We start from the raw sequence: 130,154 nt of genomic DNA on the forward strand, positions 1-130,154 counted from the left end.
ATTTTTGAAAGCTTAAAGATGAAAATTAAAAATTAAAAGTAGATTCTCGAGTTCGATTCAAATTGACAAAGCACAGTCTTGCTCACTTAAAAAATTATTTTTTTTAAAAATCACAAGGTTTAATGAATCAAATACTAAGATTATTATTTATTTATTAATTTATTATCAGTGGTCAAATTCGCTTATAGTTTATCAAAACTATTTCTTAGGTGAGCAGCTTCGTGACAAAGCAAAACTCTTCAATTCATCCCCGCTCTTGAGGCTTTTTTGGTTCACGAAATTGATTCTTTAGAAAAGTTATTCCTTTGTATTTCCATCAAGAGGGGAAATCAAGTATTCCTACTACTATGTTTGGCGACAACAAGGAATGGAATCAATATCTAATATTATAATAGAAAAACTTGGTATTTAATTTTTAGGAGATTATTTTAGTTATACAAATAGCGCAATAAATGTTAGAAAAGTGTAATTAATGTTGATAAATGAGAAAAGAAAATGGTCCCTAAACCCTTAAGAGAATGGAATGATTCATTTTTCTCCCGCAAGAGGAATCATTTTCCCAACCTTGCACTTACCAAACATGGAAAAGGTAGGACTTTCCTTCCAGAGGTTAAAACCCTGAATTGAACAAGGCCTTACTCCTTTAGAGTCCTGCTTACTTAAGGAATCTGATAGCTGAAATTAAACACACAGTTTTAAATTATTACAATTTCAAGTGTACTCTGATATGTGAAAATAAACTGTCTCTCGCAATTCTTTTAAACTGTTTCTTAGGTGAGTAAGACTGTACTCTTTTATTCTGATTTCTTCTCTATTTATTATACAAGTCCATTCAACATTTCTCTCTTTTATTCATTAAGGATCAACTCTACAAAAGGAAAAAGTCGACTTTTGGCTCTGCTAGGGTTTCTTTGCCCTAGCCGTCCGAATTGATCGAGTTTGTGAAGAGATGGCGGAGGAGACGGTGGCTCCTCTTACACCTTTTAAGGAGGCTTTTGTGAGCCTTGTTGGAGGAGAAGATGCAATTCATGATTCGTTTTTCTACCTTTGTGGCCAGCTGTTGTCTAATAAGGCGATGGTGCTCCCATCGTTCTCGGCGGCGATCTCCAACGTGTGGGGGTTAAGGGAGAGAGTTTTGATCCGACAGGAGGAGGACAACATCTTCGTCTTCCAATTCAAAGACAGGGCTGTGAAGGATCAGATTCTCTCAGGGGGGTCCATGGTTTTACAACAATTCCATATTGCTGCTGGCCGACTATGACGGCGTTTCTGATCTCAAGGCGGCTCCACTACACCTCCTTGAGGTAAGGGTGGCGTTGAAGGGTTTGCGCATGGCTATGCGCAATGAGAAGGCTTTAACTCTGATCGGACGAGCGTTGGGGACCTTCGTTCGGGTTGATCAGGGGGCGGTGTAGTGGAAGGACCCAGTTCAGAGGGTCCGTGTGATGCAAGATGTTCGTCTGAGGATCTGGGCAAGATGGGTGTTTGAGTTTTCACCGGTTGTGTCAGTGTTGGTTGAGCTCCAGTACGAGAAGTGTCATGGTCTCTGTGCTGCGTGTGATTTCTTAGGGCATGGAGGAGGTGTGTGTGACAGGAGGTTGGAGATGGAGATGTTGCCGCTGGCAGTGTCGGGCTGCGAAGGTTAGGACCGTGTGGGGTTGAGTTCGGTGTCGGGTTCACCGACGACTATGGCGGCAGTTGGAGGTCTGGGGACGTCCCATGAGGCGTCGAAGGGGCTGGCGATGCTGGAAGTGTCTACGGAGGCGGGCCTGGGATTGATGGCTGCTGCAAGTGCAGCACGGGCTCTTCTGGAAATCTTGGCGGGAAACCCTAATTTTGAATTAGGGTTGACCGCTGGGTTGGCTGGGCCAAAGCTGTAGATTATTAGGTCGGGCCTAAATTCTGATGGGGCAAACATGGAGGGCTATGTTGTTGGGCCTGTTTCTGTTGACAAACATTCAAAAGTAGCTTTAGGTGTGAAGAGGAAGCAGTTCAAGCCTAGTTTAGCGATTATACCTCGGGATTTTCAGCTGGGTGAATTGGTGGAGGTCCCGGTTTCTTTCGCAAAAATTCTTTGGCAAAGAAAATTGAAGGTAACAATGCAAGTTCAGATATAGGCTCCAACTTGACAGGGAAGGAGCTGTTTATTGTTTAGTTGTTCTAGCTGGGGTTTTCAGCATGTGTGAGTGTGATTAAGTTTGTATGAGTCTTCTATGACGTTTCTAGTTTCTTGCTTGTACCACAATTGCGTGATTGGCAAGTGAGAGCTAGTTGAATTTCTTTCCGTAGGAGGCGAAGCTTTGTCATTCTTGGATAGGCTTGCTTAAATGTGAGCTTCCCAATGATTTTAATTAGTTTGCTTTAGCTTGGATCGGTTTTATCGGATTTTCTTGCCAGAATTCTTGTGTAAGCTTTGTAAGCCATGGCCTATTGACTGTTGGTTATTGAATAACAATCAACTTCTACTAAAAAAACAAAAACAAAAAAACAAAACATTTCTCTCTTTGTAATAATAGCATGAGACACACCTACCGGCCATCCTCTTTGTTAAAAGTCATGACAAGGAGCTAATCCATGCCACTTCTGACCATATGAAATTACGATAAGAAAGCACTAATATTGTCCCTCGGAAAGAATGGAATCCTCATCTTCACGTTTAATGGTACTAATTTTGGGTGAGCAATCACTCTCCGAGTAACAACCAAGAGTCAATGATGCAAAGAATACTCTCCCTAAAAGCTAGACCCTCCTTTTTGAAGAAGGTTGCAACTGCTTGTAAATTGTAATCATGCGCAAGCCAGAAGAGAACATTTCTTGAAAAGGTGAAGTTGGTCGTGGTGCTCAATATCTTCAGCCCCTGTTGTCCAAATGCCACGCAAGGTGATCACTTGGTCATTTTCAGCTTAGAGGAATATGTCCATCAACTCGGTTTCTTGTGGCGAGAATAGCTTTTCAATTACAGAAGAAGAAGTCCAGACATGAGCTTCTGTGTCGCAAAGGACTTCCAACTCCAAAGTCTGTACCCTCCATATTGGGGAAAAGTGGTTGAGCAAGTGTGATAAAAGGGAGCCTGGGATCGTTTAAACTGTAATATTGCTCCCAGTACCAGCTTAGAAATGAGCACCTCGCCTTAAAACATCCCTCCCGACAATATGCTTCTCCATGAAAAAGATGGAGTACTGCGAAGTATCAGAAGAGATAACATTTTTAATTCCTATCTGCTGCATCTACAGAGGCAGACTGATTTTGATGAATATGGATGCAACTAGCTACTTGGAAAATCTTTAGTGTTCCAATTCTCAATTCGGCTGTGTTTTACTGAACTTCACCAAGAACTGCTTTCTCAGAATCTAATATTCTGCAATTTTGTTCTTTCAATTCATTAATTTTTGAAGTGGTTCTGTTCACTTAAGGCATAAAAGAACCCAGAAAAGACTTGATGCTTTGCTTGTGTCGCACAGTGCTATGTAGTTGTAATTATTTTCTGCACAATTAAAACTCATTATCAATCCATCATTTTCTAAGCTAGTGGCACACTTTCAATAAGTATGTGTGTGTATGGGAATTCTAGTTCTCAATGCCCATGGCATAAGTTGAGTCTCAAATAATTCTCAAACTTTGGAGTTTTAGAGCATTGACACAAATTTAAGTATCTGGAGATTGTTTAAAACACACTTCAAGCTGTTATCATCGAGATAAAGAACAAACTCATCTGAGGCCAAACCTAAACTGGCTTTTGGAACAGTGCGTTGTTTGCTGGGTTGCACATGAATACCTTTCTGACTTCCAAAGTGGAAATTCAAAACTAATTTGTTAGTATAAGAGGTCAAAAGGCTTAAGGTAGAGCGCAATCTTACTCCTGCACCGGCTAGTGGCTGATTGCTGGACTTTAAAAAACGAATGTGACATCAATATTCAAAAATGTCTATCTGTATATTGATTTGATCATTGACATTGCCATGTACGAAAATACCAGCATACATTGACTAAAACCATGACGCCCGTATAGCAAGGGTGAGTAGCAGCAAGTTCTAACTTTTGATTCCAAAGGACATGCAAACATGACAAAAGACACGATGACAGAAGATGAATGTTAAGAGTCCATGACTGTCGAAGTTATTAGCATATAAGCCAACCTCATGGAAGTTTTTCAAGGCCAGAGCAAAGTTGCAAAATGACCCTCCCCAGTCTCTGCAACCGTTGCATTAGTTGGCACCTGAAAAGCAAGGTTGTGGTTGTGAATATCTTCCACACGTCTTCAAAAACATTACCTCCATATAAAATGGGTAATCTCTAACAAGAGATCCATTTGCAATTATGTATTTATAATTGCATAATAATCAGGTTTTCAAAGATTGATGCAAAGTAGCCAAAATGCAAAATTCAAAACATTAACAGTGAAATCAAGTTGCAGTAGGAAAGTAACAAAAATGGGACCTCTGGCCCTCTATTCAAAGTACCAATGGGCTTACATCATCTATGGCATTTAAATGATATCATCTATGGCATTTAAATGAAATTTCAATTATGGTATTCTTTACTAGCTCAGAAACACAGTCTGTACACTTCTGGTATTCTTTCCTAAAACTGTCCACCCTAAACTCTTTTGACAGTCTACACCTCATTTATCTACTATAGAGGTAGAAAGGCTGAGAGCAAATGTTATACCAACCAAAAACCCCAACACAGTATAGAATGAGTACTGCAAGCTAATTCGGGAAGCACAAATGAAAATAAGTTTGTGACTTTTGAAAACAGCTCTTAAGCACCTATTTATTGGAACTCTATGGTTCTTTGGATCGTAATAGCAATTGAATAAAGCACCAAAGCAGAGCTTACTTGATAACATGAAGCTAGGCAACAGCTACGACATATGCATTCCAAGCATCTTGTTGCTGAAATTTTGTAACCTCTTCATATTTTATGTCTCGCCCAACACCAAAACCTTCTGTTTTTCTGATTTCTCTGGTGTCTTGCATCTCGCGCAACCAAAAGTGGACAGATTGAAAACCTGCCTCTTCTAAGCAGTCCTTAATCTCAGGTAATGACCACCTGGGGTATGTAAGAAATTGTTATTAATTACATGATTCAGAAGTTACCAGGAACAATGATATAGTCTCAGTAGTCACAACGAAGAGTGCAAAATATTCCTTTTACATATAGAAGACCTTGTATAAAAGAACACAAAGCAACTTACAGCCTCCAGCTGTATGAAAATGCGTGTCGAAGTTTCTTCTGCTGCTTTTTGAGATGGAAATGGAGACTAATCCTTGTTTTGCGCTCAATGATATCAAATTCAGCTTGCTCCCAAAAATACTGCACAAGTCAATAATAACTTTATCATGTACTGTAAGGATGTCTTCGAAAGTAGAGAATATCTTTAAAGTAGTTATAAGAGATGATATAAACTGCTATGATATTTTCTAAATGTTGTGTCGCACCTTAATGTTAACATGCTTCGAACTAAAATTAGACTACTGCTTCGTATATAAAAATTCTCCCTTCTTGCTTCTTCAAGTAACCAATAATTCACCCAGCATAAATGGGAAGAACAAACAAACAAAAAAACAAAAATCTAATGTGTGCTGACGACAGGGTTGCTTGTGAAGCCATATTGTTTTCTTTTCTTTCCTCTTCCACTCACCCATGCTAAGCTTCTGATGCTACAAAAGTAATGAGGATTTGGAAAGAAATATTGTACCGTGAAATTGGCAAATTTCCTTTGAAGCCTTAGCTTGCACTCTGATGATGTACCACCATATAAATCCATTACAAATATTCCACCTTTCTTTGACAAGACATCAAGAACATGCTTGAAATACAAAACCAGTTCAGCACGTCGATGAAGACAGCAACAGCTGTAGTTAAAAGCACACACTATGTCTCTAGCAGGCAATGGATGGTTCCTCATGTACTTCTCATTATGTGGAGAAGAAGAACCCCCTTCAAGTTCACCACTCTCAGAAACATCTTTGTTTTCAGAGAGTGAAATGTTTCTTATCAGCTCCTGGGGCTCAAACTCAATTAGCTTGGCCTCAAGAGGTTGCAAGACATTCCCATGGAAGAGGGATATTCTGGAATACCCATCAGACCCTATCTTATTTATGTTGTTCTCCATGCACCATTCTAGCGCTTCAAGGTCCAAATCCAACCCTACAGCAGTCCTTCTAGAGTCTGTGCGGAGCCATTCTGCACTGTAAGACATAAAATAAGTGTCACGTCTTTAGATTGTGGTTGGAACAGCAATTACGAACAACCTAATGATTTCTTACTGACTTAAGAACTCAACCACGCTTGAACTTTAACCGAGTATATATATCAGACCCTGAGAATATAACAAAAAAACCAAACGGGTTGCATGACTACAGTCTCTTCTTATTCCTCAAACATAAGCTGAGTATAAAGTTACTTGCTACGGATTACAGTGAGCAGTACTGCAACGCATTCCTAACCTTATCTTCTTCCAATATGCAACTGCTTATTATATCACTTACCAAGATGTTGTTTTAGTAAACGAAGATAACTTTACAAAAAAAAAGTTCTTCCTAAACCCTCAACCAAATCCACCAAAATTGCAACAACAGAAACTGTTCACTACATAGTTTGAAGTTTCCTTTCAAATGTATGAATACAAAGAATAATGAAATACCTAAGAAGAGCAGTGCCACAAAAATCTTCTTGGAGATGGAGAGGTTGCCTCCCACCCACATACATCAAAAAGAACTTCTGCAAATAGCTTATGTCTCCTTTTGGCGACTGCAAATAACATAAATTTTAACCAAATTACATCACATATGTCCTTTCCAGAAAAACACATACAGTTATCCATTTGGGTGCTAGAGAAAGAACGGAAACATGAAACAAAATACAAATGTGTCAAGATTTTTAATTTCATTTGGTCACATTTTGAAGAAAACATATGCTCTGCTTAGTATGATTAGGTTTCTTTCTTTATTTCTTCCCAATTTCAATATCAAAATATTGGCATTCTTCCGTACGTGCTCAGAGCAGCCAAAGAATGATTGAAATGGCAGAGAATTGATCAAACCTGCACAGATTGTTGATAAAGAAGAAACTTTGAGGGCATATCTTTTGATGGGTATTTATCAGTTTCCTCTGTTTCCTCAATCTCTGCTTCGTCTTCGTCTTCTTCTTCATCTTCCTCTTTTTTTTCTACTTCTTCTTCTTCAGAAAGACTGAACTTGGAAGCAGCATGACTTTCAAAGCTGACACCTTCATCACCTTCTTCAGTGTAGTTAAAGGCAGCTCTGTGGGAGGTTCTGTGTTGGTGTCTTTGTTTCTTGTCTCGCTTTCCCATCTCTTTTCACTTTTCTACAGCCGGCGCCTCAACGACGCTTCAATTCATAATCAAGAGAACCTAGTCACCTACCCTTGGAAGTTGGACCGGGTCTTGACCTAAAGTATCAAAATAAGCTAAAGTTATTCTACTCAGAGCGACGCTAGTCATTTTTGAGTTAAATTTTAGCCAAAGTAGCTAAAAAGTCATTTTAACTAGTCACTTTAGAAATATGTCTGCATCAGTGCTCTCTATTCTGGCTAGTTTTGAATTTATATTATTTTTTAAATGAATAATAAATAGTTTAAATGTATGGGAAATTTTTAAGAACGGTACATGAACTTAAGGCCACTCCGAATTAAGGTGGTCAACTTTTATATAACCCAACATAAGTACATGGACTATGAAACCCGACACACTTTGTGTACATGCTGTTATCTCCTCTGTTACGAAGGGTGCCACCTGTCATATTTAAAAGGGCAATTTGGTCTCTTCAAGTTTGATTGAAAAAAAAAAAAAAAAAAAACTGGTATGTAACACCAGCAATTGCTATGGACATTACACCCAATTCTCTCTCTCCTCACCATCTTCCTTCAGTACATCCCAGCACGAAATCAAGAATTGGGGTGGCTTTGGATTTGGCGGTGGTGGTGGCTTCGGGTTTGGTGGTGGCGGTGGTGGTGGCGGTGGCTTCCGACTCAGCCTCACAAGCTTTCCCGCAAAACCAAATCAAACCCAACTGTGGATTTTGTTATCAATGGCCTCAATTGAACAATGCAACCGCCAGTCTTAGTCAAAACCCGTCGAGCACGGCGTCGGAGAACCAAAAGCGTGAGATTTGCCCCAATTTCATATTCGTATCCAAACCCAACTCGTCACCGATCTCGTCCACTCCACACTCCAAACCCACCCTAACAAGTAACAACCACCATCTCTTACCAATTTTTGTTGTTGAACCAATGGGAAACAGAAACTCCACACTTCTCCACTCTAATATCAAACTGCCGAAATATACCCTCAACCAATCCTGCCGTTATTTTTGAACCGCAACAACTCCATATACCCTTCAATCCACATAAACCATTCCAACAATCTCACTCATTCAGTCACTCAAATCCAATACACAAAACCGACATCAACCCTCAACCCATATTTTCTAATCAAAATACCAAACCATCACTAACCAATTAGACTAAAAATACAATCCCAATTGGCCTTTGAGCCTAGAAAAGAAATTTCTCCGGCGTCCTGTCGAATATTTGCATAGCCGGCCTCACTGGTGCATATCCTCCGCCTTCAATTGATGCCGGTGACGTGCCCTGAAACCTACTGGAACCTAGCCATGCATTGTCGTCACGGACACCATATCGCTACGACACCCAACTCGTCTCGATCTCGTTAGGAGGTAGATGGGTTTTTGGTTCAATCCAATTTTGAAGATGGGTTTTGGTTTGTGTTGGCATCAGAAAAAGAGAGAGAGAGAAGATATAGGTTTTTGGTTTGCGTTGGCATCACAGAGAGAGAGAGAGAGAGAGAGAGGATATGGGTATTGGTTTGTGTTGGCATCAGAAAGAGAGAGACAGAGATAGGATATGGGTTTTGGTTTGTGTTGGCATCAGAGAGAGAGAGGATATGAGTTTTGGTTTGCATTGGCATCACAGAGAGAGAGAGAGAGGGAGAGACGAAAGTACTAAATTACCCCTTGAAAAATAAATAATGGCATGAGGGTTAACGGTGTTAGTGACGGTATGTACACAAAGTGTGTTGGGTTTCATAGTCCATGTACTTATGTTGGGTTATATAAAAGTTGCCATCTTAATTCGGAGTGGCCTTAAGTTCATGTACCGTTCTTAAAAATTTCCCTAAATGTATTTATAAATTACATAAAATAGCTTAAAAGAAATGTTTTAAATTATAGAGAGCCTCATCTCGCTTTCTATATTTAGGAGCGAGATAGCTAAAAGTTATAATGGAGAGCCACTTAGGAGTCTGGTGCAGTTGCTAAAATAGATAAAAAGCTAAACATGCTCTCCAAAATAGCTTAGGAGCCAAAATAGAGAGTCTGCTAAAGATGCTCTCACCCCGGTAATATATTTTTATTCTCACTTACCTGATTTAAAGTTAAATGAATTAATGAATTACATTCATGCCATCAATCTGTCTCCCTCCTCCCTCTGATCTCTCTTTCATCTCTCTCTCTCTCTCTCTCTCTCTCTCTCTCTCTCTATCCCCCCCTCCCCGGCTCCAAAAATCGGCTCCTCCTACGGTGCTGATCTGTTAGGATCCATTTGTCTTATGGGCCAAACTCTTACATGTTTTATGGCCCATATTGTATAGTGGGCTGATTAGACTTTATGACCATCTTATATAGCTACTAAGATGTATTGGAAGACTATCATTGAAGAAAATTGAAGTTTTCATTTACTTTGTTTCTCTTTGTTTTCCTTTCCTTCATTTTGCAACTGATGTCGTTCCACGGTTACGATCTGGGGGATCATAACAATTGGTATAAGAGCCCGCAATTGGGCCTATTTCCAACGGGTTACGGCTGTGGGATATCCGGCGAGTATTACTGTGCTCCGTCTTATATTCTTCAAGGCAACTCTTATACCCAAGCTCATAGAGTGACCAACTTCACATAACCAAATCCTTACCCACCACCGTAACAGAACCCTTTTGCAACCATCATCAATGGCCACTTACTCGCTCATCAATTTCCATCAGTCCCTACTTACCAGTCACCTCATTCCAACCCAAATCCCTGGATCTATCCTCTGATTTCACAAAGCCATCCCTATGAACCATTAGTTACCAGTGTTCATTCTCAGTTCAACTCCACCAAAACCATGACTACACCACCTATTTACCATTTTGCTCCTTCCCCTCCTGCTTGTGAGCAACCACATACAATTTCATATCCAAATCCATTCAGTCCCATACCCGAGTACGGCCCTTCACGACTTTCTCTTCAAACTGACCGAATACATAATTGGGAGGTCCCAATTGTTGATTCTGGTGGCTACTCTTTCACACCAGAGCCTATGGTCAAGCTTAAGGGGACTGAGAAACCACATTCACCACCACAAGGTTCCGGCGAATTGCAAGTTCACAAACATCACACAGATGCTAAATTGTGTGAGATGCAAGAATCGCTGAAGAGTTCGATGGATACCTTCATATCTGAATTCATGGAGGAGCTACGATTGTTAAGGCATTCGTTGTAATCTCTGGCAAGCCAAGTTGATAACCCACTAAAGTTTGGCTCTCTGCCGTCGTCGTCAACACCCGAATTGATTCAGCTGCAACTGAGGCTTCTTCATCACTTATTCCTGCTGATAATGGTATTAATCATAAAACCCATGTGGATGGTGGCTTGAATTTGTCTTACACTGATGTGATATTGGGATTTAATGATAATACTAGTACGGATCATGTTGTGGGTTTTGTGTTTGGTATTGATGAGAATTTAGAAAATGGGGAGGGAGAGAGTTCTATTAAGAGGGGTAATGTGAATGGTGGAGATGGTAAAGAGCTCAATCAACTTGCAGGTGTTAGTGTTAAGCAAGATGATCAGGGACTGCGTTTGTGTGGGAAAAGAAAAGAATACTATGCTCTTTACCTGTTTGATAAAGTGCCACAATCAGATGGCTTGTGTAATGCAGGAAGGACCATTGTTGCTCCTATGAGCAGTCAAGACAAAGGTGGGGGACTTGCTACTTATCGTGAAATTGTTGATGCTTCTCTCACATCAACTAAACTTTCTTCTTCTATTCCTGTTCTCATGGAAACTGGTGGAGGAGAGAGGAATGTAGTCATGGCAGATGATAGGGAGTCATCCAAAATGGATAGTTTGGAGCAGGGAACTAAACCATCTTCTGATTGTTTAGTGGGAAATGCTGAACTATATATGGCTTCTTGATTGTGTGAGCAATGTTGCAGCTGGTCAGAGTATATCTACTACATTTAAGAAATTCTCACCACAACATTATGCTTCTTTGGCGCAAGCAGCATGTTCATTTTTGAGAGAGCATCGGAAATCAACAAATGAACTCTTAGTTTTAGTTGGTGGGACTCAACTTTCTTTGGTGGAATTTGCAAAGCAAACTAAGGTTTTGAAACATCTATCCAGTCTTGAAGCTATTCTGCCTATTCCAACTAAATCTGGTAATAGCATGAAAAATTTACCTTTTCACTAATAATTGCCTTGATTGAATTATGGAGTTATGGATATGTTGAGAAAAATACGAGATGGTTCACCAAGATATCAGTGACTAGTATTAATAGTGGGTGCTTGGATCTGCACCATGATCAGGGAGATGTTGCTCATTGTAGAATTGTCAATGCTACTCATGTCAGCATAGAAGCTTACTTTCAATTGCCAAACAAGAAAATAGTTACTGACAAATTGGACTGCAAGCCTTTTCTGATTTCTAAATACCTTAATTCAGAGGACAAAGTGTTTATATTTGATCTCCAGCAGAGGACTGTTCTTGGTGAGTCTCAAATCCTTTCATCAAGTATGTTGTTGGGTCTAATGACATGAAAGTATTGTCTTGCTCAGCAAACATGCCATAATCATTGCTAGCAAGAGGCTTGTGCATTAGTGCACTCTTCATGAGACAGTCCGCGTAAAGAATGATGTTTAGGATGACAATGGTGTTTTCATTTATTCAACCATGGATCATATTAAATACTGTCTACCTAATGATGATAGTGGAATAATCAGAACGCTTGAAGTTACTGTCTACATTACGAAAGTTTCTACAAATACTATCCTTTGCTTGGATCGGGATGGGAAAAATATGGCCATAGTTATTGATGCGACAGAATACATCTTCGAGTTATCCCTTTTGAAGAAGAAATATGACAATGTTATGAGCATGATAAGAAACTCACAGCTCTGTGGGCAGGCGATGATAGCTTATATGCAACAAAAGGGATTCCCCAAAGTTGCTCTCCATTTTGTGAAAGATGAAAAAACTCGATTCAATCTGGCATTAGAGAGTGGAAATGTTCAAATTGCTGTTGAATCTGCTACAGAAATTGATAAACAAGATTACTGGTATAGGTTAGGAGTGGAGGCTCTTCGACAAGGCAATGCTGGTATTGTAACTACTTTGAATGCCTTGTTGAATGGTAATACTCTTTGCTTACCTCTTGAGAATAAATTGGAGAAAGTGAGTTTGCTTCTTACTGATAAGTTGAAGAAAATGGACAAAATTGTGAAAATGATGTTTGATAACAAATATCTGATTACTACAATTGAACAAGCACTTTGTGCATATCATGTGAACTCTGAGGAATTTTATCAGCAGCTCAAACTCCCTTATCATGCTGTGTCCATCATTTCTGGTGCTTTAAATGATGCGATATCAACAAATTTATTACACAAAATTTTGCATTCACTATGTGTGGTGTGTATTCTTTGATGGGACAGTGTGTGCAGATTCTTTGTCAAGTATGTTAGGTGTCTGTGCCAAAGGATGTGGCGAGTTTGATGTTAAGGAGCATAGTGATGGGTTTGGTGATAAGGAAAATGTTGTCAAACAAGCTGGTTTCAATGAGAATTTGAACATTTTCCTATTAAGTCATTTAAGTGGAGGCACTGTTGTCTGTTCTGATATGCATGATTGGGAAGTTAGCCTTGGATTGGATGTCAACAGCGGCAAGCCAATGATTACAAGTATGCCTATTGAAGGTGAAGCCAATATGTCTCAGTCCAAGATCAAGATGTTTAAAAACCAATCCGTAGAAGTAAGTCTTGTGGCAAATCCTATAGCTACAGAAAAAATCAATTGTTCAAGTCTGGACACACTTGCCAATTCAAATAGCTCTGATTTTGCAAGGTACGTGCTTGAAATTTACAAATATTTAGAAATGGGCGTCCAAAACTTTGAGGACTATCAGGATGGTGCCATAATTAAGACATCGGAAAGGGACTTGCTTGGTGACATAATTAAGACATTATTATATGTGATAAGTGAGATCATTCATATGGCTCTTGATAATTTGGATAGTTTCTCTACTTATTGGCCACCTAGCAGATATGATATAGATACAAGTACAAGTACGGAGCTGTCAAATGAGAACTGCAATGACTCTCTAGAAGATATTTGTGGTATTGCTAGACTTGTTCTTGGTTTGGAGAGTTCTGTTGGTACAATGTACAGAGCTGGGGCGCATGATGTTATTTTCAAGATAAAAGATGTTATGGTATCATGGTTTCCGTATATGAATAGACTGGTTCAAGGCTCCTTTCATCATCTTCTACAATGGGGTATCACATTGTTCATCTTCTACCTTGTGTTTGTCTCTACAATCTCTATTTATGGTTGCTTCTTGTATAACAAGCTGGGGGCTGCTTTTGACAACACGATAGCTTTCCAGCTGGTCAGCATTGTTGATTATTGGAACTTCTCTCACTACTTCTGCAGAGAGTTTACACGACATGAGGACATGCCTTAAGTTAAGGGGGCGGGATTGTTAGGATCCGTTTGTCTTATAGGCCAAACTCATACATGTTTTATGGCCCATATTGTATTGTGGGCTTATTAGACTTTATGACCATCTTATATAGCTACTGAGATGTACTGGAAGACTATCATTGAAGAATATTAAAGTTTTCATTTGCTTAGTTTCTCTTTAATTTCCTTTCCTTTCTTTTGCAACCGATGTCGTTCCACGATTACGATCCTGAAGGCTCTGCTGACCTGGTGAAAGCCGGTTTCAGAATGGCGACAGTGGGGCTGAGCGAGGCAGCAGCTGTCGTATGTTGACTTCACCGATCTGTCCAATAACTCATTGGATGTGTTCGTATTTGCCAGCCACGACTCATTGGATGTTGTTGATGGACTTGGCGGCGGAGAGTGACAGGACCGAGTCGCGACCTGATCTGGAGAAGATCCAAACTGCGTCATAAGGTAGAGATGGTTGTGCTTGCAAAAGAGGACGGAGGTGAAGCTCCAGGACTTGCCTGTGGTTCTTAGGGCTTGTTGTGTGCTACACAATATATGCGAGCTGAGGAATGAGGAAATTGATCCCGAACTGAGTTTTGAGTATATTCTAGGTGGGTTTGCTCTGATTCGGTGCCCAGAGCATTTTCTTGGTGCCCAAATCACTTTTTTTATATTTTTTATATTTGGTAGATGGGGGCTGAAGGCCCCATAAAAAAAGAAAAAAGAAAAGAAAAAAAAAAGTAAGTTTTATTGCCAGGGGGGGTGGAATAGAGATTTATTAAAGATCTATTGGGGGCAATAAATGTTTTAAATTGATGTAATCTCCTCGTTTTTTCTTAATCAAACTTTTATTCGTCTAATTTTAAGGAGATTAGTTTTTATTCCAGCGACCGAAAGGTTTATTGGGAGGCAATAAACCTCTCCAACCCCCTATGAGATCTTCGACAACTTTTTTGGGGACCTTGGTGAGATTTTATAAACTTTTATTGTCCCCACATGTCTATTGGGGGGGGGGGGGGGGAATAGAGGTTTAATGGGGGCAATAAACCTTTCCGGCAATCTATGAGATCTCCGACGACCTCTTTGGAGACCTCTGGCGAGGTTTTCAGAGAAGTCCGGTGGGCGGCGGCCGGTGACTTGAATCCAGCAACCGGTGATCGGACTCCGGCGAAGTTTCCTATGGCTTCTCTCTCTTCCCTTCCACTCTCACTCTCTCCCTCTCTCTCTATGTAACAAAGGGATTAGGGTAAAATAGTCTTTAAAAAAAAAAAAACTTAATTGGATATCTCTCTCTCTCTCTATCTATGTAACAAAGGGATCGATGAGGGTAAAATAATCTAAAAAAAAACAAAACTTAATTTGATATTAGGGAAGACTTTATTAGAGTTTTTATGGGTAAGGAGGAATAAAAAATTAATTAATTGAGTAAGTGGGATAAATGACCCTAGAATTAGGGTAAGTGGACAAAAATCTTTTTTTTTTTTTTCGACAATAAAAATTTCATATCAATTCCATTCATGTAATCTATATATCTCGGCTATTAGTGTCAAAGGCTTCACCAAAATACCGGAGTGGTAGCTCACTCAGCCACCATTTTTTGTACCCAAAATAAAATTAAAAAAAAGGAAATTCGTCCAAACAGTGTCTGAACTTTTCCAGACTATTAATTTTCATACCTATACTTTGAAAAATTTCATAATGGTAGATGAAGTTTTGGCCCCGATCCAATTTTCGTATCTAGCAACAGTAAAGTCGTCAACGGCGTTAAATTTTGAGGGGTAAATCTGGAACTTCAGTATTCATCCTCCTATCTCTCTGCAACTTCACGCTTTGTACTCTCTTCTGGTTTCCTTCTCCACACCACCCTCGCATTTGGACCAAATTCTTATCCTATAGTCTCCCCATCCTCAAAATCTCAGCCATGAATTCTCTCAACCCACCTTGTATCATTAAACACTGCTAATGCTTCTCCAAATATCCTGTTATGAGAATAACAATTGATTATAGTTGTCCACGAGATTAAATCCCTCATGGGCATTTGATTAAACAACAAATCTGCAGACTCCACATTACCAAGTCTCACATAGCCGTCGATCATAGTATTCCAAGTAGCTGTACACCTTTCTATCATCTCATCAAACAATGTCCTCGCCGAAATCATATTCCTTACACGGCGACACGAGTATGAGAAGAAACAATTGTAGTCCACGCAAAACCATCTCTCTCAGGCATTTGATCGAACACCTTCTGGGCTTCACCAATTCGTCCCAGCTTCTGGTCCTGTAGTCTGAACAAACTTATGTGAACCAAACCCACTAAAATGGACGGAAATCCCAAATCAGATCAACAAAGAAAAGTGAACTGATGATGCCCATTTCACAAAGTAGGGTTCTTGGACTACTTGGATTTTCTGCCTGGAATTAAAGGGCTTGAGCGAGACGAAGGCGTGCCTATGGATTTGAATGTTGCTTCGGCGTCGGAGGAGGAGTTGTCGGCGGCGACGGTGGCGATTCTGGCGGCAGAGACGAAGCGACTCTCGTCGAGGCCGGCACTCCAGCCGACCAGAAAATCAGAGATTATTCTCGTCGAGGCTTTCTCTCCAGCCGCTCCAGATCGGAGATCTTTCTCGTCGAGGCCGGCGCTCAGAAACTTGCCGCCTTGTCGGTGAACTGAAGAAGAAGGCATGATTTGCCAACTCCTGCAAAAACAAATCATAATCGAAATTGAAATCGAAATCATAGAAAGGGTTGAATCAAATTCGGGGGCGTAGAGACACCTCCGTGGGCGGGCGCATCTGGAGAGGGTTGTGGCCGGGTTTGGGTTCACCGGTGGCGCAAGGCACAAAGTCGAGAGAGAGAGAGCGTTTTGTCCTTGGTTCGATGCAGCAGCAATTCGAAGAAGAAGAAGAAGAAAGAAAGACATGGCAATTGCAAATCGCGAGTAAGGCTGCATAGTTCGAGTCGAGCCATGGCCAGCTCTTTTTTTCTTTTTTTTTGTCGATAATACCTGAAGTTCCAGATTTACCCCTCAAAATTTAACGCCGATGACGACTTTACTGTTGCTAGATACGGAAATTGGGTCGGGGCCAAAACTTCAAGTACCATTATTAAATTTTTCAAAGTATAGGTATGAAAATTAATAGTCTGGAAAAGTTCAGACACTGTTTGTATGAATTTCCCTAAAAAAAAAGAAGCTTCACCAAAGTATGATTTGACTAATATACCATTGCCAAAATGAAATAAAACTCAAAGAATTATTAAATTTAAATGGTCTTATTGAAAATAGGTAAAGTATACAGTTATCCATGATCATTGAAAAAATTGAACATATTTCGTTTACTAAGGTTTGTAACTAGGGCTGTAAATAGGCTCGATACAGCTCGTGTTCGACTCGTATTCGGTTCGATTTTAGCTCGTTTGGCTCGTGCTCGTACGATAAATGAACTGAGTGTGAGCTCAATATTAAGCTCGACAAAAAAACAAGCCCAGCTTGAACAAGGATATATTCGGCTCGTCTAGCTCGTGAGTAGCTTGTATTTTCCATGAGTAGCTCGAGCTTGTTAAAGTTAGGCTCGTTTGTTAAAGCTCGACTAATGAAAATTTATGCTATAAAAAAAAAATATAATTTTTCTAATCTCAATTCTTTAATTCTTTTTATTACATTCCTTTTCAATTGAAAGAGAATCTGAAAATTTAAGTAAAATATATTACAATAAATAACAATATTTGTGCAACAATTAAATCAAACCCTAGCAACTACTCTAAAAAGAAAAGAATTGAGATTGGGAGCCATAAGTTTTTCACTTTTCAAAGTCAAAACGCATAGAAGGATTCTTAGAATTTTGATACTGAAGCTGTTTTTGTCATGGAGCCACAACCAGGTAATCTACTCGATTCTTTCTTAAGTACCTTTATTTATTGATCGTAGGTCATTTCAATAGTTTTGTATATGTATTAATTGATTTTACATGTTCACGTACAGAGAGTCAAATTGCACTTGTAATTGAGCAAAAGTGATGTCGTACGAATTGATTTGGTATCTGATGATGCTGATGGAAACAACACCCAAGTTGTAGGAGATTTGAAAGACCCAAAAGATGAAGGAGATGAAGGACCCCAAAGCTGAAGGAGATGAAAAAAGGAAAATGCATCTGCACGTAAAAAAAGAAAATCTAAAGTTTGGAATGATTTTACAGTTGTCAAGGTGAAGGGTGTTGATAAAGCCGAGTGTAATAATCATTGCAAATTCAAACTTTCTATGACTTCTGGTACGACCAAGGATTAAAATATCTGTATCTACATATTTATCGAAACTTTTTTTTTTTTTGAGAGAAGGACGTCAAGCTTTTATTGATGAGGTTAATTCATACAATGGGTAGCAACATAGTTGCTAAGACTAGAGGGAATATGACCACTCCAAGAAACATCAAAACTAGAACTAAGAGCCAATTTAGCCAACATATGAGCAGCAAAATTAGACTCTCTATACACATGAGTAAAATATGACCCAGGTAAAGAAGCATGAAGAAAGATGACATCCTCCACAATACCTCCATATCCTGAAGCATCCTCCTCCTCAAACATAATATCCCTCACCAATTTTTGACAATCAGACTCAAAGATAATAGGAGCAAGGCTATTACTCACAGCAAGTTGACAAGCCCTTCTAGCAGCTAGAGCTTCCACCAAAGCCGGAGACAAAACCCTACCAACTTTGCAGCAACAACCACCCACAATCAACCCATCAGAGTCCCTCACTATCACCCCAATGCCGCCAGAACATGAATTCTTATCAAAAGCACCATCCATATTAGCTTTCAACCAACCGACTGGAGGAGGAGACCAAGGTTTAGTCACCCTGCTCCCAACCCGTCTCTGACTTAATCCAACTGATTTGAAAAGTACCTGTTGGGAATAAATGCCATGCCTCACTTGCTCAGGAGAAGACCATTTATCTTGCCAAACCCTCTTATTCCTTTCTTTCCAAATAGACCAAATCCCCCATAATAGAAGAGAAAAAAGATCTTCAGAAAGAGACTCTGAACATACCTGCAACCAATCCAAGCACGAAGCTTCCGAATGGTTAGCAAAAATGCCTCCCAGCCCAGGGCACCGGCAAAGAATACTTTTAACAAAGGGGCAATCTCGACTAACATGCTCAACAGACTCATCCGCATTGTTACATAAAGCGCAACCACCCTCAATATAAACATGCCGTTGACGAAGCTGGGAAATAGTAGGTAGAATAGAAGAACAAAATCTCCAAGTATGCACTTTAACCTTACCCGAAACTTTAGCAGCCCATAACCGTTTCCATAGCAAGGTACCAGAAACTTTGAAAAATGAAGATATCGGAAATATCGGGGATATAAGAGAAAATATATCGTTTTGAAAGAATCAATTTATTGGAATTACATATAAATACATATGAATGTCAACTTTATTTACATCCAAAAAGAGACTCTAGGTGGTTAAAAAGTCGCTTGCTGGTCTACGAAAATGTCAACTTTATATAGTGCGAATTGTAGTGATGAACATGATAGTTATAGATCTCCTTAGAACTACCGACTGTTTCCTCTATAAGGAGATAATAATGATGAATCCAATTGGATGACTGATCATGTACTTCTCCATATTGACTATACCCATAAGCGTCATAGCCAAATTGATTGTTGCCTTCATGAGATTCATTTAATGTCTCACTGTGCTCTGTGCCTAAACTGATAGAGTCAAAACTTAAAGCAATTGAAGAAACATCAGATGGCTACTTTAATCATCAGTTGCACCTCTAGTCCTCCTCCAATATCGGGTTTTCTCTTGAGCACCATGATCAGCTGTTCTAGCTCTGTGGTCTTCATCTTGGGTGGTATGATCAAAATTACCATCACAGGTAAATTGGTTTAATCCTCCACCCACAGAATATTGTCCATATTGAATAATTGAACCTTTATTTTCTTTCTATTGTTCAACTATAGAGTACAGACTACATAGAGTCACAGACTAAACAGTACCAAATGATTCATATAATTGCACCACATTTTTTTACTCTTTTGCGGATCATAACACAATAGTTTGTTCTCTTTGTCTGAAACTTTAATATAATTGAGGCCAATCCCATATAATTGAGAAAGATGAAGTGAATGAATTACTTTTTGAAATTGCTTCATCATGAATTCTCCTTGTCCAGATTTGTCTTCAGGGAATTTCTCCTCACTCGGATTTCCCTCGAAGGAAATACTCTTCACCCAAATTCGCTTTGAGGAGATTTCTCCTCACCCATATAACCATATTCGCTTTGAGGAGATCTTTCCTCACACAGATTTGTATTTAGAGAATTACTTCTCACACAGAATCACCTTGAGGGTATTTCTCCTCACCTGGATTTTCCTTGAGAGGATTTCTCCTCACCCAGATTTCCCTTAAGGAGATCTCTCTTTACACAGATTTGCATTTAGAGAATTACTGGGTTTTTTTTTTTTTTTTTCATCAGATTTTACAGATATTTCTTTACTTTATCGGGGATATATCCTAAATATCTAACATATCGGAGATATTTGACGATGTCGGAGAAATTTTGAGGGAAATTGTAGAAGATAAGATATTAACCTGTTAAGATATATCGGTCTGTCGAAAAAGGGAGATATCAGAGAATATATCAGAAATATCGCAGATATTTCAATCCCTGGCTTTGACCGAGATTCAAAAAATTATTTTGAATATTCGTGGAAGTGTGAAATACTTCAAAATGTCTCCATCACGACTTCATAAGTTTGTGGCATGGAGATTGTTAAACAGCTGCAGTTGCCAACATCAAAGCGTTTAATTCTTGATGTGCCGACACGTTGGAATTCCACATATGCAATGTTAGAAGCTGCTTTGGTATTCAAGGAGGTTTTTCCAAGATATCAAGAATGTGATCCATACTACCAGTGGCTACTAAGTGTAGATAATTGGAAGAAAGCTGAAAAGGTAGGTCAATTTTTGGAAGTTTTCAATGAAGCTACAAATATCTTTTATGGTAGTGATTATCCAACTGCTAATTTAATTCTTCCTGAAGATCAAGCAAATTTTAAATGATGCATCTATGGATGATTGTGATTACATGCGTGAGATGTCTTTGAAAATGAGTGCAAAATTTGACAAATATTGGGGAGATTGCAGCATGTTAACTGCTATTGCAGTAGTTTTAGATCCTCGATATAAGATGAAGTTCATTGAATTTTGCTTTCCAAAAATTTATTTGGGTTATGAAGCTGAGTGACACATCAAGGCTAGCTATGAGGGAATCTCTATATCAGCTTTTTGAAGAACATGTTGTTGTTTATCGAGGATCTAAAGACGGATAAGTTTGCAATTCTAGTGTTGTTGCCGTTACTGATAAGAAATTTATCACTAAAAGTATAGTCGAATTTAATCTTTGGTCTCAACAAATGGATACAATTGAACCTCTCAAATCTTACCTGGATGTATATTTGGAAGAAGGTCGTTATACTAATGAATTTGTTGTGGAATTCAATATCTTGAATTGGTGGAAGACAAGTACTGCTAAGTTTCTAGTTCTATCAAAGATGGCGGTGATATATTATCCATTCCCATTAGTAGAGTTGATTATGAATTTGCTTTTAGTGTTGGAGGTAGAGTTCTTGATCAATATCGGAGTTCCTTGAGGCCAGATATAGTTGAAGCCTTGATTTATATCTAAGATTGGTTATGTTGTGAGTATGGAGTTTCAACGTCAGTAATTTTTTTTTCGTTCTTACTGTAAGTCTTTTTATGTACATAACTTATTGCAAGATTGTTTTTCCACTAATCTCGTCTCTTTTATTCTTTTTTATAATATAGAGTGATGAGGATTCAATGGAAGAAATCTGCTTGTAATAAAGGTATACGTACGAACAATCTTCTTATTTTCATAAAATCATACTGAACAATCTTATTTTTTTTTTTATCAAATAAGAACTTCATTAATAAAACGAAGATTACAATGAGAATGGGAGATAAAAGCTTCAACCGAAACTTTTCTCACTTTAGACGTCAAAATGGACGTCTATACTGACGCACTGTTGAAGCCAAACTAAGCCCCGACTCCAAACATACTAAAAAACTTAACTAAAAAATACTAAACTGGCACTAGACAAAGTGGCAGAAACAACAAAACGTGTTGGAGCAGACTCAGCTAAGAACACCAACTCCCACCCAGAATCCACCTGGCCAGCAATTGATCGACCAAGCCAACACTCGTCGTTGCTTCGAACCCGATCAAAGGGATTTCTGGACAGTCAGACCTAGGACTAAAGAAAATCCAACACCGTCATCCCACCACTACTCCAAAGCGCCATCACTTTCAACCCAACTCCTGACAAGAGAGACCTCCTAGAAAGTCATTAATGCTCGTCTATGCCACAGGCAGACTTTGTGCTGACTCTAAACTAGGCAGGAACGATCCTCAGGAAGGCCAAAGTGATGATTGGTTCTGCCACATCTTGCAGTGCCTTATTACCCACAAAACGAAACAAAAAATAAAGCTAAGCCCTAAAACACTAATAACCGCGGCCCACCAACAAGGGCCCAACGACACAAACCCGACCCACGCCCAATCCACCGCCCAGAATTCCGGTGCTTCGTTGACCCCTAACGCCGCCGCCCGTATCTCCCCACCATTGCGCCTCACCTGCATTCACCATTGCGCCTCACCTGCATTCACCATTGCGCCTCACCCTTGCCACCCTGCCAGAATCGCCGGATCTCTGCCTTCAACACCCCATCCCCGACGCAGCATGGGTGAACAACGCCTCGACCAATCAGGCTCTCTTCCAGATCAGATCCAAAAGACCCAACCCAGATCGAGTCAGCCCGATCTGAACCTTGCTGCGCCGCCACGACCACATTACCACCACGGTGAACCTGCGACCCCAACCCACTCTGTCGACCATGACTGCGAGAGACCAACCAAACCTGACCTCCGTGACCTTTCTCTTCCTCACCTCACAGACTACCACGATCTCCCCGATCCGAACAAGGATGTTGAATAAGGAAACCCGCCTCACCAGACCCACAAGGGATCGACAAAGGCCCGTCCGACGACGGCGAAAGGCCCGCCGCCGGACAGGGAAGGCAACCTCAACTTTTCTCTCAGACCTCTCTAGGGTTTTGGTGCTGGTATATCAGATAGGAAGAGAAGTTGATAAACGTCTGAACAATCTTATTTGAAGTTATTAAATAAGATTCTGGTATTTGATAAACCTCAATCTTATTTGGTGCTGGTATATATATATATATATAGGGGGCAGATCCGTGGCCACCTAAATTATAGTTAAGATTATACTCTGATTCTAGACCATTAGATCATATAACAACTAATGGTTCAGATTAAATAATATTTTTTATCCGTTTTTTTTTTAATAAATGCATATTCTAAAATACAAAAGTAGATGATTATACTTTTTCCTTTTTTCTCACTCCTTCATTTACTGCAGGAAAAACCCAATTCGGAATACCAAATCAAATTAGAGTAAATTTTTCATGTAACATAGAGTAAATTTTGTTTAGAGGTTGAGAAAAAAAAAATTCTTCGTTTGTTGATTCTACTCCTTAGGTGAGTTGCATATCAATCAAAATGCAAAAAAAAAAAAAAAAAAAAAAAAAAAAAAAAAAAAAATCAATTTTATTTTCGCAATTAATTATTTTTCCTGCAACAAATGAATTTAGAGAATAAGAGAAACAAGAAAGTAATTTGAGGAAATGGATCCTGTAACTATTGAGCATTTTTTAAGTTGTCTGTAATAATGAATTTGAAGGAGAATAGGAAAGAAATTAATGGCTGGTTATTTGATTAGATATTTAATAGAATATATTATTTAAAAAATAAATAACACATTTTGTTTAATCTGAACCATTAGTTGTTATATGATCTAATGGTCTAGAATCAGAGTATAATCTTAACTATAATTTAGGTGGCCACAGATCCGCCCCCATATATATATATATATATATATATGTTGTAAATATTTGTGGATAATCATGTAAATAGATGTTGAGTAATAGGTGCCTATCCCTATAGATTAGTGATTGATAGGTTGTAATTGTAGGAGTGATTGGATTGTAATTAAGCATTACCCTTTTGTGTACACCATGTAGTCCTATATAAGGCTCTTCATGGTGAGATGAATAATACACACATTCTATTCTCTACGTCTATACTCTCTCTCTCTCAAATTCGTTTACTATAGTTTTACAACACGTTATCAGCACGATACTCTAACCCAAGCCCTAGCCAGGAAAAACCCCCCCCCCTGCTGCAGCCTGTTTTCACGCCCTGAAACCTCTTGATCGGGACCTCAGATCAAAATCTTTCCTTCATCAAAGTTGTTCATCTCTGCCTCTTCTATCTGACCTCCAAATTTCAGCCCTATTGGAGTCGTTTTGAGACCTGTACACCATTCAAAGTGGGAGCTGTTCAGAAGAGGCGAATAGCTCTTAGATTGGCTGAGAAGACAACCTTCTCAGTTCTGCACACATAAGCTGAAGATTCATCCGTCCTTCATCAAGTAATGTATTTCAGCCCTATTGAAGTCGTTTTGAGACCTGTACACCATTCAAAGTGGGAGCTGTTCAGAAGAGGCGAATAGCTCTTGGATTGGCTGAGAAGACAACCTTCTCAGTTCTGCACACATAAGCTGAAGATTCATCCGTCCTTCATCAAGTAATGTTTTCCAAAACCTAATTTTATATTCATGCTTCATGCTTATTGAGCCTATTGATTGAACATGAAAAATCCTCCATGATGCATGAACCCTAAATTCTGATTGTTTTATTTGGAATATATATATCTGTTCATGTTTTGGATTGTTTGATTGGAAAAGAAAAAAATCCACTAGCACCAATTCACAACTAGAGAGCATCAATCAATCTTTCAAAAATAAAGTATGCTATTTCTAGGATTCGAACCCAGCCATAGTGTGTACCAACCCAACATGTTGTCCACTGTGCCATTATGGCCAATTGGTAATTATCACCACCATTTAATATTAATACTGCCAGAAGCATATTCAACTCCATTTAATTGGTGATTGATCAATTGATTCAATTCATGTTTTGGTTTTGATTGATATTCATCCAAAATAATTACCATAATAGTTTCACAATGTAATCATTTTAATATTGTATGTTATGCAATATGGATTATGCCATTATAATTCCTTATGCTAGAAGCATTATGGGCTAAATTATTACGCTATTATTACATTAACATTATGCCAGAAGCATTTGCCCAAAATTATTACCTATACAAAATGCCAGAAGCATTAATGGGATTTGAACCCATTTCCTTAGGTACATAACCGCTGCATAAATTTATTTACGTTATGATTTAATAAAATATATTGAATTTGGTTATGTTATAATTGTGAATATTAAATGTGGCTGAGTCAGAAGCTCAAATCAAGCCCAAAAGTCACAACAACAAACCCGAGCCAGAAGCTCAGGCCCAAGCTACAAGGCCAGAACAGAAGTTCGCCACGTGTTGCCATAACAAAGGTTATGAATCTTCTCAAAGTAGGCTCATCCAGTTGGATGCGATGTCTAGGTAAGGTTCAGATGAGGCTGTGTACTTAAGAGAGCCTCGCTCCACCTAAACCTCATCTTTACTTACCTGGTCGTATTCAATTGGAGTTACCGAAAGGGTTGAGTAATAATTTTTCATTCCTTGGCAGACCAGCCTGAGCCCAGCAGGCCCACTCTCCCTCCGTGGGACCAAGCAGCCCAACAGGTCTCACACACCATTTGACTTACGCATGAAAGCCCGGGTCACAAGCCCGCAGACTAAGCCCGATAGGCTTCACTATCAAGCCCACTCCTTCTTTGGTCCAGCAGAATCAAAAATAAAAGGAAAAATGATTTGATATTGTAAATAGATTCACCATATCTAATATGTGTAATTAATTGCCAGAAGCATTTATTCACATAATTGTGTGATAATTAATCTGTTATATTACTAGCATGCAATTAATATCTCAATTGATTTGTGATTTTTATGTATCCAAATTTGTGAGATTATTTCAATTTGCTTTATTCAATATTATTGAGTTACTTGTCTAAAGTTTCGCACTAGAATATGTGTAGAAAATGCAGGTACCTAATGAACTAGAAGTTCTAAATGAACCAGTAGTTCATACATATATCGAACTTGTAGTTTCGATAATGTCGTTTAAGAAACTTGAAGTTTCCTTCATAAATTCACCACACATGATAAAACCAGTAGATTTTACATGTCTAATCTGATTTTCCATACCATGTTATAGAGCCTGAAGTTCTCATTACTTGCTTATGGATGATATTACCCAAAGCACTAATATTATTTGTTCCTTTCCTGTAAGAAATGTCAAATCTCAACATGTTTGACTTTGTTGCTTTGGAGGTCTCCAAAAGAAACTATCTAAAGTGAACTCAAGATGTGAAAATTCATCTGACTGCAAAGAAGATGAGATCAACAATCGATATTGACAATGTCGTCACTGAGGCTTTTAAGGCGAGTGCCATAATGTTCATAAGGAAAAATATGGAGAAAACACTCCAAGTTGAGTATCCGATGAAAAGGATACACAGACTCTGGGTCACTCTGGAAGAGCACTTTCACCATCAGATGACCATTTTCTTACCTGAAGCAAGACATGATTGGCAGAACGAAATTAGCCCATATGACTGTCTGCCACTTGGCCAAAGCCCAAGAGGCCACGTAATCAGGCTCCACGTGGCCAAGGCCCATGTGGTAGGAACCATGATGTCATAACTCAGCAAGCCCGAGTTGAAAGGAACATTGGTCTAGCCTGTCGCCACGAGAATCAGCATGATCTTTGTTATCGATGTGGAGGAATTGACTGCTGGTCCCGCACCTGTTGTGCGATAGCCGAAGCAGTAGATGAGTATTACGCCGGTCGCGGAACTCAAAATATCAACTTTATTGAAGGGTCATTTTCTATCGATTCCACACTAGAGATCATGGATTGTCAGGCAGTTACTGAACATACCGAGGATTAGAACTCGAAGACATGTGTATAATTGGCCCCTTGTGCCATATCTATTTCATCTTAATGAATAAAACATCTTCGGATTTTGGTGATTTATGTTTTCAATTATTTTAGATTATAGAAATGTGGTTATGTTCGAATATATTTAATTCAATAAACTTATTCATACATGTGATCCATTGAATCAAATTTATGAATAGGCATGTCTTGTGGGGAAGTTTGTTGTCTGGTTAAAAGTGCAATTACGCACACCATACTCCCAGATCGGAGATATTTTTCAAACTTATTGTCTATTCATACCTCTGTGACAACCGTATCAGGCCAATCCAACCTGATACAGGGTTATGGCAAAACCCACTGTATGTTGTCCAATGGTACTGAACCTACCATTAATGAGGCCTTATAATCTCCACGTTCCAGAAGAATGTTATTGAGTATTAAGGATATTCGAACCAACGGTTACCATGTTGAAATCACTGAGAAAAATGAGTGTAATATCTTTGCATAACCTCCAAGTGTGTGGCCAGAAGCGTACATTGGAGAAATTGAAATCTGTTAGCTAGAAGCTAACTAATTCAAGCAACTACTTGTTATGGCATGACCGTTTGGGACACCCAGGTCAAAGTATAATGCACCGTATCCTCAACTCATCGCAGGTGCTCCCTTTCTGAATGAGTCTTGTATATAATGACACACTATGCCATACTCGTTAAGAATATTTAATACTAGACCATCATATGCAAAGACTAGTACATACACCACCATTTTTCTGCACAGAATGCAAGGGAAATTTGTGGACATATCCAACCACCATGTGGACCAGTTAAATATTAATGGTTTTGGTTCATATATCGACAAAGTGATCACATGTTACACTATAGTCCGCAAGCAAACGCTGCTTTTGCTAAACTCTCACCTAGATCATGAAATTGAGGGTTCACCACTCGGATTATCCCATAAAGTCTATAAGACTTGATAATACCGGAGAGTTTACATCGAAGTCTTTCAATGATTATTGCATATCCCTTGGGATTGATGCTGAACATATAGTTCCCTATGTTCACCCCCAAGATGGTCTCGCAAATAGAATCTTGGTAATGCGCACCAAGCTTCTAGTTTTTGCGTGGGGCTATGCAATCTTGGGGATTGATGCTGAACATATAGTTCCCTATGTTCACCCCCAAGATGGTCTCGCAAATAGAATCTTGGTAATGCGCACCAAGCTTCTAGTTTTTGCATGGGGCTATGCAATCTTGCATGCAACTATATCGGTCATGTTGAGGCCCACTGCTACCCAACCTTACTCCGTGTTACAGCTGGTGACTGGGTACGAACCTGAAGTTTCGCACTTACACGCATTTGGGTGTGCAGTCCACGTGCCAATTGTGCTGTCACAATGTACAAAATTGGGTCCTCAACAAAGGATGGGCATGTATGTCGATTATGAATCTCATCCATTATGTGCTCTTTAGAGCCCTTGACAGGCGATCTCTTTACCGCTAGATTTGCGGATTAATTGTCACTTTAATGGGACAGTCTTCCCGCCGTTAGGAGGAGATAAGAACGTCACCGTTCTTGATGAACGACGTGAATTAACATGGAATGTCCCCACAATGTCTCATCTTGATCCCCAAAGTGAAGTGCGAACAATTCTAGATCTATAAAGTATAAGAATACAATATGCCAGACACTTTCTCTGATCTAGCAAAAGTGACGAGATCATATATACCTGCTGCAAATGTGCCTGCAAAGATAGAAGTCCCTGTAGGATTTGTAGTCCCAGATGGAAAATGTACGACCATGGCGGCTAACCAATCATATGTCCCTGTTCAGAAGCGAGGTAGACCATTAGGTTCGAAGGATTCTTATCCCCAGAAGAGGGTAAACTTGGCACAAACGAATCCTCTTGACATCGCAATCTGAAACCGATTCATCTCATGAGATAAATCCGGATTATGGGTACGTCCTAGAAGAGACCATGTTGGGGGACGCTCCAACATTTGAACCCACTCCCGAGAATAGAGAAATCTCGGTAAATTTAGTGAGATTTGGAATCAGATTGAGATTATCATCGATGATATATTAGTATTTGCGGTGGCCACCAAAATTATAATAAGCGATGACCTCGAACCCTGCTTTGTTGATCAATATCAACGAAGCGACGACTGGCCGAAAAGGAAATAAGTAATCCAGGTCAAATTAGATTCCTTGACAAAGAGAAAGGTGTTTGGACCTGTTGTTCCTACACCTCCCTATGTTAAACCCGTAGAATTTAAATGGGTATTTGTAAGGAAGCGTAATGAGAAAAACGAGATTTTGATGCACAAGCTAGGCTCGTCTAGTGGCGCAAAATTTTTCTCAACGCCCTGTGATTGATTACGAGGAGGCGTATTCTCCTGTAATAGACGTCATAACGTTCCGCTACCTTATCAGTTTGGTAGTTTCTGAAAAACTGAATATGTAGCTTATGAATGTGGTCATAGCTTATCTCTATGGGGATCATGATACAGAGATATACATAAAAGTTCTTGAAGGACTTAATATACCCGATGCAAATAGTTCTAGACCATGCAATACGCTCTTCATTAGTTTTGAGGCGTTCACTTTATGGATTGAAACAATCCAGACGGAGGTGGTATAACCGTCTAAGTGAATATTTAATCGGGATGGGATATGTGAATAATAAACTATGCCCATGCGAGTTTATTAAGGAAACAAGTTTCTAGTTTGGAATTGTGGCGGTCTATGTCAATGACATGAATTTGATTGATACTCCTGAAGAGATCAAGGAAACCGCAAAGCACCTGAAGTTGGAATTTGAGATGAAAGGCCATAGGAGAACAAATTATTGTCTCGACCTGGAGCCCGAGCACAGTGCAGATGAAATTTTGGTCCATCAACCAAATTACATCCAGAAGATGTTAAGATGCTTTAATGAGGATAAAAGCAAGCACACCCATGGTCGTCTGAAGTCTAGAGAGAACCGTATCGTCCTACAGATGATAACGAAGAGATATTGGTGCCAGAAGTCTCATATCTAAGTGCAATAGGCGCATTATTGTACTTGGCTTAATGCCCTAGATAGGACATCTCATTCGATGTGAACTTGTTAGCAAGATATAGCTCTGCGCTAACACGTCGCCACTGGAATGACATAAAAGACATTTTTCGCTACCTTAGAGGTATGGCAGATATGGGCTTATTCTATCCCTACGCATCAAGGAATGGATCAAACCCCCTTGATCCTCAGAATGATGCTTGCCTTGTTAGATATGCTGATATAGACTATCTATCAGACCCGCACAAGGCACGTTCCCGAACTGGTTATGTCTTTACCATTGGGAATACTGTAATTTCTTGGAGGTCTACGAAATAGACACTTGTTGCTACCTCTTCGAATCATGCTGAGATACTAGCTCTTCACGAAGCAGTATGTGAATGTACATGGCTAAAAGCCGTTACAAAGTATGTTCGAAGCACATGTGGACTGCATTCCACCACTGATGAACCAACCATTATCTACGAGGATAATACTGCTTACATAGAGCAGATAAAGATGAGTTTCATCAAAGGAGACAACACCAAACATATTGCACCGAAGTTCTTCTTCAATCAGCAACAAGAAGCATCAGAAGATTGAAGTTAAGCAGACTCGATCTGAAGACAATCGTGCAGACCTCTTCACCAAGTCAGTACCAAAGTCTACATTCCAGAAGCATGTCCAAGGTATTAGTCTACATAAACTATCTGAATTACCTGAAATGTAATTTTCAGGGGGAGTCGAAATCAGGGGGAGTATCTTGAAGCATACCCACTTGACCATCGTGTACTCTTTTTGTCCTTCGTCCAGGGTTATTTTGTCCCACTGGGTTTTGTTACCTGGCAAGGTTTTAACGAGGCACATCTTTAGCATGGTCACCCCACTTATACTACATCTGAAGATGCTTTGATTCGACATATAAATGCATTTGCTCATCTTTTCCCTTCGACCACGGGTTTCTCCCACTTGGTTTACCGGGCAAGGTTTTGGTGTTGCAACTCTAATACATCCCTCTCGTAGACATACTACCTACTTATGGTGCTGATAAGAAGACTTCACCTATCTCTAAAGCTGTGATACTGCTACTCCACACTCAAGCGCGTTGTGCTCTTTTTCTCCTTCGACCAAGGTTGTTTTTTTCCCACAGGGTTTTTATTACTTGGCAAGGTTTTTGACGAGGCAACTTAGAAGCGCTCAGCCTATGCAACACATTTGACATGGAATATCCAAGGGGGAGTGTTGTAAATATTTGTGGATAATCATGTAAATAGATGTTGAGTAATAGGTGTCTATCCCTATAGATTGGTGATTGATAGGTTGTAATTGTAGGAGTGATTGGATTGTAATTAAGCATTACCCTTTTGTGTACACTATGTAGTCCTATATAAGGCTTCTCATGGTGAGATGAATAATACACACATTATATTCTCTACGTCTATACTCTCTCTCTCTCTCTCAAATTCGTTTACTATATATATAGATTTTATCCAGAGCGGAGCTCCGCTTTGAAATTAAAGTGTGAAGTTCGAGTTTTGGGTCACTTTTCGGTCGCATATCCACATCTCGACCATTCAGTTTTTAGGTGCTAATGTACAGATCATCTCTGCAAATTTTGAACCAAATTGATGATCATTAAGGTATCTAACTCGCGTAAACCAATGGACGAACTGAATCTGTCAACCTGAACCGTACTAGCTTTAAGGTAGTTATCAATGCCTTAACGATCATCAATTTGGCTTAAACTTTGCAGAGATGATCTATACACTAGTACCTCAAAACTGAACGGTCAAGATGTGGATATGCAACCGAAAAGTGACCCAAAACTCGAACTTCACACGTTAATTTCAAAGCGGAGCTCCGCTCTGGATAGAATCTGTATATATATATATAATTTTTGTTTGTTTTTATAGATGGTGAAGATTCGGTGGGAGTTTGGCTGGAAGGAAGATTGAAGATACAAATAACCACCTTTGAATCAATATGTTGAAGGCCCCATTCGTGTTTATTTAGTGTTCATCATTTTGAGTTTATTCCAGATAATAAAAGGGATTTGTATGATGGTTAGACATCAAATATGGATTATTATTTTACATTTTCTTTCTACCATTTTTTTTTAAAATAAATTTAAAGTCAAATGAGCCAAGCCAAGCCTATTCAAGCTCGAACTCGTCCAATAAATCGAGCCGAGCTTGAGCATGAAAAAAAAAAATTCAAGCTTTAGTCCGGCTTGAGCTCAATAAAAAGTAACTGAGCCGAACATGATCACCTTGGTATTCGCTCCGACTCGACTCATTTACACCCCCTAAAAAGAAATCATAGCTGTACAAAATTAGTGCTCACTAAAACAAACAAGCCTAAACTGGGCCAAAGCCCACTACCTTCCCCAAACAATGAGGAGTTATCGGAATAATAAAATATACCTTAAAAAACCTTAAAGCCTAAAAGCTCAAAGGAAACCCAGTCCAAAAGCACAACAAGCTGGCATGGCTTAGCCCAGACCCTGTCGCACTGTGCAGCACCGTCGAAAGCACCACGCCACCCACCACTGCCCCGAAGATCTTGACGCACCTCCAGAGAGTTTTGACTACGACCAAAACCCACCTAGAAACCCCACATCTTGATCTGCCATTGACCTTCGCAATACCATCGCGTAGCCATAACCGTTGCCATCTGGTAACCAGCCCATGCAGTTGGACACCAACCCATGAACTGATGCTCGCGATCTCAACCACGTCAACCATCATTGTCCTTCCTCCAAGCAAAGCCGCCCCAAGACCCAAAGGCAAAGCCTATAACCACCACCCCTCTGGCAGTAGCAACACCACATCATCGCCACCAAGACTAGCGCTGACGCTGGGCTACCACCGGACGAGCATCGCTTGACGAATGCAGGAATGTACCTAGGTTTGAGAGAAGAACCAGTGGCGCTCTCAATAGGTAGTTTATTTTTCCATTAGATTACAAGTATTGATGAGGGTTTAATGCTTACTAGGCCTGGGCATTTTAGCCCAAAAGGCCGAAAATCCGGACTGGACTGATCAGGACTGTTAAGTCCGGGGCCAGGCTTTGAGGAAAAAAAAATACATAAAAAATAAGGCCAAGACCGTTTGTATTTTAACTGGTCAGTCCCGGACCCTGGTATCCGTAAGCCCGAAAAGCCCCGATCTATATATTATCCCTCTTCTTTTACTTTTATTTTTTGGGATTAGTAGCCTAGTCAACATTCTGTAGGACAAAAACTGTTTCTCACTTTCTCTTAGCCCGACCATTTCTCAGTTTCCCACTTTCCTCTTTCCTAAATGGCCGATCCTTTCCAATTTCCCTTCCAATCGATTCTCAACAACGATTCTGCGAATGGTATAGTTGTTGGTTTTGGCATACAAAATACATATCTTCCAGTTCTTGCTTTCACGTTTCTCTGCAAGATTTGTCCTTCTCTTCATAGTATCCTCTATCCTATCATCATTAAGTTAATTTATCATGTTTCATACACAATTCATTTTTACTAAAGATGCTCTATGTGATTTGTCGGTTATTGTTGGTTTTGGTTATACTCTGATAGAATCCTTCATTTCTATACTAATGTTTTTTGGTGGTAGTGGGACTTTGAATCTGGTACTGTCATATACTAATGTTTGTGGGGAGTTTGTGACTGTTGGGCATGTTTATGATTCAAGGTTTATAGTTTGTGCATGTTGGCTTATGCTTTTATAAAACTGGAGTCTTTGGGACAATCAGGTTGTAAGATAATTTTGATTGCAGCTAGCTAGAACTGCAGCAAGCTTAATAGCTTGTTTGTTCTTGAAATGCAAAGATTTGAAAATTTTTCAATTTTGTTATTGGGCCCGAAAAGCCCATAGGACCGGCCCGTTTAATAATGGTACGGGCCGTAGCAGTTCCTGAAAATGAAAAACTACTTTTGAACTCGGCCCGAGATATTCAGGCTTGGTCCCGGGCCCTGTAAAATCCATACTGGGCTCGGCCCATGCCCAGGCCAAATGCTTACTTTGATTACTGAAATGCGTTTGCTTAAAAAAGAAAGAAAAAAAAAAGAAAAGAAGAAGAAGAAGAGATAAACATAAACATAAAACGCCATTTTTGATCATATAAAAATCAAGATTTATTTTCCACATGATCATATATATATTTTTGCAGGTAAGGGCAAATTTTCACTTTGTTGTTTAGTGTAAGTACACCACCCCTCCACTCACTTTATAGTCTAGTGCAGACGGGCTATTACAATGATTGAGATATCTTTTTATTATTTAATATTGACACGTTTTAGGTTCTCAATTCAATAATATTGATGAGGGTTGAATGCTTACTTTGATTAATGGAATATGTTTGATAAGAAAAACGATCAACATAAAACATCCTTTTTGATCATATAAAAATCAAGACTTATTTTCAACATGATCAATCATATATATACCCCTCCACTCACTTTATAGTCTAGTGCAAACCGACTATTACATTGATTGAAGTCTCTTTTTCTTTTCTTTTTTTTCTTTTTTTTTTGAAAATGAGTTGATTTCATTAGATAATCAAGCCATAAAACAGGCCAGAGTCTAACAAGCACTTATACAAGCAATCCGGCAAATAAACCAGACAACCTATGTAAGCCAAACTAAACTCATTAAAGTCTATGGGATGCTCGCATGAAGCAAGCCTAACTAAGCAAGAACAACCTCGCTTTTTAAGGAAAAATCATTCATCTAGTCTAATTTGCCGGCACGCAATTATGGTAAAAATAACAGCTAGAAACATCTTAGAAAAGCTCATAAAGATTACCCTTACCTAAAAAAGACTTGCATCCAAATGTCTAATAGCAAAAGAACTAGAAAATAGCAGCTAACAACCTCGGCAATAGGTTGGTGTTCTTGCCTTTCTTTGAAATATGCTGGCTCGAATTGAGCCCAGGCCCAAAGGCCCAAGCCCAAACCCAAGCTATAGAACCAGAAGCCCAAATACCTTGCCTGGCCATCGTCGCCGCCGCCGCTGGCAACAGCTCCGGTGGTCGGCTCTTCCACCACACCATCTATCGTCAATCAGCAAACCACCAAACCCAGACGAATCTGGGTAGGAAACCGCCAATCTGCCTTGATGTCTCTTCGACCACGATCCGCGCAAGTCCTCCGGCATTCAAATCACAAGTCAGCCGCCGCCTACGTTTTCCGACGCCCCCTTAAGGTCACCATTGCCTGAGAGAAGACCTTACCCCACCACCACGGCCGATTTCTCAGATTCTGATATGCAACAATCTAGACAACGCCCAGATCAGAGCAAAACCCAGACCGAATCCGCCGCCACCGAACCATAGGCTGGAACTCCCTCAACAGCTGGTCAGAAAAGCCTCCGAACCAGAGGTCTCTCATCGCAAAAACACAGTCGTTGCAGAGACTCGCCCCGCGCCGCCACAGTATCAACACTCCACAAACGCCTCCTTGGCGCCTTGCCCAAGGAAAGAGCGCTGCCGACAGTAGAAACCTAGGTTTCAAAGCCACGATCAGAGCCGTCTTTTTGTACTTATTTCTTTTAAACTACAAAACTCATGAGGTATCTTTTTCTTGTTTAATACTGACACTTTTTAGGTACTCAATTTAATAATATTAATGAGGGTTGAATGCTTACTTGAATTAATGAAATGCGTTTTATAAAAGAACAATAAACATAAAACATTCTTTTTGATCATATAAAAATTAAGACTTATTTTCCACATGATTGATCTCATATATATATATATATATATATATATATATATATATATATAATCATGTATACTAAACAACAAATGAAGATTTGTCCTTATGTAGACCAGTGGCGGAACTAGGATCTGAAACTAGGAGGGTTGCGACATAAAATATTAACTTTAATATATATATATAATAAAAAAAAAATCATTTTCCATATTAATCAACACACTCTGTTGACTTTATTAACCAAAAAAACACACCTTGTTAACTTTCCCTATAATAAAATAATTGAAGAAACTAGACATCAAATTTGGGCATTGGGTCAATATCCCTTACAATAAATTGCAAAATCTTCTAAGAAGCATTTCCATATTAATTTTGAATTATTCTCATTATAATTTTGTAAGTTGTGTTGCTGATTGCCTGATTGGTGTGTTGGGGGGGGGGGGTCCAGTGATTCAATTAAAGCCAAGTTCTATTTAATTGTAGATTAATTGTATGACGTTTAGGTGATCTGTTGAAGATTTGGACAAATGTTGGGGGGGGGGGGGGGGGGAATGAACCCCCTCAGGCCCTGTAGCAGTTCAGCCACTGATGTAGACTAAACAACAAGTGAAGATTTGTCCTTACCTGCAACAATATATATATATATATATATATATATATATATATAAACCCCCTCAGGCCCTGTAGCAGTTCAGCCACTGATGTAGACTAAACAACAAGTGAAGATTTGTCCTTACCTGCAACAATATATATATATATATATATATATATATATATATATATATATATATGCAGATCCTATCTAGAGCGAGGCTTCGCTCTGAAATTAAAGTGTGAGGTTGGAGTTTAGGGTCACTTTTCGGTCGCATATCCACATCTCGACCGTTCAGTTTTTAAGAATCACCTTGGTTCTAGCAAGGCAATGTTGTCAACCTGTGTTCGGCTGTATTGCACAACCTCCGAAAACAAGAACGCAAATGCACTCAAACTGACCTGAAACAGCCATCAAATCCCAAAATCAGCAAACATCCAAAATCTCAATCACCCTAAAATTCAATGAAAGCAAAAAAACCCAGGTCCTCATCACTCAAATTAAGGTAAATTGAGTACAAAGTTTCGATCTTTCCCCTTAAATCGAGTACCCAACACACAGAGATCCATCAAAATCACACCCATTTAGTTCAGGGATTAAAGTGAATGAGCTATAGAGAGAGAGAGAGAGAGAGGAGAAGAAGACGACCTCTTGTTTTCCTTTGCTGAGAGGCCTGTCGAGGACGTTAGGCAATAGCTTCATCTTCCCGACTCCGATCATTCTTCTTCGTCTCAATCCTTTCCCTCGTCTCTAAAGTCGTCTGAGATCATGAATTGGGGTTAGAAAAATGGTGAAAACCCATGACTTAATCTCAGCCATCCAAGCTCATTAAAACAGATCCAACGGCTATGAGTGTATCCCTCAAATTAGACAAAAAAAGGGATCCCTCATTGGAAGGGCCGATCACAGGCGGACGTCTGCACTGTCGCTAAAGTGCGGATGTCAACGCAGCAGCAGCTTCCAGGCTGCGACGGCGGCTTGCTGCTTGCAGGAGGGAGGCCGGAGGCATCCCAGATCGTTCTGGGCAGTGATCGAGGTCGGAGGAGATCGAGGTTGCACGTTCTGGGCAGCGGCCGGACCTGCAACTGCAAGGTTCTGGGCAACGCCGCAACCTCGTCGCCGGCGACTCTACTCGACTGCAGACCAGCTTCTCAGACCCATAGCCCCCCTCCGGCAAGCCCCGCCGCGCCGTCGAAGCTTGATCGAGGCCGGAGGAGCGACGTCCGCACTTTTTCTAAGTTTGCGGACATCCGCTCTCGAATGACTCTATATATATATATATATAGGGCTAAATACTAGTTAGTACCATGTGGTTTAGGTCCAAAATCAATTCAGTCCCTGGACTTCTAATTTCATCAAAAACACCCCTGTACTTTCAATTTTGATCTAATAGGTCCAATTCGTTAATATTCTGTTATGGGTTCAAGTTATAGTTGGATTATTTGTTGAAAAACTATTTATTTTTAATAGTATGACTCACTCCTAAATTGACTATGCATACCACCTCGACACCACATCATAAAACATAGGCCATATATGAGCCACATTAACAAGTTAAATAACTCAATTGTCGGAAAACTAACAAATTAGACCTATTAGATCAAAATTGAAAGTGCAAGGGTGTTTTTGATGAAATTAGAAGTTCAGGGACTGAATTGATTTTGGACCTAAACCACAGGGTAGTAATTTGTATTTAGCCCATATATATATATATATATATATATATATATATATATATATATTGTTGACCCCTCCACTCCATTTATAGTAATTGAGGTCTCTTTTTCTTGTTTAGAACCGACATGTTTTAGATTCTCAATTTAATAATATTGATGAGAAAAGAAAAGAGAGAGAAATAAATGATAGAAAAAAACACATTCAAGCGTGAAACATGTGAAAATATTCCTAGTTCTTATTTTATTAATTAGTGTCCTGCCACTGAAAAAAGTTATGCTGATATCTATTTAGTGAAGCGTCCCTTTGCCTATATAAGCATATCTGCAGACTCCAGTACATACGAATCTGATAATTAAGAAGCAAGCAATTAGATCATGTCTATGGCTACAGATCCTTCCCCATCAAGTCAAGTACCACAAATTGCTAAGCCTGAAATTGTTCGCCAGACAGCGAATTTTCAACCAAGCATTTGGGGAGATCAGTTCATCAACTATGATTCTCAAGACATTGTAATTAACTAATCCTCTAAACTCGGTCTGTAGGTTTATATGGTTTTGACTCATTTTATTATGTGGTTAATTGTTTGTTGCAGAAGACTGAGGCCCTTTGGCAACAAGAAGTCGAGGAACTGAAAGTAGTAGTGAAGAGGGAAGTATTTACAAATGGGAAAGGTGATTTTTCCCATCAACTCAAGTTGATCGATGCAATCCAACGCCTTGGCGTGGCATACCATTTTGAACAAGAAATAGAATATGCACTGCAACACATCCATGCTACATATCATGATCAGGATCACTACCGTGATAATGGCGATCTTTACACTACTGCGCTATGTTTCCGATTGCTAAGGCAACATGGATATGATATCTCATCTGGTATGTAATGATTAAATTTTTAATGCAAGACAAGGGTAATTGTATGCTTTTTAAATTCTTATGCTAGTCAATGATGTCCATGTTTTGACATGCTATTCAACCAGATATATTCAACAAGTTCAAACATGCAAATGGTAGCTTCAAAGAAGGCTTAGTTGTCGATGGGTCAGCTATGCTGAGCCTCTACGAAGCTGCACATCTTAAGGTTCATGGAGAAGATATACTAGAAGAGGCTCTTGTTTTCACCACTACTCACCTCGAGTCCGCAAAATCCAATGCGTGCTATGGAGTACAAATGACTGAACAAATCACTCAAGCCTTGGCGAGACCTCTGCGAAAAAGTCTAGAGAGGATATGTGCCAAGCGACACATGTCAATTTACCAACATGAAGATGAAGCCTCACTCATCAACCACAGTGAAGCTTTATTGAGACTTGTAAAGTTGGATTTCAATCTTGTTCAGTCTTTACACAAAAAAGAGTTGTGTGAAATTACTAGGTAATTAATTTTTTATGGGTTGGTTATGGTATTGTGATGTTGTTATATGCTCTTTTGAAATAAATAAAAAATAAAAAAAATAAAAACTCTCACCCACCATCTCCTTACATATGTCAATGAGAATCGGATTACTGAAATTATAACTTACCAATAGGTCACAGCTCACCGACAATGCTCATTTACATCTAGTTGTTCTTTAATTAATGATCATGAACATTATAGAGTAAATTGAAAATTTATCAAGTTTACATTATAAGTATGAACTAAACTAATTTATATTGGATGTATTAGGTGGTGGAAAGAACTAGACTTTGAAAGGAAATTGCCTTTTGCAAGAGACAGGAAGGTGGAGTTGTTCTTTTGGATAGTGGGAGTATATTTTGAACCCCAGTACTCTACTGGCAGAACCATTATGACAAAAGTGTCTATCCTCCTAACTGTTTTGGATGATATATATGACGCATATGGTACATTTGAAGAACTCGTGATCTTTACTGAAGCAATTGACAGGTTCAATATATAAATTTTTTTAATTATTAATATAACTATGTGTTCAAGAATCCTAGTATATATGTAAATATTCTTATGAATATATTTCAGGTGGGATGTCAAATGCATAGATGAGCTCCCGGACTATTTGAAAATATTCTATCATGAACTTTTGAATCTTTTCAATGATATTGACAAAGTGATGTCAAAGGAAGGAAAATCTTACCGAGTTTGCTACGCAATACAAGCTGTACGTAATACATGATGGATATAGAACATTGAACCTTTTTATTTCTAGTTCATTGGCTTATAATATATATGTGTATATTGCTTAGATGAAAAATCAAGCTCGATCGTATTTCAACGAGGCTCAATGGTTGCACGAAGGATACACTCCAAGCATTGAGGAGTATATGAGGGTTGCAACAGGTTCTATAAGTTACACTTTTCTAACAACCATTTCATTACTCGGCATGGGAGATATTGTAACAAAGGATGCATTTGAGTGGTTGTTGAATGACCCGAAAATTGTTAGAGCTTCCAATATCATTTTTAGGCTTATGGATGACATTGTTTCCACCAAGGTACATATACACATTATACATAATTGTGAGTTCTAATTTTATCATCACCTTATAGCAAACAACATGATTAACTATTTTGGATCATTTTATTTTTATAGTTTGAGAAAGAGAGAGAGCATGCACCTTCAAGCATTGATTGCTATATGAAGCAATATAGTGTTTCAGAGCAAGAGACAATTGATATTTTCAACAAACAAATTGTGGAATCATGGAAAGATATAAACGAGGAGTTTCTTAAACCAACTGCCGTGCCAATATCGGTTCTTATGCGCGTTCTCAATTTAACAAGAGTTGCAGATCTCCTTTATAAGGGAGAAGATGGATTCACTCGGGTTGGGAAGATGACCAAAGATAGTGTTGCTGCAGTTATTATCGATCCAGTGCCACTGTGATCGAGTTGATTTAAAAGTTACTTGTTCTCCATATATAGGAGATTGTTGTTTACTCTTTCCTTGATCAATAAGACGCAACTCCAATAACTGAATAAGGTCGAACCACTTTCCGTGCATGTTGAAGGTGTTGTTGGGGTTGCAAGTTTGTTAGGAATAGTGTGTATTGTTTCTCAAGTTTGTTTGGATTGGAGTGTATCGTTTCTCAATGTTTGTTTGGAACATTGTGTATTGTTTCTCAAGTTTTTTTTGTAGTGTAGTTTATTGTTTTCCAATGTTTATTTGAAATGGCGTATATTGTTTCTCAAGTTTATCTTAATTTTTTTTTTTGAGCAATAGATAATTTCATTACTTATCTATGGCTAGAAGGTACGTACATTATATACTGTCTTACACAAAAAAAAAATTAGATGGCACAAGCTGCCAAGCAAATGACAAGTAACCCTCATTGTAAACAAAATGAGCACAATTATTAAAACCTAGCCATATGAATACAAATCCATACTACCTAAATCCTTGTCATACCAACTCTAATCACCTAGAGACCTCAATTGGTGTACAACTAGAGAAGCTAAACTTAAATAGCAAAAGACCCAAATTCAAATGCTAGGTAAAGAGAACATGGATCTTAGAGCTTCCCTTTGCCCTTATCTTGAGGGTTGACCTCCTGAGTAGTAGCAGCAGTAGGGTAAGTGAGACGTAATGGAGTCACACTGACCTATTTTTGTGAGCGAGGATTCTTGTTCTTGCTCCCAAGTGGTCTTCCCACCTTCTTCTTTAACATTCCACGCTCAATCTTGTTGTCAGCTTCAACCAAACCTAATGCATCGGCTTGAAGAGCAAGAAGTTTACCACCTGTTGAGTTAAAAATTGCACAAAGTGAAAATGTCACCCAACGTAATTTCGCTCATATTCATTAACAGAATAGAGTTTTAATTATTTCGGGTTCGACCCATTCAAGACAGAATGTGTCTCTTAATTACAATCTCTTATTACAAGAGAACACCTTTTGATTCCATTTATAAAGAAACCAGTGTGTGTTTGTTTGTTTGTTTTTACGGCTGCACCCGAATTTTGGAAATGGGTTGCCTACGTACCCGGGAAGGGATCAAGCCACTCGTAGTTCAAGAGTTCCAATGAGTGAATGACCCATTGGAGGGCTTGGATTTTTGGGATAGGAAAAGTGTTTAGAACGCGGTTGCATCTAGATCATTTGATTCCAGATTGCCTACATACCCTTGCGGGATCAAACCACATGTAGTTCCAGCATTTGGGATTTAAATGGGTAGATGACCCATTTATTTTTGGATTTGTGTTTGAGATATTTGTGAGGGTTTAATGCCCTTGAATTTGCTTTTGGGTAATTTGGGAATGATTTTATTTTTCTGGTGTTTGGATGAATTTGACTGGTGGAGTTAGGGATTCGATTTGAATTTGTGGTTGCATCTAGCGGGTCGCTAGATTGCCTACATACCCTGTGAAGGGATCAAACCATTGTAGTTCAAATTTTTGTGGATTTTGGGATTTTCCTTGGTTTTGTACCAAAAGGATATTTTCAGGTTCCGAAGTATTTTTAACGAAACCAAATGTTCAGGTATTTCAAGAAGGACACTCGCAGCGTCATGCTTTGCCGAATTCTTCCAATGGGCCCAAATTTGGACATGGGCTTCTTTTGTATCTTCGTGAATCATGTTTTTCGATCCATGAAGCTTTCTTGGCCCCAAATTTAATACGGGGACTCTCGATGCACCGAGTGAACTCCGAGTCTCGATTTTAGAATCCGGAGACATGAATAAACTTTTATTTTGGGCATCAAATTTTGCTATGGACACCCATAAACTTCTCAGAAACCCAAAGCGTCTCACAGGCCCAATTGCTGTTTTTGTTTTCACTTATTCTTTTATTTTTGTTTTCTCACAGCTGCTTTACTTCAATCTCCACTATCCCAAACCCAGGTGAACACGAACTTGGTAAGTCATTCTTGCCAAGCCAAAGCAGAGATGGATTTGGAGACAGAAATCCATTTGGCGATGGAGTTGAAGATGGGGCAAAAGTGCACTGTTTGCTTTGGGTTGCCAGGGAATTGAAAGCAAGGCTCTTAGCTTTGACTCCAGGTGCGTGTGTGAGCTAGAGAGATTCTTTGCTTACACCGACGAGCTTCAACCAATTTTCTTATGTTTCCTCCTCCAAAAGAGCTTTGATAATTATTTCAAAGCTTTTAGTACTGCACCTTGCCATTTTGTCTTATACCCCCTAATTGAACTTTCAATTTTGATCAGGGAGCATATGCCACCGCCAAGCTTTTATTAACTCTTTAGACTTGATCAACGCCAGACCTTTCTTCATTTTTTTCCCTATGGCAACACCTCATCAAGCTTGTAACTTGTGCAATTGTTAATTAAGCCTTTTGTTTTGTTCTCAGCTTAATTAAGCTTTCTCACATTGCCTGCAACATTGCCAGAACTTTCATTTTTTTTTATATTGCTTTGTGCATTTGTGAGTGTCTGGAATTGCTTTGTTGACATTGACCAAGACTTGGGTTAAAGCTTCATCTTTACACAAGGATGTCACCGCCAGAGACTTTTGTTCTTTAGCTTCTTTTTTTTTTTTTTTATATCAGCACCGCTTCGATTTCTTGCGGCAATATTGGCTTAAAACTTGCTGCAGCCTTTGAATAGTTGAACTTGATTTTTTCCAAAGGACAAATGGTCTTGATGTTACTGCATTCTATCATCCAAGTGTAACAATTCACCATAATCAAGCTTTGAAGTTTGTTTTGCTACTCCACCTCATGGCTTCTACTTTGTTTCTTCTGTTTACACTTGTTTGCACCTCGACATATCGTACCCGAGAACGCATGCTTGTCATTTTGCTTTTGTCATTCTCGTTGTACTTGTGCAATTTGATGGAACTCTCTCCTCTGCAAATACCACCAGAGCATCATTCTTGCTTCCTTTTCTTTTGTATCTTTTGCTTTGTACTTTGGTAACCTCTGTAATCGACATTTGATCTCATTTGTTCAATGAAGACGTTGCCTTTCATTTGTATTACCAACTGCTGCAATTTCAAGGCTTTTGTTAACTTTACAAAACCTTATTATTATTTTTTTTTTATGCAGGTACAAAACAAGTACAGGAGTTGGAGTGTCATAAATTCCAGAGTTCCAAACTTTTGATTTCAACGGTGAGTCTTCTGTCCTTTTCTCTTAGTTTCTTTGCACCGAAAACAATTTCTTTATGCTTTGTCAACTCCCATTGCTGCAACCTTAAGGATTTAAAATTTGATAAACCCTTTTGTGCAGGCATAAAAGGCGAGGACAGCAACTGCAGTCAAGACTCCAGAGTTTCAATTTGAGGGTGAGTTTGACTATTTAGACTTTGTTTATTCTTTCTTTTTTTGTGTGTGTTATTTGAGTTGGTGCTTTTGGGAAGAAAGCATGGAATTTGGGACAGGCTATTTGGCTGTGTTTGGAACAGGCTATTTGGCCTTGGTGGTTGACACAGAGCAGCATGGATAGTCATGGTTTTGTTGTTGTTTGACAGCAGATTCGGTGAGGTGAAGCTTGTAGCTATGATAGCTTTGGGAGACGGGGTCCGGCATGTTCATCGGGACGCTGCCCGGCATGGTTCATCGGAGACGCTGCTCCGGCATGTTGTCGTCTTTGACATCATTGACACTCGGAGGTGCCGTTGTGGGGAGGGCCTGCAACAGAAAAGAAAGGTGGTGGAGAGCTATGGAATGAGGTCTGAACCTTTTGTCTTCCAAGCTGCTTTGCTGCTTTCTCCTTCTGTTTTTCCACCGCTGCTGTGCTCCGTTGCGTCCCCCTCACGCTGCCATACTCCTCACGTCGGTCCTCCTCTTTTTTTGCTGTAGAGTCTCTCTTTATATATAGGCAACTTGGGTTTGCCAAGATGACGTGATAGTGATGGAGTTGGACTCAAACATATCAAGGTTGAGAGTTTGTGATTAATTTGGCATTAATAACTCTACCTTTATCTGCTGAACGTGTACCCTTCAGCTTCATTAATTGTTGTATTGTTCTACTTTCTCTCCTTTGTAAAGCTAGCGTAACCCAACAGTAGATAAAGTTAAAATAAACTTCTAGCAGCACCGTGCTTCTTTTACACTTTTTCCTTTACGGAAAATATTTTTCTTTATGGGCTTTTGAATTTTTTTTGGTTTCAACAGTTGCCCCCTCAAGCGTCGTGCGTGAAATAGCTTAGCGCGTACGAGGCTTGACAACCCAATCTTAGTTTTGATTCATCTCATCAAAAACAATTTTTTGCGCTTTGTAGTTTATACTCATACATGCTAGGAGTTCTTGAGAATTGTGTAGCTTGGTAGCATTTGATCACAATCGGTCGGTGAGAGGATGTGTTTTGGAAGATATTTTTCCTTTCTACCTGGATCAGCCTAGAAGGGATTGCACCTCACTAGGATTTTTCTTGAGGAGGTTTCCTCTCACTCGAATCTTTCTCGAAGAGCTTTCTCCTTACTTACATCAAGTTTGAGGGGATTTCTTACATCAAGCTCGAGGAGATCTCTACTCACTCGAATCTTCTTCGAGGAGATTCCTTCTCATTTAAATCAATCTCGAGAAGATTTCCCCTGACTTGGATCTGTTTCGAGGAGATTTCTCCTTACTTGAATCAATTTGGAGAAGATTTCTTCTCACTCAGATCTCCCTCGACAAGATTTCTCCTCAACGAGTTTCTTTGACTTGTATTCCTTCCCGGAGCTTTGATGACGAGTTGCATCCTTTTGTCCTATGCACGTGTTCAGCAAACCTCATGATTATGGATTTGGGAAACTCTTATGCTATCTTGCATTTGTATTATTGTGCCTTGTTTTGGGTCTCTTTCTCAACATCTTGCGATTTCCAGTTGTATGATTCTTCTTATGTTTTGATAAACCAAATGCTTCCTGTTGGTTGTCGGAGTTTGATTCATATTTTGAAAAAGATTCCAACGATCAACTGATGATGCTCATGTAGCAGCAACTTGATAAACCAATCTCTGCTTCTCTGTTTAATCTCATATGAAAAAAATGTTAGGAAACAAAGAGATTGTTTTGAAAATATGGCTGAATCTAGTTTATTTGCTAGACTGCCTACGTATCCTGTGAAGGAATCAAGTCATACGTAGTTCAACCAGTTGATTTGGGCAAAGATTTTTTTCCGAAAATACATATATATTATTATTTATTTTTTTTTTGCAGCTGCATCTAGTTTTAAATCTACCCCTTTTGAGGGATCAAGCCGCCGTAGTTCGGGGTGCTTTTTTTTTTTTTTTTTTTTTCTTAGCCTTAACTTTTGCTTGAACTACCCTTTGTGGGTTTTTCGTTCAACAGGCTTTTTCATTTTTCATTCATCATTTTTTTTTGTGGCTCTAAATTTTGCTTGGATCGCCTTTTTAGGTTTTCAATCCAACGAGCTCTTTTTTTTTCTTTTTTTTTGTAGCACCGTTTGAGTTCATCGCCCACAATTTGAGCTTCACTTTGGTGACGATGTCTCCACCTCTATTTCCTTGTTGTTGATCATTTACTGAATTATGTTATTCAAAATGAAACAATCGCTTGTTCGATGACTGACAATACGATGGTATCGACAAAATTTGCGATTCTTGGTCTTGTTGACATCACTCGGTCGTTTTGGTTCAAGAAGTTCAATTGCTTTTGCTTTATAGAGCTCACTGAAAATTTGTTCGACGTCATCATCATCAAAAGAGTATTTGACTTCTTTTCTTTTCTTGAGAGTGAGTTTTCTTGACATTTCTTTTCCTTTGCACGCATTTGACTTTTCGTCAGTTTTGACAAAGGTAGCTAGTGAGTCTCCTGTACTGTCAGTTTTCTTGCTTTTGGAGATCATCCCTTGTGTTGAGATTTTCTTACGAGCAATCTGTCTTTCGACATTACTAGCCTTTGAGACAAGCGCATCGAATGTTTGGGGTTCTGCAGTGCTAACAAAAGTTGCTATTTCTGGGAGGAGATTGTTTGAACACATTTGTACTGCAGTTTGTTCTGTCAGTTTCTCCGGGCATTGGAGATTTACGCTCCTCCATCTAGAAATGAATGCATTGACGCCTTCGTCAGACTTTTGTTTAGTTTCAGCTAAATTAATTATTGAGAGACTTTCTTCCTTGAGGTGACAAACTGTGCTAGGAAGAGATGTATGTTGGTGGCGCCACCAACACTAAGAGCCATCCAAATGACACTTTCAAAGCGCCTCAATTAATGGAGTCTGAGCAAAGAGATGTATGTTCTCGATGTGGAGCGTCCGGTCATTGGGCACACATCTGTAGAGCTCGTGAAGATATTGTCACCCCCTATAAAGTATATTGTGAAGTAAGAGAAGCTCACTATGTGGAACAAGAATATCAAGAAGGTGATCTAGAGTGAAGGTTAAAGACTTCAAATCTGGTTAGGATCAATAAATCGCCAATTTTGTTTAAGTCTTTATTTTTCCAAGAGATGTAATAGGCAATTGCCATATATTTAATAGTAAATGTCATTGGTTTAGTTTCTTTTCAAGTAGGCTCATCCAAAGTAAGTGTGATGTCTAGGAAGGTTTTGAGATTAGTGGTACTTAAGCGAGTCTTGCTCTACCGACATCTCACTACTCACCTGGTCACATTTATTTTGGAGTTATTGAAAGAAGTCAAACGACTACCATCGTTTTGCATTAGCTAGTGTTTGGATTAGATTTTCTTTTGGTCAAAGAAACAATGATGTACACCGTTGGCTTATGAATAAAATTTTGAGTTCTGTTCATTATGACTCCATTTTAATTCAAAGCATATTCCTTTGTGACTACGATGGCTGGGCCATCAAGATTAGTTCAAGGACATGGAATAGCCCAAATTTCCCTTGCCAAATGGCACATTGATTATTGTCATAGAAACTTTCTACGCTCCTAGGGCAAATTGAACTCTATTGAGCTATTCGAGCCAACGGATTCCATGCGAAAACTCATGTAGAGAACGGAAATGAGTTCCTTTGTAATACCTCTAATGATAGCAAACAAAGGCGCATCTTAGAGAAACTTATGTGTCTCTTTAGTGGTTTTTATGTCACCACTATTCGAGCTATTATATCCAATAAAGTAATGAGAGAAGATCTCTTGAATTTAGACACATATAGGTCATCCTAGTCATGATATGATGCTCCGTCAACCAAAGACTTCACACGGACATCCATTCTTTCAAGTGAAATGAAACAAGAATCAAAAGTTGATTCCTGGACTAAGTGTGACCGCTGCCACCTCTGCCTTTGGCGCCGCTGCCGTCCACCATCGGCGTAGGGCCACCCCTATCCACTCTAATGACTCTATGGTTGGCGTCTCCCATGGCCATGATGCCATGGATGATATTCCCCATGGTCATGACGCCATGGTAGGTGATGTAATCACCAATTTTGCTTCTAAGGCCTCTTGCTCGTTCTACAAAGCCTATTCCTTCTGCAAATTAAGACCGAGACCTCTTATGCAAAGGATACGAAAAACTCTTTTTGTTCTTACATAGAATCCGAGGGGATTCTGCTGACCAATTCAACCAACTTGCGGATGTTTAAATATTTCATAATGTTGGTTAACACGCAAACACGCTAGTCACATGTTGTGTCATTGTCCACTTGTCATGCTGCTTACACTACATTCCTAGCACATATTATATGGCGACAGGTTCACTCCCCAGATCATCTCATTCAGTCAATTGGACTTGACAATGCTAGAGAGTTTACATCAAAGACTTTCGATGATTATTGCATATCACTAGGACTGATGTTGGACATCATATCCCCATGTCCACACCCAAATGGTCTCGCGAAAATGACTACGATGATAGCTCGGACATTGGTAATGCACACAAATCTCCCTATATCTACTTGGGGTGATGCAATATCACATGCAGCTATGCTAATTCGTCTACGACCCATCGCCACTCAATCTATCTCTGTGTTACAACTAGTGACTGGGTACTAGTATCTCGTACTTACGCACATTTGAGTGTGTCATTTATGTACCTATTGTGCCGCCACAGCGCACTAAGATGGGTCCTCATAAATGAATGGACAAATACGTTGGATTTGAGACTCCAACAATCGTCCGCCACTTAATACCCTTGCTAGGCAATCTCTTTACCGCTAGATTTGCAGATTGTCACTTTGATGAGACAATCTTCTTATCGTTAGGGGTGGATAAGAACATGGATGTTCAGCATGAACGACAGGAATTGTCGTGGTTTGTCCCCACTATGTCTTATCACGATCCCCGCTAAAAGTGACGAGATCACACATATCTGCTGCAAATATGCCTACAAGGATGAACGTCCCTACGAGAGGACATAGCGCTACCCTACATGGAGGTAGGCATGACACCAACGCCATATAGAGTGGCACTCTGGCATCACAGGCCATGGCCCCAGCTAGGATGCGTGGGAGGCCCGTGGGTTCAAATGATACTTTGGCACATTTCAATCATTTGATTATCGACACTCAAAATCCGTCTCATGAGAATGTTTCGGATTATGGTTATCTTTGGGGGACGCCTCAACGTCAGAACCTACTCCTGAGAATATAGAGCTATCTGAAAAATTACACTAGTACATGAGACATGGGATAGAAACTCCATCATGATTGAAGATTTATTCGCTCATTTCATAGCACATGAGTTTGTTGAGTCCGATGATATCGAACCACGCTCCGTTGATGATGAATGCCAATGTAGAGAAATTGGCCTAAATGGAAAGATGCGATCCAGGTTAAGTTGGATTCTCTAATGAAGAGGAAGGTTTATAGAGCTAGTGATGCCAACACCTCCTAACATAAAACCTATTGACTAATGGGTCTTCGTTAGAAAGCATGATGAGAAAAGGAGATGGCAATCTCGACTTATGGTGCAAGGCTTCTCACAAAACGCCCTGGAATCGACTACGAGGAGACATATTCTCTCGTAATGGATGTCATTGCAATCCACTACCTTGTCAGTTTGGTAGTTTCTGAATAACTGAATATGCAGCTCACGAATGTGGTCACTACGTATCTCTATGAGGATCTAGATACAGAATATACATGAAGGTTCATGGTGAACTTCATTTACTCAAGTCAAGTGGCTCTAGACCACGGAGCCCGTTTGCAATGAGGTTGGAACACTTACTAAGTGACTACTTAATTGGGTAGGGATATGTAAATGCCCACGCATATCTAGGACAAGTTCCCGATTCTATCGCGGTTCAAGTTGGTGACATGATCTTCATTGGAAGCCCTTAAAGAGTTAAGGTGAACCGCTAAACACTTGAAATCCGAGTTTGAGATGAAGGATCTTGGGAGAACACGATTTTGCCTCGATTTGGAACTTGAGCATCGTGTTGATGTATGCATAGGCGTTTTGACAAGGTCAAGCCTTTATGTACACCTATGATCGTCTGTAGTCTTGATCCTAAAAAGGATCCTTTTTGTCTGAAGGATGATGACGAAGATGTGCTAGAGGCAGAAGTGCCCTACTTGAGTATAATAGGAGCATTATTATACTTAGCTCAATGCACAAGACTGGACATCTCATTTGTAGTGAACTTGTTAGCTGGATATAGCTCTGCGCCAACGCGATGTCATTGGATTAGTGAAAAAATATCTTTCAATACTTGAGATGTATGATTGATATGGGCTTGTTCTATCCCTACAGAGAGATGATGAATTCGGACCCATCACATACCGGGAACGCCGCCAACACTGGCCTGCGTTACCTATCCCCATCCCAAAACAACATTAGTGTTTTGGAAGGTTTTGCTGATGTTGAGTATCTCTCTGACCCACACAAATGTCATTCCCAAACTGGTTAAGTGTTTACCATGGGTAAGACCGCGATATCTTAGAGGTCTACAAAACAGACCATAGTAGCTATATGTTCAAACCATGCAGAGATTATTGTTCTTCACGAAGTAGTTTGTGAATGTATATAGGTTGGATCCATTATTACGCATGTTCGAAGCAATTGTGGTTTGAAGTCTACCACAGATGAGCCTACGAGCATTTATGAGGATAATGCAGCTTGCTTTGAACAAATGAAGCAAGGCTACATCAAAGGCGACAACACTAAGCATAGTCAGCAACAACAAACTCTCCTCAAGATCAGAGTGAATAGGTTCGATCTGAGGACAGTGTGACAGTCTTGTTCACTAAGTCATTGCCCAATTCCACTTTCGAGAAACATGTTGATAGCATCGTTTACGGAAGTTATCCGAACTCCCATGACCGTAGTCATCAGGGGGAGATGTCTACATGTATGGTCTTGAAATGTGAAAGGTGTGTTGTACTCTTTTTCTCCTTCGACTGAGGTTATTTTTGTCCTACTATATTTTTGTTACTCGGCAAGGTTTTTGACGAGGCAACAAGAGGAGCACCGCCTTTAGGCGACACAAGGGGGAGTGTTTAAGGACACCTAGATTCTGTGTCTGACCCAAACTCTAGTTACTTGTCTGAGTTGTAATAGGGTTAGTCTTACAGATATTCTCAGAGATATCTTCGTAGATATCTAAATCATTGTACGATTGCGTTTCCTTATAAGACTCTATGCTTGTAATCCTCTATATAAAGAGGCCTCTATTATTAATGAAAACACAACTCATTCTCCTAATTCTCTCTGTTGTTCTCTGCATCCCTTTTTCCTAAAACAGAATCAACTCTTTCATTTTGTGTCCAAGATCTTAGTAAGTTTGTCTAACCACGCTATCATTTATTGTGAGTTGTGCAACTTAATATTATTAAAGAGAAAGTTTAAATAAGCATGTCTATCAAATTTATGACCACTTGAAGGTATATAAAGTCTTGTATTGCATGTCCACTTGAAATTTTAAGAAGGCAGCCGATTTGTTCTTGGATTCCATTTCTACCTTCACCTTTTACAAAATATTTCCTTATGACATCTTCATATTTTATACCGTCCCAACAAACATTATATCTTTGGAGAGAGTTTCTTTAAAACCGAAGGTACACTGTTTGTTACCAAGTGTTTGTGATTTCACTTTCTTGGTGTATATGTTCCTATTAATTTATTAGGTAATAGGCATGCATAGGGGTGGCCAAACGAAACCGAAAACATAAAAAAACCGCACCGAAAACCAAACCGTAGCCGAAAAAAACCAAACCGAAACAAAAAAACCGAGCCGAACCGATTATGTTCGGTTCGGTTTTCGGTTTCGGCTAGGTGAAAACCGAACCGAACCGAACCTAAACCGAACCGAACCGAACCGAAATATTGTGAAATTTTATGACCACGGTTTACCAATCCGATTGGGTTCGAAACTATTGTGAAATTTGCTAAATTTTTTACCACACGGATAATTTATTGTAATCATCGCATCCAACGGTCAGTTTTTTTATTTTCTTTGAATTTATAGAGGTTTCTCTTTGGAGTGTATGATATATAAATATAGGTTTATAAGAGTAACTAAGTTTGACCTAGTTGATCGAATTCGAAACGAGAACCAAATTGGCCATATTTTTTACAACCACCATAAAACATTACAATCTCTCCATCGAGTGGTTGGTTTCTCCAAATTCATTTTTCTCTTCATGGTTGCTTTAGAATAAACCTCAATAATTTAAATACAATATATAAGTCATACTACTTTAAGAGACAAATTGGTATAGGCCAATGTATTGGTAATTAAAATTGAAATTTTTATCTTATGTCAACGCACATCCATCAATGAAATATTTACAAACATGATGTAAAAAAATAAGCACGTTTCGCGGTCGTCACTTCATTGGTCAACCAAGAAAACATACAAGTGACTACGGTTGACCAATCCGATCGGGTTCGAAACTATTGTGAAATTTGCTAAATTTTTCACCACACGCATAATTTATTGTAATAATCGCATCCAACGGTCGGTTTTTTATTTTCTTTCAATTTATAGAGGTTTCTCTTTGGAGTGTATGATATATAAATATAGGTTTATAAGAGTAACTAAGTTTGACATAGTTGATCGAATTCGAAACGAGAACCAAATTGGCCGGATTTTTTACAACCACCATAAAACATTACAATCTCTCCATCGAGTGGTTAGTTTCTCCAAATTCATTTTTCTCTTCATGGTTGCTTTAGAATGAACCTCAATAATTTAAATACAATATATAAGTCATACTACTTTAGGAGACAAATTGGTATAGGCCAATGTATTGGTAATTAAAATTGAAATTTTTATCTTATGTCAACGCACATCCATCAATGAAATATTTACAAACATGATGTAAAAAAATAAGCACGTTTCGCGGTCGTCACTTCATTGGTCAACCAAGAAAACATACAAGTGACTACGGTTGACCAATCCGATCGGGTTCGAAACTATTGTGAAATTTGCTAAATTTTTAACCACACGCATAATTTATTGTAATAATCGCATCCAACGGTCGGTTTTTTTATTTTCTTTGAATTTATAGAGGTTTCTGTTTGGAGTGTATGATATATAAATATAGGTTTATAAGAGTAACTAAGTTTGACCTAGTTGATCGAATTCGAAAAGAGAACCAAAGCCATTAAGCCAACCATTTCATATAATGAAGCTTTGAAATTTGATTATGAACTACGAAGCAAGATTATTGTCTTGCCAAAAAACAAAAAAAAAATTGTTTTATTGAAAAAAAAAAACTGTTTTATTGAAAGAAAAAAAAAAACCGAAAAAAAACCGAACCGAACCGAACCGAACCAAAAAATACACAAACCGAACCGAACCGAACCGACAATTCGGTTCGGTTTTCGGTTTCGGCCTAAAACCGAACCGATCGGAACCGAACCCACCCCTAGGCATGCATATGTGAATTTTATAACTTGAACCAATATTTCACAGGTGGTTGATGCTCCACAGATACTAATCGTGATTGGACAAATCCCGTACTTGTCTGAATTTTGAACTCTCTATGTGATTGTCAGTATTATTAGCAGTATTTGGTAAGTTGATAATTTATTTTATTTACAGATTCCTTACCAAGTTACCAGTCACAATTCTTTTTTAATTTATTCTAAGTTGTCGTTTTTCTATCTTTGTTCTTTTGCAGCTGGTCTGCCAAAGTAGATAAAGCTAGATCTTTATTTGCATCTACACTTCCAGTATTACATGAGGGAGATCAGAATCGTTGTTTATTCTCAATTTTTGGAATCCAACAAGAGTGTCACTACTGAAGCAATGGTGAAGGCATTTGGCACGACAGTGAATTTCGTTGATCTGTAAATTACTATCTGTTATGTTTGGCTTCTTTGTGGTGTACTTTGCGAATTTTATGTTTGATCCTTGAGCTTGTGGTGAGGCATTTGTTAAGGATACATAAATCTAATCCCATTATGTGATTTGCAGGGAGCTGTCTCGGTTCATTGCAGCAGGGAAACTCCACTGCAAGATAGATAAAGTTTCAAGTGTTCTATCTAGAAATGAATTGTTCGGATGCCACGACTTCTCTATATCAGGCAACTATCAAGCAAGGGGACTTCTGATCCTATATATTGAACAGGATCCAGAAGTTGTCGCGTGTCATTTTTTTTTTTTTTTTTTTGAGGTAAAGATGAAATTGTATTAATGAATTATACGATTACAATCGTACTGTAGGGCATCCAGGACACACTCTGGAGCTTGAGAAAACCATTCCATATGAACTAGTCTATGAGCAACATGATTAGCGGTCCTATAAGTATGATGAACACCTATAGAAAGCAAATCACCTAGCAATTCTTGAATTTCTTCAACAATAATTCCCAAAGTAGAGAAGTCATGATCCTCTGCAGTCACAGCCTTCACTGCCTCTGAGCAATCACTCATTATAGCAACATTAGACACACCCAGCGCTTGAATAAGCTCCAGCCCAGATTTAATAGCAAGCAACTCAGCATGGTAGGCAGAGGACACATTAGTCACTCTATAAGCAAAGCCTGCAATGAACTCACCCTTCTCATTACGCAGAACACCGCCAATGCCTCCATGTTGTAGAGTAGAGACATAAGCACCATCAACATTCATGCACAATAAGCCACTCATGGGAGGGGACCAATGTGCTCTAGCTTTCGTCCTCTTATCGATTACCATAATCGTATCCCTATTAGCTTGAAGGAACTCTTCATACCAAGCCATAGTACAAGCAACAATAGTAGAAGCGCTTTTAGCATTATCATTCCACAATTTATCATTCCTATTCTTCCAAAGACCCCATAAAAGCATCAACAACTTAGAAAAATTTTCATAAGAAAGAGTAGATGCTTGCTCAAGTAACCATTCCTTTAAAATAAAAGAATGAGTAATAGGAACCTGTAACGTCCCGAACCCAAATTCACCCGTTTACTAGTCATTTGGACGGTAAACGACCTTTACTTTCACTTTTACTTTCGGTTTAGTACTTTTAGTGGCCCTAAAAGTCGACTTTTTGTTCGGGTCAAAATTTGAGAAAATGTTCTTCATGGAAGTTGTAGGGGACGTTAAACCGAGCACGTGGATATGTGGTACGTAAAAATCGGAGCTCGTATGCAAAAGTTATAAGCGAAATAGTAAAGTTACTGTTCATGGTTACTGTTCATGGTAAGTTTCTATAAATAGCCAATTTACTGTGGTAAGTTTCCATTTTGGAAACTTACCGGCTTTTCTCTCTCTTCTCCCCCGACCCTTTCTCCTCTTCGGCCCGATTTCTTCTTCCTCCGGTTTCTTCCTTCTCCGGCCGACCCACGACGGAATCCGGGCACCGGCAGGCTCGCCTCCTCTCCCTTGTCACGCCTGGGGTGGTGTTTTGCGGTGGCTCGACCGGTGGAGCTCGGAATTGAGCCGTGAAGTCCACTGTAGCAGGTGGAGAGTTTCGTCGATTTCCGGCGATTCCGGCCGTTTCCGGCCACGAAATTGGCATCGAAGGTTCGGTTTTCATCACTGATCATTTCCCCTATGGCCTTGTGTCACGATTTGTTGTGTAGATGTCGAATTGATGAATTGAAATTTTAGGGTTCTTGAGGAATTTCTGGGCTTGTGTTCACCGGCCGAACTGGAACTCTTTCAGGTAAAATTGGCACTTGTTGTAGTTGAATGAATGGTTGAGTGTGTTGAGTAGATGCTACTGTCCAAGTTTGGTGGCCATCGGAGGTGGTGGCCGCCGGCGCGTGGGGCCCACGCGCCGCCACTGTTGGTGGCGCGTGGAGGTGTGTTGAGCAGTGATTTAATTCCAGTTTTTAGTCCATTAAATTGTATATATGTTGTAGAGCTTGTATATGAAGTTTGGTGAATTTTGGAGGAGTTTGGAATTGTTTGTGATTTTTCGAAGTTCGGTGTTTTGTGATGGAATTGTTGGAAATCCGGCCGTCAGATTTTCCTCGTTTTCGTTGTGGAATATGTTGATTGAGGAATTGGTGTTGTGGAAGAGATTTGGGTTGAATTTGAGAAGTAGTGAAGATAGGGATTTTCGGGTTTCGTTTAGGTTCGTAATTATTTATTCGAATTGTCGTTTATGGAAATGTACTTGTGTACAGGACGTTGTTGCGAGCTATGGCTAGATGAAGGAACTCGTTTGTGTGGTCGCCAATAGTACTGTGAGTGGACGTTTGTTTTTGAATATTGATGCATGCATTTATTTTTCGAATTAATGTTTTATTAATTACCATATTATTTTAGTTTCGGATACGATTTCGGTTTTGGAATATTACTTGGATTTTCCATCATGATTTTTGGAACGTGAGTTTTATCCGCTCGGATTTGAACTTGTGATTTAAGTGATTTTCGACGAATTATTTTCCGAGGTGATTTCCGGAAATTTATAATACATTTCTTTTCGTCGATATTGAGAATTTTGAATATTTTTCGAAATGGGATTTCGATGGAATTTGGCATTTGGAATGTCTTGTTGGTGATTTCAGATTTGGTTTATGATTTCGAGAATATTTTTGGCGTGCGGGGTCACGTCATTGGCATATGTATTTTCTCGTGAGATGATGGGGAAGCCTTATTGATTTTCGAGTTTTCAGATGGATTTTAACCCACCATACCTGGGTCGTTATATTTATTGCTAGCTAGCCTATTAGTACTCCTCCCTGCTTACTATGTGTTTGTGGGTGAGTAAGAGCAGAGCATGGGATGCTCCAGAGTGTGGGACACTCCGACCCGAGCCTGGGAGGCTCCCTTCTTGTATGGTGATAACTTCTTCCCCATACTTTTTCGTGACTTGACTAGCGGGGCTAGTCCGTTATTTTCGTAACCAGCGGGGCTGGTATGTTTTCACGAGAATTGTGGATTTCGATGTTATCGTAACCAGCGGGGCTGGTCTTATTTTCTTGAGAAACGAGATTTCGGTTTACGATACATGATTTTCGAATGTTTTGACTAGCGAGGCTAGTCGGTTTATCGTTTTGAAATCCTTTGATTTAAAGCTAAATGTGTTTTTCTTAAATGTTGCATGCATCGTGTTTTTAAAAGGAATAAGTGTGGGAAAGTATGAAATCCTTTTTCTTTTAAATTGTTTATTTTTGTCCACTCACTCTAACGTTTTTCGTGTACTTTTCCCTGGGCCCTTCGGTTTCAAATGCCCAGTTTGCAGGCGCTATTAGTTGAGGTCGGGCGTACATGGTTCGAGGCATAGTTGATGAATTGCTTCCGCACTTCTTTGTTTGGCTCTGACCTATCGTGGGTTACTGTTTTGGGTAGTCCACTTTAGTGGTGACTCGACCAGTTCCCGGTAGAGTTATCTCTAAGGTGGGCCCCGCAGGGCCACCTCGGATTTCAGGGCGAAATTCGGGGCGGGTCCTGTCAGAACCTGAATTGAAAAAGGAGGAGCAGTAAGGATTTCCTGCACAGTAGGGCACCCACATAATACATGGCCAACACTCTCAACCTGGTGACGGCAAAGCAGGCATCCCATATCACCAGTGTAACCCTTCTTACTCAAACTCTCTCTAGTTGGTAACACATTGTGACAAGCTCGCCAGATACATATAGAGACCTTCCCAGGGATCTTAGCTTTCCAAAGTGACTTCCAGAGAATACGAAAAGGATCACCAATAGAGGAGGAAGCAAAGACATCCCCCATCACCACCTCCCGAGCTACATAGTAGGCAGTTTTAGAAGAAAACTTACCCTTATTCCCAAGCTTCCAGCTCAAACGATCGCTTCTATTTCTATGACTGAGAGGAACACACAAGATAGCATCAACAACTTCTTGAGAGAATAGACGTTGCAAAACATCAACCCTCCAACTTTTGGTATCCGCATCAATCAAGGAAGAGACTAGCTCAATATTACAAGCAGCCGGTTTACAGAGTTGATGAGGAGAAACAGTTGGAATCCACTGATCACTCCAAACATGAATAGAGGAGCCATTACCAACCTGCCAAAGTAATCCAGCCTGAAGGACAGTTCTAGCTTCCATAATGCTTCTCCATGCATACGAGGGGGAATCCCCCATATCTGCATCCAAAAAAGAACCATTCGGAAAATACCTAGCCTTGAGCAAACGAGACAACAAGGAATTAGGATTAGTGATTAATCTCCATCCCTGTTTTGCAAGCAGAGATAAATTATGAGCATGCAGATTCTTGAAACCTAAACCTCCTTCACTTTTAGACAGGCACATCCTATCCCATGACCGCCAATGAATTTTGCGATTAGAATCTGATCCTCCCCAAAAAAATTGAGCACAAAGGTGGTGGAGATCATCACAAAGACCTTTAGGAAGCATATAACAACTCATAACATACGTTGGAATAACTTGAGCCACTGCCTGAATCTCCTTCCCCGCAGAACTCAGGATTTTTGTGCGCCAGCTGATCAGCTTCTTAGTTAATCTTTCCTTAAGATAAGAAAAAATTGCCACTTTTGATTTGCCCACATGAAGTGGAAGCCCTAGATATCGGCCATGGTCCTCCACACACTGTACCCCCAAAATAGAAGCTAAACTATCTTTAGTATCTGGATGCACATTCCTGCTAAAGACAACACTGCTCTTCTCTAAATTAATCATTTGGCCAGAAGCACGCTCATACACATTCAAAATAGACGTGAATGTAGAGCATTCCACCACAAAGGCTTCTCCGAATAGAAAGCTATCATCGGCAAATAGCAAATGATGAATAGTTGGGGCTTGAGGACTCATCTTCAGCCCCTTCAGTGTACCCTGGGATACTGCTTGAGAAATAAGGGACGAGAGACCTTCAACACACAGAATGAATAAGTATGGAGAAAGAGGGTCCCCCTGCCTGATGCCCCTGGAGGGAGTAATATAACCTGTAGGTTTACCATGTAACAGAATAGAATAACGCACTGTTCTAATGGAACAAAGAACAGTGTCAATCCACTTTTGTGCAAACCCCATTTTAGATAAAATAGAGATCAAGAAAGTCCACTCCAATCTGTCGTATGCTTTACTTATATCTAACTTAAAGGAGAAGAAACCCTCATTCTGATGTCGGAGCTTATGCATAAAATGAGCAACTTCAGATGCAACAAGAGTGTTATCCGATATCAAACGGCCAGGAACAAAAGCACTTTGAAGAGGAGAGATAATAGAAGGCAATAATACTTTCAATCTGTTAGCAAGCACCTTAGAAGCAATTTTATACACCACATTGCAAAGGGCTATAGGCCTGAAATCAGCTGCAGTTTTAGGCTCTTTAATTTTAGGAATAAGAGACAAATGAGTAAAATTGCTCTCAGAATCCAGAAGACCTGTGTTTAAAAAAGTCCTCACAGCTAAACACACATCAAATTGAACAATTGCCCAATGCTTTTGGAAAAAAGCAGGAGACATACCGTCAGGTCCAGGGAATTTTGACGGATGCATCTGGAATAAAGCCTTCTGGATTTCCTCGTCTGAATATGGAGCTAATAGAGAAGAATTCATATCATTATCAATACAAGGATGAATATGTGCAAGAACTGCTGCAAGAGCTGCAGGATCAGAACCCTCAGAGTGAAAAATATTTTCATAGTAATCAACAAACACTGAACCCACTTGTGCAGGGTCAGTGTGCCATTGTCCTCCCAAATCAGTGATACCTACCACCTTATTACGACTGCGTCTGTTAGACGCTTTCCTGTGAAAAAAAACTGAATTACGATCACCTTCTTTCAACCATAAAACCCTTGATCTCTGACGCCAATAAGCTTCATCCAAAGATAGAAGTTCATTATATCTAAATTGAAGAGTTTTTTGCTGCTCAAAATGAATAGGATCATAAGGGAGTTTCATCAACATATCCATCTTGGATTGCAAGAGATGCATTTCTGTTTTCCGCTGTCGAAATGTTCCTGCATCCCATTCCATTAACAACCTGCCCGTTGAACCAATTTTCAACCCAACTTGCTTCATAGGTTCACCAATAGAGGGAATGGACCATCCCTTCTGAATAACAGCAGCGCAATCGCCATGCTGCATCCACATGTTCTCAAACCGAAAGCGCTTGAGTCTTGGCACTCTGACAACCGGTGCAGCAGCTATCTCCACCACAATGGGATTGTGATCGGACCGATTAGGAGGTAATGTGATAACCCTAGAGTATGGGTAAATGGCACACCAATCTTGCGTGCAACAACCACGATCCAACCTTTCCTTAGTGAACCGATTAAACCAAGTAAAACGAGAACCCACAAACCCCATGTCCTCCAGATTACAATCGGCCAAGGCTTCCATGAACCGCATCATCATCGCAGCGTTCCGTGGTGGACCACCGGATTTGTCAGCTGCACACAAAATCTCATTGAAATCGCTGGCTATTAACCATGGCAGATTCACTTGTGCTGCCAGAGTACGAAGCAAGTCCCAAGTTTGAACCCTATCACCATGCCTTGAAAAACCATAAATGCCTGTGAATCGCCAACCTCCAGCAACACCAGGAAACCCTATCTCAACATCAATATGATGTGCAGAATAGGTACGAAGGCTCACCTTCAATTCCGAAGACCAGAATAAAGCCAAACCTCTTGAACCATCCTTTTTGGGGAAGCAAATGCAACCAGAGAAGCCCATTTCTACTCGCAGGTCCTCCATCAGCCTTGGTCCGGCAAGAGTTTCTGAGACAAAAACCAGACTAGGGTTGACATGACGTACCAAAGAGACCAAGGCACTCTGCGTTTCTGTGTTAACCAGTCCTCGACAGTTCCAGGTGAGTACCTTGAATGGCAGCATCGCAGCAGGGTGACGACTCCAGAAACCGACCGCCGCGATCCCGATGTAGGAGCAAATAAACCGCACCGCACTACATACGATGCACAGTAGATTGGGTGAAGACTAGACGTCTGATAAACGGAACAGCAGAAGCTGCCGGTATAGGCCTGCGACCACCGATGATCGGAGCCGCAGATATCCACGGGCGGAAGCCCGACTTAGGGTTTTCCTGGAGATTTCACGGGCGCGTGAGGCGCGTAGAGTAATCTCTATGGGTTTTTGGAGTTAAGTCATACAGATTCTAAACACAATGTGGTTTAACTTGTTTATTAGTTATGAGGAAAAATATACAGTTGTCGCGTGTCATTGATCTTTAATTTTAATTAGGCGTAGGAACTTTCAACTTTTCAATTCTCATTTGATGAACTAAGTTGTATTTCTTTTCTCTCCAAAATTGAAAAACTTGAGCAATGATCTTCAGGTTTCCTTTTGCCTTTCCAAATACTATAAGGGATTTTTTGACTGTGTGGAGTTCCAAGTATCAGATATTATGGCCACAAAAATGTAGACGGTGAGGATTGATGCTTTGAGCACTCGGTCTCTCACAACTCCCAGAATATTGCAAGAATGCCATTGTCTTAATTTCTTCAACATAATTGAAAACATACTTTGAAGTGTTTTTCTTCCATACAACCTAGCTTGATGACTGCCTGTGATAACTGCCTTCAAGTAGTGCATTCCTTCAAATTATCCCGTGTCTATGGATATGTTTTTCAGGCTATTCACAGTATAGGACCTTTAAAAGCTCCTGGTCCTGATGGTCTTCATGCTATCTTTTATCACACTTACTGGAATTAGGTTAAAGAGTCTTTATTTAAACTAGTTTCGATTTTTTTTCAGCATAATATTGATATGTACGTCTCTTATCAATCGAACTAATATTGTTCTTATACCAAAGTTTGAGAATCCTGAAACTTTTTACCATTATAGGCCTATTAGTTTATGTAATGTTGCTTATAAGGTCATCAGAAAAATCATGGTCACAAGATTAAGACCTTTATTAGAGAAATCTATCTTTGATAATCAAGGTGTTTTTGCTCCTGGAAAATCAATTCATGATAATATCCTCTATCATAGCTCATGAGCTGTTTTCTTCTTTTAATAGAAAAAAAGGTAGGATAGGTTGCATGACAATTAAAATATTGATCTTGAGAAAGCTTATGACTTCTTGAATTGGGATTATTTAGTTGCTTGCTTACAGGCTTTTGGTTTTTAGGAGGATTGGATTAAGCTTGTTAAGAATTGCTGAAGCACTGTTTCTTTTTCTATTCTTCTCATTGGTTGTCCTCAAGGTTCTTTTAAACCAAATAGGGCTATTAGACAGGGAGATCCTTTATCCCCTTATTTATTTATGGATTAAATTTTGTTTAGTCCATGTACTTTGCCTCCAAAATTGTTTTAGTCTCTGACATTTCAATTTAATCCATAAAGTCCCTGACCTCACAATTTCCAGCAAATTAGTCCACTCCGTTAGGATTCCGTCAAAATCTGCCGTTAAGTTACTGACGAGGCCATTCATTCCACGCCACCTCATTTATTTGCATGCCACATTGTTGGGAAATTGTCCAATATACCCTCTTGCATTTTCTCCCATTCTTCTTCACACCCAAAATCCAAAGCAAAAGAGAATCACCATCACTACCACCATAACCACCACCGAGATCTCTCTCCGAGCCCAACCACCACCACGAACCTCAATTATCTTCTCCTTTCCTCTTCTGCTCACCAAAACCCAGATCCAACAGTGTTATCTCTTCTTCTGTGTTTTAAATTCTCATATCAGTCACACGTCTTCAACACCACCAATCCAATCTAACCCTGCAAGCATCATAATCAAATTTTCGATCAAAATCCACTGCCACTATCACCATAACCACCACCAAAACCACCCCAAATACCTGTATCAGATCGAACACCATACTGATACTCTCACCAAAACCACCAAAACTTCAATTAAGCACCAAAATCCAAGAGTTCGGGTTCATTGAGTGCCCATACCCGTATCAGATCGAACACCGTACTCATACCTGTACCAGACCAATTGCCGAGCTGCAGACCCGATGCTCAAAGACCACCACGACGTCGATCTCCTCCCGTTGTTCCTTGATCTAGACTACCGGCGCGCTGACCACCGACGTTCGACCCAGATTCCATCGTACCAGATTGAACCCGCTTTTCCAGATCGGACCCGGCTTCTCTTGCGCCTGTGCTGACCCACCATATTGGATCCTCCTACATCGACAACTGTTGACACCATTTCAGGCACCCGATTTCAGTCGCCATCTTTACCTCCGATCATACCACCACGACCTACCTCTGATCATACCAGCATCACTCCGGTTTCTCCTGCGCCCCCATCACATTTCAACGACGACCTCAAGTCGATTTCTTTGCTGCCTTGTTGTGCGCATACGAAGTTGGCATCTTGGCCAGTCTGCAATTTTGGTTTCAGTTTCAGTTTCATTGTGGTTCTCAGTTGGGCATTGTGGTTCCAACGTGATTCTCAGAAATTTGGGGCTAAAATTAGGGATTTGATCAATTGGGGAAGATGTAAAAAGGGTGTTGCTGTTATGCAAGACAAGGTATGGATAAAAAGAAGAGTCAGGGCTATTCTTCACATTTTACTATCTACGTCAGCCTATTAACGAAGTAATTGGACGGCGAAGACCTATTGGATGGAAATTGTGAGGTCAGGGACTTTTTAGATTAAATTGGAATGTCAAGGACTGAAACGATTTTGGAGGCAAAGTACAAAGACTAAACAAAATTTAATCCTTTATTTATTCTTGCTATGGAACCCTTAATCACATAGTTTAATTCTCTTACTAATAATTGTAAGTCTCATGTTGGAATTCTAACTTCTACTCATGGTTTTAAGGTTTCTAACCTTATGTTGCTGATGACTACTTATTTTTGCAAAAACTTCTCATTCTGCGGCAAAGAACATTTTGAATACATTTAATCTTTTTTTTGAAGCCTCAGGTTAACAAATAAATTATCACAAATCTAACATTTATTTTTCTAATAATATTCCTGTCACTGTTAAGAGAGCTATGGCTTGCTGCCTTGGTATTAAACATTTGGGAGTTCAGAATATTGTGTGTTGGAAAGATCATCTTAACATTAATGACCTTATTGTCAAAGTTCAGAAAAAACTTGCAGGTTGGAAATCTCATACTCTCTCAAGAGGTGGTAAGTTAACTTTGTTAAAATCTAATTTGACTAGCATGCCAAACCATATTTTATCTTGTTTCAAGTGTCCTAAACGTCTTTCTGATACTTTGAATAAGGAGTTTAGATCTTTCTTTTGGGGTAATTCACAACCTCATATTGATTGGAATCAAGTCTGTTTACCTAAGTCTAAAGGAGGATTAGGAGTAAGGCAACCTAATATCTTTAATAAAGCTGCTTTAGCTAAGCTTGGTTGAAAATTTTTAACTCAACTAGAGAATTGGTGGGTTCAACTAGTTACCACTTCTTCACAGTCCAAAAAAAAGCTTCAAATTCTTTAGCTTGGAAAGGAATTCTTGATGCAAGAAATCTTCTCTATGAAGGAATAAGATGGATTGTAGGAGATGGTCACTCTATTCTTTTCTGGTCTTTTAATTGGGTTCTACCTTTTCCTTTGTTCTTAACTATTCCAGACTCTCAAAGATTTCAGTTGAATTGGTCTTTAATAGTTGCTAATTTTATTCATAACATGGCTTGGGATAAAGAAGCTTTGCAACACATTCTTCCTCCAGATGTTGTAGAGATGATTATAGCTATCCCTCTACCTATTCATCATACTCCTGATAGTTTTGTTTGAGGACCTATAGGTTCAGGGAAGTTTACAATAAAGTATGCATCTTGGATTCAATCTCAAAATGTTCCCAATCACTCTAGAACTTCTCTGTTGAATAAGATGTGGAAGTTAAATATACCTCCAAAAGTTAAGATTTTTGTTTGGTCTTTAATAAGAAATGGACTAAAAACAAGAGACAAAATTTTTACTTATAATCACAATATTTCTCCATTGTGTCCATTTTGTTCTACAGATGTAGAATCTATTGATCATTTGTTTATGAAGTATCATCAATTCGCCATTCAAGTTTGGTTCTCTACTCCTTCTCCTAGGCCTTTTAATTGGAACAACTACTACTTACTCCCTATACTTATAGGGTTTCATCGTTTCAGTCTCTGACCTTTGAATTTCACCTAAAAGGTCCCTGAACTCCCAATTTCCTCCCAATTGGTCCCTGCCGTCAAGCATCAGTCAAAAACTCCGTTATCTTCCCCTAAAAAGTCTATTATACCCTCATTTACTTATATATATATATATATATATATACAGTCCGGCTACACTAAGGACGTCCTTAGTTTTTCTTAGGTACGGATTTCCAGTTTTCACCCACTTTCCGATCAAATTTTCACATCTTAACCGTTCAGTTTTTAGGTCCTAATGTATAGATCACCTCTGCAAAATTTCAGCCAAATTGGTGATCATTAAGGCATCCAAAACTGCAAATTACAACAATGTAAACGAACGGTTCCAGTTCGACAGATTCGGTTCATTCGTGTAAATTGCAGTTTTGGACGCCTTAACGATCACCAAATTGGCTGAAATTTTGCAGAGGTGATCCATACATTAGGACCTAAAAACTGAACGGTTAAGATGTGAAAATGTGATCGGAAAGTGGGTGAAAACAGTAAATCCGTTCCATAAGAAAAACTAAGGACATTCTTACCTGAGAAAAATCCTATATATATATATATATATATATATATATATATATATATATATATATATATATATATATATATATATATATATTTCTCTTCCTCTCTTTTTTTATTTTTTTATTTTTTTTTCTTTTTACCTCTTCTTCTTCCGGCTCTTTCGCCTCCTTCTGTTCATCTCCTCATCAAGATGGTTCCAATCCACAGACCTTCAAGAGGTGAAATGAAAAAGAAGAAGAAATAAAACAGAGAAAAAATAATTTAAAAAAAAAAAAGTAAGTGAGGGCATAATAGACATTTTCGGCAACTTTAACAAAAAATTTTGACGGCAGGGACCAATTGGGAGGAAATTGAGAGTTCAGGGACTTCTTAGGTGAAATTCGAAGGTTAGGGACTGAAACGATAAAACCCTATAAGTATAGGGAGTAAACAGTATTTAATCCTTTTTTATAACATGGATTGATCATATAAGTAATATTCCTTCTTCTGTTGATCATCTTTCCTTAATCTTATTGACTGCTTGGTCTATTTGGAATTGTAGAAATAAGTTAGTTTTTTAGAATGTTGCTCCTATCCCATCTAAATGTGTCTTTCAAGCATCTATAATCCGATCCAATTATCTTCAGGCTAATCCTAAGAGTACTCATCCTAAAGTATGAAGATACTTTCATATTAAATAGCAACCTCCTAACTCTGAACAGGTTAAATTGAACTTTGATGGTTCTGTTAGAGATGAAAATGCTACGATTGGTTTTGTTATTCGTAATGCAGATGGCAATCCTTTGTTCGCTACTAACAAGAAACTAGGCAATGCTAATGTTCTTGTGGCTGAAGCAACTGCTTTAAGAGATGGTCTACATATTGCTCTTCTGCATCATTATTCAAATATTGTTGTTGAAAGCGATTCCAAGCTGCTAATTGATTGTATCCAAGGCAGATGTGAAGTCCCATGGAGAATTAAGCTGATGATCAAGGATATCAAGCAACTAGCACAACAATTTGAGGCCATCATATTTAGGCATATTTATAGAGAGGCGGATTTTGTGGCAGATCATCTAGCATCTTTAGTTCATAATTCGCAGAACAATTCAATTTGGTTTTTCTGTCTATCCCTTTATGTGTCCCCATCATTCCAGTTGGATCAGCAGGAGATAGTGTTTATCAAGGCTTTGTGCTTTAGTTTTTTATTTATTTTTATGTTATAAAAAAAGAAAGAGCAAAATACAGAGTAACTAATATTTAGTCATTCTCAGAATCTAAGCACAATGTATTCATTCTTGAAACAAAGTACCCTAAACCATAAAATCATTTATAGCATTCATCAACATAGAATTCAGCACCTCCTAGAAAGATTGATAGAATGTATCTTGAAAATCATCATGTCTAGGGGCTTTCAAAGCTCCGAAATCAAACGCAGCATGTTTGACATCTTCAATTGTAAAGTATATTCCTTTAATTCCAACATTATCTAAAACTCCACGCCACACCCTAGGGCCATCAAAAGTGAAAAGTTGTTGGAAATAGTCCCAAAAACCAGTAGCTAAAATTGTTAATCCTGGAGATCTTATTCCTTTTTCTTCTTTGAATAATGGATAGTACAGAAGTGAAAGAATCTCATTATCACCGTATTGAAACCATCTCACCCTTAATCTCTGGTGCCAATATATTTCTTCCCTAGTAGGCTATTCCAAACTCCAAAGTTCATCCAACTGATGAACAATAGCTTCCACCCTCCCTCTATGAACATTAATGTAAGTCTCACTATTATATACAAAGAAATAATTCCAATAGAAGAGAATCAATTGTCATGGTCAAGCCATTCTTAAATATATGTTCTATAGTTGCAGATCGAGTTATCTTTCCGTTGTGTCACCGCTGGGAAGCAAATAGAACCGTCTGGAGCGCGTTCTTTGCTAGTTGGTGCGTATTTGAATACAATTGTTTAGTAGAGACTCATGATTTTATTTCAGGATGTACTCTAGGTGCTTATTGTAATCAGGGGTTTAGGCTCAATGTCCCCCCCTTGTATTCGACGGTTTCATTAATCAAGGCTTGAGGGCAGCCGCACCAGCCCTTAATTTAAAAAAAAAAAGATTACACTACAATTAGTAGTATCCCTTGAAACAAATCTCTAATCTTTTATTTACAAAGCAGAGATTTATGTCACTGCACCATCAACCTTTAAACACGTTAAAAAAAAACGCTCCAACGAGAAGAGTTGATTTTTCATCTCTTTTTGGTAAAAAAAAAAAAAAAAAAAAAAAAAATCACTTGGTCTAAGAGAGAAGGAGCGGAACCTTCCCTTTCCAAAAAACATTTTGGCCTTCCAATTTTCCAAACGCGTCCTCTTCCTCTTCCTCTTCCTCGAGGAATCGTCTTCTAATTCGCCCAGAGCCAAACTAGTCCCGATTCCTCTCATACCCAACCCAACCAAACCCACTATGATCTAGGGTTTCTCCACTTCAAAACCACCCTCCGATCCCCGATTCTTCAAACCCTAGACCCCCCCCCCCCTCCTCCTCTTCCCCTTTTTCCAATTTCAAATTCAAATTCAAATTCGATCGCAGCGATTCCCAATATATGTGATCACAGAGATGTATAGCAATTTCAAAGAGCAGGCTATAGAGTACGTGAAGCAAGCCGTCCATGAAGACAACAGTGGAAACTACGCAAAGGCCTTTCCTTTGTACATGAACGCTCTCGAGTACTTCAAGACCCACCTCAAGTACGAGAAGAACCCTAAGATCAAGGAGGCTATTACCCAGAAATTCACCGAGTATTTGCGCCGGGCCGAGGAGATTCGGGCCGTTTTGGACGACGGCGGGCCCGGCCCGGCCTCCAACGGCGACGCGGCGGTCGCGACCAGGCCCAAGACCAAGCCCAAGGACGGGGAAGGCGGCGACGGGGAGGATCCGGAGCAGGCCAAGCTCCGGGCTGGGCTTAATTCGGCGATTATAAGGGAAAAGCCCAATGTCAAGTGGAATGATGTGGCGGGTCTTGAGAGCGCTAAGCAGGCTTTGCAAGAGGCCGTGATATTGCCGGTCAAGTTCCCTCAGTTCTTTACTGGTTAGTTTGTTTGTTTGCTTCTGAAAATGGGTTCGTTTCGCTCTGTTGTGTTGGTTTGTTTTGAAATGTTTGCTTTTGTTTTAGTTTATTGTGTGAAACTCGGGTCAAAGGTTATAGCTTTAGGATTTTGGAGCTGGTTTTGATTGTGCTGTTGTTGACTGAAAGCTATAAAGGTTGCAATTGCTTGCATGGTTTGTATTGTATTGATGTTGGTGCAGCATTTATTAGGCTGGTATTGTTTTAATGGGGAAAGCCATAGATAGTTTAGCAGTCTCTAGTAGTATCGGGGTAATGGGAAGGGTTAAGTTGCTAATAGACTGACTATATGAGTTTGCAAAAGGGGAAGTGTTTTGTTACCCAACTTAGGGGATATGGTTGCTTTCTGAAGCAAGAATTCAGTTGTATCACTTTCTTATATATGGTAACTGCTTTATTATGATTACTATATTTGTCATGTTGAGGAGCTATTTCTCTTGGTACTTCTGTAATCATCCATCATTTGATGTGAAGATTTCATTTTGGGTTCTTCATGGAAGCTAATGTATACCTACTTAATTTTTTAGGCAAGAGACGACCATGGAGGGCTTTTCTATTGTATGGTCCTCCTGGAACTGGAAAGTCTTACTTGGCCAAGGCTGTTGCAACTGAAGCTGACTCCACATTTTTCAGGTATATATCCGTCACTGCGCTATGAGTTAATATAACCGACTATTAGAAAATATTAGCTCTAAGTTAATATTGGCTTGCCACCCGGAAACAACCCCACTGTCTGATGCTGGTTCTTTTATAATTTTAGATTTTTTTGTTTTTGTGTTTGTGTATTTGTGGCTTTGTTTGTCTCAGTGTAAAGAACATAGTACTGCTCATGATTGGACATCTGATATGTTGTGCTTTGTTGATCCATTTTGTTGAATGGAAAGCACATGACCATAAAGAGGTGATAAGGTAGTGCATTCAGGTAATTGGCTAGTATAGTAAGGTAATGCTTTCAGGTAATTGGCTAGTACCTTACTCATATTGTCTCTTCTCTTTTATAGTCACCGAGGGCTCTTAATTTGATCGCTGGAGTTTCCCATCTTTGCACTCTTCTTAGTCTTGTTCTGAGACATGTGCATAATTAGGGTTTAGAGCATTGCCTTTCGTATTTTTGTACCGGGGGAGTAACATTATTTTAGAGCTTCACTCCTGCCCCAAATTCCCAAACATGAATTTGGGGACAGCTCTAGTCCCTCCCCAAATTTGGAAAACGAGTTGAATGCATTTTTCCCCAGACTCTCAAACTGCTATATTTTACAAAGAAACGACTCTTACTCCCAGGGAATGCTTTTGAAAATTTGAAGCCGACTCGGATCAGATTATTGGCTGGAAACCACAGTTGACAGCAATTTAGGTACTTTGTGAATGAAAATTTAATTTTGAAGAAGACCTAGATCAAATAATAGGCCAAGGACAAGTTATGGAGTGGGTATTGGATATATGTTAATTTGAAGCAGACCTTGATCACTTGTCAAAGGCCCAAGAAGAGATGACATTTAAGTTCACCAACTGAAAGTGAATTTGAAATGCGTTAGCAATGATGAATATTAGCCAAAACTAGACTCAAGTACTTGAGGATTTCAAGAAAACGGAGGGTTTGTGGTGTCTTGTTGCACTTTTGTGGCGGTTATGTTAGTAGAGGGAAAAGATCTTAGGACAGCTACCCCCCAAATTCAACCTGTTTATAACAAATATGAGAAAATGGTAGAGGGAAAGTAGTGTAGATGCTCTTATTAGTCAGCTTTGTTTACCGCTGAGTAAAATTAGAAGTAAGAACTTGACCCAGATATATTGGGAATGTGCTTTTGGATTATCTCTACCTTTTTATTTCCATGCAAATATCTCTTCTTGATCATTTATACACCTCCCCTTTGTTGCGTGTATGATTACAGGCCAATAAGATGGCAATTATTTTGTCCTTTTCCTGGCAATTCTGGGTTCTAATCTGTAACATTCTTTTATCTTTGGCTAGTATTTCCTCTTCAGACCTGGTTTCAAAGTGGATGGGTGAGAGTGAGAAGCTAGTTTCAAACCTTTTCCAAATGGCTCGAGATAGTGCCCCATCCATCATCTTCGTTGATGAAATAGATTCCTTATGTGGGACGCGTGGAGAAGGCAATGAGAGTGAAGCTTCTAGACGAATCAAGACAGAACTTCTTGTGCAGATGCAGGTATATATTTTTTTGTGGGAAGTAGGGGAGTAGTTCTTAAGGTCAAACATTGAATTTTATGAATTTACTTCTGGTCATCACTTTGAAATAGGCTTGGAAAGTTTCTGGAAAAGGAATAAACTTAAGTTTTAACAATGATGTGAAAATCTATTGTTCCATGCTTGTCTTTGCCTTTTTTTAATTTATGTTCTTACACATATGGAGTTATTCTCTATCAAGTTCTCATATAAGGGACAATTGCCCTGCCGTTTCTCGTACCTCTATAGAAACAGAATGGTTTCATGTTCCTTACAGAAAGTGATATGTAAGTCTCATATTGTCTGATAGTAAAAAAGAGGTCCTCACATGTGGTCTTATCTAAGGACCTTATTTGAGAGTTAGTTCCTTGGTTTGAGAGAGAAAGGACAAAGTAATAGAGTATGCAAGAAAAAGAATATACTCATGTTTTGCTTGTTTTCTCAAAATGAATGTGACTTGCCTTCCTTTGTCCTTCTTCCAATTTTGTCATTCAATGGAGTACAATCTTTGGTATGCTGTCAAGTAGACTGAGCTCTGCATGGTCATTTATGGTGTATAAATGGATCACATAGAAAGTTAACGATAAGTAATTCATTAACTACCTGCTTTAGAGCTGCATCACTTCTGGCTTGTGTATGGTCTATAACTCTGAGTTAATAAAAGGATTTATGCCAATTAAATTGATGATGCATAAGAAGTCTTAATAATTTACTGAACCTTTTATCTCATATGCTTCAGGGTGTGGGAACCAATGACCAAAAAGTTCTTGTTCTTGCAGCGACAAATACTCCCTATGCATTAGACCAGGTAAGGAGAAACATTATATGTAAGCTTGTTCGCATTGGTCTTAATTATTAGAGTTATTTTATTGCCTTGGCTAACCACTGGTAACTACAGGCCATTCGAAGACGTTTTGACAAGCGTATTTACATTCCCCTTCCAGATGCAAAGGCTCGACAGCATATATTCAAAGTACTGGCCCTTTATTTTTTTCATCCTTTTTCTTTGAAGTAATCGAATAAGTGTTTTAGTTTTGCAGTAAGTGATTCTGTGTATTCTGAAAGTTTGTTCGGCTTTTAATTTTATAATCTGAACAGGTCCACTTGGGAGATACTCCTCACAACTTGACAGAAAGTGATTTTGAAAGCTTAGGTTTCAAAACTGAGGGATTTTCGGGTTCAGATATTTCTGTTTGTGTAAGCAGAAAGCATTTATATTCTTATCCTGTCTTTTATTAGTATACCTTAAATTATGGTTATGAGAATTACTTGTTACATTGACTGTTTTGATTTTCTTGTTCGGTTTTGAATTTGGCAGGTCAAGGATGTTCTTTTTGAACCTGTACGCAAAACACAAGATGCCATGTTCTTTTTCAAGAATTCTGATAATATGTTCATACCTTGTGGACCAAAGCAACCGGGTGCTGTCCAAATCACCATGCAGGAGTTGGCAGCTCAAGGACTAGCTTCACAGGTATGTATTGTTTTTGATTCAGATGGATGTTGCTGTTGGTGACTTGAATACCTGTTGTGGTTTAATATTCTGGTCTTGCCCATTGTGACTTTGTTTACAGTTTTGTGGGCCCTTTGTATTCATGATGATTATCAAGTCATTGAAAATGTTATATCTTCTTTATTTATTCGAACAGGCACATTTCACTCCAATAAGTATTAATATGACATCTGATCATTGTATGATTTATATATAATGAATCCATATGAGAAGGAACAATTTCTATGTTAATGTAAAATGATTTTCACTTTTTAACAATATCGTATTAATTAGTTCTTGCTTATTAATGCCATGCAGATCCTTCCACCTCCCATCACAAAAACAGATTTTGATAAGGTACTTGCTAGACAGAGGCCTACTGTGAGCAAAGGGGACCTTGAAGTCCATGAAAGGTTCACGAAAGAATTTGGAGAGGAAGGGTGATGAATTTTCTGTATCAATATCACATTGATCCACACTAGCCATCAGTGCAATTGCCGTGATTAGTATGTATTAGTGTTGGATCTAATGGACTAAATACTCTACATTAGTTTCTTCAATGTGGAAGGTGATATGACTTCCCTTTTTCTGTATTGAAATGGAAATATTGGTGTTTGATATCGAGTTGCTTCTTTTCAATTTCTGTAAAGTACAGTTTAACATATATCTTTCTTCAAGTGTTGATACATCAAATAATGTTTGTCGCTCACATTGGTAGCTTCTCGAAACAGTAGTTGACCAACAATTATCTGGTTAGATTACAAGTGCTTTGTCTTGTGTTACTTCCCTCGATGACTGTTTATCAGTTCTTCATGTGTATTTTTATGGATAGATTCATGATGCATGTTGTGTATTTCAGGATTGGATGTGCCTCTGATTCTCCTGTATAGATCTAGACTGTTGAGTCATACAGATCTGTTTTTTTCCCCTCCCCTCCCCCAAAATGGAAAGAAACTTGTGAGGCTGGGCAAAATAATGAAATATGCCCCTTCCTCGCATAATGGGTATGGCGACTCTCAAATTTTATATATTTCTATACCATTTCTCCAAGGGACAGTATATTACCTTCCCAATGAAGTGCTTCTCAATAGCATATGATTTGACGACTCCCTCTCCATTTTAGCTCTCTTTTTCCCCTAATTTCTGAATCATGTCATACTAAGCTATATGACTGGCTTATGAATTCAAACGTTGAGCTTTACAGCTATATCATACCGTCCCAGTTAAGCTCGCTACTTGTAATGTTTCAGCTATGTTTGTTTATCATTGTTCCATCATCACTATGTGGGAAAGTAGTGACATTTGTAAGACATAATCACTATACCCTCGTCTGTATTGGGTCTAACTGTTGTTGTGTTGTATGAGAACCACATTTAATTGAGTTTGTTGAAGCATATACCTAGTACTTCTTCTATAGTCTCCTAACAGGTACGAATTTCTAAAACAAAATTCAATTGCCCGGCACCATTGTCCAAAACTGACCATGTCTTTGGCCCTTCTGGGTCATCTTTGAAGTTTTCTCATAGAAGCAACAAAAGCCGGCTCTAACATTTATAATTCTGATTGTGTGAAGATTATGAGCATACTTTAACGAAACATCCATAAAAAGCCGGCGGCTCCATATATGCTTTGTTTGAGCTATAAAATGAGAATGTAACCGGCATAAAATCCTTACGATTCAGTACTCTGATTTCTATCATTTGATCATTATGGTTTCTGGTTATATCCTGAAACTTACTATTGTCCTCACTCTTCTCTTGTTCCTTAGACTTTCTTTGGCCCATGGAGCCACTGCTGACACAAAGGTAATGAAGGAGAGGATCTACAGTCCTCTGGTTTACAGTTCATGCATCACGGTGTTAGAGAGCCAACATTTGTTCTCACTCTTTTAGAAATAAAACAGAGTACTATGAACACTTCTCCGAAAGATTCTTGCATTTGTATGGAGAAGCGTAGTTAACGAGCAATGTTTATCTGTGCTCCTTCAGAAAGAGTGTAAGAATACAAGTCGGAAGTGTGAATAATATGTCCCCTAACATAACCCGCAAAACAAGGTCATATGTTGTCAATTACTACAAAGAATCTACTTGTGGTACTCAGGTTAAAAGAGTAGTATTGGGTTCCATGTACTTCAAGCAGGGTGAATCTCAACGCTGCAAGTTCTGGCCATGCGTGGCTGTCGCATTTGTAGTTTCATTTTATGTTATTACTTTACTTTTTAATCAAATGAGTAAAGATAGTTCATTATAAGATTGAAATCAGTCACAAGTGGTTTTGATATGGTATGAAAAATTTTCTAGCAGTAAAATAGCTGCAACCACCTATTAGTATGGACTACAACTTTTTCTCCCTTGGACAATCCAAGTATAAGCAGAATAAAAAACCCCAACTCCCACCTAATTAATATAGTGAACTATATATGCATGATTTAAATTCAAATTCCATTTTCCTTTTCATTTTGCAGCACTATATTGTTTACATGGGGCACCACTCGCACCCCAACTCGGAATCTGTCATCAGAGCTAACCATGAGATTCTTGCTTCAGTCACCGGCAGGTAGGACACTAATTTGACTACTTTATGCAGCTATATCATCTCTCTCAGTTTCGAGGTTTTTGCAGATTATTATAGCATAATATTATTTACTTGGAATAATTTTCAGTTCCGGTGGACAAGAAGCAGCACTTAACCATTACAGTAAAAGTTTCCAAGGCTTCTCAGCCAAGCTTACACCAGATCAAGCTCAACAACTTGCTGGTAATTGTGACTCTTATATTATTCTGTTCTACAAGACCAGAAACTCCTTACACTAAAAAACATAAGAAAAAATGGTAATTTATCAGAACATCTTTCGGTCTCTTATCATTTCTCGAGTTGACTTGTGTTCATGTATTACAGAACATGATTCGGTTATTTCGGTGTTTGAGAGCAAGACAAAAAGACTGAGCACAACACATTCCTGGGATTTTCTAGGCGTAGACGCTACTCCTAATTACAATCAAATGCCAATGGGCTCCAAATCCAATGTCATTGTTGGTGTAATTGACAGTGGTATATAACTATATATAGCTTCTTTTTCCTCTCATCTGTCTCCTCTCGTATTCTCTCATGATTATATATGTTCTACAGGAGTTTGGCCAGAGTCAGAGAGCTTCAATGATGAAGGATTAGGACCTGTGCCAGCTAAATTCAGAGGAGAGTGTGTTACTGGTCAGAATTTTACATTGGCCAACTGCAACAGGTACCCTACACGTCCTAGAATTATAATTCATTCTTATAACTCTTACACAGACCAACAAAAAAAAAAAATAATAATAATAATTATCGGTCCCTAAATTTTCACACTAGTCTCACTTACACTCTCAAATCCCTACTGTCCATTATTTTGTCAACTCCGGCAACCATTCCCTCCAGTCGAGGAAATAGTGGATAGTAGGGCTTTTAGGAGGTAAACTGCAACAAAATAAAAGTGAAGGTGTAAAATGACAGTAGTATGAAAAGTTGGGGTTTGCTGAAAATAAGCCTGGATAGAAATAAATACTCATAACTGTATAATGGCTTGAAAAGTTGGTTCTACTTGACAGTACGAGTGAACAATGTTTGATAATGTATGTTCAGACTTCAGACTCTAAAAGTCTAACAATTGGTTTTCTATTTGCAGAAAAATCATAGGCTCTCGCTTCTATTATCATGGATTTGAAGTAGAAAATGGGCCACTTGAGTCCTTTGCACCTCTTCCTTTCTTCAGATCAGCTCGAGATGCTGATGGACATGGGAGTCACACTGCCTCCACGATAGCTGGATCTGCAGTAACTAATGTCAGCTTCTTGGGAATGGCCACAGGAACTGCAAGAGGCGGTGCAGAAAGTGCCAGACTTGCTATCTACAAGGCATGTTGGTTCGGCTTGTGTAGTGATGCAGACCTTCTTTCAGCTCTGGATGATGCCATTGGTGATGGTGTCGATATTCTGTCCCTTTCCCTTGGCCCTGATCCTCCACAGCCAACATATTTTGAAGATGCAGTCTCCATTGGAGCTTTCCATGCATTCCAGAAAGGAATACTTGTTTCTGCATCAGCAGGGAACTCTGGTTTCCCTAGTACTGCATGCAATGTAGCTCCCTGGATTCTCACTGTTGCTGCAAGCACTTTGGATAGAGAATTCCATTCAAACGTTTATCTGGGAAATTCACAAATACTAAAGGTGTAGTTGGCATCAAATATTCCAGCAGCCTTTAATGATCAGTCACATAACTACACATGTAACTGACCTTTGGCTATAAATTTTGTGATTTCAGGGTTCCTCTTTAAACCCACTGAAGATGGATAAGTCTTACAGTTTGATTGCTGCAAGTGTTGCAGCTGCCCCTGGAGTCACAGCAAAGAATGCAAGGTAATTTTCCTTTTCACACATTTGATGCTTCCACACACACACTCAAAACAGGCTCCTTAGCACCAACAATAAAAATAAATAAATAAAAAATAAAAAAGCACATGTTTCGATATTGTGCTAATAATACTTCCAATTTGTATTCAAATTTCAAATTTTTTTTTTATTTGGTTGAATTTCGATATTCAACCTAATATATCTAATATGACTTGACATGTTAAGGTCTTAAAACTGTCTTTTTCTTTCTTTTTATTTTCTTTTATCAGCTTCTGCAAGGACAATACTCTAAATGCAAGCTTAATTAATGGAAAAATCGTTGTGTGCACCTTTGAGACATTTACCGACAACCGAAGGGAAAAAAGTATAGTTGTAAGACAAGGTGGTGGTGTAGGAATGATTCTTGTGGATCCATTTCTCAAAGATGTTGGCTTTGAGTTTGTCATCCCGGCCACCCTAATTGGTCAAGAAGAAGCAGCACAGCTTCAAGCATACATGACAACAGAGAAGTGAGTTTTCTAAGCTTGCTTGCCCTATATCTGCAGTGGCAGCAATGAAAAGTAAATAAACTGAAAGTTACGGATATCCCACAATTCAGTGTTGCTAGCCATTGAGAAGGTCAAAATTGATAAGAAATTTGACTGTATTTTTGTTTCAGGTACCCAGTTGCTAGAATCTCACAAACGACAACAATTCTGAATACTAAACCTGCACCTGAGATGGCAGTGTTCTCCTCCATGGGGCCAAATATCATAACCCCAGACATTATCAAAGTAAGTTCTATCAAAATTTTCATTTATCTCCTCAAATAAATCCAAAATAGATAAAGTTTATTATTAATGCTCCAATATGGATAAAGGCCATCATCAGTGCTATGTCCTAGATTAAATGTACAACTGAATTTCCTAATCATAGCCAACTGTGCAACTTCGTATTGCAGCCAGATATTACAGGACCTGGGGTGAATATCTTAGCAGCATGGTCTCCGGTCTCAACTACACCCACAGCAGAAAGGTCTGTCAATTATAACATCATTTCTGGCACCTCGATGTCTTGTCCACATGTATCTGCAGTTGCAGCAACTTTGAAATCATATCGACCTTCCTGGAGTCCAGCAGCCATAATGTCTGCAATAATGACAACAGGTCAGTATAGTTGAAAACGTTTTAGTAATATATTCAACTAGCTGAATACAAGATTTTTCTGACTGACTGAAATAATCTCAACTAGCTTTGTATTCAAATATTTCTTTCATATGTTGTTGCAGCAACAGCTCTAGACAACAACAAACGCCCTATTGGGAGAGATCCAAATGGCACCCCTACCACACCTTTTGACTACGGATCTGGACACATTAACCCAGTTGCAGCAATTGATCCTGGACTTGTATATGATTTTGATTCCCATGACATAATCGACTTTCTCTGCAGCACTGGGGCTAGCACTCTGCAACTGAAAAACCTCACGGGTAATCTAGTTTATTGCCAGAAGCCTTCTAAACCTTCCTACAATTTTAACTACCCTTCCATTGGCGTGTCAAAAATGAGTGGAAGGCTATCTGTTCAGCGTACAGTTACTTATTACGGCAAAGGCCCAACGGTATATGCTGCATATGTAGACTACCCAGCAGGTGTAAATGTTACAGTAACACCAGCTAAACTCAAGTTTACAAATACCGGGGAAAAGATGTCTTTCTGTGTTGATTTCACCCCCCTCAAGAATAGTAATGGAAGCTTTGTGTTTGGAGCTCTGACATGGAGTAATGGTATTCAGAATGTTAGGAGTCCTATTGGTCTTAATGTGCTTTCAACATAGACACAAAAGCCCTTCAACATGTTTCAGATACTAAATCATACAAGATGATTGCATTTGTCAATTGTCATCCAAAGCTATGAAGTGAAATGTATTTGTGTATTAGATCAAAAGTTAATTGTTACTTCCTATAGACTTTCATTTCGAAAACTACTCATTAAATCCCTTTCATTTATAAGTGGCATGCTGAATTAGAGAGCCAAAGAGCACAACACTAGAGAGAAAGTTAAGCATCTCATTAGCTTTATGAAACATGCAAGTTATCTTATTAGTTATAGACGATATGTTGTCCTCGTACTTTAGCGTTCTAGGTACGGTTAGTGAAGTAAAATTTCATGGTCTTTTTTCCCAATTAGCAGTTTCATCTATGACACAGTTCGTCAACCTCACCTGACTGCTTTAACAACTATAACAAAAGTTTTCAATTGATCTATATCTTTTCCATGGAACTGTGAAGGAAATGCAAGGTCCAATACCTAAAAATGTTCATTAGGTTTATCATAATACTCACACATGAAATTTCTCAAACGTGTTGGGAAAAAAAAGAAAAGAAAAAAGGACTCAAAGGTTCCATATACTCAAGGCTTTAAGTTTTCAATTCAGTTTATGAAGAAAATTAAACTGTTAATGCATTAGTAGCACATCAGAAACGAAATAGTCGTATAGCATAAATAATCCTCAAAATATTAAATTGGTACTCTCACATACCTCACAAACAGGAGTGGTGGTGATAAAATTTCCCGACTTCATGGACCAACCAAGGACCACAAGCAAATGCTACCCAGAATGAATTTTCCACGAGACTGTTAATTGGTACTGTCACATGCCTTGCAAATTGGAGTGCTGGCAAATAACTCCAGACCACATGAACCAACCAACTACCATTGGAGATAAATTGTCACCAAAGAGAAAAATTTATCCCAGGATGGTCCATGAGACTGTTGATCTCGTCATCTTTGAAAATTTAAAACCTTGGTATACAACTCTTCTTTATTGGGAAATACCATTGGGTTCTCGCACACCACATAAATCTAAGTACAGCTGCTAGTTGGTGGCATGACTTAAATTTTGCATGGTAAGTTAAGAATAAACTTCTCATGCTACAATCTGTGTTTTCCCCTGATGAAATTTATGCATCATCTAGAGGCTAGAAGTCATGCAGCTGCTTTGTTTGAAGGTGTTCTTGATCACTTGCACGAGAACCCTTCCAAACTTATTGTTAAATCCTTTTCCCCAATGGGGTCTCACCAATAATCTCCACAAGAGCATAAACCACCCTTGAAGTGGTGGTATCGATTTGAATCTCTGACAACTATATCCCTCGCTTCTATCACCGAAATTAATTTAATAACAGTGTGACAGTCTCCACATACCCTAAGATTTTTCAAAATCTGGATAGGAGATCCTGGAGGTTTGGCAATCAATCCAAAAGCAATGGCCAGCCTCTCACTGTGTTGATAAAGAAAGGCTGCTTTGTGTTCCTCTTCAACATCATGGAGCACGTAGTTTGTATCAGGCTGATAACCCATATCCTTCAATCGGTTATTCAACTCATCAAGTTTTGAGTATATACGGTCTGACATGGGATGTGAAACATCACCGGCCAAGAATGTATAGGTCTTGTTCTTCACCTCAATCCAGCTATACCCAGGTTGCTTTTTCACTTTTCTTTCATCCATCAACTTCCTCACTTTATCTCTCTCTTGCCAGTTTCCAGCTGCAGCATAAATATTTGACAACAGAACATAAGCAGCGGAATCTTGGGGCTGAAGTGAAATAAGCTTTTCTGCTGCGAGTTTTCCCAGCTCTAAGTTGCGGTGAACACGGCAAGCACCCAAGAGAGCTCGCCACACATTTGCATCTGCAGTGAAGGGCATGCTGTTTATAAGATTCATCGCTTTTTCAAGCTTTCCGGCTCGGCTGTACAGATCAACCATACAAGAATAGTGCTCCATTGTAGGATCAATATTGTAATCCTGGACCATAATATTGAAAAATCTTTTACCTTCATCTATTAAGCCTGCATGAGTACAGGCAGAGATTATGAGAATGAATGTTATCCCATCAATTTCCAAATTTTGTCTACGCATCTCCTCAAATATTTCAAGAACCTTATTCCCCTGACCATGTTGTGCGTATCCAGAGATCATAGAGTTCCACGAAACTAAGTCTCTCTCACCTTGTCTCTTGAAAACTTCATTTGCACTTTCAATATTCCCCATCTTTGCATACATGGTGACAAGAGCACTACTTAGACACAAAGTATTGTTCAACCTGAGTTTAATTGAGCAAGCATGAAATTGTTTCCCCTGCTCCACTGTTGCTGAAGGTCCAGCGCAAGCATTAATGATACTAGACAAAGTAAACTCGTTAGGTTTGACCCCTTTTCTTGTCAACTGGAGGAAAATTTTAATAGCTCCCACGGTGTCTTCTATTTGAGCATATCCAGCAAGCATTGCTGACCATGCTACAATGTCCTTCTCGTCAATCGTTTGGAAAACTTTTTCAGCTTCAGGAACATTTCCCGTCTTAACATAAGCGTCTATGAGTGAAGTTCCTACAGAAGGTGACTTCTCATAATTAGTTTTTATAACTTGTGCATGCACTTGGAATATAGATATAGAAGGGTGGGCCATAATGATGGCAGAATAAGTGAAATCATTTGGTCTAACACCTTCTCTGCTCATTTTACAGAATAACTTCACTCCTTTCTCTGTTCCACCATTCTGCAGGTACCCGCTGATCATGGCCGTCCAAGTTACTACACTCTGAACACCTTGCATCATGGAGAACATATTATAAGCATCGTCCATTTCACTGCACTTACTGTAAGCCACCAGGATTGCTGTTTCAATATTGCGATGGGATGCCAACCCACTCTTCAAAACACGGCAATGTAGCTGTCTTGCAAAACCCAATTCTTCATAGTTAGCACATAACTTGATAACAGTAACAAATATCGGTTGCGTGAACTTAATACCAGCAAGCCCCATCTGATTAAACATTTCAAAAGCTTCCAACTCAAGCCCATTCGTAACATAACCTGCAACCAAGCTATTCCATGTAACCTCATCTCTACTTGGCATACTATCAAAAACAGCTCTAGCCTCACTAACCATCCCTGACTTTAAATACATGTTAATCAACGAATTGCACAAGAATGTAATCGCCACATAACCATTCTTTATAACCACGGCATGAACCTGATTTCCCTTCTCAACCAACCCATCATCTGCCAAAACTCCAAGCACAGCCACATACGTAAACGGGTTCGGCTTATTTCCTTCCATTTGCATCTGCGAAAACAACTCCAACGCCTGGTCATTCAATCCGTTTCTTGCGTAACCCGAAATCAATGAAGTCCATGACACTACATTCGTCTCCCTCATCTCATCAAAGACTCTCCTCCCCTCCACAACACCCTCGGTTTTCATATACATATCGACAAGAGAGGTCCCAACACTAACGTCTTCCCCAAGCCCGGACTTGACACACTGACAATGCACTTGTCTACCCACAACTTGATCACACAAGCTTCCACAAGCCTTGACCACAGAAGACAGAACCGACCCATTGACCGGTAGACCGGCCCGGGAAGCACCCAGAAAGAGGTTGATGGCTTCATGGTTGCGGTCATTGCGAGTGTACTCGAAGAGTAAGTGGGTGTATTCTAAGGGGTCTCTCTGGGGAGTTTTATCGAACAGATGGTGTGCATTTATAGTGTTGCTGGGTTTGGGAGTGAAGGGAATGGGGTGAGAGTGAGAGAGACGTTTGGTATGAGATGAAAGGTGGGTTTGTGTGAGAGCTCGCTTTGTGTAAGAGATTGCAAGGCCCGGTTTGGTCATGCTCTCAAAAGTCTTTCGTTTTGGTCTGAACCAAGATTGGAGAAATTGAGGAAGAAATTGCTTCTTTACTTTTATGCTCTCATGCCTATTTTCCAATCACTCTTCTTGGGTCCATTCTCAAAAGTCTTTCGTTTTGGTCTCGCTTTGTGTAAGAAATTGCTTCCCCATCTTCATTCTACACCGCTTCTTTACTTTCATGGTTTTTCGGCTAAATTGGGTCCATTCTCGTCCTACATCACATGCAATCCACAATGACGATTGAACCGCCAGTCCCTCATCCTTTAATTTGGGCTGAGACGATTTTAATGCAAATGACTTTATAGTTTATACAAAACTTGAGCTTGGTTTGTCTTGCAATTCTTGACGAGCATACTTAGCTTACTTAAATTAGGGGGTTTTGTCTATTTACACCATTTTTAGAGATTTTTTTCCCACTTACCCCATTAAGTTTTTTTAATTCTCTCTTACCCAAAACACTCTAAGGAGGTCTTCCCTAATACCCCATTAAGATTTTTTTTTTTTTTTTAATTTTTTTTAATACCATTTTACCCTTACCCCTTTGTTACTTAGAGAGAGAGAAACCATGTGAGACTTCGCCGGAGCCTGGTCCCGGCCGCCGGAATCCGGCAAACTTTCGCCGGAATCCGGTCACCGGCTGCCGCCCACCGGAATTTGCTGAAAATCTCACTGAAAAGTTTTTTTGCCCCCAATAGACGACTATCAACCATGTATTGCCCTCCAATAGATGACTATCAGCCATGTATTGCCCCCCAATAGACGACTATCAGCCATGTATTGCCCCCCAATAGACGACCATCAGCCATGTATTGCCCCCCAATAGACGTCTATTACCCCCCAATAGGACTTTCAGTTGCTAAAATGAGAACTAATCTCCCTAAATTTAGACAAATAAAACTTTGATTACAGAAAAAAACAAGGAGATTACATAAATTCAAAACGTCTATTGCCCCCCAATAGCCGTCTATTGCCCTCCAATAGAGGGGTAATAGACGTCAATTAGAGAGCAATAGACATTCAAAACTTTTTTTTTCCTTTTTCCTTTCCTTCTGTCCCGTTACTTAAAAAAAAAAAAAAAAAAAACTAGAAATTGATTTGGGCACCCAGAGAAAAGCTCTGGGCACCCAATCACCTTTCTCCTCTGCCACAGCCTGGGTCGAGCACCGGCGGCGTCCAGGAGGCCATCGAAGACGTCGTGTGGTCGTCGTTGTCAGCGCCGGCCGAGCTTGGGCGAGCTGCAGCAGAATCCGAGCAAAAGTCGACCAGCACCAGCGAGGCAGTTGGACGCGGTCGAGCTCACCGGCGAGTTGCACGGAATCTGGGCGTTGCAGCAGTTGGACGCGGTCGTTGTTAGAGCGACAGCGGTTGGACGCTGTCGAGCTCACCTGCGAGTTGCAGCAGAACCTGGGCGAGAGGTCGAACCTCGCCGGAGTTGGAGATCCGGGAGCGATGAGAGAGAGAGAGAGAGACGGAGAGAGAGCAGATCGGAGAGGAATGAGATAGAGAGAGAGAGCAGGTCGGAGAGCGATGAGAGGGAGAGAGAGAGAGAGCAAACGGAGAGGGATGAGTGAGAGAGAGAGTTCAGATCGTGGAGAGAGGAGAGAGACATAGAGGCACGATGTAAATTCATTAATTAGCTTAGGGTGAAATTGTCATTTTGTTTTAAAATGGGCAAGTGAGAACAAAAATCTCTTGCTGGGGTAAGTGGGATAATTTTCCCTCATTTTGGGGCTTTGGGTCAAGGACCCTTAAATTAGAATATTTAGCCCTTTCAAAAAAAAAAAGAGAAAATGCTTATTTACCCAATTTTAGCTTAAAATTTGCCCACTTACTCCACCAACTGTTTTTTAACCTCATTTACCCAAAACACTCTAAGGGATTATTTCCCTATTACCCAATTAATTCTTTTTTATTTTTTTTTGAGACTTTTTTGCCCTCTCCTTCTTTCTCACTTAGAGAGAGAAGTCGTTGGATACCTTGCTGGACTCCGGTGACTAGTGGCCGGCCGCGGACTCCGGTGACCGGAATCCGACGACCGGTCCCTAATAATACTCAGTAACCATATTATTGCCCCCCAGTAATCATATTATTGCCCCCCAATAATCATATTACTGCCTCCCAAAAATCATATTATTGCCTCCAATAATCCTATTATTGTTGTCCAGTGAATTGTATGAACTCCCAAAACCAAAATGAATACACTACAGGCACAATTGATCAATTTATAATCATATTATTGGCTCCCAATAATCATATTAGTGCCTCCCAATAATCATATTATTGCCCCACAATACAAAGTCCAATGTATTTACTGCCTCCCAATAGACCACCAAAAATGCACCATTTTGTAGGATTCACAGATAATTTGACTTTAATACACAGAAAACAACAGGTAATTTATCAAAACACCACACTATAGTGAACCCTGTCCCTCGTATCAAAGTCTACTGGTGGCCAATAATGTGTCTACTGCCCCCCAGTAGACCATCAAACAAACCCCACAGTTACATTGCAATCTCATGATACCGAAAAAAAAAAAAATGCTCTGGGCACCCATCAACGTGTGAGGCCGGCTGTTTTTTTAGCCGGTGCTTTCTGCGGCGGGTTGGGGTCTCTTTGTTTCGGGTTGGGCTTCCCCTGTGGACACCCATGCTTCTCCAGCCTGATTCCGGCACGATTCCGACCGGACTCTTCTCCAGTCTCTCACTTGCAGCCCTTCTCCGACCGGTCCCAGCCCCAACGCAGCCCATCTCCAGTCGCTCACCTGCAGCCCATCACCGCAGCGCATCTCCGACCGGTCCCATCTCCGCCTTCGTCTTCCTCAGGTCCTCTTCTCCAGTCTCTCACCTGCAGCCCATCTCCGACAGGCCTCAGATCGGTGATCCGTGATTGAGGATGGTCGGCACCAGACCAGTGATCGGCACCAGAACGGTGTTCGGTGATTGGCAGAGGTCGACGAAGATGGGGATTGGGATGTGCTAGCCGGCGCCGAGATCGAGGTCGACGAAGAAGGTGTTGAAGGCGTGGTCGCCACTGCCGGCTGGAGAGAGAGAGAGAGAGAGAGAGAGAGAGAGAGAGAGAGAGAGAGAGAGAGAGAGAGAGAGAGAGAGAGAGAGAGAGAGAGAGAGAGAGAGAGAGAGGAGGTGGAGATCGGGGGGAGAGCGAGAGAGTTTGGGAAAGAGAGAGAGACTGAGAGGAGATGGATGAGTTTAAATTTAATTAATAGGGGCAAAACTGTCACTAGAGGTTAGATTGGGTAAATGGGGTTAAAAAACTGGTGCGGGAGTAAGTGGGCAATGTTTAGTCTAAAATTGGGTAAGTGGTCACGGCCAAAAAAAAAAAAAAAAAAATATTTAGCTATACTAAATGAGCTCAGTCCAAAAAATTAAGTTTGTTCCACCCGTTATTGTAAAAAAAGAACTGAAAAAAAAAAAAAAAAAAAAAAAACCCATAGTCCTCCATTTAATAGCTAGTTCAAAGAAGATTGCATATTTAACAAGCAGTACAGTATCAGCAATCCGAGCTCAAATTGGGAATATTATTGGGCCTGAAATGTTCGTAGTGGGCTTTCGTTTTCTCGCGTACCCCCCACCTCTGTGACACGCTGGCTCTCGGTGGAATTACAAAACGAATAAAAAAGAGAAAAGTAGAAAAGGAAAAAAGAAAACCCTCACATCTCGGTGCATTTCAAAATCTTCCAAAATTCTCAGTCGGTTCTCACACTCCCCCTTTCTTCACTTTTCTTCTCTCCCTCTCTTCCCATCTCTCTCTCTCACTCTGCAACTTTCGCAATCAAAGCCCCCCCCCCCCCCACAATCGACCTCCTTAGAGATTTGACCGTTGAAAAAGTAGTTACATCCATTTTAGGGTTTTGGTTTGTTTACGCTAGGTTAAAACTTAGGGTTTTGGAATTAAGTAGCAGAGAGAGATGATTGCGGAGAAGCCCAGTTGGATTAAGCACGAAGGACTGCAGATATTCTCCATTGATGTTCAGCCCGGTGGGCTTAGGCTTGCCACCGGTGGGGGCGATCACAAGGTCTGCCTCTGTTTCTCTATTTGCTTTTTGTTTATCAAAATGTAGGAACTCTCTGGTTTTGATTTTTTGGTTTAGTATATGGAATGTGGGAAACGAAGCCGGAAATTTAGTTTTCTCCTGAGCAAAAACAATACATCTATTTTGGCTTAGTTTGTTGGAATTTTCAATTTATTAGTCTGCGTTGTTGCCGCCGGAGAAATTTGATGGCGAAATAGGTTTGAAATTTTGTCTAGTGTTGTGTTGTGTTTTGATTGAGAGGTTCCAAGGATCTGAATTCTTATTGAGGAATTGTGTAATCAGACTTGGAGAATTGATTTATGTCGATGAAATCCGAATTTGAGTTTGGATTTTATGACAGAGTGGGTTTGAAATACTAGAGAAAAATGTGTTATTTTAACTTCAGTGAGTTTTCTGCAACATGATGTAGGAATCACTTCATTTATGATTGTTAGCATTCTGAAGAAGCAGTGTAAACGAAGTACTCGAGTATAAATTTATTATTTTAAAATCCATAAATGCAGCCTAACTTGGCAATCCGCAAACTGAGGATAACATGTCGGTAATGATGGATATCTTGATAGCTGCTTGACTCAAATACTTCAACCTCACACCCTCCATAACACTGCCAATCTGGAAGTTTTATTTTCTCTGAGTTAATGTCCACCAGAAAACACTTTGTTTTGTTTGCTGTCGGACCTGAAACTGCATTATAAAGTTTGAGTAGCTCTGATAAGTCCCAGAACAGCTTTGTTTTGGACCTATCAAGAAGAAGATGGTCTTGTCAGAGAATTGGTGCGGGACTTCTTCTGTATCCCGTTCACACCGCAACTCTTTATAATGAAAGTTATTACAATAATTTTGATAAATATTATAAACAAATAATTGTAAATACTTCAAAGTGATTTCATCACTTGCATGCTTGATTTGGAGGGGATTCTGTGTCCTTTAGTATTTTTTTCCTAGATTAGGTTTGAGAATTGTTGATTAGATTTGGTGTTTGAACAGCCACACAATGATGTTGATGTGGGAATATCTTGCATTAGACACTTTGATTATTGTTAATTTTATGGTGTCAACCGTACTAACATATGGAAGTTGTTTCTTCCTTACTTTTCCAATTGCAGGTACGAATATGGAACATGAAATCTCTTGGCCGGGATATGGAAAATGAGGACTCAACTCAGAGGCTACTTGCAACCCTCCGTGATCACTTTGGTTCTGTTAACTGTGTTAGGTGGGCCAAGCACAGTCGTTATGTTGCAACAGGATCTGATGATCAAGTGATTCTAATTCATGAGAGGAAGCCTGGTTCAGGAACCACCGAGTTTGGCAGTGGAGAGCCCCCTGATGTTGAGAATTGGAAAGTTATAATGACTTTGAGAGGGCATACTGCAGATGTGGTAATGCCATTGCTTCTACTGTTCGATTAGTTGTTTTGAATAAATTATGTTTTGTTTCATGATATGATCTACCTTTTGTTTCTCAAAATTACCACATGTTGCTTTTGGTATTTCTTTCTTCAAGGTGCAGTTAATCTGACCTTGGGAGTTACCTGTTGATTATTCTTTTCTAAAGCTTCCTCTTTTGAAATCTATGAATTTATAATTTAGGTGTTTTATTTAAATTTCTATAAGTAAATGTTATGAATTTGTAGTCCCCAGCAGGTTTGCCTAACTGGTTTGTTCCCTTTCCATGCTTAAAAAAGTAGGTGGATCTTAATTGGTCTCCAGATGACTCGATGTTGGCCAGTGGAAGTTTAGATAATACTATACATATCTGGAATATGAGCAATGGTATTTGCACTGCTGTTCTTAGGGGTCACTCTAGCCTGGTTAAAGGAGTTACTTGGGATCCCATTGGCTCGTTCATAGCAAGTCAATCAGACGATAAGACAGTAATTATTTGGAAGACAAGCGACTGGAGTCTTGCTCACAGGACTGACGGTCACTGGGCAAAATCAGTATGTCAATTGTGTTTATGAAGTATATATTTTACAACAATTGCTAAGATCAACTTCTGACCAGTCTTTATTGTTTCAGCTTGGATCTACCTTTTTCAGGCGTCTTGGATGGTCACCTTGTGGTCACTTCATTACTACTACTCATGGATTCCAGAAACCCAGGCATTCAGCACCTGTTCTTGAGAGAGGCGAATGGTCTGCCACATTTGACTTCCTAGGACATAATGCTCCTATAATCGTTGTGAAGTTTAACCATTCAATGTTTATGAGGAAGTTTACCAATGCTCAGGAAGGGAAAACTGCACCTGTGGGGTGGACTAATGGGGCTTCGAAGACAGGAGGGAAAGAACCACAACCTTATAATGTTATTGCAATTGGGAGTCAGGACCGGACAATAACTGTATGGACGACTGCAAGCCCACGTCCTCTATTTGTTGCAAAGCATTTCTTTACTCAAAGTGTTGTGGATTTGTCCTGGTATGTTTGTCGTTTCAAGAAACAATTTAATCTAAAGATTGTTTTTATTTTTTATTTTTTTAATACATAATTTCTTTTCCTTTTGAAAACAGGAGCCCTGATGGTTATTCGCTCTTTGCATGTTCTTTGGATGGTTCGGTGGCTACTTTCCATTTTGAGGTGAAAGAACTTGGTCACCGGTTAAGCGATGCAGAATTAGATGAGTTGAAGAGAAATCGTTATGGTGATGTTAGAGGTCGGCAAGCAAACTTAGCTGAAAGCCCAGCACAGTTATTGCTTGAAGCAGCTTCTGCTAAGCAAGTGGCAAGCAAAAAGGTCTCTCTGGATGTTCAACAAAATCACATGCTTGAGAAACCTTCTGCTCATGTGGGGGTTGCAACAAAAGCTTCTGAGACTCAGCTTGCTGATATGAAAAAGAGTGGAGGTGCTGCTCCTGATTGTATAAATAAAGTTTCGATGGCTACCCGAATATCTGGTCCTGTGAAGCAAAGAGAATATAGACGCCCTGATGGTAGAAAAAGGATTACTCCAGAAGCAGTTGGGGTGCCTTCCCAGCAGGAAAATATCTCTATGGGGGCTCAGTCCCAAGCACTTGACTTCCCTCCCATGTCTTCTGATCATAGGAAGGATGATAATGGTTTAGTTGTTGCTGATAGTGGCATTAGAGAAACTTCTTTCAGGGGAACACTTGGCCGAAACACTGATACAAAGGAAAGATATGGGGCCACTGCCAGAGCTATGATTACTGAAAGTCTGGTTATTGAGAAGGTTCCTGCTTCCACAAGCAGAGATGAAAGCATAAATGTGGAACAAACAGGAAATGTGAAGGCGTGTAACTCAGTAGGCTCTAGTAGTTCTATTCTTTCAATCCGGGTGTTTGATAAGAAGGAATGGGAAGACACAGTGCCAATTTGTTTGGAAGCTCGACCTTGGGAACAAGCTGCAAATGATGTGTTTGGCATGGGAAATACATTTATTACGAAAGAAACTGAAATCACTTGCACAAGGGGGTTGCAAACTCTTTGGTCTGATAGGATATCTGGGAAAGTCACTGTTTTAGCTGGAAATGTAAACTTTTGGGCTGTTGGCTGTGAAGATGGTTGCATACAGGTCAGTTTTTAATCTCCTCATACTTATCCACATGTTTTTTATTATTTTTTTATTATTTTTTTGTATGATAAACAGCGATCCGCATATTATCATAATAAGGACAAAGTTATGTGTACATTTTAAGTTCTGCTCTTAGTGGTTGCACCTCACATCATCTTATTATAAATTTAACTGTTAAGTTGCATTCCAGAAGTCCCATATAAAATGAAGCCTAATTGCTATTGAATATTTATTTGGCGAATTTGTTGTTAAAACTAATGTAGAGAGGTGGACTAATGAATCTGTCGAGAATGGATAAAACGATAGAGAAATAAATTAGAAAGTCTTTAGTCATTTAGATTTGCTGTAGACTGTAGTCTTCTAGTAGTGTTTTCATGTGTCTTCTAGATGTTTCATTAGGACACATTTCTTTGTATTGGATCATTTTAGTTTTCCGAAGGCATTTTTTTGTCAGTGATTAATGTTTGAGACTTTTTATGATTTCTAGAGTCATTACTAGGGGTCCTTTAATTTTGGTCTGTTTCTAGTATCTTCTGTAGCTCTGTATAAGAGGATCCTATACTCCTGAAAATTAGTGAATGAAATTGCTTGTGTTTTTTTTCAAACAGTTTCTCTCGACTGAAAGTCGTGAGAATTCTTGGTTTGTTTCCAGATTTCCCTTTATTCTCATCTTTTCCCTTCATTCCCAAATCTTTTAACCATGGCATCCCTTTCCCCATAGATTATAACTCTTAGATTCACCCCCAGAGACCTTAAACACAGTGACCCCTTGGTTGTCCTATATCACAAAGTTGTCAATGCCAACTTTTGGGTTTCACTTTGAATTGTAGAAATAAAACCATAACATCCCAATCATACAAAAAGCACCAGGATTTATAGTGGTGACCCGAGTCTGTGGATTCAGACTACATCCACTTTGGTGTTTTTTTATATTCTCAGATACAAACTGAGAAATACATGTAACAACAGTGTGGCTTTAAGGTAGCAACCATGAATAAAAGGGACCTATTGAAGGTGGGAGAGGCCTCCTTATATAGAGTAGCGGATAGTCTCATCTGACAGTATCTGTTACAAATAGTGATGCCTTCTTGTACATCCACTAGTTTCAGATCTCACCTTGCTCTTTCTAATAAATCTACTTCTGTGAATTGTCTACGAAGCGCCCTCAAAGCCTATAGCATTACTCCTTTACAATAGTTGTTTTTACAGATTATAGCTGCAGAAGATGCTAATACAGCTAGTAGGTTCAGAGTTTAGCATTTTCTTTTCTTTTTAAACTGCTCTTTCCATGTCCAATGTTTACATCTGTAGAGAGGGTTTTGCCACCATCAACTGCGTAAAGTTTTTCTTACCATGCATTAAATTCCTTTTGCTAGAGGGTTCCTAGGCTGATAAATGAATGTAAGGTATACTTAATATGATATAGCTGAAGACATTGAGATACACTGTGATCTATTTCTACTGCAATGGTAGACAGAAGTATATAACCACTTGCACTAAGTGGTGGGATATCTGACATATCAAATTTTTCTGGTTCCCTTGAGTAGGTTTACACAAAGTGTGGGAGACGTGCTATGCCAACAATGATGGTAGGATCTGCTGCAATATTTATAGATTGTGACGAGTGCTGGAAGTTGTTTTTGGTCACAAAAAAAGGATCCTTGTATCTGTGGGATCTATTCACACGGAACTGTCTCCTTAATGATTCCTTGACATCTCTAGTTACTTCAAACCCAAACCCATCTGCAAAAGATGCAGGTACTAGATTGAACTTGTCTTTGGATACATGGAGATACTTTTTGTTTTCTAGTTGGCTCTCTGGCTCAAAGCCATTTCTTTTCAGTATGACAGTTAGATATTGTTTAACGTCATGAACATTCCTGACCACTGGTTGCTTTTATTTATTTATCCTCATTTTCCATGCTTTCCAGGCATAATCAAAGTTATATCAGCAAAACTATCAAGATCTGGATCACCTATTGTTGTTCTTGCGACTCGTCATGCATTCCTCTTCGACATGGGCCTGATGTGTTGGCTTAGGGTTGCAGATGACTGCTTTCCTGGGTCAAATTTTGCAAGTTCTTGGAATTTAACTTCAACTCAGAGTGGCGAGCTGGCTGCATTGCAGGTTGATGTTAGGAAATATTTGGCCAGGAAGCCGGTTTGGAGCAGGTTTGTTGCTTGAAAATTTGGATTTTTGGAGACCATATTAATATGTTTGACCTCCATAATGTAGTGTAGTGTTTTGCTCTCGAAACTCATTAGGTTGTGTTGTCTTGTAGGGTGACTGATGACGGAGTACAGACACGTGCTCATTTGGAAGCTCAGTTGGCTTCTTCACTGGCTTTGAAGTCCCCTTCCGAATATCGCCAATGTCTCCTATCATACATACGCTTCCTTGCAAGGTATTTATATTCATCCCTTGTAGCAAGACCTGTTGTTTCCTACTGAATCTTAGTATATGTAGGTACTCCTGCTATTCCTTGTGGCCCCCTCTCTCTTGTTCTATTCGTAGATGTTGATTAACTACAGTATAACCCTTATAAATGAATAATGTTAGGACCACAGAAATTATTACTTTAGAGGAGTTATTATATTATCGATAAATGAATAATTATTAATTTATTGATAAATAAATACTTATTACTTTATAGAGAGATGATCAAGATTCAGATGACAGTTGTGCTCTACCAATTGTAACTTTGAATAACTACTTGCTACAAAATGAAAAAACATACCAAATTTGGTGAATGCATTGCAAAAAATCAAGGATAAAGTTCAATGCGGTTTACAAGGAAAAAGCAAAGTACTATAAAAGGATATTTTGAGAAATAGTTAAATTGAGAAAATAGAAATTGTTAAAAATTCCTTAATATGTACTATGAATTTTTATATACTATTTATTTTATGTATTTCATCAATTATTAATATTTTTTGTGATATTTCTTTTTATGTATTTTATCAGTTATTACTTTATATATTTGCTGGATCTTAAAGGATGTCTAAAAAAATTATTATCTTATGCATTTAGCGAGGTTATTACTAAAATACATCAGTCCCGAGTTGGGACCGGAGAAATTTATTATTTAATCGAGGTTATCAATTTATTGAATATTCATTTATCGAGGTTTTACTGTATGTGAAATTATTTATCGTATCTATAAATACATGTTCATTATTGGTGCTTTCTTCAACTTTCTCCGGTATGCTCTACTGCATCTTTTCTGGTGACATCGACTTTTACCCTATATATGTCATTAACTCATTATCTTTAACAAAAGAAACAGTGTGTACTTAGTTTACAAATGTCTTTAACTAAAGAAAACAGTGTGTACTTAGTTTGCAAATGTGAAACTTGAAAAGTATTAAATTATGTTAAAGATTTCCAAGAATTTCTTTCAATTCCCTTCCCTCCTATCTTATCTCTTTCCCCACTTGCTGACTGAAATTATGTAAGATTCAGGCATCAGTGCAAGTGTATCCTTTAGAGTCAGTTGCGTTGATACAAGTTTGAAAAACCTTACTACTTCTTGTTGACTTCTGTAGCACTTTTTCTAGTATGTTTGGCATGTATACATTTTCATGACTAAGATGTTGTGCTAGTAGCTGTATACACATCTGGTGTTCTCTTATCTCTAACCATGTTATTTTGCATATAGATTAGTTTCTACATCATCTACTGGTTTAACTTCTAGTATACTAGACGCCAAACACACCCTATGGGTGTGGATAATTACGTGGGCAGTTATTTCACAGAATGTGGAGAAAATTACTCCACCTTTTTTGTTTTTTATTTTTATGTTTTTGTTAAATTTCTTTTCTTTTTCTTTTTCTTTTTCTTTTATCTTGTGAATTGGCCTTTTTGTCCTTCTTGAATATATCTGTTCAAAGGTTTATTATTTGAGGGATATTTCGGTAAAAAAATTCTGTTTTGGTTTACAAACTCTCTTCTCTTAATAATAGTATAGATACATAGTAACTCTATGTTCTCTTAATAATATTATAGATACATAGTAACTCTATGTTGACTTCTATAGCGCTTTGTCTAGCATTTTTTGGCTTGTATACATTTTCATCATTAAGATGTTTTGCAAGTATTTGTATACATACATCTGATGTTCTCTCTGCATCATCTACTGGTTTAACTTCTAGTTTACATGGTAACTCTATGTTTTAATGGATTTCAGAGAAGCAGATGAGTCCCGTTTGCGAGAAGTCTGTGAGAGTTTTCTTGGACCTCCTACTGGAATGATGGAAAATACATCTTTACATTCGAAGAACTTAGCATGGGATCCTTGTGTCCTTGTAAGTCCTACAGAGTACAGACGCTTGTGGATTTGAACCTAAAACCTTTTCAATTTATTTACCCCTTAATGTTTTTTTAAGAAAGTGTTTTGATCTGTGGTCACAATAGATACTTATGTGTGGAATCAGTTTAATTTATTTTATTTTTTACTTTCACTTCTACCGGTTCTTGCTTGGCTTGGCAACGGTCAAGCAGTGTGTGATTAATTTGTTAATCTAAGATAACATGACTTTCAATTACGGTTTTTGGCTAGGGTGTAGGATACCATTAAAGTATTAGACTTGGCATGAAATTGTTTCCTTCCAATTTGTGTTACCCAGTTATGAAACTAGTTTTTGGCATGGTAGCCTGAGAAAGTTTTCTATCTGTTGGTGGTACTTACATTTTCCGTTGCTTGCCTTCTTGTGCAGGGAATGAGGAAACATAAACTTTTACGAGAAGAAATTCTTCCAGCAATGGCTTCAAATAGGAAAGTACAACGATTGCTTAATGAATTCATGGATCTCATTTCCGAATATGAAAGTGTTGAAACAAATATAGAGAAAAAATCTCACGCTTCACCAACAGAGAATGCACCAGCAGCTGAATTAATGGACTCTTCCCCAACGGTGACAAATCAACTGAACTTGGTACCTGCACCAACAGATCCAATGAAGTCTGTTCATGCTTCAACTGATATAGTGGACTCCTCCCAGGTAGCATTAAATCAAGAAAATTCTGCTCCACTAGCTAAAGATAAATTTGATTCAGATCAACCACCACCAGTGATCGATCAAGTTAGTCTTACCTCACAAGATGCAGGTTCTTAATTTTCGCAACTTATACCTTCTAAGAAAGTGTCAGATATAGGGCATGCTAACATTAGTTGAACACAGTTCTCTCGAAGAATGACATCAGTATATCTCTAGTCCATTTGACCTATGACAGATTTGAGTCCATTTTTCTGACCACCTATCTACTTAAACTAGCTACCCACAAGTATACGCTCTGTTAAAGCCTCCCATTTGTGGTGAATTATCTGTATGAGTTCCTTTCAGATGTGCAATTGGTTATTTGACAGAGTCACACCTTAAATGCAGTAAAAAATGACGTTAGGAATTTGTGTCTCTTTGCATCTGTAGTTGTGTCACTTGTGTGTACAGCATAATCTTTCCATATAAGATAGCTACTATACTATACATTTCAAACTGATCCCTGTACAATGTTTAAGATGTGGATCTTGTTTCTTGTACAATCCTATGTTATGAAACAGCAACAATTGATACATTAAGGGCATTATTAAGGGTTGTACATTGCAGTGATTTCATTTTTCTTTTATCTAATTGTAATGTAACACATCTTTTAATAAACCGCCGACCTTTCAGGTTTGCTATTTTGTCAAATTAGATTTTTATGTCAATTCGGAGGTTTTACCCCAGTTTGGTAAGACCATATACAATTATATTCCTTTACTTGATTGTACTGAAAGAAACTGTAGCTATTGTCACTACCAGTGTCATTTCAAACTATAAGAGATCATTAGCTAAACGTGATCAGAGTTGAATCCGAGGAGAAGCTCTCAACACAAGGACAACTCATTCCTGTAGAAGGTTGTCAGTTTGTTGTGACCTGCAGGAATGAGTTCTTATGTCAGTACAAAGATGTTAGGTAAGTTTTTTCTGGGTCAGTGCAAGCTCCTAATTCCTGAGGCTTGGGGAGGTCTTCAACCTACCCTGTGTTTAGCCTGCTAGAAGACTTATTGTTTCTACTGAAGAATACGGAACGGGAAGTGTGTGTGGATCATGATGGGGAGAGAGAGAGAGAGAGATAACACCGCATGTATAGTGGTTCACCTTGCCCTTGAGGTAAGGCTACGTCCACTTAGATAGTTTATTATGAGTGAGGTCAAGTGACCTTTGTAGTGATACAAGTATAGGGATCATGGATCCATCCATCACCAAGAAGGGGAGGACTTCCCTTTATAGCTAAGGGAAGTCCCCATCTATTCTATATTTCCGATGTGGGATACAATGTACATATTGCTTCTCTTGAAGCCTCTTGGAGAGCATGGGAGGGTGGCCTCCCTATGAGGTACTGGCCGACTTCCACCATAGCGAGGTAGCTCGGGTGTCGGAGTACCGGATGCATGTTGTAGGCGGGACTAGCTATGCCGCGGGGCCCACCTAAGAGGTCGTTGCTTATGCTTGGCGGTATGTAGTATAAGTGATATCAACACTTATGTAACTGGTTGGAGGCCTCCCCGAGGTATTATTTGACATTTATATGCTTGTGATCGAAGAAAATCCGTAGGAGAAATTTGAGTTCAGGGGGAAAGTCGAGATGTTTGGAGGGGAAAGTTGGATTTGGATTCTCCTCACAACACTATTCCACTGTTGATGAATTCCGCCGAACCACCAGAAACCGTCGCTGTCGTACATCACAACATCAACACTGCTGGAGTGATCCCTAAACACATTTAGTCAAGAAACAGTACCACAATAGTATAAGCACCGTCAATATTGTTGGAGAGTGCCCCAATAATCAATTAGTGAAGAATGTTTCATGCCCGTTTAAAGTCATCACCATCAGTTTATGTTTTGGGACACAGACATTCGAATGGACCCAGATTTTTTTGGACATATTTATATGCTTTATACTTCTATCCTTTTCATGAACTGGAAGATCTTTAGCACATGGATTTGTTTTAGCCTAGCTTCCCCAACAAGCATGGCACATTCCCTTTCTCTGTGAGGAAGGTGAAGCAAATGGTGGGAAATGAATGGCATTGGTCTTTGTTAGTAACCATCCATCCTAATAGCGATTGATTTGATTATTTACATATTAAGTCACTTAAGTGTACTAAATGATCAACTGCTCAACTGCTCAAATATAATTGTAATTGTCGGATCTACCACCAACTACCTATGCAAGTATCAGCCATTTCTTTTCAAAATGTTTTACGTGCATGCATAGCAATGATCCTATACAAGTAAACCCTCAATTGGAATAGAACATCAATGATTAACTCACTAATAATCAGTTTATTTTTTTTTATTTTTTTTTTTTTATTATTTTAAATTATGACGGAGATGTGATTTAAGAACTAGTCTCACACGAGAAAATTATGATGTAGTTTCGTATTACGCGTTTGTGATAGGAATTAATCTAATTAATCAACTTAACTTAACTTTACTATTTGTTTTTTTTTTTTGGTCTGAAACTTTACTATTTGTTATCTAATGTATTCTTGCACAATTTTTGAGTAAATTACCATTGTAGACTAAGATCCTAACCTATAAGTTTTACTATTTTAGACAGGTACAGGATTTTGTACTCTTATATTTTTATGGTAATAAGAGGTAAGTGAAATTTCTTAAATTGTAATTGTTTCTTGTCGCATCCTTCATGAGTGGGACATTATATGTAATTTTGTTCAAATAAATAATATTGGTATGCTAACACGAGAACAAAAAATGTAGTAGAAACTATTTAAGAAAAAAAAAAAGGTAGGAAATTATCTATAGAGAAAGTTGATACTTTTTTTATCTTGATCAATTTTTATTTCTTGTATTTTACTATTTACCATATTCCTCAAATATTAAATAAAAATTGAAATTTTAACGTAGTTCGTAATTTTTCATAGAGTAGTGCTAGGGATCCCAAAACTTTGTACCAAAATTACTTACCAAATGACATGGCACATGCCATATCATCAGTTTCTTTGGAATTTCTGTTGATATGGATTTCCTTGTTGGATATAAAATAAATTTCATTTTTTTTAAGAATTAAGAAAACTTATATTAAATAAAAGTCACAATTAAACAAAATACCGAATTAATTTAGAAAGGGAATAGATGCAGTTGTTCTAGCAATCAGCCTCCTTGCAACCTTGATACCCAGATAAAAATATATAGGGTTATTATCACAAATGGTACCTGAACTTATCTTCTATTTTATCAATGGTACCTGAACTTCAATTTTGATCACAACCAGTACCCGAACTTTTCGATTTCATTTTAAATGGTACCTAAGGTCACCTTTGGTAACTATTCTGGCCAAAAAAGCCAAATCTAAAAAAAAAAAAAAAAAAAAAAAAGTTCAAGGCAAGTCTATTACCAAAAAATCATCACTATATATGATTGCAACCCTTGAAATCATCAAAAATCATCACTATGATTGCCTCCCATGCCGTTTTTAGTCGGAATAGTGACCGGAGGTGGCTCTAGGTACCATTTAAAATGAAATCGAAAAGTTCGGGTACTGGTTGTGTATCAAAATTGAAGTTCAGGTACCATCGATAAGATTGAGGTATAGTCCAGGTATCATTTGTGATAATAACCCAAATATATATTAGAAAAAAAAGCAATTCCCACTTGAAAGATTATAACTGGGTCTTTGATGTTTGAGTTTTGAATCGATCTCTGCGAGCTTTCTTAATGTCTTTCTTTATTTCTTTCTTACCTAAAGCTTTTGCAAGGTTGCTGAGGCCTTGAAACCATGGCTTATTCCGGTCGTCATTGGATAAGTAGAATTGAGCAGGGATGAGGTCAACTAGCTTGTCCGTAAATTGAAAATGTTGATGCATAATAGACTTTAAATAAAGAATAGGATAAGAATCAATGGTCTCCCTGTCCGTTTTATTCTTCATCCTTTTCCCCATTTGAGCAAGATGAAGCCAATGAATAATATTGGTTGCTCTTCACGAGAAGCAATGTAATTATATTTGTAATTGCTTTGATTTTTGTAAAACATTAGGGTTTTGATAATATACAAAATATTTTCTCAAAAACATTCTCTTTTTAAATTGAAAATAAATAAATCCATGTCATTGAAATTTATGGAATGATATTGATGAAGTGGTGTATGCCACATCATTTGGTACTCAATTTTGGTATAAATATTTGGTGTCTCAAGCATTTTCCTTGTTCATATTATACGCTAATAAAACACGTATTTACATTTTTAAAAAAATACTTTTGTACTTCGTATTTTTAAAAGAAACTCGTTATATTTCTCGTACTTTTGAAGCCAAAAGTATTATACACGTACTATACATGATTTATATGTTTTTTTTATTTTACACATATTATTGAACAAAATAAAAATTATTATTTTTAATTAAAAAATTAATTATTTAATTGATTAAAAATATTTTGCTGAATTTTTCAATAAACTATTTGATAAAATATCTGAATAATACACGTACATATTTTTCGTGTATTATACACTTCCCTTTTTTACTAACTATGAATTTTAAGGACTATTAGGCCTTTTCATACTCACTTTAGCCAACAAAGTGTTCCCGTATCTACATAAAGAAAAATTACCCAACATTATAATACTTTTAGGATTAACATAATTTTTAGTTTATATCAACTATAGGCCAATTGCAAGTCGCTACAGCGCCAAATGGATTTAATTTCCTCCCATGTTTCCGCAAAAGCAATGGATGGTTATTCTTGTTGGTCTCATCTTTCCATCTTTCTTTTCTTGCATTGTTTTTGCATGTTAGATGTGGGGTGCCCTATTTCATAGGTTTCAGTAGGAGAAATTTTTCAGTCTTCTTTGCATTTCGTTTTTTCTTTTACTTGTATGACCTAAACGAAAATACATTCCTAGGGCTCTTGAGGATAGCTTTATAAAGTTACTGGTTATCGTTCTGGGGGAGACGTCAGTGTTTAGGTCAAATGACATGTACAAAAAAGCTTTAGGATCTAAGTTCATAGTTTTTGATTGTCGGTTCCAGAATTTGTATTTTTGGATTAGTTGCATTAAAGAATAAGCAGGCCCGGACCTGAAATTTTCAGACCTGAGGTGAACTCTAGGCCATGTTTGTTTCCCGAAAAGTGGACATTGGAAAAGGAAACATTTTCCTTTCCTGCGTTTGGGACAGCCAAGGAAGGGAAACATTTTCCCAAAGGAAAGGAAAAAGTGAGGGAAATTGGTTCCCTCCCCCCTCCCTCAGGAAACACTTTCCCAAAGGAAAGGAAAGTGATTCATTTCCTTTCTGGTTACCAAACATGGCCTAGGAGTTGGGCCCTCAAATCGTAGTGTGTATTAAAAAAAAAAAAATCTGGAACTAAAGCTATAAACTCAAAATCTGATAATAAAGCAACAAACAACATGTAATATCCAAAAATATTTAGATTATAAGTAAATAATATATCCGAAGATGTATTATATCAGTTAGGCTTCTACTGTTGTTTTTTTTTTTTAATTTAATTAAATTTTTTATTTTGGGTACACTTTCAAGTATTAATTAATGGGAGTACCCCATTTTCTTTCTTTTACGTCTGAATGGGTGTAAACATTTTAACATTATATATTATATTATATATGTCAAGCATCATATATTATATATACATATCCTATCCAGAGAGAGGCCTCGCTCTGAAATTAAAGTATGAGGTTGGAGTTTAGGGTCACTTTTCGGTCTCATATCCACATCTCGACCGTTCAGTTTTTAGGTACTAATGTATAGATCATCTCTGCAAAATTTCAGCTAAATTGATGGTCGTTAAGGCATTGATAACTGCCTTACATGTGGTGACCCGAGAGGGGTGGGTCCCACAGCGCCGCGACTTCGAGCCAATGAGGAACCGACATGTCACGAATGACATCCCGATAACTCATCAACCCGAAATCGCAAGGCCTTTTGGGTTCAGACTGTTGGTTTACAAAACACTTTCTTGGACAAAAGTCACAAAACATTCTAGCAACCGAACAACATATTTTCGCAAGCGGGATTTAAAGTGAGCTAAAAGATTTGGGCTTACAATAGGAGCCCAATTTGGAAAATAACAAATCACGAAGTAAAAACAAGTATGAGAGACGGGCCCCAGGGTTACGGGTCTCTCGAAATTTTGTAAAGGAGCGAATAGAAAATAAATAACGAAGTTACTTCAAAATCTGATAAGGGACCAAAACCTTCCTTTTGATAAAACTAAAGAGAAATGCGCCAAGCCGTGCCATGTGCCTCCCCTGTACGCTTCCCGACCACATGCTCGAAACCTGCACACTATAGTAGGGGTGAGCTTTCGTCCTCGCATGCCCAATAGGGGCCGACCCAACCATGCTAGGTTTGAAAAATAATATACTTGAAAATATTTACTACATAATATTGTGCACGTTTATCGAAAAATGCTTTAAGAAGAGTGGCGACCACAAACATTTGTTTTCTTTCATAAAACATATGCAGTATGCTTCACACACTTGGAGCTCCAAGATACTTACCTGCCGGCTAAAATAAAACAAATCAGTGACCGACCTGGTTCGTCCTGAATTCGAGAACCAGCCAACTACTCTGTAGTACTTCCGACTACAAGTAGCGAAAGTGTCCATTTCCTGGCCCTGAGTCTCCTATGACTGGTTCACTGTCTATACTCACTTTTTCTCGACAAACATAGGAGCACGGCCCCCTCCGGAGGTTCACGGTTATCGACACCGTGGGATCCCTAGGAATCAACGCGTCTAGGTCCCATTCACTTTCAGGTCACAAGTACAAACATACAAGGGTACAGTATCTCAACATGCAAGTCTAGCCTCGGTTTTCGCAATTAGCAATTATCAGTTCTGAAAACACATGTATCACGAGGCATCGACTAATGAACAGCCAAAATCGTACTTGCAGGCAACATACTATCTTAGTGTAGCATTCCACATATACTGAAAAACCTCTAACAAGGAAGGGACAGCTCGTCCACAATTAGCTTCCTTTTCGACTTTCGATACTTCATCCGGTTCCAAAGGCACACGCACAAGCCCTTTATAATAAAATTAACCAATGAGTAACCTGACGTCATTATAACTCAACTAACCGAGCAACCAAAACATTTATTTAGTTTTCCTTAAAGTCCATCGGATTATCCTTCAACATAAAAATCTACTATCCATTCCCAAATAATCCAAATGATATTGCATTTGAACCATTTGGGATATGGTAATTATACTTAGCACTTTGATTTCATTTCTTTAACCTTTTTACTTTAGGAAAACAAATCACAATTTCCATTCCCGAACAATTCACTTAACGTAGTAAGCTCATTTGGGATATGGTGATCGTACTTCTTTCCTTATTATAATTCGGGTTAAATATTTGATGTCATTGTCTAGCATTCCTTTCTTTAAGTAACAATTATACTTACCATTCCCGAAGGGTTACAGTTTTGGGATATGGTAACCTTAAAACACTTCACTTGTAATTTACTTAATTGGTCGATATCAAATATCCCAATTTCACTTATTCACACAAAGGTCACCACTTTCGCTACCCATTCCCACTCGATATTGTTATTACCCAAATTCCTTACCTATTACCAACTCCTTTCAAAACTCAACAAATAAGCCATTCACCTACTCATCTTGCATAATAACAAGTCCAACATTGATAACAGATTCACTTTTTTTTTTTTAATTAACAAAGCCCAGATTCTATAAATATTCAATTAATTCATACTCGTCAAGCAACATATCAAATCTCATTCCATTCCGTAACAAACCACTAGAATCCTATAATACAATCACCACATATACAAGTCCATAGCGTGGCAGAGACCATCACCTTACCATTTCTTCTCTTTTCAAACAAAGGCGAATCCAACTTTTGCTGCTCCGGCTCGACTGCTCCTTGACCAACTATCACTCGAATTCCTAGCAAGCAGGTCGAGTTCAATAATCCAACCATAACCAATTCATATACAACACAGAGTTTGTGGTCCTTACCTCAATCCATTTTCAGTGGGGTGACCCAATATTTCCCCTTCTCCAAATCTTCGAACTCCCAAATTCCAAAGCTCAGGATTTCCAAAATCTCTCAAAGCAGAACAACAACTTAGTTAATTAATCCCAACGTCCAAACAACAATCAAACTCATAACTCAAAGGCCTGCATTCCTTACCCATTTTCAGTTCTGCCGAGACCATAATCTCCGCAAAGTGCTGCTTCTTGCAGTCTTTCTCAGTTCTTCATCCTCCCATCAAGAACACAAATCAAAGCCAAGACCAGAAGCTTCACTCTCCGGTCTGAATTCCATTATTTCCTCAAGCCCTGAAAACCCAAGGTTAGAAAATCGACTTCTCTCTGAATTGGAATTCAAGTAGCCAACGAACGGGGCTAGAGAACGTCTTACCAGGACAAGGGATTAAATCGGCGGTATACCTGGAGGAGCTATGGCGGTCTACACACCAGCGGCGGCGCGTGTAGCGCGTGCGGTGGCCCTGGTCGGAATCGGAGATCGGCGTCTCAGAAACAGGTGGGTAGTGAGGCGCTGATTACATGGCTGGAGACGATGCATGGCGGTGCTGGGCTCGGGTTTTGGTCGATATAGGAGCTAGTTCGAAGGGTGGAGGCTGTGTCAAAAGGTGGTGGCCGGAGATTGGGTTTCCGGCGTTTGCAGAGGGAAGAAGAGAGAGAAAGTGTGAGAGGTCGGGGAGAGAGACGCGGCCGAGAGAAGGGAGAGGGAGAGAAATGAGGCTAGGGTTTTTCTCAAGTTCCTATTTATACTTGTTTGTGAGAAAAGTCAAATTTTCCCTTGTGACGAGTTACGAAACTCTTCTAGTTAATTGCTTTCGGTTTTGGGCTCGTAACGTTTCTTTCATTCGTTATTCGTCTGAAACTTTCTAAGTTGTTTCTCGACTTCGTCCTAGGCCCAAAACAAAGGACTTTGGCCCAAACTTAAATTATGAGGCCCAAATTGTGATCTTGATACCAAAATAATTTCCAAAAATCAATTCCTTCACTTAATTCACCTTGCGAAAACCTTATTGGCGAAATATTACCTTCAAAAATTAAACAAAAATTTTCGGGGGCTCACATTAAAGCTAGTACGGTTCAGGTTGAACAGATTCAGTTCGTCCATTGGTTTAAGCGAGTTAGATACCTTAAAGATTATTAATTTGGCTGAAATTTTGCAGAGATGATATATACATTAGTACCTAAAAACTGAACGGTCGAGATGTAGATATGAGACCGAAAAGTGACCAGATATAGATATGAGACCGAAAAGTGACCATAAACTCCAACCTCACACTTTAATTTCAGAGCGAGGCCTTGCTCTGGATAGGATATATATATATATATATATATATATATATATATATATATATATATATATATCTATATATATATATATATATATATATAAATCTGTCCAACTTTTTGTGGGGCCCCTTAAACTTATGTTTCTTTCCCTTTATTCGGAGAAGTGATTGCTATTAATTAATATGTTCACACACACTTCTCCTTGAAATACTGACAAATACGACACTTGGACATAATAAATAGCAATAAAAAAAAATTTGGGCCTCGTGTGAGGTTTGGCCCTGAGAATAAGTCATGTCTATTTCTATCGTGGCCCCAAAAAAGTGGGTTGTCATGTGTACTAGTTGCTGTCAATATATCATCGTCATTCCACAGATAAAAAGTGTGATTATACCTTGTTTTTGTGTTTTGTATTAAGGGTGTGTTTGGAGTATGCCGGCGTACCCTACGCCGAAGTGGGGCCTGCCTTGCTAGCGTCTTCCTCTCCACACAATGTATATGAGAAGGGTACAGTAGTAATTAGCCATTTCATAGTCGTTATCAGTTCAAAACCAAACCGTTACGGTAAAAAACGAAGGACTTTCATAACATTATCGCAGAACCTTGAATCATGTGAATTCAAACCCACAAAGCCAAATCTTTATACTCAGATCAAACCTCTCATCTCCTCTGAAAACCCCATCTTCATCATCCACCACGATCTCAGAAACCCACCTTTCAAATTCAACTACTGATCAATCTCCAATCCCAAAATTCCCATCACTTGAAGTACCCTTCATTCCCACATGCACAAAAAGCCCACCTTCCTTAGCCAACACCCTCATCCACTACACCACTACAAACATCACTCTATAGCAAACCTTCAACAAAATATCAGAATCAGCAAGGATCCTAGCAAAGAAGGTGCCCTGCAACTTCCTCATCTTTGGCTTAGGCCTCGATAGCCTCATGTGGGCTGATTACACGTATTTATATATGTGTAATTATATCTAAAACACTAGAAATAAGCCAATCCACATGTCAATTAATATGTAATTAGTTTATTTTTATTTATTTTATAGGAAATAAACGGAGTCAAAAATATTGGAAGAAAATAATGCAAAATCGGAGTGAATCGTAGAGAAATGAAGAAAAGAAAAAGTTGAATTAATTAATCATTGGTTCAATTAATTGATGAAACCATGATTAATTAATCATGGCAGCCACAGCCCACAGCCATATTCACGTTTGTTATCAATGCCTTAACAACTATCAATTTAGCTGAAATTTTGCGGATATGATCTATACATTAGTACTTAAAAACTGAACGGTCGAGATGTGGATATGCGACCGAAAAGTGACCCTAAACTCCAACCTCGCACTTTAATTGGCCTCGCTCTGGATAAGATATATATATATATATATATATATATATATATATATATATATATATGTTATATCGACCCTCTCGTCTTAGAGAGAGGAGAGCAGCGCCGCAATCTTGGAGGAGGGCTGCTGCCCTCTCTCTTCTCCCTCCTCCATTTCTTTTTCTTTTTTCATATTTGCTTTAATTTTATATTGGGATTTCAAGGAGAACTCACCCAAGACTTCAAGGATTCATCATGGGCTTCAACCTTTACTAGATTCAAGATTTGGGTATTTGTAGGAGTTGTAATTGAAGGCTAGTCATGCTAGCTTTTTAGCTATTTGTGACTACTCTTGTTTTCTCCTACATTTCTCTACTGTTTTCTATTTGAATTTTGTAAATTTGATGTCTATGATTATGGGTTGTGAGTAGACTTTGTTAACCCTAACCCAAATTTGATGTAATGGATGCTTAATTTAATTTATATATTGAATTTGTTAATTATTGGATGCTTGTGTTTTGTGATAATTGATTAGAATGCGTGCTTAGGAATTGTTAACTCTTGGGTATGTGTTTTAATAAGTCTAGATTAAAATTTGGGGGATGACATCCTTAAATTTTAGAGCTAAAACCCTGATTTAATATTCGTGGGAAGTACAAGCATGGTTCACTACATAATTAGCTTGATCGCAATTATGGTGAGTTTGCTTGCCTGATTCCTCGATCTCTAGGCCTCTTGATGTGAATTAGTGACCATTGAACCGGCTCTAATTCATGCCAAGTGAGTTTCTACGACCCTTGAACCGGAGTAGGAATACCATGAAAGGGAATTTCTACCCTTGAGCCTTGAAAAACCTTGGGTACGGCTTCTACCATCTTTAATAAATTGCACGTAAATCAAATTAGCATCTAGAGCATTGAATTAGGGTTAGGATTCATCCCTAGCTACCAATCCCCTATTTATATTCATTTTTTACTTTTCTTTCCTTTATTTAATTTAGTTGTTAATTAAAGTCTCCATTTAAATTCTTGCACTTTAGTTATTAGAAATGCAAATTACATTTTCGGTGACATTTAGGCTTCATTGTAAATAGTCATCACTAGGCTCATAGCTTTGATTAGGCTTTGGTGCAAACCAAAGCCGAGCATTGCTAAGGCTTGGTGCCTTAGAGTAGCATTTTTGTTTGTTTTCTTTTTCTTTTGTTTGCTAAGTGTCTTTATTTTCGATTACTCAAGGATTGTGGTTTAGCCACTAATCCCCGTGGTACGATAACTTTGGGCATAATATTTCTCTATCTTGACAACGATACGTGTGCTTGCGTAAATGAGTATCAAGTCATGGGCGGCTCTCAACCACGGCGGCCGCACCATTTTCCTAAAAGGAAGAGTGAGATTGGAAGGAAGAGTACCTGCGATGAGCTTCAATGGCGAAATTGAGCGCGGTGGGAAGACCCAGACATGAATCATATGAATGGATTGAAGACTACGATTTTTAGAATCTGCTGCTATGCATGTAAAGAGTCCTGAGTTGGAGTCTAAGTTTTTCAAATGGTCAAATTTGGTCTGAAATGAACACATAAAAGCCAAATCGCCACCGTGAGCAGGGGTCGTAATCAACTAAAATGGCAATATTTCCAAAATTAATCCAATTCAAAAACCACGTATACAAATGTGTACAGCGTGAAGAGTAGATCAAGTTGCATACCTTATGCATTGCAAACTGTCGCCGGATCCTTCGGATATTGCAGGGAAACCGCCGGAAAACACAACTCGTCGGCTTCGATTCTCTCTCTACACCCATTCACTGGACCAACTGAGGCTACAAGCGGAGCCGCAGAAAGGAGTTGAATTGATTGAGAGCCGTGCCCCGCTGTTTAGTGGTCACATGGCAGAGTCCCGACCGGGTTACTTTCACGGGTCGGCGAAATAGAAACGGGTCGAGCATCTGGGATGTTTGATCCCATCAAGCCCTTTTTTATATACTTGGAATCAATGATTCAGATTAGATGATGATTGAAGCTAATGGTCCAGATCGCACCATGTATTTTCTTTTATTTAAAATGAATTTACATAATTTTCAAATTTCATAAATTCATAATAATTAGCCTAGATATCCAAAAATTTCTAGAAAATTTTCACGAACTTGTCGCATCCCGTAATTTATTATCTAACCTTTAAATTGAATATTTTATATCAAGAATATTTAAAAAAAATTTCTCGTAGGTCGTCATAGAGTCTAAGAAGTTTCTATAAAAAAATTTCATTTATTTGTTTATCTTAAAAATATAAACTACACATTACTTGCATTATATTAAAATGCTTAATGTTCAAGTAAAACCCTAATTTGTGTTTGGCCCAAACTCTAGGTTACTTGACCTAGTGGTAATAGAGTTTAATTAGAAGAATCTAGAGATTATCTTTCCTTGTATGATTCAGACTCTATGCATTGTAATCCTCTATATAAAGAGGCCCTTATTATCAATGAGAATACACAGCGAATTTCTCTCAATTTCAGTTTCTCTACAACACGTTATCAGCACGAAGCCCTAACCCTGAAACCTAATATTCGTAGCCTTCAAATCCCAGAAACCTCCGCCGCCCACCTTGAAGCTCTTACCTCCAGAAGCCCAGAACCGGCGGCGCTGCCCCCAGAACCGGCTGGAACAACACCGAACCGGCCTCCGGAAGTGACGAAAGTTTTCCTACCCGGCTCGAAGCCTTTCGCTCAGCCTCTGACAACGATACTCCACCATCAGAAGCTCCTCCACCCCAGATCCCCGGAACCGGAAACCTCATCACCGGAACCGGCCTATAAGTACCTGAACCGGTCACCTGAAGACCCATTGCTCTGAACCGCCGCCTGACCACCAACCCAGAAGAAAAGTCAACCCAGCAGACGCCAGCCCAGACCAGACGCAGCCCTAGGCCCAGAAACTGAGGTGCAACCCAAAGCCCAAGAAGCTGACCTCGGCCCAAAAGCAAAGAACCAGGCCCAAAGCCCACTGACGTCAGACCCCTGCCACGTCAGCATCTAGTCAGCGTCCAGTCAGCAGCCCACGTCAGTGTCAGAGTGCCACGTCAGCACCTCTGGTCAACGCCGGTCAACCTTTTTCCGGCCACTTTCCAGTGACTTTTTCCGGCCACCTTTTCCGGTCATCTACAGTAACTTTCCGGTCAAGTATTTCCGACCACTTTTCAAGGTAAATCTTTTCTAAAAGTTCCTGTTTTTGAAGTTTTTCAATTTCTTCTTCTTTTTCTCGGGGACTTCCAACATCCCTTCTTCTACCCCTCTTTCTTCTTCATATGGGAGACCAAAAGCCGAACTGTGGGGGTTCGTGCTCACTCCTAGCTTGGAGCTTGTAGAGGCCTCCAAACTTAGAGTTTGTTCAGAAGAAAACGATCGACCACATACATCGTCGTTTCGATTTAATCCAAAAACCCCTCTTGGAATCGGATTTTCATGGAAGCGACTACGCTCAGAAAATCCCTAATTTCTTGGAAGCGACTACGCTCAGAAATTTATAGTTTTTCGTGGTAGCCTTCTTCGCTCCGAAACTAACCCTATTTTCTTGTTGTTTTTCAGGATGAGTAACCTGAACAAGTTGAGCTTCGCTCTACTAGAGACAACAGGCGCTGGATACCACAAGTGGGTCCGTGATGTGCGCCAGCATCTTAAGGCTGATGGGATCCTGAGTACGATCCAAGAGCCAAGTCAGGACGTGCGTACTCCTCAACAAGCTGCTGCTTTTGAAGCAAATAAAGCTACGAGAGAGGCGAATGAAGCTAAAGCCATCATTCTCATGACAAGGCACATGAATGACGCGCTCCAAAATGAGTACCTCAATGAGGAAGACCCAAGAAGACTATGGGTAGAACTCGAGCAGCGTTTTGGCAACGTCCGTGATTCCCTGCTTCCAGACTTAGAAGTGAGATGACATAGCCTCCGCTTCTGTGATTTCAAGTCTGTACTTGACTACAATTCAGAAGCACTTCGTATCAAGTCTATGATGGAATTCTGTGGATAGAACATCACTAATACAATGTTGATCGAGAAGACTCTCTCCACCTTCCCCGTCTCTGCATTGATGATAGCCAAAAACTATCGGATTGATGTCAATGCTAGACGCATCACAAGATTTCATGAGCTAATTGGTGCCTTGAACGTAGCTGAAAAGCACGACAACATACTTGTGAAGAACTATAACTCCAGACCCGTGGGAACCAAGTCAAATCCGGAGTCTAATTATAGTCGCGCCTCCAAGGGAGGACTCAAGGAGCGAAACCCTAATAATAGGGATAATTCTGGACGTTCTGGTCCATATTCTCGCCCTAAAGAGGAAGGAAACCGCCAAGATAGGCGTGCACGAAACCGTGGAGGTAAACGTGTGAAGAGAGAGAGAGGCCAAGCCTCTAGTTATGGTGGTAACGCCACCAAAGGCAATAACCGTCCCCAAAACTCTCACAGAGCGCCTCGATCAAGGGAACCTGACCATAATAATGCTTGTCTCAGATGTGGATCAAATGGACATTGGGCAAAGAAGTATACTGCATCCCAGAATGTTGCAAACGCATACAAAATGTATCGTGAAGCAAGGGAGGCAAATTACATGGAACAAGAAGATCAAGATGGAGATCTCGATCTAAGGGTGGAAGACTACAAGGATCAAGACCCAGAAACTGGCGATTTTGATTAAGTCTTTTTATTTTCTAAGAGATGTAGGCAATTGCCATATTATTTTTGTAGTAGATGCCAATGATATTAGTCTTTCTTCAAAGTAGGCGTACTCAATGTAAGTGTGATGTCTAGGAAGGTTTTGAGATAAGTGGTACTTAAGCGAGCCTTGCTCCACCAACATCTCTCTACTCACCTGGTCACATTTGCATTGGAATTACCGAAAGGAGTTAGACGACTACCATTGTTTTGCATTAGCTATTTTATTGGATTAGACTTCCTTTGGTTAAAGAAACGATGATGTAATTCCGTTTGGCTTATTAATAAAAGTTGAGTTCTTTTCTTTATGACTCCTTTTTTAATTACGAGCTTTTCTTTTAGGAATGGATGAACTTCAATGTCTTGCGGATAGTGCGACTACGCACACCATTCTACGACATAGGCAATTATTCTTGGAGATGTTGCCTACATATTCATCTGTGACTACGATGGCTGGGCCATCAGGTTTAGTTCAAGGACATGGAATGGCCCAATTCCTTTTTCCTAATGGCACCTTAATTAAAGTCACTGAAGCTCTCTATGCTCCTAAGGCAAACAGAACCTTATTGAGCTTTAAAGATATTAGAGCCAACGGATTCCATGCGGAAACGCATAGTGAGAACGAAATAGAATTCCTTTGCGTTACCTCTAATGATTGCGGAAGAAAGCGCATCTTAGAGAAGCTTATGTGTCAATCTAGTGTACTTTATGTCACTACAATTCGACCTATTGAATCCAACAATGTCATAAGAGAAAATCTCTTGGATTCAGACACATATTGGCTTTGGCATGACCGACTAGGACATCCTGGTCGTGATATGATGCTCCGTATACTAAAGACTTCACACGGACATCCATTCTTCAGAGTGAGAAGAAGCAAGAATTGAAAATTGATTCCTGGACTTAGCAAGACCGCAACAATTGCAGCATCTGGCGCTGCAGCCGTCTTGGGGCGCCATAGGACCGCCCAAGTCCCATGTGATGACGCCATCAATGGCGCCAACCATGAGCATGACGCCAACCATGAGCATGACGCCATGGTTGTTCCTCCCAATGGCCATGACGCCATAAACAGTAATTCCCATGGCTCCAACGCCATGATGGGAGATGTAATCACACATTTTGCTTCTAATAGCGCTACAGACGCTCAGGCCCAACCAAAATCCTCATTGGTTGCTTCTAAGGCCCCTCGCTCTTTCTGCAGAGCCTGTTCATTCGGGAAATTAGAACCGAGACCGTCCTACGCAAAGGATCCCAAAATACTCATTCTGTTCTTACAGAGAATCCAAGGGGATATCTGTGGACCAATTCAACCACCATGCGGACCTTTTAAATACTTTATGGTCTTGGTTGATGCATCGACACGCTGGTCACATGTCGCGCTGTTGTCCACTCGAAATGCTGCTTCTGCTAAACTCCTCGCCCAAATTATTCATCTACGGGCTCACTACCCTGACCATCCTATTAAGTCCATTCGACTTGATAATGCTGGGGAGTTTACATCGAAAACATTCGATGACTATTGCATGTCACTGGGGATTGATGTAGATCATCCAGTTCCCCATGTTCATAACCAAAATGGTCTCGCAGAAGCTGCTATCAAACGACTACAGATGATAGCACAGACATTGGTTATGCGCACCAATCTCCTTGTTTCTGCTTGGGGATATGCAATATTGCATGCAGCGACGCTAATTCGTCTACGACCCACTACCACCCAATCTTACTCTGCGTTACAGCTAGTGACTGGGTACGAGCTTGATATCTCGCACTTACGCATTTTTGGGTGTGCCATTTATGTGCCTATTACGCCGCCACAGCGTACTAAGATGGGTCCACAACGACGAATGGGCATTGATGTTGGATATGAATCTCCAACGATCGTCCGCTACCTTGAACCCTTGACAGGCGATCTCTTTACCGCTAGATTTGCGGATTGTCACTTTGATGAGACAGTCTTCCCATCGTTAGGGGGAGATAAGAACACAGATGTTCAACAGGAACGACATGAATTGTCGTGGTCTGTCCCCACTATATCTCATCTCGATCCCTGTACCGCACAGTCCGAACTTGAAGTGCGAAGAATAATCGAGCTCCAGAACGTAGCAGACACTCTGCCTGATGCGTTTTCTGATGTTGCCAAAGTGACGAGATCACACATACCTGCTGCAAATGTGCCTGCAAGGATAGATGTCCCAAATACTGGACATCACGCCACTCCCGTGACACCAAGAGATGGCACCATTGCCAAACATGGCAATGATGTGGCATCTATGGCCGCAGGTCCCGCAAGAAAGCACGGTAGACCGATTGGTTTGAAGGATACTCGCCCTAGAACGAGACCGAATGAGGCACAAACAAATCCTTTGATCATCGATACTCAAAATCCGTCCCATGAGAATGTTCCGGATTATGGTTATGTCCAAGAGACATCATTGGGTGACGCCTCAATGTCAGAACCTATCCCTGAGAACGTAGAGATCTCTGTTAATTACACTAGTGTACATGGGACGTGGGAAAGAAACTCCATCATCATTGATGATGTATTCGCGTATTCAGTGGCGCGTGAGATTATTGAGACCGATGACATCGAACCACGCTCCGTTGATGAATGCCAACGTAGAGCTGACTGGCCAAAATGGAAAGATGATATCCAGATAGAACTTGATTCTCTAGCGAAAAGAAAGGTATTTGGAAAGGTTGTATCAATACCGCCCAACACCAAACCAGTTGGTCACAAATGGATATTCGTTAGAAAGCGTAATGAGAAAAAGGAGATTGTAAGGTACAAAGCTCGCCTTGTGGCGCAAGGTTTCTCACAGCCCTGGAATCGACTACGAGGAGACCTATTCTCCCTTAATAGACGTCATAACGTTCCGCTACCTTGTCAGTTTGGTAGTTTCTGAAAAACTGAACATGCAGCTTATGGATGTGGTTACTGCGTATCTATATGGGGATCTAGATACAGAGATATACATGAAGATTCCAGACGGAATTCAGTTACCCAAATCAAGTGGCTCTAAACCACGGAGCACGTTTGCGATTAGATTGAAACGCTCACTATATGGATTGAAACAATCCGGACGGATGTGGTATAACCGTCTAAGTGACTACTTGATTGGAAAGAGATATTTCAACAATGAACTATGCCCATGTGTGTTCATAAAAAGGACAAGTTCCGGATTTGCAATAGTAGCGGTTTATGTCGATGACATGAACATAATTGGCACCCTTAAAGAGTTAAGGGAAACCGCTGAACACCTGAAATCCGAGTTTGAGATGAAAGATCTTGGGAAAACACGGTTTTGCCTCGGTTTAGAACTTGAGCACCGTAGAGATGGTATCCTGATTCATCAATCAGCTTATACCCAAAAGATGCTTAGGTGTTTCAACACTGATAAGATTAAGCCTTCAAGCACCCTAATGGTCGTCCGTAGTCTTGATGCAAGGAAGGATCAATTTCGTCCAAAAGATGACGACGAAGAAGTGCTAGAGGCAGAAGTGCCCTATCTAAGCGCAATAGGCGCATTATTGTACTTAGCACAATGCACAAGACCGGATATCTCATTTGCTGTGAACTTGCTAGCTAGATATAGCTCTGCGCCTACACGACGCCATTGGACTAGTGTTAAAGATATCTTTCGATACCTAAGTAGTACGATCGATATGGGCTTGTTCTATCCCTACAGAGAGAAGATGGATTCGGACCCATCAAGTGTCAGGGACGCCACACATTGTGGACTGCGTTCCCTCTCCCCATCCCAAAACGATATAAGTGTTTTGGAAGGTTTTGCTGATGCTGGGTACCTCTCTGACCCACACAAAGGTCGCTCCCAAACTGGTTATGTTTTCACCATGGGAAAGACCGCGATATCTTGGAGGTCTACAAAGCAGACCTTAGTCGCTACCTCTTTGAATCATGCAGAGATTATTGCTCTTCACGAAGCAGTTCGTGAATGTATATGGCTTCGATCCATAGTTATGCATGTTCGAAGCAATTATGGTTTGAAGTCTACCACAGATGAGCCAACAAGCATTTATGAGGATAATGCTGCTTGCATTGAACAAATGAAGCAAGGCTACATCAAAGGCGACAACACCAAACATATATCGCCCAAATTCTGCTACAATCAGCAACAACAGAAGCTCCTCAAGATCAAAGTGAACCAGGTTCGATCTGAGAACAATGTGGCAGACTTGTTTACTAAGTCATTGCCCAAATCCACGTTCGAGAAACATGTGGCAAGAATTGGCTTGCAGAAATTATCTGAACTCCCATGATCGTAGTCATTAGGGGGAGGCGCAGACATCAGGGGGAGATGTCTACATGTTCATCTCGAAACGTGAAGGGTGTGTTGTTCTCTTTTTCCCCTTTGACCGAGGTTATTTTTGTCCCACTGGGTTTTTGTTACTCGGCAAGGTTATTAATGAGGCAACGAGAGAAGCACCGCGTTTGGGCAACACAAGGGGGAGTGTTCAAGTAAAACCCTAATTTGTGTTTGGCCCAAACTCTAGGTTACTTGACCTAGTGGTAATAGGGTTTAATTAGAAGAATCTAGAGATTATCTTTCCTTGTATGATTCAGACTCTATGCATTGTAATCCTCTATATAAAGAGGCCCCTATTATCAATGAGAATACACAGCGAATTTCTCTCAATTTCAGTTTCTCTACAACACTTAATTATTTTTATAATAAAAAAATATGCATTTTTATTTCAATAGTCGATAACTCGAGATGGACTTTTTCGATATTAGGCATATTTTTCCATATTTTTTGAAATTCAAAGAAAAAGTGAAATTAAAAATTGATAAATTTAAAATTTTCTATGTGTTTATTGCGTTGTATTATGTATTATGTAAATATATTAATCCGTTCCATCGTCGTTTCAACACCGCTCAAAGCGGCCAACCCTATAAATGCTTATACTTTCATAAAGAGAGCCGAATCACAATGAGATAAATGTCCCAAAATTTTGGATCGCACAACATCCTTATAGCCTACTAATGCAGTCCAACATGTTTACTAGTTGTAGACTTGTAGGGAAAAGTATACCTCCCAAGATGAACAAGGTGAAAGAAATAGAATTTGACAAATTCGACCGTTGGATGTGATCAAGGAAGGAAAATATGGCTATGGTAAAAAATTGACTTGTTTTTGTCATCGTTTCGGTCTTGATCCGCTTGGTCAACCCTAAATTCTAAATACTCAACAAACTAAAACGCTCATAACCACTTCCTTGCAACTCCTTTTCTCGATCTATCAGCGCTCACACTCTCGTGGGAATGAGGTGTATCAACGCATGTAAAAAATTCCTGACTTTTATCTTCCCATTATTCGGCTTCCCTTAGGGAATCATGAAAGTATATTGAGTTGACCCATTTGACCAATATGAAAACGACGGCCGACCGGGTTAGTTTTTTTACACGGTACCTATTCATATGTGTTAGATACATGACTAATGCCAAATCAATCGATTTCCAATTTGTATTATTTGGATCACACAAAATCCTTATATGCCTACTAGTGTTGCATAGCATGTTTTTTGGTTGTATAGAAAAGTATAGCTTCCAAAATAAAATAGGTGGATGAAATAGAATTCGGAAAATTCGACCATTGGGTATGATCAAGGTGGGAAAATATGGCTATGGTAAAAAAATCCACATGTTTTCGTCATCATTTCGGCCTTGATCCATGTGGTCAACCTTAAACTCTAAATAGTCATCAAACTAAAAAGCTAGTAACTACTCCCTTGCAACTTCTGTTTTCAATTTGTCAGCGCTCACACTCTCGTGAGGATGAGGTGTATCAACCCATGTAAAAAAATCGGGATGTTTATCTCCCCGTAATTCGGCTCCCCTTAGGAAAACACAAGCGTATATTGGATTGACCCCCTTTGCCCAATATGAAAACGAAGGCAGACCAGGTTAGCTTTTTTACATGGTACCTATTAATACGTGTTAGATATATGGGTAATGCCAAATCGATCGATTTTCAATTTTTATTATTTGGATCACACAAAATTCTTATATGCCTACTAGTTTTGCATAACATGTTTATTGGTTGTAGAGAAAAGTATACCATCCAAGACGAACAAAGTGAAAGAAATACAATGTGACAAATTTGACCGTTGGATGTCATCAAGGTAGGGAAACATGTATATGGTAAAAAAATGACATGTTTTCGTCATCGTCTCGGCCTCGATCCGTATGGTCAACCCTAAATTCTAAATACTCATCAAACTAAAACACTCGTAATTACTCCCTTGCAACTCCTTTTCTCGATCTAGCAGTACTCACACTCTCGTGGGGACGAGGTGTATCAACCCATGTAAAAAATTCGGGATGTTTATCTCCCCTTAGGGAAGCATAATTGTATATTGTATTGACGCCCTTTGACCAATATGAAAACGAAGGCTGACCAAGTTAATTATTGTTCATGGTACTTATTAATGTGTGTTAAATACATGTGTAATGTCAAATCTATGGATTTTCAATTTACTGTTTGCAAATCACTAGAAATACTTATGTGTCTACTAGTATTGTATAACTTTTGTATTGCTTATATAGTGATGTAGACTTCTCAAAAATGACAAATAGGTGGAAATTGAATTTTTTTAGACCGACCGTTGGATGAGATGATTGAAATATTTTATGTTTATTGTAAAAAATCAACCAATTTCATCTTCATTTTGACTTCGATCCTGACAACTTAATAACACTATATTTATTAATTACATTCCTCTAAAGGTGTGAGATCTCAGAATTTCGGTTTTGTATTTTAAATAGAAAAAATAATTTAGAGCTACTTTTCCTTGGTTTTCTCTTATTTTTAAAGTCTTTGTCTTTAAGATTTTGAGAATTATTTAAATTTTAAGTTTTTCAAAATTTGTCTTTCGAGCTCGTAGAATTAAAGTAGAGGTTGTTGCAAGTTTGTAGGAATTTTCGGAGGATTTTTTGGACACCCGAGCTATTTTTAATGATTTTTGAAAATTGGTATTATCCAACAATGAATTAAAATAGATTTATGAGGCGGTTTAATCTGGTGCGTCCATTTTAATCATCGTAAGATCGGGAGCATCAGATTCAATTATATATAAGCTTGGATCAGCTTGAGAAGCACCAGATTGCAATCCCAGACCGACTCGTTTCCTCGACCCGTTTTGCAGCAACACGACCCAACGATATCTTCACTTTCCGGCCACCGCCCGATGCCGCTAGCTTCATCTCGGCGGCTCGAAGTGGAGTCCGGTCCTCCCTTCTTTGAACTAGCAGCAACGGCGGCAGGACGAATCCCGAAAGCTTCTTGGGTTCTCCGAGCTAGTTTCCGACTCCAGCCACGGCTGCAAGCGAGACTGGTGGCGGTAGCTTCGTCTTGGCGAGTTGAAGAAGCCTGTGGTATCTTATTGTCCATCCATCAACTTGAGAGAGAGAATCAAATGGGAGAACTTAGAGAGTTTTAAGGCGAGTTTCCATGTTTTCCGACTTGAATGGCTTCTAGTATCACTCCTCCCACCTTCATGAGAAGTTGCGTTGTAATGTTCTGAAAAAGTAGACGAGCTACAAATTAGGGACCCATTATTCAACTACCCGGTTTTCCCCAAATCCTGAAACCGCTTGAAACCACCGCCGTGGCCACCGTTATTTCCCTCAAATTTCTCTTGAGAAACAGAGAACCAAATCAACCACAGCCTCGAATCTAAGGGAAACACAGAGACTCTTGAGCTTTCAGAGTTTCAGAGCTCTTCGAATCTCAACCTTCAGCCACCATCATCGTCTTCAACCTCCAAACCTTCATCTTCTATCTCTTCGCAAGCATCTATTCCTAAATCCTCTATCTTCTTCTAATGTATTATTTTTCTGGTACGGTCTCTATAGACTTCTCAATTGCTGAGATACTTGATCGCCGCCTGCTGCAACTTACCTTCAATTTCAGTGTGGATCGAGAGTTTTAGATGAGATACAGCTTTGACAGTTCGACAACACGACTTGGCAGGTGAGAGGGATGGCACCGAGTAGAATATTAAATGACCACTTCGCCCCTTGTTGAAAGGGATGGGACTGCAGTAAAGGTTTTTTTTTTTTTTTTGAATTTTTTTTTACCCACTGCATCTGGCTTGTTGTTTGTGAAATATTGAAGGACCATTTTGCCCTTCCGTTAAGGGCCGTCTTCGGCGTACGCTATGCCGGCGTAGCCTAAAATTGTGCTTGTAATAATAGTAATTCCAGTAAAATAACTTGCATTGACCCAAAAAAGAGACTGTAGCTATAATAGCAGCAGGAAGAAATAAAAAGAATACAGAAACCAAGAACATGCCATAAACCCTAGGAACTGACTCACAATACGTACGAAAAACTATGAAGAGATCGAGAATAAAGATAATGTGCCAATCACTAAATTTATTTATGGCCTTCATTTTCGAATTTTTGGTTTTTCTCTTTTCTATTTTTATTGTTTTGAGTGACATCATTTGAGAACTGGTGGTAAGTCTCACATAGGGATGGAAGGTTCTAATGACTCCGTGTGTCTATCTAGCGGGTTTTTTAGTCTCTATGGCTTCATTTTCTTTGAAGTCATAAAATCATGCATGCACATTAGATATTCTCTTCTCCATTCTCATATTAGCTCTTATTAATTAGTGGCTTCTTAGAGTGGATTCTTGCTGCTAAATTGCTATGTATTTGGGTGTCTTTAGTCAATTGAAGATGATCAAAGCTATAATGACTCCGACGTTCGGATCAACTCATTTGGGTTGCATGGTACTTCTAAAACCTTTTCTTTAGCTTGTGTTTTGTTTCACGAACCTGATTATATTTGTTGGTCTGTGTTTGGGTTTGAGATTTGGACTTGGTTTTTCTTGTTCGAGTGATTTGGGGTTCTGTAGCTATGAGTCGACTTTTGATTATCAGACAATTGTTTTTTTTTTTTGTTGGCGATTGAGGCAACTGGTGAGCGATTGCTCTACCTTCGTTTTATTTATTTATATTAGCTCAGTGGTTAGAGCACCCACTACCTATGTATGAAGTCATGGGTTCGAGTCACCATGGGGGCAGAAGTGAAACTCTTTGATCCTCTTTTTAAAAGAAGAGAAGTAAAAAAAAAAAAAAAAAAAGTTGTTATACAACAGTAAATTAGACAACTATTAGTCAGTATGCTTTGTTTTATCTTTTATTCTTTATTATGTTGGATTTAGTTGTTTTTTTTTTTTTGTTATCCGTTATTGACTGCTCATGAGTAATTACTATAGAGTCAAGAGTCTCGAACTACCAGGTGACATTGTCAAGTGATGGTTCCGTTCAATATATAGTTGATACTTAAATTGTTAAATACAAGAGGCAAAAACAACAAAAAAAATTCGGTTTACCTCTTTGAGTTTTTATACATGTCTTGTAATTGCTCTATATTTTTGTGGGTTTAATGAGTGAAATCCTTTGTGGGCTGCACCAATCCACCATCGAAGAATCTACCAATATTGCTAGTTTGAAAATTATAGGGTTTTGTCCATTTACCCCATTTCTAGAGATTTTTTTTTCCACTTACCCCATTAAGTTTTTTTAATTCTCTCTTACCCAAAACACTCTACGGAGGTCTTCCCTAATACTACATTAAGATTTTTTTTTGTTTTTTCCCTCACCCCTTTGTTACTTAGAGAGAGAGAGAGAGAGAGAGAGAGAGAAACCATAGGAGACTTCGCCAGAGCCCGGTCACCGGCCGCAGGAATCCGGCCAACTTTCGCCGGATTCCGGTCACCAATCGCCTAATTTAATACCATTTTACCCTCACCCCTTTGTTACTTAAAGAGAGAGAGAGAAAAATGGAAGAGAGAGAAACCATAGGAGGCTTCGCCGGAGCCCCGTCACCGGCCGCCAGAATCCGGCCAACTTTCGCCGGATTTCGGTCACCGGTCGCCTGATTTCGGTTACCGGCTGCCGGAATTCGGTCACCGGCTTCCACCCACCAGAATTTTCTGAAAATCTCACCGGAATAGAGGTCTATTGCCCCCCAATAGACTACTATCAGCCATGTATTGCCCTCCAATAGACGTTTATTACCCCCGAATAGGACTTTCAGTTGCTAAAATGGGAACTAATCTCCCTAAATTTAGACAAATAAAACTTTGATTACATTACAAAAAAAAAAAACAAGGAGATTACATAAATTCAAAACGTCTATTGTCCTCCAACTTCTATTGCCTCCCAATAGACATTCAAAAACATTTTTTTCTTTCCTTTTGTCCCGTTACTTAAAAAAAAAAATCTTATTTGGGCACCCAGAAAATGATCTGGGCACCCATGTCCTCTTCTCCGATCTTTCCGGCTGCAGCCGGAAGTAGTCTTCCGGCGAAGCAGGGGTCGTGGATGATGTCGCTGAGCCCAGAGCCTCCTCGAAACCCGATTTGATTCACTCATTTTCATTTTTCGTAGTTATCACTTGAACTTCTGCAATTGACCAAATCGGCGACGGGATCTTCGATTGGCCTTCTGCTTCGCCGCGACGGGATCGGCCTGGTCCCAGTTGGTCGATCGACACAAAGCGAGGCTAAATTGCGACGAAGACGACACCACATGAAATCGAAAATGAAGCAGGTATATTCCTCCGGTCTTCGAGTTGCTGCGTCGTCGCCGGAGCTGGAGGAGAGAGGGAGACGGCTTGGGTCGAACGTCGGAGCTGGAAGGGAGATAGAGGGCCAGGTTGAGAGCCGGAGCGGGAGGAGAGAAAGGGCTGGGTCGATCGCCGGAGCCAAAGGAGAGAGAGCTGGAGGTCAGTTGGGAGAGATGGGGGAGAGAGGAGAGAGAGAGTCAGAGAGATTGATGTTGAGTGGCGTAGCTGTAATTCATTAATTGTGTTTAGGGAAAAATAGTAATTTATTGTTAAATTGTGTAGGTGGGAAGAAAAAACTGTTGCTGAGGTAAGTGAGATAATTTTTTGTTATTTTGATGCTTTTGGTCAAGGTCCCAAAATTATACAAAGATCTCTCCAATATTGTCCATATTGAAGAAAGATGGGCGAAAAGCCATGAGATACAATTTTAAAACCTTAGAAACACCTTTTTTTTTTAAGACAAAGCAAAGGCTTTTATAGATAGATAGCTCAAATGAGCGTTTTACAGTCATGGAGTAAAGCATCAATAATGCTTTCAGGTAGTTGGTGGAACCACACAAAAGCCTGAACATCTTCAAATCCTATTGCAGCTAAGCGGTGAGCAACTGCATTACAATTCCTAGGGACATGCTCAATGCAAACACCCATCAGTTTATCCCAAACCTGCTTTACATCCTGAATGAGGCCACCATTTGCTAGTAAACTGTGATCCGAACTATGGATTTCAGTAATAGCTTCGAAACAATCACTTTGTACTGTCACATTGTGTTCCTGGAGGGAGTATATAAGGTCCAAACCTTCTCTGATTGCAAGCATTTCACATTGCTTTGGTGAAGCAGTATAAGGAATGGTCCTTGCAAAAGTAGCCCGAAATCTACCTTGATCATCACGTAATACACCTCCAATGCCACCTCGGTGTTGATTAGGAAGAAAAGTTGCATCCACGTTCAAGGTTAACCTACCATGCTCTGCCGGTTTCCACACTTTCTTAGTCGGTGCTGAAGGATTCCGATGACTAGATCGCATCTTTTGAAAGTCTTCCAACCATGCAAAGCTGCTAAGAAGAATGTCTTGAGCTGTCTGCGACTTATTCTGCCACAACATAGAGTTTTTGTTTTTCCAGACCGCCCATAACACCATGAGAAGCTTGGCAAAGAGATCCGATTTGCCATGCATGGCTCTCTCTAACATCCATTCTTTAAAGTTCATATTAGGGAGCATTGTGTGCTGCAAGTTGAAAGGTGGAGCAGATAGGATCTCATGGACTATAGGGCATTTACAAAAAACATGTGCAGTGTCTTCGACTCTTGAGTCACAAAGGAGACAGTTTACCTCTCCCTGATAACCTTTCAAAAGCAGCCTCTCCCTTGTTGGTAACAGATTATTAGTAGCCCTCCACATGCAAACTTGAACCTTACCAGGGACCTTAGCTTTCCACAATTGTTGCCATAATACTTGATAAGGATCTCCACTTGACGTGGAGGTTAAGCCATGTTGGAGTACATGATTTGGAGCTATCCAATACGCCGACTTGACTGAATAAAAACCTTTTTTCTCTAGTCCCCATATAAGTCAATCATGATCATGTTGTCGACTGAGAGGTATGCAAAGTACTCTTGCAGCAATCTCAGGAGAGAATAGGCAATTCATTGAGGCCAGAATCCATTCTCTACTATTCTCATTTATGAGTTCAGCAACAAACTCTATGGTGGTAGTAGGGGGCTTTTGTATTGTATAATTGGACGTTATAGGTAGCCATTTATCTGTCCATATATGAACCTGCTTCCCATCTCCGATCTTCCATTATACCCTAGCTTTTAAGATCATTCTGCTAGACAATATACTTCTCCAAGAGAAAGATGGAGAGTCTCCCACATCTGCTTCCCAAAAAGAGCAATGGGGAAAGTACCTAGCTTTATACAACCGAGGAATAAGTGATTGAGGGTCGGAAAGAAGTCTCCAACCCTGTTTCGCAAGCATAGCTAAGTTGTAGGCATAAAGATTTTTGAATCCCATCCCACCTTCTTGTTTGGTAAGACACATCTTTTCCCAACTTTGCCAATAAATTTTCTTTTTGTCATCTGTTTCCCCCCAGAAAAAAGAGGCACATAACTTGTGAATATCATCACATAAACTCTTTGGCAGGAGGTAACAATTCATAGCATACATGGGCATTGTCTGCGCAACAGCCTTGATAAGAATCTCCTTTCCTGCAGCACTTAGAATTTTGGATTTCCACCCAATTAACTTCTTACTCACCTTTTCTTTGATATACTCAAAAATGGCTGTCTTAGATTTTCCTACTCGAAGTGGGAGTCCCAAATACCGATCATGTTCCTCAACTCGCTTTACATCAAGAATAGAGGCTAGGAAAAGTTGTTGTTCCACCGGGACATTCTTGCTAAAAACCACAATACTCTTTTGATAGTTAACTTTTTGGCCAGATGCTTTTTCATACACATTCAGAATTGCACGATAGTTGTGACATTCCTCCACCTAAGCTGTGCCAAACAGGAGACTATCATCTGCAAAAAATAAGTGGTGGAGAGTGGGGGCTTGAGGGCACATAGTAAAGCCATTGATCACACCATGCTGCATTGCTCTGGTGATCATTGCTGAAAGTCCTTCAGCACACAATATAAACAAGTAAGGAGAGAGAGGATCTCCTTGTCTGATGCCCCACGTGGGTACAATTTTGGATGTAGGTTCACCATGTAAAAGAATAGCATAACTTACACTAGTCACACATTGCATAACCCGAGTAATCCATTGAGAACAAAAACCCAATTTAGTTACACATGGCATGCAAGAAATTCCATTCCAGTCTGTCATAAGCTTTACTAATATCAAGCTTGAGGGAGAAGAAACCGGTTTCCTGATGTCGTAATTTATGCATGAAGTGTGCTGCTTCTGTTGCAACTAAAGTGTTGTCTGAAATTAATCTACCTGGCACATATGCACTTTGGAGAGGCGATATAATCTCAGTCAAACACTGCTTCAACTGATTGGCCATTACCTTAGAAACACCTTAGTGAGCACCAATGGTTTTTTTTTTTCCTTTTTTTTTTCTTTTTAAATTTTTATCTCCACTCCACTCATCATCTAATGATGGTACCAAGTTTTTGAAATTGTGACCTCCATAAAGTCAGTTATTCTAAATAACCAACATGCCACAACTCACCCCCACAATTGCTTAATTAATTAAAGGTGCAGCTATTGCCATTCTACGAACTACTTTGTTTACCCTGCAAGTGTGTAATTTATTAAAAGACTAAAATATCCTATTGTAAAATTATAATAAAAGATAATATCTTATTAAAAAATTACAATATGTTTTTCAATCAACGAACAAATATCCCAAAACCCAACATAAAATCTTTGATGCAAGATTGCTGATCATATATACCTCAATTTTCATCATTGTTGTGGATTCTTTGCTGAAGCTCAAGCACTGTTTATTAATAATACCAACGAAGAATCAAGCTCCTTTACCTGGCAAGTCTTTTAATTTTCTTTTTTTCTTTTCTTTTTTTCTTCATTGGTATTATTAATAAACAACACTGTTTATTGGTGATGCAAAGATGATTCAAATACAGAAAGAAAAAAAAAAAATTCAAATACAAGCATGCAAGATGATTCACCAATTACCATCATGATCCTCCAAGCTATATATTATAAACTTTCGAATCCCTCTTACGCCTCCGTGAAACTATTGCCTCTGTTGAAAAAATATAAGTAGGGTGAACAAAGTAGTAAAAATGATATTTTGGGTACTGCAAATGGGTGAACAAATAAATTTGAAATTAAAAAAAAATGTGTAGGGTGAGAAGAGAAAGTAGGGTGAACAAAGTAATTCGTAGGGTGGTAATAGCCGCACCCTTAATTAATCAACACTGAGGTTTTTATTATTATTTTTTTGTTGTAAATATTATTATTTATGTGGATGTCCATGTAAATACTCATTAGTTATGTACTTTGATGTAAACCCTACCTCTATATAAAGGAGGCTAATGAGACTGAATGAGAATACTTCTACTTCCTCCCAACTATTCTCTCTCTATCTTTTTCCTACTTTATAACACGTTATCAGCACGTTTTGCTCTCGTTATTTTATTATTTTTAACTCTGTGATGATCAAACAGTTATTTGGTGCAACGATGTTGCTTATTATGACCAATAATTTTGATCTATGAGTTTCTTTTACTTGCCGATGCTAACCCTTCTTCTATTGCTATGATTATAGTAGAACGATATATATTTGTTTGTGCCTTGATACCACTCACGTTCATATATGGGAATGGTTGAATAGTCAAGAGTTTAATTTTGCCTAAAAGTCTTAAACTAAGCACGCAAATCCAACTTTGTTTTCATTGTGTAAATATGATCGTTTTTTTTTGTTCTTATCCTTGCTTCTTCTATCTAAACCAAAGCCTCTGCTTCATGTTTTGTTTTCATCTTTAGCATATATGAATGATGCATCAATTTTTTTTTTCAATGGATGGTTCTGAACTCTTCTTTGTAATCATAACGTTTGCATGTACAGCAGATGACTCAATTCCATATATTATATTTAATTGGCATATTAACTATTTTGCTGTTGCTTCTGAAATGTTTCCATTGGGTATGAGAGTACAGTTATATATTAGCACGTATGTTTCCGTTTATCATGTTAACTATCTTTACTCTTCTTTATCGATCTGCTTTCTATGAGAAGCAAATCGGATGTGGGTTCTCTTAAGAGGTAACATGAGTCAAATAAATCGATCAGGTATATTATTGCTCTGTAATTTAATCAGCAATTCTGTTTAATTTTTTTTTTCTCGTTCAATTCAAATGAAAAATTTATAATTGTTGTAATTGTGAATTTGTAATCACAAGAGATCAAAATAGAAGTTTCTTGATCCAATTATACGAGGACCTGAAGTTCCTCGAGAATTACACAATCAAAATTGTGACATGAAATTTTCGGAAAGCTGAACGAGGGCCAGAAGTTCCTCAGAATTATACAATGATCAAAATCGCATGTTGCTTGATCCCTGATCATATGGGGACCTGAAGTTCCTCTAGGGTCATGAAATGTAAATTGGAAAATTGTGACATGAAGCTCTTCAGAGTTTATACAATTACGAGGGCCAGAAAATCCTCAGAGCTATACAATCGAACATATAAACTCATCTTAATCCCCAATTATAAGAGGGCCTGAAGTTCCTATAATTTTTTTCGATAATGGGGTTCAAACCACTTCCAGAAGCTGTAGTTCGAGGATGGACACCAAGTCAATGCCAGAAGCCTCTTGACTATACATTCTTTTATAAAGAAAATTTGTCCAGAAGACAATATTATGTTCTTGTGCAATGTGAAGAGAGATAGAAGATTATCATGAACCAGACCAAAAGTTCTGTGTATTCTCTTCATCAATGGAACCAGAAGTTTCCATTATTATTTTATTTATTTGCTCGCATTCTATTAATTTCTTTTCTTTCATTAAAGTAATTTTTTTGTACGGACCAGCAGTCTGATATCTCGAACCTCCAAATTTCGAGTGTACATTTTTTGAACCAGAAGTTCAAAGTACCATATAGTAGAACCCGAAGTTCTAACAGTAAAAACTCAAACCAGAAGCTTTGAGTACAAAATAAATAAATAAATTGGTTATACAGTGAACTTGAAACTTCACTTCAGTTACCTCGAACCTGAAGTTTCGAGCACTAAATTTATTTGAACCCGCAGTTCAACATACAAAATCTTAGAACCTGTAGTTCTAATAATAAAAATTCGAGCTTGAAGCCTCAATTACTCATGATTTAATCATAATTTATTTTGTAATTAAAAGAGATCGGAACCTGTAGTTCCTTAATCCTTAATTACATGAGGACCTGAAGTTCCTCCATGATCATACTCACTAGATGACCATCTAAAATCCCTCATTTATAAGTTATGGTCATGAAGATAAAATAATAATCATCTCAGATTTTACATATCTGATTGATGGCTCCAGAAGAGCACATAATATCATTACCTATGATGTATAATCTCGCCCACTCATGGATCTCATTGTATATATAGTAAGAAAGCCGATTGACATGGCTATACCATGAAATGCCACCAGAAGTGGATCATGGTACAAGAGAGAAATCAGGAGTCAATGTAAATACTGTCCTAACATCCACACATGTGAGGAAATTAAAAATTGGGCGTATGTCGCCTATGGTACACTATATGGCGGATGTTTATCAAACCATTTTCACAATGGCACTAGTGAAATTAAATTTCATTGACTAATAAGAGCATTGAGATTCATCTCACATACCTGATGTCTTTTGCTTACAATAAGCAACTTGAAAACACTATTGTGTTATTCCTCAGATTTATTGTAACCTCTTGAGTTTTTATTGAAACTAAATGTTTCTGAATCCGATTATCTAGGAACCTGATGTTCCTTAAGAGGTTGTTATAAATTGAAAAATTGAAACCTCAAGTTTCTTGGATCTCCAATTATATGAGGGCCTGAAGTCCCTCCTCTTTATGACTACAGATTTATATGTGACGCAGAACTTGAGGTTCTCCACGTGATAAAGTCACTTTTTTTTATTATGGATTGTAGTCTTTAACTCAAAATTTTGAGTATATCATTCTGGCCAGCAGTTCAAAATGAATTTGGTCCATTCCAATTGTTAATATTTCACAATTAATGTTTACTCAAGCTAAGGTAACACTCATATTATGAGTTGTAGCTCTTGATCTATGGCTCCAAATGAGCTACTATCATGTTACCAAATTTGAAATATTGACACACTAAGTACCTTCAAGATAGTTGGAGAAGACTTTTTGCTATCTCATATATACTGTGTCAAATTTGTATAGTAAATTGAGGCATATAATGTCATGAACCAGAAGTATTGAATCAAATACACTATTTTGGCATGTAAAGTTGCGTCATCTTTTGTCTACCATGTTGCGTGGAATCACTTACAAGTTTTGATGACTGCTAACCTTACACACAAGGAAATTGTTTATTTACCGCATATTTGCGAGTTGTCACTTTAATGAGACAATCCTCCTACCATGAGGGGGAGAAAGATTGTTCCTGAAGAACGACATGAATTGGTGTGAGATATTTATCCACCGTCTCATTTTGATTTTGGAAAATATCTAAGCTAGTGATTTGATAAAAGCTAGATAGTGACAAAATTATATGCTAAATGCAAAGGCATCTGCCTGGGTTAAGGTCCCAGAGACCAACCATATTAATACAAACAATGTAGACTCCATTTGATTTGTGGGATGCAAGTGTATCCAATTGACATGATTCTCCTGAAGAGAATGTCATTAAACAATATCACAGCTCCTAATATGGCTACACATACAAAGGGTGTAGGTACGCCATTAGGAAATGATGTCTTGGTGATACAATAATAAATCAATATGGTTGATGCTAATGAACAAAGCACGTTTTGACCTAAATCTTGGTTTGGGTTCCCCACCAACCAATGAACATCTTCACTCCAAAGAAAGTGATAGATATTTGAACGCATCTTTTGCGCATGGTCATAATAAGACAGTATTCCCGCCGTTAGGGGGAGGAAATAGTACTGTCATTTGAATAACGGCGTGATTTTGTGTGGAATGTATCCACCAGGTCTAAAGTTTTAAGCCCCCAAAAAGGGAAGATTATACAAGCCCTATAATGCTCTACATGAGATTATAAGTAAAAAGATCCACATTCTTTACATAATTCATCTATGAGAGATTGTCCTAGAAGTGACAATATATGCCCCAGAAGTGGCATGGGTACCCAATATCAATAAGCTTCTTACAGCTAATGCATGCATATAAGAATGTGTGGGATCTATGATTAATGATCATCGATGATAATTTACATATGGTAGCTACCAAAAATCATTAAGGGCTGTATGGATGCTATACCACGTTTCACCATGAATGTCGACAAAGTATATTATTGGCCAAATTGGAAAGAGGCAATTCCAATTAAATTAAATATTTGAAACGTGATGAAATAGTTAGACCTTTAACCCTACATGGTACAAAAGGGTATTTACTAAAGTGAAGATAAATCACTATGACACAATGTCTATTTATAGAGACATGAGATTATGAATACCTTCCCTTATACGAATGACAATTTTCTATAAGTACAGTGTTACATATAGCTGTTATATTGACGAGAGATTTATGACACCTTGTCATCATATATTATGAAGATCTTAAAGACACATTGCTAAAACCAAAATCTCAAAAGCAAAGTGTCATTATAAGCGCATTGCTTATCAAATCCTCAAGGGATTCAAATACATGAATGATTCAAATGCAAGTCCATGAAAGGTTGAAAGAGCCTGAAGCTCACTCATGGAATCAAAGAGTCTAAAGCTAACTCATATGTACTCATTTCGTTCTAGTCAACGAGATCTAAATTGCCTTAATGAGTACTATGACGAGACTACTATCGAATTCGAATTATGATTATAATGTTGCAACATATTCTAACTTTTACAAAGTTATGAATTACTTAGAGCTCTTGAAGAGCTTATATGAGACATATCAATATGCAAAGATATTGATGTGTATGGCTAGGAATGGCATGATGATTTTTCAATGTTTGAAACTATACAAAGTTAAATATGTCAATTTCTTTATATTGTTTAGCTATTACTTTGTGTATGATTTTAAGCATATGAGATTGTTTTCTAACCTTATCATATGAGGTAAGGCTTATTGAAAATCATCTAGTTTTGTTGGTATTGCTTAAACTTTGCAGGTACGAAAATTTGTGATGAGCCCCTATTTGCAAAGCACACATGGTCTCACTTCAGTGATAGACACATCAAACTACTATACATGGTACATGTAGCTTATCGCATACATAAATGAGGCTTGCAACAATCAGGGGGAGCATCCAGAAGCATGCTACTTAGGACATATGCGCGTTGTGCTCTTTTTGTCCTTCGACCAGGGTTATTTTTGTCCCACTGGGTTTTTGTTACCTGGCAAGGTTTTTTAACGAGGCAACAATAAGCGCGTCCAATACCATCATTCATTGGTGGACATCCAAGGGGGAGTGTTGTAAATATTATTATTTATGTGGATGTCCATGTAAATACTCATTAGTTATGTACTTTGATGTAAACTCTACCTCTATATAAAGGAGGCTAATGAGACTGAATGAGAATACTTCTACTTCCTCCCAACTATTCTCTCTCTATCTTCTTCCTACTTTATAACATTTT

At 39.1% G+C, this 130,154-nt stretch overlaps 7 protein-coding genes, 2 long non-coding RNA genes and 1 pseudogene across 14 annotated transcripts; 6 read left to right on the forward strand and 4 right to left on the reverse strand.

The window, feature by feature from the left end:
- Window positions 1-2,629: 2,629 nt before the first annotated feature.
- On the reverse strand, window positions 2,630-7,391 carry LOC133734233 (uncharacterized). Of its 3 annotated transcripts, XR_009858155.1 has the most exons (7): window positions 7,049-7,391; window positions 6,650-6,756; window positions 5,702-6,194; window positions 5,198-5,316; window positions 4,840-5,052; window positions 4,137-4,216; window positions 2,630-3,179 (listed from the first exon to the last, which is right to left on the reverse strand). XR_009858155.1 is itself a non-coding variant. In XM_062161871.1 (6 exons), exons 1-5 carry the CDS (start codon window positions 7,316-7,318, stop codon window positions 4,854-4,856), a joined length of 1,188 nt encoding a protein of 395 aa, XP_062017855.1. In that variant the 5' UTR covers window positions 7,319-7,391; the 3' UTR covers window positions 2,630-3,179; window positions 4,840-4,853. The 3 variants fall into 3 exon arrangements, 2 of the variants coding, with proteins under 2 accessions (XP_062017855.1, XP_062017854.1); XM_062161871.1 differs by lacking the exon at window positions 4,137-4,216; XM_062161870.1 differs by lacking the exon at window positions 2,630-3,179 and having other exon boundaries at window positions 3,889-4,216.
- Window positions 7,392-18,110: 10,719 nt separating this feature from the next.
- On the reverse strand, window positions 18,111-19,636 carry LOC133730728 (uncharacterized). The gene is made up of 3 exons (XM_062158267.1): window positions 19,538-19,636; window positions 18,906-18,977; window positions 18,111-18,800 (listed from the first exon to the last, which is right to left on the reverse strand). Exons 1-3 carry the CDS (start codon window positions 19,634-19,636, stop codon window positions 18,111-18,113), a joined length of 861 nt encoding a protein of 286 aa, XP_062014251.1.
- An 18,469-nt stretch (window positions 19,637-38,105) lies between these two features.
- LOC133732706 ((-)-alpha-pinene synthase-like) lies at window positions 38,106-40,914 on the forward strand. Its single transcript, XM_062160288.1, has 7 exons — window positions 38,106-38,293; window positions 38,377-38,659; window positions 38,764-39,157; window positions 39,449-39,667; window positions 39,758-39,896; window positions 39,982-40,230; window positions 40,329-40,914. Exons 1-7 carry the CDS (start codon window positions 38,159-38,161, stop codon window positions 40,620-40,622), a joined length of 1,713 nt encoding a protein of 570 aa, XP_062016272.1. The 5' UTR covers window positions 38,106-38,158; the 3' UTR covers window positions 40,623-40,914.
- Window positions 40,915-42,560: 1,646 nt separating this feature from the next.
- On the forward strand, window positions 42,561-44,755 carry LOC133733151 (uncharacterized). The gene is made up of 4 exons (XR_009857516.1): window positions 42,561-42,733; window positions 43,738-43,802; window positions 43,921-43,975; window positions 44,165-44,755. It is a non-coding gene; the product is annotated as an uncharacterized LOC133733151 (long non-coding RNA).
- Window positions 44,756-47,944: 3,189 nt separating this feature from the next.
- LOC133730729 (26S proteasome non-ATPase regulatory subunit 6-like) lies at window positions 47,945-54,262 on the forward strand (annotated as a pseudogene).
- Window positions 54,263-67,798: 13,536 nt separating this feature from the next.
- On the forward strand, window positions 67,799-72,995 carry LOC133733455 (protein SUPPRESSOR OF K(+) TRANSPORT GROWTH DEFECT 1). Its single transcript, XM_062161075.1, has 8 exons — window positions 67,799-68,570; window positions 69,134-69,239; window positions 70,579-70,777; window positions 71,534-71,602; window positions 71,693-71,767; window positions 71,893-71,991; window positions 72,113-72,268; window positions 72,605-72,995. Exons 1-8 carry the CDS (start codon window positions 68,099-68,101, stop codon window positions 72,728-72,730), a joined length of 1,302 nt encoding a protein of 433 aa, XP_062017059.1. The 5' UTR covers window positions 67,799-68,098; the 3' UTR covers window positions 72,731-72,995.
- A 910-nt stretch (window positions 72,996-73,905) lies between these two features.
- LOC133733454 (subtilisin-like serine-protease S) lies at window positions 73,906-78,624 on the forward strand. Of its 2 annotated transcripts, none has more exons than XM_062161073.1 (11): window positions 73,906-74,091; window positions 74,751-74,842; window positions 74,949-75,043; window positions 75,185-75,337; window positions 75,416-75,527; window positions 75,948-76,488; window positions 76,583-76,677; window positions 76,941-77,180; window positions 77,330-77,444; window positions 77,612-77,816; window positions 77,939-78,624. In XM_062161073.1, exons 1-11 carry the CDS (start codon window positions 73,996-73,998, stop codon window positions 78,484-78,486), a joined length of 2,292 nt encoding a protein of 763 aa, XP_062017057.1. In that variant the 5' UTR covers window positions 73,906-73,995; the 3' UTR covers window positions 78,487-78,624. The 2 variants fall into 2 exon arrangements, with proteins under 2 accessions (XP_062017057.1, XP_062017058.1); XM_062161074.1 differs by having other exon boundaries at window positions 77,945-78,624.
- On the reverse strand, window positions 77,660-82,551 carry LOC133733453 (pentatricopeptide repeat-containing protein At2g27610). Its single transcript, XM_062161071.1, has 2 exons — window positions 79,192-82,551; window positions 77,660-77,798 (listed from the first exon to the last, which is right to left on the reverse strand). The coding sequence occupies exon 1, from the start codon at window positions 82,326-82,328 to the stop codon at window positions 79,728-79,730; it is 2,601 nt and encodes an 866-aa protein (XP_062017055.1). The 5' UTR covers window positions 82,329-82,551; the 3' UTR covers window positions 77,660-77,798; window positions 79,192-79,727.
- Window positions 82,552-86,017: 3,466 nt separating this feature from the next.
- LOC133733462 (protein HIRA-like) lies at window positions 86,018-95,617 on the forward strand. 2 transcript variants are annotated; one of them, XM_062161082.1, is made up of 10 exons: window positions 86,018-86,382; window positions 87,507-87,782; window positions 88,091-88,342; window positions 88,422-88,819; window positions 88,912-89,929; window positions 91,477-91,687; window positions 91,861-92,101; window positions 92,212-92,334; window positions 94,117-94,234; window positions 94,646-95,617. In XM_062161082.1, the coding sequence occupies exons 1-10, from the start codon at window positions 86,275-86,277 to the stop codon at window positions 95,042-95,044; spliced, it is 3,144 nt and encodes a 1,047-aa protein (XP_062017066.1). In that variant the 5' UTR covers window positions 86,018-86,274; the 3' UTR covers window positions 95,045-95,617. The 2 variants fall into 2 exon arrangements, with proteins under 2 accessions (XP_062017066.1, XP_062017067.1); XM_062161083.1 differs by lacking the exon at window positions 86,018-86,382 and having other exon boundaries at window positions 87,644-87,782; window positions 88,088-88,342.
- Window positions 95,618-102,642: 7,025 nt separating this feature from the next.
- On the reverse strand, window positions 102,643-103,692 carry LOC133732957 (uncharacterized). Of its 2 annotated transcripts, none has more exons than XR_009857425.1 (3): window positions 103,371-103,692; window positions 102,936-103,259; window positions 102,643-102,863 (listed from the first exon to the last, which is right to left on the reverse strand). It is a non-coding gene; the product is annotated as an uncharacterized LOC133732957 (long non-coding RNA). The 2 variants fall into 2 exon arrangements; XR_009857424.1 differs by having other exon boundaries at window positions 103,342-103,692.
- Between the last annotated feature and the right edge of the window lie 26,462 nt (window positions 103,693-130,154).

The sequence above is a fragment of the Rosa rugosa genome, chromosome 2 (genome assembly GCF_958449725.1).
Source record: "Rosa rugosa chromosome 2, drRosRugo1.1, whole genome shotgun sequence".
NCBI lineage: Eukaryota > Viridiplantae > Streptophyta > Magnoliopsida > Rosales > Rosaceae > Rosa > Rosa rugosa.

Excerpts from the sequence above, each read along its gene's own strand:
- LOC133734233 (XM_062161871.1), bottom strand. The coding sequence starts at position 7,318 with ATGGGAAAGCGAGACAAGAAACAAAGACACCAACACAGAACCTCCCAC. Across the intron at positions 6,757-7,048 it reads TTTATCAACAATCTGTGCAG|TCGCCAAAAGGAGACATAAG; the intron begins GTTTGATCAATT and ends TGTTATTTGCAG. Across the intron at positions 5,317-5,701 it reads GGAAATTTGCCAATTTCACG|TATTTTTGGGAGCAAGCTGA; the intron begins GTACAATATTTC and ends TGACTTGTGCAG.
- LOC133730728 (XM_062158267.1), bottom strand. The coding sequence starts at position 19,636 with ATGGTAATTTTGATCATACCACCCAAGATGAAGACCACAGAGCTAGAA. Across the intron at positions 18,978-19,537 it reads ATATTGGAGGAGGACTAGAG|CTTCGTCAACGGCATGTTTA; the intron begins GTGCAACTGATG and ends ACTATTTCCCAG. Across the intron at positions 18,801-18,905 it reads CGGATGAGTCTGTTGAGCAT|GTATGTTCAGAGTCTCTTTC; the intron begins GTTAGTCGAGAT and ends GATTGGTTGCAG.
- LOC133732706 (XM_062160288.1), top strand. The coding sequence starts at position 38,159 with ATGTCTATGGCTACAGATCCTTCCCCATCAAGTCAAGTACCACAAATT. Across the intron at positions 39,158-39,448 it reads GAGTTGTGTGAAATTACTAG|GTGGTGGAAAGAACTAGACT; the intron begins GTAATTAATTTT and ends TGGATGTATTAG. Across the intron at positions 40,231-40,328 it reads ATGACATTGTTTCCACCAAG|TTTGAGAAAGAGAGAGAGCA; the intron begins GTACATATACAC and ends TTATTTTTATAG.
- LOC133733455 (XM_062161075.1), top strand. The coding sequence starts at position 68,099 with ATGTATAGCAATTTCAAAGAGCAGGCTATAGAGTACGTGAAGCAAGCC. Across the intron at positions 70,778-71,533 it reads AACTTCTTGTGCAGATGCAG|GGTGTGGGAACCAATGACCA; the intron begins GTATATATTTTT and ends CATATGCTTCAG. Across the intron at positions 71,992-72,112 it reads GTTCAGATATTTCTGTTTGT|GTCAAGGATGTTCTTTTTGA; the intron begins GTAAGCAGAAAG and ends TGAATTTGGCAG.
- LOC133733454 (XM_062161073.1), top strand. The coding sequence starts at position 73,996 with ATGGTTTCTGGTTATATCCTGAAACTTACTATTGTCCTCACTCTTCTC. Across the intron at positions 76,489-76,582 it reads GAAATTCACAAATACTAAAG|GGTTCCTCTTTAAACCCACT; the intron begins GTGTAGTTGGCA and ends TTGTGATTTCAG. Across the intron at positions 77,181-77,329 it reads GCATACATGACAACAGAGAA|GTACCCAGTTGCTAGAATCT; the intron begins GTGAGTTTTCTA and ends TTTTTGTTTCAG.
- LOC133733453 (XM_062161071.1), bottom strand. The coding sequence starts at position 82,328 with ATGACCAAACCGGGCCTTGCAATCTCTTACACAAAGCGAGCTCTCACA.
- LOC133733462 (XM_062161082.1), top strand. The coding sequence starts at position 86,275 with ATGATTGCGGAGAAGCCCAGTTGGATTAAGCACGAAGGACTGCAGATA. Across the intron at positions 87,783-88,090 it reads GAGGGCATACTGCAGATGTG|GTGGATCTTAATTGGTCTCC; the intron begins GTAATGCCATTG and ends TTAAAAAAGTAG. Across the intron at positions 88,343-88,421 it reads ACGGTCACTGGGCAAAATCA|CTTGGATCTACCTTTTTCAG; the intron begins GTATGTCAATTG and ends TTATTGTTTCAG.